We start from the raw sequence: 143,275 nt of genomic DNA, 5'->3' as shown, positions 1-143,275 counted from the left end.
ATGGATGAAGGGGAGACATGAAGAGCCTGCTCTCTTCCATGGTCTTTTTCCACCTTATCTTCAAAATACATCTTTCCCTCACTTCTTCCGTCCATCCTATTCTTTCTCTTATCCTAATAGCTCTCACCACCTTCTCTTTCTCTCTCTTCCCAACCCACCTCCTCCTACCTGATCCCGCCTTCCCATCTCTTTCCACCCCTCTCTGGGATATGTATTTTAATTACATTCTCGCTAGCTGGAAAACAGGGGCCAGCCACCCAACACTAATTCAGAATTGAACACACAAACAGGTGCTTCTGCAAACTTTAGGACTGGAATGCATGCCAGCGATATTGAATGTGAGTGCTGGAGAAGTCAGGAGATTGAAAGCAAGTGGGGCCAGATAAAGATCTTTGATAATTGTTAAACCAAATAATCTTGGACAAAAATCGAACAGCAGTCCCCCTCAAATCTCTCCTTTCCTAGAAGTGAGCTGAAACCTATGGCACATTTTACAGAGGGCGCCAAATTCTTGAGCCTGTTCACAAGTTCAAGTTCTTATTCCGTTTCACGCTGAGGGTAGAACTGTGTGGGGTGGAAAGCTCTCAAATATCCGGCACCCTAATTGAGGTTAAAATGAAACCGTATACCATAATCTATGTAAGAAAGTGAATGCTCTGCATAAACTTGTGGAGTGTGGGTACTGGAAGGCAAGATTTTTGGGGGGAGGAAGAAACGTAAGCTAATGTTTCACCACTGGAGCCACATTTGGCTCCACATTAGGCAAAAGAACACACACAGATAGGATTACATGTTTGTGCAAGTACACACACATAAACACATGCATAGTCTTAGATATGGATTTATACACCACATGTATAATTACATTTCTCCATTCACTGACTGACCCATAAGTACATACTGTACATAAACGCACACACAGATATTGCATAAACTAACTTTCAAAGTCTTGATGGCTTGGTGTCATAAGCCTCTGTAACTTCTACTTAGACACCAACGTTGTGAAATACCATGTGAAATACTCTGTATAGGAACACATTTATTTAAGCAGTCACAGTGTCAGAGTGAATTTCCCTTCAAGTAGATTGTCTTCAGTTGGGAAGTGAGTACATAGAGGATGGGGGGGGGGGGAGTGGTGGAAATATCTAAACTGAACTGTCACTGCTATGTCTGCACGCACATACACACATTTAAAAGACATACTGTCTCACCCCACACATGCACCCCAATACCAGAGGAGCTAATATCCATCTTGACGTCCTAGCCTTGGGTTTCACATTCTGTGCTGCACAGCGAGGTGTTTAATGGCATAACTGCCAGGTCTCAGAATAAAGCGAGCTGTCAGAGCTATTAATACACATTTGAGAAAAATGCTTCTTCCTTTTTTTACCTCAGGAAATAATCAGATCAATCAACTTGGTTGAAATGTGAGTTTTTCTCCTTTTCTCTACTTATTTCTTAATACTTTTTCCCCAGTCTTTCAGCTTGCAGGAAAGTAAGGCGTCAACATTGGGAAGTCTGTATAATGTGTGTGTGTATGGTGCAACGGAACCACAATACTTTAATACTCCTTACTTGCTCACCAAGGACACGTTGATAACACACTACTTTTGGTAAGTGTTGGTTTTGATGAGGAACCAACGCTGTTAACTCCATTGTGGTTTTGCCAAGCTAGCTGCTGCAAAGTAGCCGTAACTGCCATTAGAACACACAATGGCTGCTTCTATAGAAGGATGGCATCAAACGAGTTCAGATGCTTAAACTCTGATGCTATCTCTCCATGGCAACCCAATCAGATGGTTGTGCAGAAGCAGGGTGGTAGAAAGAAGGAATGAATGGGATATTTGAATGGGACATATTTTTGCAAGATATTTGAGTAATTTCTTTGCCAGTTTCTGGGCAAACATCCCATACATGGGGTGTACATGTTCTGGTAAGAGACCTTCACTGGTTCTTCCTAATTTTCCATGTGATATTTATTTTGGCCCCTGATCACCTTTCTCCCCTCTCTCTCTCCCAATATCATGTGGAACGTCAGTCTCCTGTGGAAGTTTGTGTGGAATATAGAAGTCCACTTGCCCAGTATTCCTCTGGGCCAAGCTCTTTTTCCCTCATTAGAAACTCAATTACTCATATACAACCGAATGAAAGATGTTTTTTTCAAACCTTTCATATAAAAAAATTAAAAGAATGTGTAAAAGACTTTATCCAAATAACAGTATCTAAAAGCTTGAATTGGAATCGGGCTGTTTCCTTATGGCCAGAGTTTGATCATAGATTTCTTTACAACCTGTATGAGGGACAAAGTACAGAAAGCATTTTCCAATGGTTCGAAAGATCCCGTCAATAAGTTGACTAATTGAATAGACTAGTGCACAGTACCTGTGATGCAGTCGATAATGAAAATATCAGTGATACATAAACACAAAGATTCCTGGAATTATAGATAGTGCAGTGCTCGTGATGTTTGCGCCTGTGACTTGCATGTTCTCCCCGTGCTCACATGGTGTTCCTCTCTTAATAACTCCAATACAAAAGAAACATGCAGACCAGATGCCCTCCTCCCCATGTCACATGCCCTCCTGCCCATGTCACATGCCCTCCTGCCCATGTCACATGCCCTCCTGCCCATGTCCCTGGGCAGGACAAGAGAGCACTTGGATTTGGCCCCTGGGCACCATTGATATGGTCACCCACTGCTATTGCTTGCCCTCGGAGGAAAGGACTATAGGAGGGGATAATGCAGAGGGTGAATTTAATCCGGTGGACACCAGAGCACGTGTGTGGTTGGGGGGGGGGGGGTCTTTACGCTGTGTACACGTGTGATTAATCACGATTCCCACTTCAATGGAATCCATCTTAATATTATAGTGATGCAGCTGCAGTGTTTCTCAGTTGCTACAATTCTTAGATCATCATTGAAATTCTCAACACTATTTGTTCAGCCTCCACATCCTCTAGTCATTTCTGGATATTAAAAAAACAATTACTCATTATTATGAAGAGGTTGCCAAGCTTTTGTACATTCATGCAAATGAATGTTGCCTATTATATCAGAAATTACTCCTACTCCTATACAGAGTTCTGTGTTATAGCCCATTGACAACATGGTTAACATTTAGGCTATCTTGTTTGTGAACAAAAACATCATTTTAATGGTACTGCCATGTTTATTTACATAAATATCTATCTTTGGGATATTAACTACTGATTTTGAGCAAGTTATGGGTTTTCTTGCAGGTAATACATTATATGGTATTGTTTGTATGAATTGTTTGACACTGACAATTGACTGAGGAGGTTAAATTCAGGAGTTTTCATGTTGCATGCCCATTCCATGTCACGCTTACAGTAGTGCAACTCAGTGCTCACTCCACAGCTGAAGTCATATTCATTGTGCCAGCTCCGTGGATGAAAATCGGGCAAGTTTACTTAACAGCAAGACAATCTAAAGTGGATACCTTAGAGATCAGTGAAATGTTTCATGGCAACATATAACATGCTTTACACAAGTCCGAGCTAACATCAGCAAGTTTGTATTCAGGTTTTTTCTTTCGGAAATGCGAATCGCTCATCCAAACGTCAAACACGGCACCGCAAATCCTTGGGTGCTGAGACGGACACCTGCAAAATTACAAATGTGTATCAAACTTCCACACACAGACAGAAACCTCTGGAATTATAGTATAGATGGCTCTAGTCAATGTGCACCATGGCACACATTCCTATCCATGTATTTTCTTATGGACTAGTGCAGTGTATAGTGTTGCATAGTATAGAATAGCACAGTTTAGAAGTACAATAACCCAGATTCCACTCCTCAATTTATTCCTTTCAAAAGTTTACGCATGGTTGCAGCAGCAGTTCCCTTTTCGAAACATGCCGAATAAAACAATGACATGCACTGTATATAGATTAGGTGAGGTTCACTGGAGTCTCATAGTTGAATAGATGAGGCCCTCTGGTTCCCCACTTGGCAGTATGTCGGCCATACTATAATCAGCTCAGTGGTGACAGTGCACTTTTCTTGAAGAGATCGAGAGGGGGAGAAAGGGGAACTTTCTGCTTCACGCACAGGTTTCCTGCTCATCACTCATGCACACCTACATTCATATTGCATTCATTAGGCGGACACCAAATGCCATTTGTTTGCGAGACAGTTTAAAACCTTTAGCATGTCTCTCCTTTCCTCACCTCTCCCAGTGTTTTCTTCTCCTCCGCTGCTCCACAGCTTAAGACTGAAAATCACTTTGCTTTCATTGCACCGTGTGCCTGGCAAATCCAGACCCACTCACTTAGTTCCCGACCCCCTAATTGTTCTTTAATTCAAATGCTCATTTCCTAGTTGTCCAATACACGATTGACTCATTCAGACAGCAAACTGTTCTGTTATAACTACTGGAACAGATGGATATGAACTTCCCCAGCTTTCTTTGAAAGAAGCGCCGGGTAGGCTAAATCTGTTCAGTGGACGATGCGTTTTGCCTAGCTGCAGGTTTTCTGGTCACAGATGAAATTCAATAGAGTGCTGGTGAGGAAATGTATTGGTTGTGGAGATGTGTGTGTGTGTGTGTGAGAGAGAGAGAGAGAGAGAGAGAGAGAGAGAGAGAGAGGGGGAGAGAGAGAACGAGGGAATGGAAGAAACATCTGTTTGAAGTGTGCTGCAGACACAGCACAAGACGTAAGTCAAGACGTGACACACACAATCGGTGGACAGAGAGCTTTGATCAAACCAGACCCTCCCCCATCGCCCTAGCCACTGCACTGCCTACCCTCCCCACTCCTCCCACTCCTCCCACTCCCCTTTTCATTCAACCTTCAACACCCCTCTTGTTTCCCTGACCATCTCCTTTTACTTTCATCCTCCTCTTCCTGGCTGTCCTCCCCCAGCACCATATAAACTATACTCATCTTTCCCACTCTTTACTTCCTACCCGTGTCCATCCATTGTGTCCCTTCAAGCCCCCATCCTGCTGCCGTCGCCCTCCAAATGCTCGTCCTTCTCCACGCCTCAATCTTTCTCCCCCAGCCCTCACCCTCCCTTCTTACTATCATCCTGTCCTAAATTCAGCACCATCACACTCTGAACATATGATTACAAGCTACATACCATACCCATATGACAGATGATATACCCCGTATAATGTCAACTGAGTGTTGATATCTCGGGGGTGGGATGCTGGTCCTTTGAAGATCAGACCCTGGACAGACGCTGGACATACGTCAGATAAGTGATAGATGGGAAGGAGAGGTTCTTTTAGTGTCAGATGTTTTATGTTGTATGCAGACTTGCCCTTCACTGAGAGGACTGTTCTTTATTCTATGTATTCTATCTATTTCTAGTTTTTTTTTTTTTTGGGGGGAGGGGTAGGTTTAGTGTTACATTAAGGGTTGGGGTAAGAGAAAGGGATACTTTTAGGGTTAGGAGCTATGACGGGGTTAGGCTTCAGAATAGGTTTTTGGCTCAAGGTTATGGAAAGTTCGGGGAAAGGTGGGATTGAATTGTGAGTCCCCACAAGGATAGCAATATGAATGTATGTGTGTTGTTGTGTGTGTTTGGGGGAGGGGGGTGTGTGCAGAGATAAAAAGAGAGATAGAAAATGTATGTGTGATGATTTACCTGAGTGTAACATCCCGGGTCAGCCTCCAGGACAAGATCTATTGCGTCACTGTGGATTGCTAACACTAATACCTACCAGATGTGCAGTAAGAGGCAGACTAGCTTGCTGACTGAAGGACTTATTGTCCTACTGACAGACTGACTTACTGGTTGACTAGTCGACTGAAAATATGATCGGAGTCTCTGTCTCATCTTTGAATGTAGACATCAAATCTGTGAACGAACCTCGTCATAATATTCGGAATTACACAAAAAACGATACAGCTTTGATTACAGTTTGTTGTTCTTAATGCAATTAAAAAATGTAACTGTGTCACGTCGTCTTTATCATTGTATTGGTTGTGTTGTTGTCTTTAGGCAGTACCTGAGGACAGCTTAGGTGATTCTCTCCTGAGCCTGGAGGACCTTCAGCAGCAGAACCAGCTACAGACCCTGCCTCCCACCCTGTCCACTCACAACTCCAGACATCAGTGGTCCCAACGTCGCGGGGAGGGGGTTTTACCCAAACCAGAACCAGAAGAGGACCCACAACCCTTCATACTGGACCTCAGGACATTCCCAGACCTGGCCAATGCAGAGATAGCCCCCCAGAATCCTAATATACAGGTAGGGACACACAATTATGTCTGTAGTTTACCTTCACAAAATAATGGTGGTGGTTTTTTTTATTTGAATATGTGAAATTTTGCTTCTTGATCCATGACCTTGCAAAGTCTTTGACTTGAGTTCCACAGTCACAAACCCTGGCATCTGCATGGTGGACAAGCTTGTTTGTCAATTCATTGCTAATGTTCTTGATCACACGGTAAATGGATCTGATGAGTCATGTGATATGGTCTGTCTACAGGTTTATGTTACAATCGATGTTATGGTCTGTGTTCAGTGGCGTAAGGTGGTTACGATGCGCCCTCGTGCATGCTTTTATGTCGGGCCCTAGTGTGCTATAGTAACTGGATATGAGGCACATAAACCATTCAGCTATATTTGACCATGATGTATTGGATTTTACAGTCAAGTGAGTTACTTAGGATATTGTTAGAGCGGTCAAAGAAAGAGCTATCAGAACCATGGATAGGGCACTGACACTGCATTAACATGAACAGACAATCAGTGTTCGATCATGAAAACAAGCATCAAGTCCCAAAAACTGGCCAGCTACAGTCTGCATGAACCCCATGAGATGATTTTACTGCACAACAATGCAATTACTACGCATATCCTACATTAGAAAACCAACTCTGTATTAGTGCAACTACACAGCGGCTTCACCCCCGTCTGGAAAACACAGGCTTACAGGCCGGCACAATGACACAAGTGCTCGGCAGCAACCTGACTTCAAAAAGTGAACAACTTGTTAAACAGGAGCACAGCCCATCAGATACCCCAAATCCCAATCCCATGAAAAAGCACTTGTACTCACCTACTCCTTGCCAGGGCTCTCAAGTCTCACGCATCCGCCGTGAGACTCACACATTTCAACCATTTCTCACGCTCTCACACAACACTTTGTATTTCTCAAGCATTGGAACAATTCTCACGCTGAGAAGTAAGGGATAACTTATCACGCTGTATACAATTAATGGACGAGGCACAGGCATACTAAGGGTTACTAAGGGAGTTATACAGAGTCAACAACCAGCCAATCAGTAGAACACACCTGATTGAAATGAATGGGTTGTTGTCAAGCTCTGTGGAAGCCTGATAACGACCATTCATTTGAATCAGGTCTGCTGGAGCAGGGAAACATCAGAACAGCAGGCCCTGAGGACCAGGATTGAACACCCCAGCTATAATCCTTGTTATAAAGAGAGTGGGATGAAGGAGGGAGCTGTTCTCATTGCCCTTCTTTCTCCCTCCCTCTGCTCCCTCAGTCTTTCTTCACAGCTGTTTTGAGTCGGCGCGGCCTCTTAAATTACCCCATGCGAGACCTTTTACAGTGGGGTGCGTCAAGTAGGCCATGATGCCGAAACATCTGCACAGGAGGGGGAGGAGGGAGGAGGGAGGGAGGGAGGGAGGGAGGGGTAGGGGGAGGTGGGGGGAGGGAGGGGGGAGGGGGAGGAGGGAGGTGGGGGGAGGGAGGGAGGAGGGGGAGGAGGGAGGTGGGGGGAGGGAGGAGGGGGAGGAAGGAGGGGGGTGGGAGGAGGGGGAGGAGGGAGGGGGGAGGGGGGAGCGGAAAAGAAAAAAAAAAGAAAAAAAAACATCCAAATCCCTAAATGTCAAAGGTCGGTATATTATTTTAACAAGCCCTTTTTTATGTGCTCTCGGAGTGCCGATCTGCATTGCCCACAAAGTGCCTTTTTAAACAAAGGTACCAGAAAGAAAAAAAACTACTTTTAGTTTCTTCTGTATTATGAGGGAGGTTTATGTGCACAAGTGGATTCAAAAGGAAATTAAGTTTGACTATGGGGGAAAAAATGACATGAGAAGGAGCCCAGGTATCCAGAAATTTCAATCCTAAAAACTTCTATTTCTGATCTATTTCTGAGAGGAAACTGAATTACTTGTCCAAGTGGGACTAGGCTGCTGTTCTTCGTTTGTCTGTACAAACCAGACACAGCTCTTTCAATTTTATTTGTCTTTCTTTTGGGGCCAGCGTCTAATATCCTCAGCAAAGCAAAAGTTGTTATTTTTTACCTGTTACCATGCTGGCAGGAATTAATTTGATTTTGACTGTGGAGGGTCATAGCGTGACAGAGTGAACCATAGTGGACTTAAACAATGCTGCATGAAATGGAGGGGAGGATACAGGAAAGGATACAGGGAGGATACAGGGCACAGTTTAAAGTAGAAACTGCAGCAACTGAAATCATATTTCGTAAATGCACAATGTTGTGTACCTCTAAAGACATAGGCAGTCTTACCTCAGCCAAATTACTTCCGCACAACCCTGGTGCCCCTATTTTTTACAATTGCCAGGATCACCTCCCAATGGAGACTTTGGCCCTCAACAAGAAGTGCCACTCTGTTAGGAACCTAGGTATGACTCAGAGGGCCTAATGGGTGGTAGTTAGTCCTAATACGCTTCCTCTACTTAAAGAGCAGACAGACGGGGAGGAAATGGAGCTCAGCTTCAATATTGAATTGGTCCTCTCCATGTTGCATTCACACACAGGCCTGCCAGGGTCCCAGTCAAGGTGCAAGAATCCTTAGCTGTAGTGATGAGGTGTCGCTGGTGGATGTATACTGGCAGTACTGCAAAGCCCGTGTTTGTGCATGGTTGTGTGCACACTTGCACAGGACGCTGTGCATGAAAGACAAATGGAGACACGGTGAGGAAGGGGAGAGGGTAAAAGAGAGAGGAGAAAAAAAAAGGTTTTCATATCCTTAGAACTTTCTAGAACGAGAAGACGGCATAATCTCCCGTTTTAGATGCAGGTTTGTCTTCATAAACAGTTATAGCAGCCATCAGATGGTAACTGACAAAATCCTAAACAAGCCTGCCTTTGTCTAGATGTGAGGGCCGCTGGCAGGGAAGGCGGGAGAGATGGCGGCAGGTTTTCAGTCTATCACATATCTATCTATCCTCCATTCTCTCTGACTCTTTCCCTTTGCCCTCTTCATTTTCCATCTCATTCCACATTTTGGCCATGCACGTATATCCTTCAGTCTAGTTTCCTCTGTTCCTCCGTCAGTGGTCAGTTTCTGTCCCTGTTTCTCTTAATTCTCCTCCTATCGTGGACATTCCTCATCCAGCTCACTTCCTGTCACTTTATTCCTTTTACATTTTTTCTGGGCTTGCTCTTTCTCTTTCCACCACTTAGTCCCACCATTCGTCCCCAAACACACACACTATTCTTACACACACTTCTGTGTCCTGCGGATGTCTAGACGTGCCTGTACAACCATCCTGGAGCGACAAAAACACAGAGGACACACGCACACACACACTCACACACGCACACACTCACCCTCATACGCGTACACATTCACCCTCACTACCAGTAGACCTACCCTTGCTAGCTTCTCCTGGAAGAACACGTTTCAGATGTGGCATCAGACAGACACCACAATCAACCGATATCAAATAGATTTAAGTAGACATCCACCCTGTGAAGCTGTTAGGAGATGTTATCCCATCACTTATCAGTATGTTTTCATGGCGTTGCGTGGCTGAGGACGGCCCATGTGTAGCAGAGACCGCTGCTCCATACTGCTCCATACAGAAGCTATTCTGTGGGCTGGGAATGTTATCAATGGCCGTCTGTGGTCATGGTGGTTTTCCACTTGTGTGTGAACACATTGTGTGTTGTGTGATTGCCGGTATTAAAGAACATTACAAGTCTGTGATGTTGATGAGTTTGTAGCAGCAACTGTGCAAAATGTTACCCTTGGCAATCTGGGCTGGTCCTCATATAACAGATTCCTTTGTAATTTGCTGAGGATAATTGTCAAGAGTGAAAATCCACCCCCAAATTCCCCCACTTTAATCTTGATAACATATTGTTACATCGTTGTTCACTTGCTCACAAACATAATATGTTAGATTTGAAACAAATGGGGAAACGGGGTGCATGAACCTCTAATTGATCACATTTCCAATGCACGTGGACATTCACACTCCTCATGCATATATCAATTGGAAATTGCTTTATGAAGAGCACAAAAAAAGATGTGTTGCAGATTATAAACCTGCAGCGGGAATTGTATACTTCAACGATGAACAATTTCCAAAAGAGTCCACTTTACTCCCTGAACTGCATCTATATCTGCCCCCCAAAGGTGACCATCGAGGTTGTGAATGATCCCCAGACAGAGGTGGAGATGGATTTGGCCAAGGAGGGGCGTAATGACTGGTCCCTTTCCGAGGAGGAGTGGCTGGGTCACAAGAAGTTGTTCTGGCCGCTGTTCTGGGAGTACCCTGAGCAGGCCGGGAGCGGGCCGGGCAGGGCCAGCCTGGAAGATCCCACCGAGGACTATAACTACGACACCGAGGATCCAGTGCTGAGTGGGGTCGGGGGAGGATGGGGAAATCGCTGGAACAACGGATGGGATTCCTCCAAGGAGAACTATGGTGAGCTGTCACGACGGAGATGGCTCCGTTATGTTTATACAGTCCCTCTCGATTTCTCTCTCGTTAAAAACGGACATGTCGTATGCTGTTTAGAGTGAGACCCAGTAGAACGTTTGCTGGCTTCTGGTGATGAATGCTGGTGCTTTTAGGAGGCATCCCCTGCTCTGGAAGAGGAGCGGAAGTGTGCCCGTCTCTCAAGACAATAGCTCTATTCAGTTTCCCAGAGAATGCACTGCAGCCTTTATCTTGGATAATGGAGAGATTGTGTTTGTTTGGTGTCCCTTATCAAGGAGGTGTGTGTGTGTGTGTGTGTGTGCACGGGGGGACATAAAGGTCTAAAGGTCGGGGCATGTCCTCAGTCAATGTTGGAAGATGTGTTTTGCTAGAGACTTCCCCTTTGTCAGGTTACGAGGTACGTTCCCCCCCACACACACACACACACATTCTTTCTCTGTTCCCTAACATAGTTTAGGATGGAGGTGTGTTCTCAAGGTCTGCTACATAAACATGAAACTCACACACACAAACAACCTGCGTGAAAGGCAGCTCCTCCAGACTTATCTCTGATGCCAGCTGTACACATGCAGGGAAGAAGAGGGAGTTGGCTTGTGAGTATTGTGTTTCACAGTCGCTCCTAGAGTCGCAAAGTGATTGAGATCAGGAAAATAACTATTTGAAACAGAAACACAATCTGGACTTGTCTCGTACAGATTAGAATGACTTGGGTGGCTGTACAGAAAATTGAGTAGAGATAAGATTATTTTAATGAAATATTGTCAACCTTTGCCATCAATTGTCTTATGTGGAGCTTTAAAAAAAAGATTTTGGTGAAAAATGTACCACATTCGACCTATTTTGAAGAGAGCAGGCCTGACAGAAACAAAAACATGGTTCAAACAATGTCTTTGATTCACACCTGATGGTTGTAATTTCCAACTAAATGCTGAACTCCCACAGAGGAAATCCTGTCTAAATCTCTCTTATTAAGCTGTCCTGAAATAGCATTTTCATGCTGTGTTCGTTTACTCTGAATCGTAGTTCTCTTGGTGCTGTTGAAGAACAGTTACCGGCAATCAGTTGAACAGCACTCACATTTGTCTAACCCCACTGACATTACCTCACCTCAATGTGAGACAATACCTGGATAAAGCTGCCTTTGCTTTGTGACTTGTCTTGTGCCAAGAATGTATTTTTATCCCAACAAGGATTTCATTATATGTGGCTAGAACAGTGAATATGTATTTGGTCATTTCAAAGGGCAAATTGGGTTTGATACAATATAACATTGCATATCTAATGGCAATGTGGCAGCTCCTTGTGATGCCAGATGGTTAAAAACGTATTGCAGAGCAGACTGAATAGTGTTTTTTTGGATGAGACAGAGAGACAGAGACAGAGAGAAGGGAAAAAGACAGAGTGTGAGAACAATGATTAAACATGAATTAGAAAGGGTAGGGGAATGGGTCAAACTTCAAAGGGATTTAAGAAGGAGAAACAAGTACAATTGGCCCAGAGAAAGGAGATTCCAGGTCAGGGGCTGGATGGGGGGGATGTCAAGATAACGGAAGGTGGAGGGGAGAACAATGAGAGAGAAAGCGAGAGAGAGGCAGAGATATACCTTGCCTGCCGTGTGTCTCTGTGTGTGTCTGTATGTGTGTGTCTGTGTGTGTGTGTGTGTCTGTGTGTGTGTGTGTGTGTGTGTGTGTGTGTCTGTCTGTGTGTGTGTGTGTGTGTCTGTGTGTGTGTGTTTGTGTCCTATGAAGCTGACGCTGAGCCATTTGTAGCTGCCCGATTTCAGCATAAAGGCCTTCCAGGCCTCCAGGCAAGGAGCAGGCGCTTGGGAGTCAGCTTGTCTTTAGAGGCTTATACCAGGGATGCACTCTGTAGCAGGGATGCACTCGGTAGCAGGGATGCACTCCATTTCTCACCAGTACTTGCTTACTTGATTGCTTGCTTACTGAGGACATGGTTTTGATCATTCTGTAGATACCAGTGGAGCAAAAAAAACGCTGCATACCCTTGCTTTGTGTTGGTGAACATAGGTAGAATAGAGTGAGGCTAATGGTGAGAGATGTAGAGAGACTTTCAAGCGTCACCTCTTCCTCGTCTCTTTTGCTGGGCCTAAAGGAACCAAAAGCATCACTGAGCGATCCATTATTTTTTATGATACCGGTGAATTTGTCCCTTCTCGTGATCCTACACAGTCACACCAATTGGCAATTAGCTTGTTTTTGCAGCACTGTATATGCACTCCTGTGAGTGAGATGTTATTGTAAGACTAGTTAAGGAATTGAGTTGTTATCATTGCTCCATGGTGTTATTTGAGTTCACCATACATTAATTAGCTAGCTGCTGTAATCGAGATGTGATTGTTACACTGTGTTTAAATCATTTAGATGTTATTGTTTCTTTTTGGTTCACCGTCTCTGGTAGCTGAAATGTAATTACTTTGCAATGTGGCACAGGCCTTTCCTTGACTCTGACCATGACATACTGTAGAACTACAAACTTCTGTTCCCTGATCTTCTGCTGAACTTCCTGTATGCATTATTTGTACGTTTCTTTGGGCAAAAGTGTCTGTAAAACAATAGAAGCTTCTTGAACAAAGAGAGGAAAACATGCAAACGTTGTTAGAGAGGATAAAGGAAGAAGGAACAAATGAAGAGAGAGAAGAAGGGAGGGAAGAGGGTAATGCTGGGATAGTGAGAAAAAGAGGAACGCTGATTAAGTGAGCAAAGGGAGTGCATGAGGAGGAGAGAATGAAGAAAGTCGTTTTTTCAGGGGGCTGCTGCTACAGTAAGCATTCCAGAACCAAGCCCTGGTGAGTGGAGGAGTGCAGCATCCACACCTTCCCTTTGTTGTTCCCTACAAGTCATCAGGGGGTGGGGAACTTCTCCTCCCTCACCACAACAGCCCACTGCTCTCTACGAGCCGGGCATTGCAAACTTGTGGAAAGGAAACATGACCAAAATGCATTCATGACAGGCTAGCGAGATGTTAAGGAGTATCTCTCGCTCTCTCCCTCTCTTTGTTCTGTTCACCGCTTTGGCTCTTTTTTTTGTTTTGCTTTGAACCCTTCCTCCTGTACTTGCACGTGGCTCTTCCCACCACTTTTCTACCATTTTGTCCTTCGTGTGCACCTCTCTCATATTCCCCCTTTCCCACAAACTTCCCAAAGGGTAATGTTTTAAACTTGGGAGACTGGAGAGGGTGACAGAGGGAATGAGAAAGATAGAGCTATTGAGAAGAACGGGGTGGATGGGGGGCAAGTACAAACTGTTCATTAACCAGAAAACCTTTTAGAGTTTAGCTGTCCTAAGACATTGTTTGTGTTGGCACTGCTTCTGGCTGCAGGCTACAGCCACCTTGCCATTTAAATATTTATTCCACCCAAGAGACAGACACACACAATTTCTTGCATTAACACTCTTACAAACTGGCAGACACAAACACACACACACACCCCTGCCTCCCCCTGTTCCCATGCACACACGCACACCTTGCCAGCTGGCCCTACATCCTGATCATTAGTGACATTATGCTTTCCCTGTATAATATGCAATATTAATTTAGTCGTGGGTCATTAACTTCCATAATCATTTTCCAGGCAGGGATGTTTTCTTAGGGGCCTTTCCTAGCAGGTCTACCATCAATTGCAACAGGTAGAGTCTGGGGGCTTATACAGGTCAGGTGAGGAATGCCTGATTCTAGATCAGGTGACCGGTATTAACACCTGGTCAGTCTGAAAAACAGTTGGCCATGTTCTTCAAGGTCTGTTCTTTTATCATTGGTTGCAGCTGACTGAGAAACAGTCTACTTTTGCTACTTATCTTTTTTACATCAAATATAGGCTATGCTCAAAAAAAAAGTCCTATCTATATAAACCATCTGTGGCAAAAGAACCCCAAAACCCATTCAGGGTTGCAAACATTAACTTATAGACCGGAATGGGGGATTATGGGAGTTCATGTTGAGGCCTCCACATCATACAAGTACCTGGGAGTGAAGGATAGGGAACAACAGGGCCAATGCCATTCTACTTCCTGAAGAGGTTCAGGTACTTTGACTATGCTGCTCTGTGGCGTAGAGGGCTAACTCTATGCAGTTGAGTGCTGGCAAAGGAGATTCAAAGCAGAGGGTACTCCAGGCTTGAGAAGCTGATTTGAATAGACGTTTCTAGTTGAGACAGGTTTCAAAATAACAATTCCTGTTTTAGAAAGGACGACAACCACCTTTAACTGTTACCCAGCAAAGGAAACCTTCACTCCCGACTGAACCCTCCTTAAATCTTTAGAAGCAAAGTGTTCCCACTCAAGCAAGGCCCTAAGACATCTAACAGAAAGGTACTTTCGAAGTTCAAAACTCATTTGCAGTACTGTTTTTATTACATAACACACAGACCACCTGGGTGAGGAATTTGCCGGGGCTCACTTCAAAGACATGCCAGACAGCTAACATACCTCTTTTGTTTTATTTCCCCCGTCCTCCTCCCTCTGCCTTCCTGCTGCCTCTCACCCCACAGAGTACGAGGAAGAGGAGTGGAGCGTCTGGTCACCTTGTAGCGTTACATGTGGCCATGGCAACCAGAAACGCATTCGTTCCTGCGGTTATGCCTGCACGGCGACCGAGTCCAGGACATGTGACTTGGAGCGGTGTCCAGGTAAGATCATCTGTGTGCCCTCGTCACTCCTTGCCCGTGCTTCGGATGCGTCCTCGTCTGCGGCTATACATTCCAAACTGCATACTTTCAGTAGGCACAGTGCCTAGCTTCCCTTACATCGTGTATTTGGTTGCAGACAGTTACTGTGTGTGCCTGCTGGAGTTATTGCGCACCCTTCTGTTGTGAGAAGGGGGGTTGGTAGAATAGCCAGAACAACTAAATATCCAAGTGAGAATAAGGCTTTGACAACAGTGGGAGCATGGTCTCACCCCCAGGAGACCCTTCGAGTAGGAAACGTTTCAAATCTCCCCTTGATACAAAGGCAAAGTATTAGTCAAAGATACTTTGAGGCCAACTCCTTCCACATCTTAGCAGTGAATTGAGTCTTGGCCTAACTTTATCACTATCGTATGGCACATGAATTCATATGAAGTGAAGTCCAAACTGAAGTCCTTTCATACGCAAGTCGCGCCACGGAATTAGGACTGAGGAACTGGAATCATACGGGAAATGCTGGTTTTGCTAGTCAATGCTAGGCCACCCTGAAAAGCCATCCATGCTGAAGAGGGTGGACGCTGCCAGGCTGTAGAACAGAGCTGATGTTGTTGGGAGCATGCTAGGTGTGTTTGGCTCCCTGCAGAGCCCGGCTGTGTACACATCTCTCGAGGTGTTTACCACGGATCAATGAGGTACTGTATCTCTGGAGCTGTAGGGGGTCGAGATCTGTGTGTGCGAATGGGGGCGGGGGGGGGGAGTGGGTTGTTGGTTTAGTTGTGTGTCTGTATTGAGGGGTGTGTTTGGGTTGAGCGGTGCATGTGTGGAGCGAGGGTCGTGTTTCTGGGTGGGTACAGTGAGCCGTGGGAGTGTTGAGATGGTACAGGGATGGCGGGATGGGTGGAAGTGTGTGTGTTCAGTATCTATGTGTTTGGGCGGGGCATGGGCGGGGCCTCTACACAAAGTCTCCAAACAGACTCCATTATTAAGAGACAGTGCTGCATAAACACCCCGGTTGATGTTACATTTCACACAAGCTGGCATTAACCCTCTCAGTCATGAGATGTTGGTCCTGTCTCCATTCTTTCTGTCAGGGTACTTGTTGTGCTATGTTTGATTTTGATTTAGAAATCTAGGATTCATTTGAGATGAGGTGAGGTGTTCCTAAGCAATCTAAACCATTTTTCTTTGTCTCCAGATGACCTTGATGCAGTGACTGAATTGATGCCGATACAGACAACTAACGGCACTGACTCACTGGATACAAGTAGGTCACATGAATGTGTCTGTGTATCTCTGCTTGCTCCAGTGCTCGTGGTGTGTGTACAGTACATGTACATTCAATGTTTTGGTAGTTGCCTAAAATTGCCTATTCCACTTGGTGAGTGTGTGTGTGTGCGTATGGGGTCAGGGGTCAGGGGTGGTTCAGGCTTGGCTCGTGGTCTGTTCTGTTTTGAGGGTGGTGGGCGAGAAGTTTCGGGACGTCCTTCACAGACAGATATTATCACAGATATTGAGAGTCCACCCCTGCCCCTCCACCCCCCCCTTCTTTAGTCTTCGCTCCATGGAGTAGAAAAACATTCCACCGAGAAATGTTTGAATTGGTTTTTAGTTTTGACTTTATTGCTCTCCTAGGGCTTGGCACTGACCAGTGAACGTGATAGCTCTTTTCACTCCACAATCATAACAAAGTGTGCGCTAGAAAAACACTACAAGATAAAGTGTCAGAAGTTTTTCTTATTTGTCTCTCAGAGAGACTACGGAACATAACTATTTGTCATAAATAAGTTTTAATTTGACCACAGCCTCTGATGTCAAATATATTTTTTTGTATGTGTTTTGTATATACTAACCCTAACCCTTATTTATTTAAGGCTTTTCAGAGTTTGATGTTTTGACATGTAAAAAGATTACCCACCAAAGTCACTTTGAAAGCTTGGAAGCAGTCTTTCTGGTTTCCATTGTGTAATCAGTGCTGTTTTATGTTATAATCTGTTTGAATAGTTATGTTTTTATTGCAATTGAAACGTGGTGATTGAATGACCGAAGTTGATTAGCCTGATTAAATCACTGTCACTTATATGCAGTGTGTTCATAACGGAGGGACTGTCAACTATAGAAAATGATTTCATCTATGTTTATTTTCTATGTCGAGAAGTGCACTGGATATTGGCAAAATAGTCTGATACTGTGATAAACCTTTCCATATTGGGGTCAAAGCTATTATGTAGATGGATGTGATCAAATGTTGATGTAAGCAATTGCTTGACTTCCATTTTTGGATTGGCATTTATTGATGCCTTACGGTGGATGTTGGTGAAACTTTATTTGAAGAGGTCTAAGTAGATTTTCCAAAAACAGATCAAGATCGATCCAAAAAGCTTTAAGTAATATGCAACAAATAATAAACTACATATATCTTGAGAGCCAGTTTAGGATCTGAAATCTTTGGATCAGCTGTCCAATGAATGTGTTACCTAGATGGATGGATGACCACATAGCTGCATAATCACCCTCCCATCGCAAAGCCCCGAGGATTTTTATATGCGCGCAGAAGCCGATCAATAAACTGTATCTGTTTGAATCCCCACAGACGTCGACAGCTGTGAAAAGTGGCTGAGCTGCAAGAACGACTTCCTCCAGAAGTACCTCCACCAGGTTCTGACTGAACTCCCCAGCTGCCCGTGCAGCTACCCCTCCGAGGCCGTCTACAGCGCCGTCAACATCCCCGACCACAAGCAGCGCAAGACGTATCGGTGGCGCGACGCCAGCGGCCCCAAAGAGCGCCTGGACATCTACAAGCCGTCCGCCCGCTTCTGCATCCGCTCCATGCTCTCCTACGAGAGCACCACGCTGGCCGCGCAGCACTGCTGCTACGACGACCACATGAAGCTGATCACGCGAGGCAAAGGGGCCGGGGCGCCGAATCTGATCAGCACCGAGTTTTCGCCCGAGCTGCATTACAAGGTGGACGTGCTCCCCTGGATCCTGTGCAAGGGGGACTGGAGTCGCTTCCATTCAGTGCGGCCGCCGAACAACGCCTTGGCTTGCTGGGACAACCCCCCTGAAGAGGTGTTCCAAGCCGAGCTGGAGGAAGCGAGGGAGTACTAAGGAGACCCCTCACCCCCCCACTATCCAGCTAAGGGAGAGTAGTGGGAAGGGAGGATGAGAGGGGAGAGACCAGATGGTCGAAACATGTTCAAGACCGTGGCTGTGGGTGAATGAAAGTGGCTGAATGTGTTCACTTTCAAAGACTTCAGATAGAAATCCTTTGGTTGTATAATCTCATATACAGATATAAAGTATATATATATACAGTACAGTATACACATCAGCATGTGCAAACCTGGCAAATTACATAAATGGTTTCCTCAATGTATTTATTTTCCATGGATTGTGTTTTTCGAAAGACACGCCAAGGGTGCAGCTATTATATTGTCTGTTATTTGCTGACATGGCAAATTGATATAATGGAGAGTCTGAACTGACAGTCATAGGCTATTAGTGCACAGCACTAGCCAGCGCTCAAAAGAACACTGGTGAGTCAACTTTGGACAAATGTTCGGAGAACAACAATTTCATGAAATCTTTTACACTTACTCACCAATTTGTCTTACCTGTCCTCAAGAGTCAAATGCACCGATGCTGTGTGTTCGAGATAAGGTACTTGGAACTGAGGGGAGGGGAGGGATTTGCGGCATGCGACAAGTGGTTGCAACGGTGCCTCCAAGATCCTGGAGTGTGGAGCATAGAGAATGTGTATTTATTAGACTTATATGGGGCCTGAATTGTATTTGCAGGAATAAATAAAAAAACACTCATGAAAGAAATTCCTGTCAAGCTGCTAAAAACAGGACAGGTTCAAATGGAATGTTGCCTTATTGTTTCTCTCTCTCTCTCTCTCTCTCTCTCTCTCTCTCTCTCTCTCTCTCTCTCTCTCTCTCTCTCTCTCTCTCTCTCTCTCTCTCTCTCTCTCTCTCTCTCTCTCTCTCTCTGTCCCCTCCCCCCTTCGTTGGCCCAACTCCAATCAATTCCAAACCCAGAAACCCAAACAGTTCAAACAAAAGCCCCATCAATGCATCCTGCTTTTCTTACTATCTCTCAGGCCACATTCTTCAGAACAGATATCATCCGTTGTTTTAGTCATATCCGATATCCTGGGACACAGTATTTGTCTGTCAATGATTTTTTCCTATGCTCCCCTAGATAGGGTTACACAAGGACATAGCTTGTTGATGAAGGACGACCTGTTAAACCCAACAATCGTTTTGCCCCTTGTTGTCTTTACTTTAATAGAGCACCTGAAGTGATTGTTTGTTCCGGACGACTCTCTTGTTTTTGGATTGGGTTGACACTTTGAGGGAAATTTGTTGAGGCGTGGGTCGAGGGATATTTGGGGGGGGGGGGGGGGGGGTTGGCTACAAAAGTGGAGAAAAGGGGGAAGGAAAAAGAGCAACAGGAGTGAGAAAGAGGGTAATTCACATGAAGTTGGTTTTCAGCAAGAGAGAGACAGAGTATGTCATCTGTCGGGGGGGAACACACAGAGGAACACAGTGTTCCTCCTCTTCTCTCTCTCCTTCATGGTCCTCTCTCCTCCTTCCCACTCTTCCTTATCTCCCTCACCCCGTGCCTCCCTTCTAACCCTCTCCCTCTATATGGTTATGTGAAGGGTGGGTTAGGACATTGATAGGATATTGTTTCAACGTTGACAGTCCCGTGCCTGGTAATCAGAGCTGATGTCATTGACGGCGGTTCAAGAGGCTTGTGTTGACAGAAAACTGTGTCTCTCCACACACTGAGTCGAGAGAGCAACAGACAGACTCTGTCGTTTGTGCTCTCCCTGTCTCCCAGCTAGAGCTGTACTGCTATAGAAGATACTGTTTCTAAAAAAGAGTATGTATTCATTACAGAAGCAAAAGACGAAAACACACACACGCACAGGATCCAACATGGCCCCAGTATTTCCCCAACATCCCTCCAGTATTTTACGGCATCCATCTAAGTTGACAGAGTTTGGGAACCTTTGAAAGATCCCAAAACATCCGAGTGCCAATCACAATAACTACACGTCTAGATGTAGCATTTGGCCACAGGCAGACAAAAGGAACATTTGAGAACCGACGTTGATCTGAATTCAAGTTGTTTACTGTGTCAGCCAACATTTATTCATGTACTTTATGAAGGACTGTTTGCCAATACGTTCCTTCTGTTGAAATGAGCAAGGGTAGATAGGGAGATAGTGATTTGGCCGGAAAAAAAATACCTTCACCACTAAGTGTAATATAATCCTTTTGAGTTACGTCAGGATATTATCTGCTAAGAACTAACAGGCCTCTTTTAATTGAGTCTATTCGGAAGGGGATACAGCTGGGAGCGTCAGACTGGGGTCATCTTCCATCGGACCCAGCTGTACAAATGCTTGGATCTCTTCACAGTAGTGATACGGACCCACAGTTCAGGGCTACTGGCTTAGCCTCGCCTAGCTTTGTTAGCTTACCTTATCTTAGCCTAGCTTTGGATTTCAGTCATTATACACCTAACAGAATATCAGTCTCCACCCATGGTTTATGTGGCTGGGAATGTGTGTGTGTGTATTTGTGCGTGTGTGCATTTTTAGAAGGGAGGGCTGAGGATCAGGATTTGTGTACTTTCAAGAGAGGCAAGCAGGCAAGCCAGCTGGCTGGTACTCTTAAATATGTCTTAGTCATTATTGATTTTGGACAGATTCTCAATCAAATGGGTTTCAAAGCAGGCCCTCTTGCTCTCTTTCTACACAGTCATACCCTGATACAGAAGGGAAAGCCTTAAAATGTCTGCCTGATGATTCTGTACAGACCAAGCCTTTCATAGCGATGCCATAACCTGCCATGTTTCTTATGCTGTTTCACCTGAGGGAAGCAATAAGGCCAATAATGCATTAATAGATCATGTTTGAAAAAAATACAAATGTGTTTGTAAGGTGTAGGATGATGATGAAATTCCATCTGTTGTTGAGTTCACCAGTTTATGGGGAAAGGTTCTGGGACATTGTTTGGCAACAGTTTTATTGTCAATTTATCATTGGCCAAGTCCATTGCTGTTTTTCTCAATTAGAAACATTCTTTGTTGCATTTGTCATGGAAATAATTGTTGCGGTCCGAGATGTCTAGTCTTAAGTTTTTACATTTTAAGTTTACGTCACACTTTATCAGGACTTTTTTTACTGAAAGGTAAAGGTACTTTTTTTTTAAGAGAGGCACTTTATTTATTTTTTTAACATACGTGAATATACATGTATATACAACTACATAGAAATATATTAATGTAATATACAGTGCAGTATATAAACATTTTTGTTGTGTTTGGTAAGTATGCTGCATTTATGTAGTTTTGTACATGATGTACTGTATGTCATGCTTTTTTCCGCATGTGCCATATTTTATAATGATCTGAAGTATGTTTCTGTATAGTATTTATTAAAATAAATCATGAATTTATATACAGAAGACGCAGTATTAAATCAGAAGGGCATTCGAAAAGGTGCCGTCTCTCTTAAGGTACCTGTTTGTATCCACACACAAAGTACTTCTACAGTATGTGACTTATACATGCTCATTAACTAAATATAATAAATGAAACTTTGCCATAACTACTTTACAAATGTGTTATCTATTTAATTTATTGAGATGTCTGGTACAAAGGGTGAGAAGAGAGAAACATCGAAATGACTGAGAAGACAGTGGTGAACACTGTGATGGCCCTCCCGGTGTCTACTCGTGCGGGTCGGTCTTTGCATGTTGCTGGAGATTGGTGGGTGGAGCCTGGAGATGGGTGGGCGGGGCCTGGAGATTGGTGGGCGGAGCCTGGAGGTTTGTCAGCATGATGGAGCATACCTGGGGGGATGCACATAAAGGCAGCTTTTCCCTGTCGGCAAAATGGGAAGGAACGTGTCCTGAGTGCTTTTTTTGTTTGAACGGCTCTGGGTGCTATTGGCTTATTATTGCTGAATAAGCACCACAAGAGAGTGTAATAGCTTGTTGGAAACCATGATTACTTTGAGAGACACACCTAGAGCTTGGAAGTTAGGGTGTCCTCCGTGTCTGCAGACATGACACATAGTTTACAAAAAACGCATGGTTTAGTCCTAGCACTCACCTTGTATATGAATTAATATAAATATAATGTGGTTACATTTCCACAGGTTGTAGTAAATTAATAGAATGAATGTAGGATAGATTTAATGAATGGAGAACATACTGTATGTGTGTGCAATCTTTTAATGGACGGTGAGGCCAAAGACAATAAATAATAACAGCCCAATACTGAAAGACTGCTCCTTGATTAACACTTGAAGGTTGTCTAAGACATTTGTCACATTTTTATGTGAAGAACAATATTGTTCCTTCGGGTAAGAAAGCACAACCTTGTTCCTAGGCCTGCCTTTGAAGTCATGCCACCTCCACTTAAAAAACTCCACCACCCATAATGCTGTTTTCCTATGGATTGCCAATAACAAGCAAAAGTGACACTCACAGAGGGTGTTATTTATCACGTGTCTGGGGTTTATGGGCCCTCACGCTGACCTCCAAGTTTGGCAACCCCCCAAAGGTAGTTCCTGAGGAAGGTCAGGTCAAGATAACGTTACCTGTACAGGCCCCTGTTTGGACTGAAAACAGGGCCTTCTGGGAAACAGTGGAGGCATCGAGGGAGGCGTTTGCTTCCTGCCAGGAGAGGAAATCAAAATAAACCATGGAGGTCAAGACGTTGTTTCAAACACAATAAGTAGGGATCACACAAAACAGGATAACCAAGTGTGTTTGGCAGCTGTGCATGTTTGTGTTCACTTTTTTGTAAGTATTTTTGTGCCTTTTGTGTGTCACGTGTATAACAGCTACTAAGATGGTGTAAGATCACCTTGGGAAACGTAACACAGCTGAACTTGCAACAGTAAAGCTTGTATCCTTTTTTCCCTCTCCATCATTCTGCCTAGTCACTTAATAAGTAAGCCCTTTTCCATTTTGCTAGAGCCAAAATAATGTTCAGGGTACTCCTTTCCTGTGGTAGTATGATACATTTTAACAATTTTGTGCCTCTCCTGGAGGGATATTGACATTGAATAGACGGTTTATTTAATGCACAAAAAAAACTTTTGCTGATATTTGTACATGCGTCTGAGATGCTTTGAAATGTGAGTGCTAAGGTCAAATTTCCTTTACTTTACTGCTTTCATGATCCGGCTCGGGTTCCCAAAGGCTCATAGACTTTCATATCCTGAAGTTTCATAGTAACAGGAACAAAAATATAATTAGAGGCATTCAATGGTAATTTGAGAGACTATTGTCTTAGCTGAAGCTTAGCACCAAACACTTTTGCTGTCGCCGTTTTACTGGGATTTACTGCCTAGGATGTAATTGAGTCTGGGAATTCTGTCGTCTGGAGAGACGGAATGGCATTTAGGAATGTCACTGCTGGCCGTGAGGGAATTTGCTGGGAATGGCACTTGGGAGTGGAAGAGAGGGAAAGAGGGGAAGAGTTGAACAGAGGATAAAAGGAGATTGTGAGGAAGACAAAAGGACATGGACGGAATATCTGTTGATACTACCATCAATGTCAATGTCACTGCCAAAGTTGATAGGGAAGTTTGTACTATGGTATCAGTTGCTATGATTTTCTTTGGCAATGTAAAAATTCTCTCTCCCCAGCAGAGTACTCAACCACTCAATTTAGCTGTTGTTAGATGTCTTGTAAAGGGTTGTAAATGGGGGGAGGAACGAAGAGAAAGCGATGAAAATGAATGCTAGTGACAAATAGATTCTCTCGCTCTCTCTCTCTTTCTCACACACACACACACACACACGCACGCACACAACAGCATGTTTTTATAGACCTTGAAGGAGCTGTAAATATAGGAGAGTGAGATCCACCGCAGACCTGCTGTGAAGGAGTGTGGGGGAGAGGGGGGGGGGTGGCTCCAGATGGTCCTGTTGAAGCAGTCAGGTCAGGGACTCGGACTAGCGGTGGTGGGATGAGCAGAACAGAGGTCTGAGAGACCAGATCAAAGAGCCAGACCAACACCAACGCACAAAGGGACGTGGGCCTAAACTCACATTCTTTCCCTGTATGACACACTTGCACACGTACTCACACTCTCTGCCTCAAATATTCGGTCGCACATACATTCCTATGTGCATGCTCCTGTCTCTCTCTCTCTCTCTCTCTCTCTCTCTCTCTCTCTCTCTCTCTCTCTCTCTCTCTCTCTCTCTCTCTCTCTCTCTCTCTCTCTCTCTCTCTCTCTCTCTCTCTCTCTCTCTCTCTCTCTCTCTCTCTCTCTCTCTCTCTCTCTCTCTCTCTCTCTCTAGACTGTCTCCCTCCCTCTCTTTCTTTGACACACAGGCACCACAGATCTATTGCGGGATTAACTTTCCACTTCCCTCAGCTGGTGAATCTTGCACAAGAGGATGAGAAGGTGAGACAGGTACAGCTCCCCACACTTCTGCCCCGTCTACCTTTCAGATAATACTGATGCATTTATGCCTCAACAGGGTCCTTGAGGTAAAAGACCACACTTGAAACCCCATATAATTAATGGGCATCAAAGTCAGACTGTAAACCACTTACAGTACTAGTCTAGAAACACACTGTGTGTGTGTGTATGTGTGCAGTGTGTGTAACCTGGCCCTCTCATTGGCTTCTTGTCACCCGTCATCATGGTTAGCAGCCACAGAGGCTCCCTCATAGCCCCAGTTAGTTAGCCGGGTGTGAAACAGCCCCTACCATTAGCAACCTCTGTTTACCCCCCAGGGACTTCCCAGAACCGCTATCATGTATTACCAGCCGTGCCAAACATACTAGGTAGAATATCTATTTAGCCATAAGCCAAGATCCAACACTCATTGAATAAATCTGGGTTTGTGCGCATCACACTGGTGAGGTGCGTGACAGAAATACAATGAATGATAAGGAAGTTTGGATCAAGTTTTAATGGTTGGTTGGTGTTTAGCGGGTTGTTTTGGTCTAAACAAGCAGGAACAAATGTTTGTTTTTTAATCTATGCAATTTGAATAAATAATAAGTACGCATACTCATTTAAAATATACCGAAATATCTGTTATATAATGTGCACCCATGAAAAATATGTCTTTCTCCTAGTATTTAGATGTTTGACATTAGTTTAAACAATAGGTTAGGTGATATCGTTTAAAAAAAATACAACCAAAAACAACCCCAGGTGCAGTGGCCGCAAACACACCTCAAATTGTACCTCTATTGTTTTCTTTGTTTGACATGTTTGTTTGTTGCTCTGGAGCATCACACACACTTCCTGGTGTCGGTCAAAGGACAGGCAAACTGAACAGGCCAGACTACAAACACCCTGAGACACAAACACACGAAGAAAAGCAGGGGTGATTGTTGAGCCCGTCTGTTAAGTTGTAGACTAAGTCATTTGGTTGTTTTTTTTTTGTGTCAACTTGTTTTCTATTATTATAATACATGGAAATGAGGTCGTACTAAAGTATTTGTTAAATGAAGGTAAAAATGCTTCACGTGTTTTCAAGTTTTCACGTGTCTCTGTTCTGCTCTGCTCCCATGTATGCTCATGGTTTGGGCATGCTTAACCTGGTGCAACTGTTTTGTCCCTCATAGAACTTTTCATAACAACTTTGGACTATCCCTGTTCGAGCGTGTGCCTGGCAGTGACACAAAGGCTGTGGCCTTTACTGTGACGAGGCTAATGGAGACGTCCTCATGGTGAACCCAAAGTACATAGCTTCAACCCCAGCCACAGTTCCAGCTGTGGGGCATTAATAACGGGATTGTGAAGTAATTGTGTTCATGTGCTAATCGCAGGTCCGCATGTCTATAATTATATAACCCAGTGTGTGTGTTTGAATGTGGAAGGGAGGAAATATGTGTTTGCTCATGGAAGACAGGGATGGAGTATATGTGTGTGTTTGCGCCTGTAAGCACAAGGGCATGTGAGCGATAGAGAAACAGAGATGTAAAGAAAAACACACATTGATGTCACACTTCAACCATTCCTTTCTATTCCTGGGAAAAGTGGGTCCACCATCATGTTTTCATTTCCAGCAGATTACTTCAAGCAGGACATGCATCACCTCCTCCCCCAACGGTGGGCCGGGCCAGGAAATAATAACCTATACGATTATGATGAATATAGGTGTGTATTTGAGAGCAACATGTGTTGCATAGCAACATGCTATGTAAAATGCTCCACGTGCTTGTGTTAGAGACAGGGGCATAGGTTTCATTATACCCACCCACTTTTTGAAAAAGTTTAATCTGTCGTCCCCCCTTAAAAAAAAAGAAGACAATTGGATTTAATGGCCGCATCCCAGATATATTTAAAATGTCCCAGCCACATTTGAAAACAAATCTATACCCCTGGTTAAAGATGACCAAGACATCTGTCTAAGCATAACCATAGTGCTTATTCCTCCCTAATAAGGCATTCATTTTCTCACCTGGCGTGGTTGATAAAAGTCTGCCAGCCCAGGTCAGTCCACTCAACCTCTCACAATGTCATTGTTCTTGAGGGGGAGGTGAGTGTCCAAATATTGACACCCTGGTCCTTTCTCCTTTCTCACGGTCTCTAGAAGACACACGCACACAAACGTGCTGTGTCCCGGGAAATGTGGATCTTCATTATTTGTCAGGCTTTTACTTGTGTTAAAAAGGTCAACACTGATCCACATTCCTGGATAAACAATGCAATGATGAGTCGCAGTGCATGTGAATTCTGAGTTTCCTTAAAAGAAAAAAGGAGAGAGAGGGAGCATGAGGCCTGTAAAAATAGAGCCGGCCACTGAAAGAAAGACAAATGTTTGCTTTCTCCAGGATTGTTGAGGTGAGGCCTTGCCTGATAGCTGAGCACCAATTTTGTGTGACAATAGATCATAAAGGGGACACAATATTGACTACGGCCCTCAAGAAAGAATGTTTGTCTCTTTGGAGTAGTTTCCATCTCCAACGCTTCCAACTAATTTGTGTAACACGCTTGACCATGCATATGAAAAAATATTCTCTTCACTGCTGAAATGAATCAGTTTGAAGTGTTCCAGAGCTCTTACTACAATGTAGAAACTTTCTGTAGATAAAGGCTAAATCGATATCTCGGGGGGAAAAAGTACACAAGCTTGGAAATATTGTTAAAAAGAGAAGAGGATTTTATAACATACAGTTCTTCACATCCTGCCTAAAAATATATTAGTAATAATTAGATCCTAAAAATACCTGTCTAATCAAAAATATATATATACTTTCCCTTTTTGACCTACTGCTTTGTGGTCCTCTGTTTGAAACTAATTCAGGCTGGGATCATCTTGAGTTTTTTTAGTTATTTAAATAGGGTCAAGGCTATGTATTAGTTCTGTGAACATAAATGAGTGTGTGACTTTCCAACAAGTGCAAACCTATGCATCTAGTGTAGGGACATGTGTGTGAGACAGGGAGAGGGGGTTTAGTGTTCTAAGGGGTGCTATCCAAGGACCTCAAGCTGTGAGTACACAGCTGCATGAGGGTTCATCTGATGAGAGCGTCTGGGTAGAGCCAGTTGCAGAGCCCTGGTCCACCAACAGACCCTTTTGTATCCATCCCAACCTGAACCCCCCCTTCCTATTAATCGTGTGGAAGCCATTGGGGGACGTTCTTCTAAAATGAGGCAGGGCACTTTGTTAATACAGGTTTCAAGATTTGAAGATTGTGATCTTCCGCGCCAATCAAAGTTCTCGACCACGAAGCACACATCCACAGATGGTACACTGTGTAAGACTAAAAGAAGATGTCACTGTGTAAGACTAAAAGATGATGTCACTGTGTAAGACTAAAAGAAGATGTCACTGTGTAAGACTAAAAGAAGATGTCACTGTGTAAGACTAAAAGAAGATGTCACTGTGTAAGACTAAAAGAAGATGTCACTGTGTAAGACTAAAAGAAGATGTCACTGTGTAAGACTAAAAGAAGATGCTCTTCACTCTGTAAACATTAAGAAAAGTAGAGGATTGAAACTCGTTTTTTTACTTTCAAACTTTAATGATCAAGTTTTAAGATGGGCCAGTCATTGTAAGTCACCCCTCAAACCGCTAATTGAATTCTCGACAAGGTGAGAGTTGGCTGTCACAGTACAGTGTGTGATATGGTTTGCTTTATGAATCACTGAAAACACTCCTTTGACGCCTGTCAAAAACAGACACTTCAAAGGGTGTCCTACTCATTGTCATTAATCAATAAATGAGAAGGTCTACAACTCACTGCCCCCCCCCCCCTTCACCACACACATACACAGAAGATTCTCAAACAATATTCAATATAAAATGCATAACTATATTGTAGTAAAAGCCTGCAAAAATGTACAGCATTGCTCTGCACATCATTAAACTTTCTAGGTTTAAACCATCACTAGAGACCTGACTTGACTGAGACTGCCACCTGCTGGTAAGATTAGAAACTTGCAACTACAAAGCTTTTATTTCATATCTTTTAACCTTTAATGTTATTGTACACACAATTTGTTAAAACTATGCTGTATTATAAGGTATCAGTTAAAAAAAAAGAATCCTTTCTTCATCTCAGACTGACAGTGGTGGTCCTGGCACATTTGACGCCCGGGGCATTCTGGTTTAAAAACAGGAAAACCGAACCGCCCCCCCCCAAAACAATGTTCACGATAAGTTAGGTCAATATCTGCACTGTGTTTGCTTTTTTCTTTCAATACATGTGCCCTTTACGTAAGGTTATATTATGTGAAGTTAACTGCATTTGATAGTGAAAGACAAAGTAAACGGTTGCCAACGATTACACAATAGAGCAAACTGAAATACTTATTGCCATTGTTACACTGGTGGGGCCCCATGTTGTGCAGTATGTGATTTGAGTCTGCCTCTGAATAGTGTGGCATGCCTTGCTGATAGCAAGCACACTAATTACATGTCAGCATTAGTTGATGAGCTAATTTCAAAAGCGTAATTTTGCCACACCATTATTAAAAAAATATTATTTCTTGACAGCCAAATATAACTATGAATAAATAACCAGATAAAACGCAGAATAAGATGTAAAATTGGATGGCAATGATTTTATTAGGTTAAGAAAATCACATTGAAGAAATTCACAGTTATTTTATATACACTGGTCTATTGCACATATTAAAAATAAAATACTTAAACACCCAGGTAACAGGTTAAAGATTAAACCAATAAATAAATAAAATAAAATGGTATTGCATCTTTACAATTCAGTAGCTGACGCACAAAATGTTCGATGCAAATCCTTTTCTATTACATCCCTCTAAAATGCATCTAAAATATTACACAAAATGGCAAAATTGTGCACGGCAAATTTATAATTTGTCTATTCATTGTACACGTAATTTCACAACTCCAGCTACTTTGTTCTGATAACATGTACAGCATGTATGAGATAAAACTAAGTTGGTTTCGGCAGGGGGTTATCACTTAAAAGCAGCCATATGAAACTTAATTTGTCATTTTCTTTAAAATACACAAAGCAACAAGGGTGCAAAATGTTTCAGTCAAAACCCATAGTGGCATGCACCACAATAAACATCTATACTCAGCTCGGCTTTGCAATAAACCGGTAAGACAGGGGTAATGTACAGTAGCGAAGAATTTATCCCACGGTTCCAGGTATTATTAAGTGTTAAAGGGGTCATTTATAAAACACTTTTTCACATTTTTAATGTTCCTCTTTGTCTCTTCCTTTCTTCTCCTTCTCATCCTGCAGGGCGGTGCCAAGCTTCTTGATGAGGACAGAGAGGACCTTGTCCAAGGGGTCCATCACTCCCCTCTGCAACCATTTTGGAATTGTAGTCCTTGCATGGTGGAAGCCTAGTTTTTGTAAGATGTAATCCACACCAACGGGGTCAATCTTCCTTCCTGTCCAGGAGATTAGCCTGAAAAAAAGCATCAACATTGGACATTTCAGAAAATCTATCCATATATTAATGTCCTGTTGTTTGTGTGAGTGTTCTAGTACATGGTAGAAAACCAGGCTATAGCATTTCCTGTGCAGATCTGTTAAGTCCTTAATGTGGTAATTGTGTGTGGTGAGGATACTTCCATTGTGTTTTCAATCAAACAACAACACTTTGTATGTCATAGTGAGCTAAATTGTCTTGGATCTCCAAAGAGGATCTTGCTTGATAACGGACCTCCCTCAAGATTAGGGTTTGCGTCAAATCAGTGAGATTACAAACTAATTAGCATCACGGTTAAATTGTGCAGGCTACACTAGCAAGATGCTGGTACATTACTGTGTTGGACAATCGGCTACCATAGCTAGCAAAGTCATGTTAATTGCTTGTTGTCCATTGGCTAGCATGAAAGAATATAGTGTTTTCACTATGCATAAGAATGTCAGAATGTATTAACTTATGATATATGTTTTACCTTTAGTAGATACAGTGATTTGACATTTTGTTAGTTCAGTACCAGTGCACCAGATAGACTATGTATATGTTAAGAAGAACTCAGCATTGATTTAAAAAAGCCACTTCTTTTGAAGTAGGATTTCTAACTTAAGGAATTAAAATGTTCTGATTGAGAGGCTCTGACCTGAGGGTTGGCTCTAGATGCCACGTGTTGCACTTGAACTCTCTCCAGTCCACTGTTGTGTAGTTGATGCCGTCTTCATTGTCCTTGTCAGTTGAATTTTCATCATGGACGGCTGTGGGGCTCTTCTGTCCCGGCCGTGCCGCAAAGATGCGCGGGGCAAAAAGTGCTGCAGGTGAGGGGGGGGGGGGGGGAGTGATAGAAAAAGAATGTAGTGTGAACTTATTACTGTTATTTTGGTACATAAACACCTAAATGCTCATTTGAAATGGTTAAAATTGGTTAATTCACTTGGTTACTTTCAGACCAATATATTTAAAGACTTGTGTTAAGGATTTGCTTGAAGTGAAATGAGGATTTGAGGTTTTATGGAAAGTTAGGGTGAGCGCTAGAAGAATAACAAAAAGAGAGAATGCATTTGTCCGTGTCCTTACCTTTCTCTTTCTCTTTAAGGTATGCAGATACTAAGTCGTGGAGGAACATGATGAGCTCAGCATCCATGGTGACACAGATGTGGTCGGTGAACTCAGTTACCACACTGCACTCCACCGTGGGCTTGCTGTTGGAATCTAAAAAAAAGTAACGGTTCATAAACATGTTATATATATTATGATCGTATACTTATGAGTTTAAAGTGGTTTAACATCAACTTTTGTATCCAATTTATTTAACCCAAAATGTAAACTTTGCAGACAAATAATTTTGTCCATTTTGCCCACCAAGTTGGGGTGCATTTCTGAGGACTTATTTTGTTTAATAGCAATAGCGCTGGTTTAACATATTGCTGCAATCAATTTACGTGTCAAGTTGCAACAACCAGACTGGACCAATTATCGTATCCACTTTCTCACCAGTTAGTGAGGGCTCTTCTGGGTCCTGTCCGTGAATAGACTTGAAGTCCAGTTGCATCCTGGGGAGGGCGAAGATGGTCTCTGTCTCGTGGTTGTAGCTGGAGGAGCCTCTGAAGCTGCTGAGCAAGCTGGAGCTCTTGGCCGCTGCTCCGCTCTCCTGATTGTTGGCATCCACGTTTCGGAGCAGGTTCAGCTCTAAAGGTTTAAAGGATTAAACACAATTAATTTGTTTTCAGGATAGAATTAAACAAAGTTAATTCGTTTTCAGCACGGTAATGGCGGACCCATCTCCCCAACTGTACCGTTACATAAAATGTTTTTGAAAAAATGCAAAAATACATGTAAATGAGATGTTGATGACACATTATTTGACGACATACGACACAACGTTTTAGCTTCCCTTACCTTCATTTCTCATAGCCGTGACATAGTTGAACCACTCTTTGACCGTAGCTACTCCGTGGGGAGGGTTCTCGTGGCGGCGGCGAGTGATTTTGGTGATGGTAGCCATCGGGCTCTCCAGAGCACCACAGGGTTTAGTCACCATGGTGTTGTGACCCAGATGGAAATCCAGTGTTTGCACAATGTAGGTAGAGTCATCACTGCAGCCTTGATACAAAGAGAAAACGTGTTGCAAACATAAAAATATGAAAAAAAACATGTACATTAGAGAGAAAACAAGGTTGAAAATAAAACATCTAAATACATATCATATTAAAAAAAGAAGAAATCTGTAGTCTATTGATATTGCCTTGACATGGCCTTGAATTGAAGCCACAATTCAAACCCCACAAGAGATCAACTGATAAAGGGCTTACCATCCTCCCATATCTTCTGTGCCTCAGTCCAGAAGGCAATGTTGGGCTCCTCCAAGTGGAATAGTGCCCACGACTTGGAGCGGAAGTTGGGTCCATGGAAGCAGGCCAGGGTCATGTGGTTGCCATGAAGACTCATTGAGCCGCCAAGTTGCACAGCGTCCTCTGGGAGGGGCATCTGGAAAAGGGAGATGTGGCAGCCGGCGATGACCTTCAACACCCCAGGCCAGTGGCGGTGGTGAGCAGCATCCATGTCTAAAATGGAAAACCCATGAAAGAGATTCGAGTGTAAGAGAGAGAGAAGTTAATAATAAATATGTATATGTATAACAATAATCATAATAATAATATCTCACTAATGGTGTAAAATATTCTCTTTTCTTCTAAATCCACATGAAAAAATTGACAATACTAGTTAAGAATTATGGGTTCAAAATCCAACAAATGTTTTTGCTTACATAATTCAGCTGCTCCTTTCTCAATGTTGATGATGGGGGCCTTGGGTGGCAGGTAAGGGACTGGCCCCCATGTGGATAAAGCCCTCTTACTGGTGTCAAACTGCTGGGTGAAGAACTCCTGGAGTTTCATCCCGATCTTGATGAGGTCTGGAGTGGTAGAGCGCGAGATGATCACCTGGAAGATGTCCCACTGAAGGTCCCCATGGACAAAGATCTCACTAGAGATGGGAATAAAAAGGGAAGGATAAGACCTCACAATGGGAAAGCAGATTTGCCAGAAGTTGTACTTTATGAAGGTTGAAAAAAAATGTTACTTGGGATGAATTCTTCTACCAGTTAATATGTTTGTGAAAGAGGCACAAAGAAAGAAAGAGGCCAACTGTATAGATTCCACAGTACAACTGTACCTTTTCTCTGATTGGCTATCCTCCACAGTGTCACCACTGTACCTTTTCTCTGATAGGCTGGTCTCTACTGTGGAGAGATTAACCTTCCACTCATCTTGAAGCTTCAGGTCAGCATTGCTAAAGACACCCATGAGGATGCTGGAGCCCATGTAGTCCACACGGGCCTCTGTTGAGCCCATGGTGATCTGGATCTTGTGGCTGGGCTGCTGGTTCGGGTGCTCTGAAATGTGAGCTGGGACAAACACCGTGTTTTTCAGCAATGACTGAGAAATTATATGTTTTCCTTCTATGCAACAAGTTTGGTATCTGACAAAAGTGAAACTCCAAAACATGAAATGATGTATCGTTAAAAACAGACGCTTTTATAACCAAATACAAATGACCACTCCTTTGGTAAAATGTAGCTGCCCTTAACCTGCTATTCTTAACGGAAAACATTTTGGATTAAGCAGCTAAACCAACGTTCAAACACCTGATTTAAATATGATGGGTAACTTGACAACCCTTCAAAACCTGGAAGGCTTCCCTGCTCAGTACTTACAGACCATCTCCAGAGTGTTCACATCTATGTTGCCGCCCACCACACCGCCTTTGGAGTCAAGTTTGGAGCGGCCAAGGCCCACGGACATGCTAATTTCTCTGTCTCTGTTACTGCCCACTGAAAGGCGGCCCTGGCTCTTCAGCCCACTCGTTGTCCAACTGGATGTTGGGGAATGCCAGAAAGGAAAGTCAGTCTCATGAATAACATTTTGGGTGTTCAGTAAAAAGTCCATAAATTGCAAATCATTGTTGGTGAAACGTTAACAATTTGGGGTTTGTGTTGGGTGTGTAAGTGTTTGAAGAACTTCAGAACGTTGCTTAAAATATAGGAAAGTTAATGAAGTGAAAATTGTTTAGTTGAAAGGAGGGAGAGAAATCGTACTTGTTGTTGCCCATGACGTTACTCATATTCATCTGGACGTTGAGCTGTTTCAGGTTGATGGCGAACACCACCAGCGTTTCCCATGGTGTCCCCTGTTGGCCGGCTGTTTTGCCATTTTTATTGAATGATGGCGTGGAGGTCTTAGTGACAGAGTCTACAGGAAAAAAATGAATATTATGTGTATTCATGTATTATAACGTTTGCAAGTTCAGGTTCCATTGGTGTTGCTATACATTCAGCTGAATGTCCTTTAGGAACATTAGCTAATATGACTGGTGGTAGGATAAAGAACAGCTGACACAAACAGAGCTGATTGAGACAGTATTACTCTTGACAAAGAAATATCCGTTTTATGTCATGTATACATGTATGGTATCCTACTTCACAGGGATGATCCCCTTACCTCTTCTCGGGGCGGAGGAGTCGGACACGCTTCGTGTGCGTGCAGGGGCTGGGGATTTGAGGTGTGCCAGGCCCCCAGAGCTCCCTGTGGTGTGGTCAGAAAACACGTTTGGGGACTGGGGAATGTGCTGCCCTCCTGTGCTGCCATCCCAGGTCCTCCAGTAGGCTTTGCGGCATGACTCGGGGGACAGGTGCTGGGTCATGTTCTCCATAGACTCTGGAGTGGCTGGACCTGAGGCTGGGAAAAGTCAAACGTTTTATACAAAAATTCAGGACAGTTTTCAAGTACAGTTTACCATTTTAAATAAACTAAATAAATTGATAGTGATGTCGGAGACACGGCAGTCTTCAACAACAAATAATTAGTGTTGATTTGACTGATATCTCACATACATATTATCACAGCCATAAAGACTCTTCCCGCAAGGAACGTCACATCAAATTGTGCATCTCTTTGTCTATTGTATGGCTGTTGTTTTGTTGAAGCACACTTCACAATACCCCTTTCTAGTTGTTAATATATTTCCTTGTGGGAAAATTGAATTTGAAACCCTTTTCCTCGTAGCCATATTCACCAGGGAATTACCCTCTCTCTCAAGCTTCCACACCCCCTCGTCCTGGATCTCATAAATGCATCTTAAAGCAGGAAAAAAAACAAGAGACGTAATTTGTAAAGACCTTGAGACGATGCGTCACCTGCCAGGTTGATGGTTTGGTCACCCAGGAACAGGCGGCGGGCAATGCTTCTGCGGTACCAGGCTCTGGGGAAGGCCAGGATCTCGCTCAAACGCCTCATGTCGTACTTAAAGGAGGCGGAGCCAATGTCACACACCGCTGACAAGGGAAGAGAGAAAAAGAGTGGGAGAAATCATAGAGTTAGAGATAAGAAAGGTTGGAACTTTTCCAGGTGTTGTTTTAGGCTATCTCAATCTTATATTTGACTCCAAAACATCCTTGAGCCGACATCGTCATGAGGTACCAGAGATGTTGATAAGGGTGGTGTCCATTTTGCCTCCTTTTCCAGGGATGAAGCTTTCAATGAAGGTGGGCCCTCCAGTGCGTCTCATTCTGGACAGGCTGACTTTGACAAACTCCAGGTTGATGCTCAGAGAGTCCTTCCTCCCAGTAACAGATGAAGGCTCTTCATCAACTGTGCCTTCAAAACAAAAAACAGACCACTGTTAGTGTAGGGTAAGATTAAAGATGATTGGGTTTTTGCTGCAGAGCACCAGGACAGAAAAATATAGATTATATTATAATTAATACGTTAATTAATACAAACTATCAGATTATACTTCAGTTTAAAGATATATTTTCACATTCATAAATACATTTTATATGACTATACATAGGTATGAATTATAATCATTATTAAATAAAGGTATAATTAATAGTTTTATGAACTTGTTATGAATGTTTCTGAAGACCCTCTGTTAAAGTAACAAATGTTACTGATTACTGTTTTTTTTTTTTTTTTTACTGATTAGCAGAATATGTCTGTCTTGATTATTGAATGGAATCCCTCTGCTGCAAGAGTCTCGGGGGGAAGTAGCCAGTAGCTACTTGTAGTAAAACACTTCTCAGTCTTACACAAGTCAACATGTTAAGAGGACTGGGGACTGATTTCTAGCCTACATGTTCACATACCTAGGGGTCCCGGACCAGGGGGCAGACCCGTGACAGCTGACTTCTGCTTCCCAGCACCGTAGGGATGGAAGACGTAGAGGGAGAAATCTGACATGCAGGCGGTGAAGCTAAGACCCGACGAGTTGGTAGGGGGGCCGGTGAGGTCTGATTGGCTGCTGCTGTGTCGGCTCCTTCCTAGGGGGCTGCCCAGCAATGGAGAAGCCCCTGGAGGGAGGAGGGATGTGACAGGAAGAAGAAAAGAAAAAGACAACAAGACAGATGCGTCAGTAATATTAGAGTATAGTATGGGCCTTTGAGGCCTGTCTGTGAACTCATGGTTGAACAAAGGTATAATTCAGAAACAAACACATTCTGACAACATACATAATCTATACTGTATGTCTACAGTGGACCACAAAACGATATATTTCACACATCTTAATTATTAGAAAGGAAGTGCCAGCATCTTTTCAAACGATGCAGCATGGGACAGTAAGGGAACCTACTCAATGTGTATGCACTTACAGGGTTTTTTTTTTTACAAGAAGTGGCATTGAGAGGATTACCCTTGCTTGGAGGTGGTTTGAGAATGTGTGGGGGGCCAGGGGGTGTGGAGGAGGGCGGGTGAGGCCCGTCTGTGGGGTGAGAGCTGGAGGTCGTCTCGAGTTCTCCTCGGTTGGAGGAAAAGACCAGGTCTAGAGAAGGCAGTTTGAGCATACACTCCACCCTGGACATGGGCAGGCAGCTGAAGCGAATCTGAGAGGGCTGCATGGATCATAGACAGAGGCAAAGACTTAATGGTAAACCTAGATGGCAGTACCTACAAATCATTTTGTTTCAATATCGCATATTGTATAGTAATAGTACTGCACAATAATATAATTAGAATCGTAGAAACGCCAATAGATTTCCAGGTGGTATACACTGTCAATATTGCCAACAATAAGAGCGATTCCCTTGTCAAATGAGGTACCTGTACTCTGACATAGACCACTACATCCACCGGGAAGGAGGAGTAGGCAGAGGTGGAGGAGGAGACCAGGGAGGTTGTGGACTCCTCTAGTGGATCCACAGGGTCAAACTGACCCAGGTCCTCTTCCTGGTTGTTCATAGCTGAGAAACACTCACTTATTAGTACAACATCCTTTAAAGTTATTCAAGAGTTGGTCAGCCTGGCAAGAAATGCATAGAAAAAAAAAAACATGTCCCTATCCCAAGGCACACACACACACCTGTATAATTCCTATCCACAGGGGTGATGGGAATGGTTTCCAAAGCTTTTTCCAAAAAGTCCAACAGACAGGGGCTGATAACCATTTCCTCTGGTAGGGTCTGGAGAGCCACCCAAGCATACAGCTTGGCTGTCTTCACCCCACCGCTGCCCTTGCCTTTGGCTGCAGGGGACACATGGGAGAGAGAATCATTAACAGACATTTTCTCTCTTTTTATTTTTTTACGTTGATTCCTAATGATCATGTTCATGGCTGATGTGTGAACATGCACTCAAGTGTGTGGGTAATCACGACAAGTCAAAGGGCATGCAGGTATGATGAGATCTCAGTACCTGATGGTAGAGGTGGGGGTGGGGGAGGTAGGAGAGAGTTAGTCTTGCTTTGGGCAGCATTGGGAGGGCAGCTATCTTTCATACCATACAGCTTGGATTCTTTGGAAAGGGTGCGGGGCAGGGAAGATCCTCGCGAGGCGTTGGGTGACTCCGTTTTGAGGGTTTTAGAGTTGTAGTGTAGCTGGATAGTGAAGAGAAACACAGCCAGTTCAGTCCTCCAAAAGACATCAGCCCAAAATACAGACTGGTGAATTTTTGGCAAATACATTTGACCCATACACAATCATGATGAGCTGCAAGAGAGCAACACAATGGGATGTAACCGACTGACCTTAACATCTACTCCAGGAATGTAGAAGACAGTGGTTTCCTGGTCACTGGATTTGGTTTGCAGGGAGGAGGGCACCTTTTTGCCGGCCAAAAGGTGAGTGGTGGAGCTGTTGGGCTGCAGCTTTTTCTTTTTAGGTGGAGACTCTTGTTCCAGACTCCTGAGGCTGCGGTCACAACTCCTACGAAGAAGTAGAATCAAGTTTCCAACAACACAGAAATACCAACTTCAAAAACCTTTCATTGACTTTCATGGGATCAGTTTGATAAATCAATCTTCCGGTTAACAGTGTAGAATTTAATTCTTAAAACCTCAAAATGTTTTTTAAATCAAATACCGTACATATACGTACATAAAATACATTTTTTGTATATTTACCAGTAGGGTAAGACCAATCTTAAACTTTGCTAAAAAAATAATAATCTTAAATTATATGTTAGCAATGTTTCTATTTTCAAAAACAAATCATGCTTTTTAATTCACAAATATCCACAGCCTTTTGAAAACGTGTAAAATTACAAATCGCTGGCATGACTGTTACTTTTGGCTACACATTGTAAATGTTTTTCGCAGATAAACACTTTAGGGAATAAAAACAATCCCTCAGATTTCTCGCACATAAATGAATTCCAGAGCATTGATTACAGTTTGGCATTTGTGGATGAGGGTTTGGTAAAAAAAAAATCCATGCATGATTTGCCAGCGTTTCAGTATTACATATTGGGATTCAATGCTGTACCTTCTAAAGGTGATGTCTTCGTGCTCGGGCTGCTGGGTAGTGGGGTGCAGCACACACTTGCCACTATCAATCTCCACACGCACGTCCAACTCAAAGTCGATGTTCCTTTCTGTGGGTGGACCCATTAAGCTGCGGTTGGTGGGGGTCCCGGGCCAGCGCTCGCTGAACAACTGGCTGACGGCCGCAAAGCCTGTCGCCTTCCTGTGTGGCGCTTGTCTGTGAGGAAATTGAACTGGATTTTAAAGACACCAACCAAACTGAGAGGGGAGGGGATATATATACACACATTACCAAGTACTACCAAAATAGTAATAATACAACAAAAAAAATCTAACACACAAGTCCAAGTCTAAAACTAGGATTCTGACGACTACTTTACATGAAAGAAAAGGCCAAATATTACTCACAGGGGCCTTCGAAAGTAGCTGGCTGGCTTCTCTCGATCAAACTCCTCCTCCTTTTCCGAGTCGTCCGATGACGACGACGAGAGCTCGTCGCGTCTCATGTCCTCGTGCTGGAAGGGAATGGCGGGTGAGAAGACAGCAGGGCTGGCGGGGGCACTGAACACGGGGTACTGCCCCTCACTAACGGATGGGAAGTGATGACGATGATGGTGAGTATGATGAGGATGAGGAGGCTCGTCAGTAGTGATGGACAACAAATCCATCTCTGTCTCCTCCGGAAACTTCATGGTGGGTGGAACAAACAGGGAGATTCAGACATGGGAGGAGAGAGAGTTAGAATGTCTCCAAATTGCGCACAATGCACCAGCTTGAAGGTGATGTCATACACAGTGGGCCCATGTCTTGCTGACAGATATCAAGAGCAACGCTGCTAAATTCCGTTTTTACAACAAGAAATGCTCATTCTTTGGAATGGTGTTGTTGTTGATAAGCAGGGAACAGTGTGCTGCGTTTTTCTAAACTCAGCATCAACTAGCATTCTGTAAAATAAATTTCACATTTTTATTTTACATTTAACTGGCCCAAAACACACATTTTTTGGTATTGAATTATTTACAATGAATAGTTGTGATATAGGTTCAAAGTTGTAATATTGGCTGAAAGTTGTTTGATGCTGGATGATATCTGCCTCATGGTCAGGTGTCTTATAGATCACAGGTTAGTGTGTGAACAGAGAGACGGAGTGCGTGATGAGGAGAAGGAAGATGTTAGGATGAAGACACCTGTTTGGCAAAAGACTCCAGTGTGGAATCATGGCCAAAGTTGCTAAACAGCCCAAACCAAAAATTCAGGATGCACACGGTCAACTGTTAGCCTGTAGCCCCTACAAGAGCAGCATCACCCTGGCAACACCATGTTAGCGATACAGTGTGTGACAGATATCATACATTCATTTGTAAGTTAGTGATAACTTCAAGAGCATGGCATAAACATTCCTTACTTCCATTACCAGTGGCTGTAGACATACGGTATGCCTAAACTCTTCTAGGCAAATGCAGTCATGTATAATATCATAAGAACCCCACATGGTTATCACACATCCACAACCTGGTAGGGAGGCAATACTCGTTAACACGATGTGCAACTAAAAGCTGGTATTTATAGCATGCCAAGTTTCCCCATGCCTATATAAGAATGTAATTTTCCACAAAATTGGAGAAATGTTAGAGGAAGAAAAGAAAATACTAAATAAAATATTATATACATTTGTCCACCCAGCTTTGAAGCAGCAGTACTTCTGAGTTATTTTTGTGTTATGACGAGACATTAGGAGGAATGTGTGGGTGAATTGTAGGTCATAACTAGTCGTAAGACACACAGTATCGAAGGTCCTTGTGGACTTTGTATTCAGTGACTCTGTCATGGGGACATATGTACCATGAATTTATGATTCAGAGTCAAAGGGTGACTGACTTACAAAATCAATCCAAGTGTTTCAGGTTTTATAGACATTAGTGTTGGCCATGCATAGCTGCTCCAAATAGAAAAAACACAGTTGTGTTTGAAAAGTTGTTGATTTGGTGCACCATGCAATTTCATAAAAGGATGTTAACCTTTCAGATCATTTATCAGTTTCAATTGATTTAATCTAAGTCTCCAAGCCAATAACACTGTACACTGCTATGTAATGAACAGTTGAATGAATCAAAATAAGATGTTGCCAGAAGCAACCATTTTAGTATTAGTGAGATGCCACAATAATTTGTGTATTGTGTATAATTAATATGTAAATGTTCTGTTTATTGTATGTATTGCTTGAGAGTCTCCAACAGCTGGAACCAAATTCCTGTGTTACCACATTTGGCCAAATGAATATTACTCTGACCCTCATTTTCAACATCCTGTTTTGAATTAGCATGTTTTTGGACAAATCAATTTCTGTTGATTAAAAAGGTAGAGAGAAGTCGGAATCGAAGACTCATTTTTGAAAGGTTCATTTGTAACTGCTCTTTACAAATACCTTGAACACTTCTCCTGGACTGACAGCTGGGTTTGTGGAATCCAAGGCCGGATTATTTATCTTCAATTGAACAAAAATAAATCAATGGAACTCATCCCAAAAATAAAAGCATTACGACACTACGGAAAAATAAGGTGGATCTGTGGCGCTCTAGAGGTTAAAAACATCTAGTTGGTTTCTATGGCAACACTGCTTAATGGAACAGCAATTTGAACAGCACCTAAAATGTATAATCTACTATGTAGCATAAATCTTATATAAGCAAAGTTATCACAAACAAAATTAATCACGTTGAAACACATACACTCAATTATGTAGGGAAAAATTACTTTGGTTTATGTTTAACCTAAAGATAAATATATGCCGGCAAAATAAACTGACACCTTCCCATGTTCATTTGACACAATCTATCTCACTGTTTGGAACCAAAACTGTATGAAGTGAGAAGAACCATCATGGTGACACATAAAAATGGAAGATGAAATGACAACATGTTGAATCAATATCCATCACAATGTATGATAAATACTGCCTGGTGAAGCACTAAATGAGTTTGGATGGAATGTTGAACCAATGCTAGACGGTGCTCAGATTAAGGCCCGACAGATTATCGGAACATCAACCAAGATACCACAACAACTGTCTGTCATTCTCAGAGTGTCTTCAGCATTCCTATGAACTGAAGTTATATTACAGACTTATATGTTTGAGTACCGTGTCCTGGATGTTGAAAGTGACTCTGGGACCAGGGGAGGACGCGTCCACTCTGATGTCGGGCAAATCATCGACGTCTCCTAATCTGGAACTAAGGGAGAAGACATTTCTAGATGACCAAGAACTTAAGGCGCTCTCTCAATTCGTTACAGCGGATCATTGAATTGATCATTTCTCAATTCACTCTGTGTACTAGTGCATGTACAGCAGAAACGACCAAAAGCAATTGTGATTCAATGGTATTTGACTCCTGTCAATGTACATGGTGAGCTGTGAACTAGCTGACATGTTTAGAATGCTAAGATGCTATAATCCTCTAAACTGTAAAAGAATGATAAGAGCAAACAGCCAGCTACGTTTAGCTAGCGCACTTCTGTCCAGTACCTTTGGCGTTCCATCCGTTTCAGCGGAGGCCTGCCGGCAGCCGCTGTGGAGATGCTCTTGGAGCGGTTGTAACTGGGCTTGTAACCCAAGCCCCACTTGTCCTTTAAAGACGCCGCCTGGTGACCACAAACAAAGTTACAAACCCCTGGCCCAACAACCTCTAACGGCGACAAAAAAAAAAAAAAAAAAAAAATAAAGAATGTGTCTCACCCTCATGCTGGAGCGCCGTAGTTTCTTGCGCACATCCCTTCTGATGTCATTGACAGCTACTGACTCCAGCTGCTGGTAGCGCTGGATCTCCTGGTTGATGGTACCCTCACTAGCTCCCAGTTTCCTAAGAAGCAGGAAGGGGGTGTGGTCAGAGAAATTCCAGAGACATCAACATGTTACTAGCTGGGGTTTATTTATCTCAATTCCATTTAATGCTACGTATAGTTGTTAGCTAGGTAAGAGATAAATCATAATTCAGTTGGAAAAAAAATGCTCATTTAAATTGGGAATTTACAGAAAACACCCCAAACCATATTTCAGCACATGAAAAGATCCTATATGAATTAGTAGGAGGTAAGAATGGCATTTGGGGAGAGCTCCTACTTGAGGTCATCGATCACTTTGGCTTGCTCGTTCAGCTCTCGGATGTCCACCAGCCTCTTAGTGAACTTCCGACCTCGAGCATCCACAACCTGGTTGCCCACCAACATCTGCCTTCTGGGATCTAAGGGCTCCTGTGGGACAAACACCAGTTTGTCCAGTAAGTACACACCTTGACTGGCTGTACCGAAAAATCGGACATATCACACACCTCAAACCATGCCTGATCAATAATTGATTTGATCCAACAAATATGATCCACTGCACCCACATGTGTCAACGGTTCACCAAAACCCTGTATGATCTGACACCCCACATGATATCATACACTGGAGGGAAAAGCACAACACAAGTCCCCAACACCACTTTCTTGGAGAACAACATGAAGGACTTCAGCCTCAATTAGTGATACATTTCTCAACGAAAGGGAGTATTAGGAAAAAGTCCAGGGTCAACTGTATGTATTGTTTCAGATTGTTACAATGCCTATAAACAGTATTCACCCCCCATTCACTTGTCCGTGTTGTATTGTTTTACAACACTGAATCACAGTGGATTTAATGGATTAAAAATGGCAAGTACATTTATAGATTTGTACAGATTTATTTTCAATTTGTAATTAAAGAGAGTTTTTTTCTGATGATGAGTGTCAAAAAAGCCTTATTATGTGATTCAATATTGTAAAACAATAAAACATGAGAAAGTCCATGGCACAATGTATAGGCACTGTGTGTATGTATGTATATATATATATATAATTTTTTTTCCAGTATGTTGAAATACAATTGAAAGCACAACCAATGGCAGAATCAAGTGCTAAGTGACACCAGATTTGTTACCGAAAGCTCTTTTTACAAAACTATCAGGTAAGCCCTGGCCAGGCACTCACTTTAACCTGGCCAGAGAGGGCATCACACAGCCATTGAAATCCACTATTCACCACTGTGCATCGGGGACAATGAACCGGAATGTGATTAGGTACCCAGCAGGAGGAAGAGGAGGAGGAGGATGATGATGGGCTACATACACATCCCCAGGAGAAGGGTCTGGGGGCCCCTGACCCGCCCCTGTGTCTTCTGAGGTGAGGTAGGGTTGATGTGACATTAAGGTAGTCTGCTGGGCTCGACACACTCTGAGGTCTGGGGCTCAGACCTAGGATGTGGTTTACCAGGCGCTTCCTTAACGTAAGACGGGGGTTGAAGTCTCCCTCTGGACTCTGGAAACAACGGATTGACGGAGGGACCAAAGCCAGGTTGAATTCAGGTATGCAAGAGCTCCCCGTGCGCTCTCGGTTTCAATGACGTGCAGTGGAATTCAGGACAGTCAAAGCATAATGACGTTTTCGAAGCGCAGGTGGCGACACTGTTATTGAGCTTAAGGAACTGGTGGTGATGATGACTGACCATGTGCATGGTGGGTGACATTCGATCGGCCTCGTCTTCATCCGACAAGTCGGCCATGTTGATGGAGTTGAGGTCAGCGATGTCATCCGCGTCCTCCTCGCCGGTCAAGGAGGTCAGAGTGTTGCCCAGGGCATTTAGCCGTTTGCCAATATTGGGGTCCATGTGGACGTCAATACCACACATTTTCCAGAGCACATTTAGTGTCCAGGTACCAGCGCTGCTGCTCTCTGTGAAGAGCCAAAGAAGGGTACAGAAAGAAAAGGGGGGGGGGGGGGGGGAGGGACAACAAAAAGGAAATGATAAGGAGACAAAGAAATATAGGATGTCGTATTGAGGTATACATAATCCTACTTGACTGCCACACTGATTGGGTGGGGAAGACACTTAAATAGGAAGGGAACATGTTTCAAAGCTTGCCTGCAGACGGTTGGCCCGTGGTTCTGGAGCATACTTCATAAGTACCATCTGGTACAACACCTATAACATTCAAATGAAAGATTTTATCATTCATAATAGTTTATGGGGTAGGTGAAATGCTCTTATGTGGCATTCAGACATGCAGCAGCGAGACGCAGTCAAATACAAAGAGTTATAACAGTTATAACATGGAACCGAAACAAGGAACAACCCTTGACAGCTAGCAGCTCACATGCATTCATGACCATGTCTCCACGGAGCTCAGGCTTCCAGTCGTCCCAGGAGGTCTCGAAGCCTTCCGCAAAGCGAATGCAGAAGTTCTTGAAATGGCCCTTGCTGACGAGCGACTCTGAGGAGCAAGCAGTGATCAGCGTGCTCTCGATGGTCAGCACGAGGGCGGAGCCTGTGTCAAAGTCAATGCTGTGGTTGGCCTATTGGGGGACGGAGGTAGAAATAGGGGGTTGGAAGGGGTATAGTGAGGACAGGGAAAACAGAGGAACAACTTACATGATAGCAGTATGGAAGTGTGTTGGAGTGTGTAGTGTTGGAAATAGGTAAAGGAGGTTGGTAGCACCTCATGTCAAGGACTTTGTCTCAAGGTATACCTTGTTTTTCATCAAATAATAATAGTTGTATTCATCATTACTGTTTATAATGGTTACAGAGCCGTTTGTACCTTTAAATGAAGAGCTACCACGTAATTTAGTTGAGAAAATGTGTCCTTTCATACACTTTACTACTTATTTTCCTCTTGGAAACTAAAATTGCATGCAGCTTGTCCTATTTTATTTTATGCATTACTGTCATGTCACTCAATCATTTGCAATGACACCATGACAACAATGTCAATTGAGTTTTTAAAAATGGCCAAAATAGAAATGATAACTGACATATATATATATATATATATATATATACATACACACACTTAAGTCTATAAGTGTATATGTATATACACAGTATATACATACACACACACACACACACACACACATATAATACATACATGTTATACATGTTAATTTTTATGACCGGTTATGTCAGCATTATTTAGACTATGATTTAGATGATTAATCTTTTCATATGACAGGCTATCACAGGTGATTGTTCCATGACACCACGACACCAACAAGAGTTCACAAGAGATTAAATAGATTGCAGGTTACTTTTCTTGCATATTTTTTCTGGCCTACAGAACTGCTGGCCCCGGCTTCACAGCGGATGCCTTCGATAAGTGGTACATGTCCTTTCTATGGAGATAAGGGATACAATTACACCCTCACTTAATTATATGATCCACTACTGATGCTGTTATGTATGGGACAGGTCTAAGAATGAACTTTGGTTTGCTTGCTTTTAAACTATTCTTTACCTTTAATTTCCCCTTGAACTGTGTTTGAGTACAATTAAGCACTTACTATCTTATACAAAAATAATTCAGTATAAATCATTAAATAAAACAAATGGTTTCACTTTAAGTTGTTACTTATTTCATTAAAATAACTTTAATTTGTCAAAGATCATAATAAAAATGTATAGCGATGTGAATATTGATAAATAATATGTGAATACTAATCATTGATTTAATGCACCAAGAAATCATGTCAATTATCCTAAGGCGTATCAGAGCATTAATCCTGCATTCAATTCTGAGGGTTTCAATAAATTTAAACAACATTCGTCTCCACCGTGACTACCATTCAACTAATATGAACTGACAACATGGTGGCTGGAGTATCTGATAAGACAGTGTGCCGGTAGGGTACCTGTGAAGTGTTGGTGATAGGCAGGCAGATGCCCAGGTCATTGACGGTAAGCTGCAGGAAGAGGGTGCTGAAGGCTTGGGCTGAAGTCTGCTGGATGCCCGGCAGCTTGTCCACCACTTCCTTGGTGGCCATGTGGATGTCTTTGTTGAGGGCCAGACGCTGCTCATTCCAGTTGTCGTAGGCTGCTTTGTAGTTCAGCCAGAACAACACAGCTGCAATGAGAACTTGGGACAGTTAGTGTGTGTGTGTGTGTGTGTTGACACAAATCTTAGTTGGTGGATCATCCTGGTTAAAAAAGCTAAATGAAAACGCTACATTTGTTCCGTGGGCATAATATACCCCACACGTGGAAATTCAAGAATGTAGATATCACTAAAGATAGTAAGTCATGTGTGGACAATCCTGACCTCTGTCAAAGGCCACAGGCTGAGCAAACACGATTGGTCGGTTGAGTGTGATGAGGACGGCCTCCTTGTCTGAGGAGCCACTGATCTCCTCCTGAAAGGCGTTCCGCAGGCCAATCCGAGTGCGGAAGTAGGCTACCTGATGGAAGTCGGAACCTGCTTCCTCATATACCTGGAGGGAAAACACAAAGTAAGGAAATATATCGTGGCTACAAGCTACTTGGCTAACTTGGGAGTGTGCCCATTTAAGAACTGGAAGTTCAAGGATAAAACCACATGGAAAACATGCTCACAGTTTGGATGTAAGCCATTGCAAAACTATAGAATCACTTATCCTACCTGGTGTTTCACAATCTGTCCCAAAGCCAGATTCAAGTCCACTTGGCATTTGCCAAACAGCTTAAGATAGCTGCTGCTGCCACCGGCCTTGCACTGGATCCTATTGGACAGTTCCAGCTCTATAAGGCCTGTCTCGAAACGAACTGCCCTCATGGATGGCGTGGTGGCGGTCATCTGAACACCCTATACAAAGCACATCCATTGCGAGCACTCGATCAAAATGGCGTTTGCATAAATGTTGGGTTAAACTGCACATTACAGGTGGTGTGGAAACCAGTATATAATGCACTGAACCAATCTGCATACAACTAGTTTGAAGCTTTAATAAATAAATAAAAACCTGTGTTTAAAAAGCTACACAGTGTTACAATAGGCCACAATACCTTAAACTTGAGATTGAGTGAATAGAGCAGAATCTTTGGCTTATCCGCATCTGTTGAGATATCGTGCTCATTCCACAGAGGGATGGGCTGCTCTCCACCTGCATACACAAACAGAACCCAACGACTTGACATCATTCCACTGCAGCAACAGACGAGGAAGTAACCCTCTTGTCACATTTGGATATTCTTCATGTCACCTTGGATGGGTTTTGCGTAGCTTTTGTAAAGAACACCAACATGCCAGGATTAAATGAGCTAAGTCATGATTGGGTGGGGAACAACGCTCCTTTTCCCAAAACAATCAATGATTCCGCCCTGATGATGTAGGGCTGAATTATGGTGCTTGACCACTGCATTATTTTGTCATTATTAGTCTTCCATTAGGGTACTTAATTCATTGTCTCATGGATTCTCAGACTTTACATCCTCATCCATAAGGGGGCAGATATCTTTGCAGCATCTGTATGCAGGTGCTAGTGAATCTTACAGACCTGAGACTTTCTGGATGACCTCATTGACCTCCTTCATGAAGACCTTCTGTAGAAACACCAAGTGGTTTAGGAGATCCGTGGTCAAGTTGTGTTCAAATGAGCCAATCTGTAGAGGTAAGACAACCAACAAGCATTTGTAAAGAGTTAGTTAATCTTTTTTTTTTTTTTTTTCAACGTCATACGTGAAAGTCAAGGTTTGACTCTCCCTAAGTTGATGAGCATGCTCCTTCGGTCAGGCGTTGACTATGAGAGTTTTGCTCATTCTAATTCGACCAAAACCAAGCTAGCGTCATTGTCACCGCATGAGTAAGACTACCCCTTGAGCACAAAGCGGTGTTCCTAACTCATGTATTACCTCGGCCTCACAGCTAAGGTAGTTGCCCTGGAGGTAGTTGCCCTGCTTGGGGGGAAAGTCATCATGGGCCCAGGCCTGGTCCGAGTGACTCTCATGTTCCTCCATGATGTACTCTCCAGACATGGTGACTGGGGGCAGGTTGAGGCTGGCTGATGGGGGCATGGTGGACATATCCACAGGAGACACCTTGGACTGGAAGCACAACTTGTGGTTGGGCAGTTCAAAGGTGAACCGGGTTTGGGCTCCTGGATGGGTGATACAATGTCAAAAAAACTAATTAAGAGGGCTGTGGGATTAACAGTGGGAAAACATGAAAAGCGAGAGGATTCCTGTTTGTGATTTGTGTCACTCTCCTAAATAAGTCAATGACAGCCACTAAAGTGGAAAAATATAACATCTGCAAATTGTGGTCACATCTACTGCAACAACATAAACTTGGTAACACTGGTAAATGTGCATGGTAATGAAACCTAAATCAAAAGCAGGTTTTTCCAAGTCACGAAAACATGCACGATATAGGCCCACCCGTCATGCCGTGACTCTTCATGCGACCCATCTTGTACTCGGCTTTGAGGGAGGGAAGCAGCGCGGCTCCGATGGTGATGCCGTCCATCATGGCGCTGAACTTGAGCACGATGGGTTTCTTCTCCAGGCCCTCGGGCAGCTGGGGGAACTCGTTGGCCTCCACTGGGGTCTGGTTGATGCTGGAGCTTTTGTCTGACGGCTGAGGGGTGGGGGTGTCCTCTCGGTTAGGTGGTGGACTAAAACCCCCCCAAAAAGGACACACGTTTGTATCTGTCTTGACATTTGAACTTGAGAACACCCACACTAAAACAATGAACGAATTACAGAGAATTAAGATGTTGGACCGTGGCATTTCATGTCAACCATATTTCTCGGAAATAATTGGATGATTGAGAAGAGCGTGGGGGGGGGGGGGGGGGGGATTAACAGGGTGGCTATCCTCTGATTCTGCAGTGACTCACATGCTGGCTGGCTGGCGGATGAGGTCGGAGATCTGTTTGGAGAGCTGGTGGGAGCTGCGGACCATCATGCTGTGCAGCGTGGCCGGATGCTGGGGGATGTTGATCATGACGGCGCCCACGTTGAACACGGCAGCGTTGTTGGTCCGCAGGCCGCGCTGGGCACTGTAGAGGGCCTGCGACTTAGCGATGTTGCATTTCACCACGGTTCTGAAACGAAGGGAGGGCTGTCAGGGCTGTGGAGGGGAAGCCTGGGATCGATCACAGAGATCGACATGCAGTGGACGCGAAAATATGAATATAAACGGATTTTACCCAAACCTTTGTGCACTGTTGGTAGAGTTGTGACTTGACACTAATTGAACATGTTGCACTATCACAGCCCATGTAATAAAATGCACTACTACATTTTAATTTCAATTAATCAATATGATCTGAACTGGCTGTACCATAATTTCAAAATGTTCATTTGAAAAAACTGAATAGATTAATTTAATGTCCTTTCTTAGACTGCTCTGATTGGATATGACAAACTAGTCCTATTACCAGTATTTTATAGTATGCACAGAGAGGAAAGCAGAAAAGTGAGAAAGGGATAGTTTAACAGTAAGCTGGCCCAAAATATGAATTAAAGGCAGGGTAAGCAAGGTTGTTGAAAGGCACTTTTGAAATAAACTACACATCCTGATAGCAACCAATGACTGGATGGCATTCGGACCAAATGCAATGATTGTATTGGCTACTTGTCTGTCTGTCTATTTGTCTGTCTACCTCCCAGCAGTAGTCAGTGTTGCCAATGTTCATGTGTTTTGGGGGAGTGGCTTGAATCCTTTTAAACTCAAGCTAATGTTGCAAAACGTGCTTACCATGCCTGTAAGACTAATCTAGCGATTACAGCTGCCCCAAACAGAGCACACATTGAAACAGTGTTCTTGCTGTGCTGGTCTACATTCCGACACAGAATGACCACACAAGGTCCTTGCCAATGCTAAATAGACTAGGTCAGATGCAAATCTGAAATGTGTAATAGCAGAACATACAGAAATTCTTGTTTGGCTGTGCTGGTAGGAGATGTAGGGAAATCCTCCAGTCTTTGCAAGTAGGCGAAAGAGGAAAGGCAGGGAAAAGTAAAACAAGAGAGCAAACGAGAAGTGAGAAGTCACACAGAAAAAATATCTTGAACAATTGGCTTGAACAACTGCACTCGATGAAATTGCGGCGTTAAAGCATACTACAAGCAGCTTTTTAGATGCCATGTGATTATCATCAGATACGTTGAGTAACTCAATTATTCAGATAAAAGAAGAGAACAGAATAACATACAATAGGTTTGGAAAAGGCCAGTGTTAATGATGAGTATCACTATCAACCTTTAGAGGAAAAAGAAAAAGACCAAAGCTGCAAAGATTTACGGAAAAAATACCAATATTCTGTCGTTGTTTGGCAGGCTTTAGCCATCCATTGTGGAAGACATATTACTAATAGCAAGCTTACATGAGAACATACTAACTAGTATCCAATGCCTAGTTCTCTTGATTAGTGAATAATGTAAGCACACAGGAAATCTACATTTCTTCCACACCATGCAGTAAGGATCAAATCAACCACTTCACTTCAAGTACTTACTGGATGTCAGGTGTTATTCCCTCCAGCAAAACGATGTTAACGCCTCCGATGTGAGCCGACGCGCACGTCTCTGTCATCTTCTGGTGCAATATGTCTGGAGATGCAGGAGTCGTGTTGCAGTGGGGGATTTGTAAACACCATACAATGCAATATTCCAAAGCAACCATGATGAATATGTTGATAACTTGAATGTCCACAAATCGTCAGAGATAAGATAAGAGGAATATTCGCTTCATATAACGCCCTTTAATGCTCTTTGTTTCCAATTCCGTAATTTTCTTAAATCGCCGTTATCTCAAAGAGAGAAATATTTGGGGGATTGAATGTTGAAAATATTTAATTGGAGTCATCAAAAAGGGCCTAGAACTGAATGGGGCCTAGAACTGACTCACCTTTCATTTTCTCCTTGAGAGTGAAACTGCCGTGGATCTTCTTCAGCTCCGCCTCCATGGTGAGGCCCCCGATGTCGGCCTCCAGGTGGGTGCGGTTGACCATGCCGATCCCAAACACGATCAGGGTCACGTGCTGTGGCTCGGAGCTCACCAGGCTGCGCCGACGCCCCCCGGCCCCGGAGGGCTTGTTGGGGGTGGTGGGATCCTGCTGCTCGTTCTCATAGATCACGCGACACAGAGGCTCAGACGGGCTGCGGCCGCCATCTGTCAGGACACGCACAGGGGAGGAAGAGACATCTGGGGGTCAGATGGCTGGGCGGTAAGGGAATTGGGCTGTTCATCAGAAGGTTGCTGGTTTGATTCCCGGCCGTGCGGAATGACGTTGTGTCCTTGGGCAAGGCACTTTACTCTACTTTCCTCGGGGGGGAATGTCCCTGTACTTGCTGTAAGTCGCTCTGGATAAGAGCCTCTGCTAAATGTAACAGACATGAATGTCATAGCACTGGAATGAGAAATTAATGGTAATAGTTGAAATCCCAGATTGGGTGGATATTTAAAGATAATTGTGTGAGTCAGTGCACGGCAGGCATAATAGGCTTAATTTGTCTCTGACGAGAGAAGAAACATAGAAGACCCATATTCTGCTTCTTCCAATCTGCCTTACTTGGACATTGAAATAGCTGGACCCACAAAGCTCTCCCAGCTGGCAAAGACAGACGAGAGGTAAATAGGACGGACGCAAAGAGGAGGGAGGGAAGGAAACCCGAGACTTCCGCACCTGAGAGGCAGTTCTCAGGGGAACTCTTCTCCAAGATGCCGGTGGGATCGGAGATGAGGGAGTAGAAATTGAGCAGCTTGTACATATTCTGCCAGCACTCGGCCGAAGGCTCGCTCTGTTCCGACACCGTGATGGAGTCCGAGTCGTCCATCTGGATGGCCATGTGGTCCGCCACGTCCCGTGAGCCCTTCCTCGAGACCTGAGAGGAGTGACGCAAATGATAATAAAAAAGGACTGAACCACAGAAAAATGATGACCTTTAAATACAACCGTTCATTTGACCATTTCCCCTTGCTTTGTTCCTGTGCGCGGGTGCCATTCCTTCAAACGTACCTTGGACGTGCGTCGCTCCGAGCGTCCCAGAGAGGTCCTTCCTCTCGGCTCCCTCCTCCCCAGTGTGTCAGCCCCCGACGGGGGGCCGTTGGATGGCAAACCTCCACCCACCCCTCGGCCTCCTTCTCCGGCCCCCATCCCCCTCTTGCTCTTCTGGGTAGCCCCGCTCCGCCCCGCCCCGTTCAGGCTGCCCCTGGAACTCCGGCTGAAGTCCGACGACCTGAAGTGCCGATAAGGGCGCGCCTTGAAGGTGGGCGTGGGCGAGGCCGAGCCGGCTGTGTAGCGGCTGAGCTTGATGTCGGTCTGCGTGGCCTTGATGTCGTCGATCATGGTGCTGAACTGGTGGATGAGGCGCACCAGAGCCATGTCCACGCGCTGGCTGATGGCCTGGCACGCCATGGTGAAGTCGCAGTGGAACGTGTTGTAATGGCGGCGGTTGAGGTCGTGGAAGGAGAGGGGCGCGGCGGCGGCGGAGCCCGGCGGAGCGCTGGTGGAGTTCTCCATGACGACGGCGTTCAGGCTGAACGTCTCGATGAGGAGGGCGGGCTTGAACTCCAACGGAGGGAGGTTTACCATGCCTTTTCTGCACCGACAACGTGGTGGGGTGGGAGAACGAGAGAAACGGAGGAATTATACAGCAGTGAGCCTAGAAACGGGTTTGGCAGTCGTCTCTTTGTACATTAAATGTATTTTGCAGAATGACACTGCAAATCTCCCACTCCACTCTACATGATTTCCAATTCCTGTCTGCTTATGAATTCACTATCTACAGTACCTCCATTAATAGTCTACAAACTGACTATTTTCAGTGGGTCATTCAAGCAAAAATGACAGATTTCTTCATAAAATAACAGACAAAAGAATTCTGACCAAATGCATTGACGGGACGGGCTACTTGCCTGTCTTCCTCCCTCCTGACAGAAGACAGACATGTTCATGTGTTTAGGGGGAGGGGGTTAGAAGGGGGGGGTGGTGGGATATTTGGGGTTGGAAACTTCCAAACTCAAACTAAAATCGCTAGTTTCGTACAACTTACCCTGCTTTTAAACTCAACTGTCTTAAAACAAAAGGGCCCATTGTCTCTGGGTGAATACTAATGGATTCCTCCAGTCATAAACTATTCCTAATAACCGTTACCTTTTCAAGCGCTTGTTTTTTCGCTCCTTGGATGTGTCAGAGTCAACAATGTCTGCCCGGAGACACTCCAGAGTGCCGGAGAAGGAGAGGTGCTCTCCAAAGTACATCTTGTAGCTGAGGGGAGTCGTGTCCTGGGCCTGGATCCCTGTGTGACTCAGAAGAGGCTTGAACACCACCTGGCAAACAAAAGACGAAGAATGCAGAGAAGGTGTGGGTGACAAAGGAAAGGAAAAGAGAAACAGAGGATCAAGAAGAGGAAAGACAGCCTTACGTGTATCATGTGTTTTAAAGATATATTTAACATATATTCAATGGACACCCTCATAAGCAGGCAGTCCGATAGAATAAAAGTCCCAAAGTATGTACTATGTACTATGTTCACATAGTTGATTCCGGTGATGAATGGAAACACAAAAACAACTTAAGCCAATGCCTTATTGAAAGTAAGGACATCCTCAGAACAACTCAAATCTAACTATCATAAAACTATCATACTAGACTAGACATAATAAACGCAAAAGAGAAAAGCAGGAAAAACTCTTGACAACAATGAATACAACTTCCTTTGTCCTACGGGGACGTTTTTACAACAAAAACTCAAACATTCATCTTTATAATAGTTCCGACCGCAATCCAGAATGTAATCAATTGAAACAAAAGTGGCTATTATGTTGCCATTCTCCTCCTGGGCGGCATTTCCGTCCGAAAAAGTCCGACCATCGATCGAAATGTCAGCGGTCCACTCCACGGAGCAAGTGGAATACGCAGGCAATACGAGCAAGAACTGCCCGTGGGTCCCCGAAGCTCTCCCCCGGCGTACCTGTGCGTCCGCCAGCTGGACGGCTGCAGGACACTGGTTCCCCTCCTCCACATCGGCCATGTCGTCCTGGCTGGTGCTGTGCTGGGAGTGCTGGGAGTGGGTGCCGTCCAGCGTGTTCTGGTCGCTGGACAGCACCGTGTTGAAGTCCGACGCGGAGGGGATGGTGGGCAGGTTACAGGTGCCACCTGAGGGGGCGACAGGAGAAGAAGGTTCCTTAAAAAAAGAACCTTACGTGCCTGTATGTGAAAGAGCCCAACGCGGGAAATAATCGTCTGCTTTGCATTTAGGGGGCGAATCGTATTGAATCGTGCCCTTGTTGGAATCGAACAGCGTCGATGCAATGTTGACACGGCGCAGCCTTTACCTGTGTGCAAGCTGTTGTGCTGGGACCTGTTGACAGGGGACTCCTGGGTAACGCCCACCCCCCGGTTGCCGACGGCATTGGACATCCAGTTGTAGAAGCTCACCGAGGATGGCTCTGACAACAGGGGGTGTTCTGTCAGCATATCAGTACCTAGACTGTTTCCTACAGTGGTGAGCGAGAGAGAAAAGTCCGACAAAGTTCAAGTTAATGTTTCACTCCGTCTGATCAATCTGTGGGAAACAGGCACACTTGGAGGTCTCTTTTGGGGCGCACTGCCCTCGCATCGCTCACTCTTTCAAGTAACCCACTAGCAATTTTTTCCAATATCTGAGCAATTTAAAACTGCTGTGGGCAGAGACAAGGCTATGATCTTCAAGCTCCTGTTGGCTTTACAATGAACCTGACACTCAATTTCACTGATCTGCAGAAAAATGCTACCCACAGGATAGCAAAAGGCCAAGATTTAGTCTAAAGTAAAAGTATCTTCCTGTCTGTTCCGGAGGGGGATTTATCACATTCGAACAAGACACGTCTGTCTCGTTAGTGTTCGGTTGTGAGAACACCAGGCATTCCTGCTGGTGTGAAATTCTGTGTGCCCAAAAAGCCGGTCCGCATTTCAGAGTCTGTATCACGAGTGAGTGATTTGTTTTTGAATTTGACTTATTTTATTATGGCACTCCAAGTAGCCCGTTAGCATGCGTTACCTGCGCGTGTGAGAGAGTTGCTCTTGGCGTTGGCGGTGGGCTCGTTTCTCTGCGGCGTCCCTTCCAGCAGGTTGTGGAGGCTGGGAAAGCTGCCCGTCAGATAGCTGAGCAGGCTCTCCTTCCGGGGGCTGTCCTTGGCCGGCAGGGCCCCTCGGCTGACGTGGGCTGGAGAGTCGGCAGCGGTGTCCCCGCTCGTGTAGCTCAGAGACTGGTAGGGGTGGGAGCCCTGGGGGGGAACGCACACGCACACGCACACAGAGATACAGCAGCCAATGGACACAGAGACACACACACAGACAGTGTCATACAGATTTCAATGGAGACAATCCATGTGCTGCAATGAATGTATTATTTAGCCAATATAGGCAAACAGGTTCAACCGTTATTCGAGTTTCCACACACTTCAACACACAAACACACACACCTTAATTTTGAGTCCAGATTCATTGTGCGTGTGAGACTTAGAGAGCTTCCTCATTATCTCAACACCGCTGACGGGTCCAGACTTTTCGGCCGTGGGCGGTGGTTTACTGCAGGCTCCATCCAGCAGCATGGTGTGTTCACTTACAGTGGCTAGGGAACAGCAGTAAAACGTTTATGAAAGACATAACATTTGCATCAAGGCTTTTTATTTATTTATCGCTCACTAAACATTAGTAATTGAAATGGGGGTTAGGGGGGAGATGAGTGGGGGTCGGCATTACATCAACAACGATGCCATTAAAGACACTCTGGACTTGGTGTTGTGCTTTCATTCCCGCCACAAAAGCGGGACATACCCGCGTCAAACTCGAACTCTGCCCCGTCTGCACTGGTGTCGCTCTGCAGGGCGGCCCCGTTGTCCAGGCCCTGTCCCAGGTCTGGCAGGTTGGGCAGAGGCTCCTTGGGCTTGGGCAGCTGGTTGGGCCTCATCAGGCCAATGGCCTTGAAGCCCTGGGTCACCACGATGAACTTCATCCACTGCCTGGCCAGGGCCACCAGACCTTTCTTTAAGGTCACCAAGGCGGGCAGGCCATCGTTCTGGAGGAGGGGGTTCAATGAGAGTTAAGAGTTGCTGAAGTTTTGAAGGGAAAGAAATGCCATATCAGTGGTGCTGGCTACAACATTTTAAATATATTTAATGTTCCGACTTGTTGCTTGATCAACTGTTAGTGATGGGAATTATCCAACGTTATCAACTCTCAATTACAACCTTATCAGACAAGCAGGAGTAGTGGCGGAGAGTATATTTGATAATACTTCTTATACCATATATGAGCTTTATCTCACCATCGTGGCCTCCTCTATGACAGAGTAGTTGGCCTGCTGCAGGTAGCGGTACAGGATGTTGCACAGCATGCAGGACGGATTCTCGTGGAGGTAGCGTGCTCGCTTGGTCACCCTGTTGTACTTACTTCGGATGGGAACGTGGATACTCTTTTTCTAGAAAGAAAGAAATGCAGCCAAAATAAGTCGAGGATTCGTCAAAACCCTCTTATGTTTCACATGTGTGTGTGTGCGCGTGTTTAAATCAAAGCTGACCTCCAGTGCTTCTGTCATGATGCAGCCCATGACTGCACACACTCGTAGTGTTCCCTCCATGTCCAGCTTGCGTAGGGAAGATTTGAGCTGGTCAATGGGGACAAGCCAGGCTCCAATAGCAGGGGTGGCAGTGCTCAGGAGGTTCAGTTGCCTAATGACAAGGGGGAGGGGGGGGGGGGGGGGGGTAAGGTTTTCCTCAAAAAGAAGTACAATAAAATACTCTGTACTTCAAAGTGTACTCAAAACATATACAGTTCCTGTTATTTCGACATTGCCACTTTAAATGCTTTTTAAGTCCACGTTTGTTGTCTTGGTGACCAGGCGTGCCCAAGCATGGACTCAGTTGCCCTGTCTGGAGCCCTGCCAACACCACAGCAGAACACTCAGGCTCAGGGCTAGTGGGCAGAGGTCCACCACAAATAGCACCACAGATGACCAGCATCCCTGTCAGCATCAACAAGGGCTGGACCTCGACAGAAATATCCTCTACGGAGACACCAGGTCACACACCGAGACGTTGTGCATTCCGGATGTTTCTTTAACACTTGGAGAGCCCTTACTGTGACGTAAACGGGCACGCTATTGGGGTGAGTATTAAATCAGACTTATGAGAATCCAGTGACTGAGTCAAGTGTGGATGAAGCAAGTCAACTTGCAGAGAGGAACGTACACTGTCCATAAACACTGGACCTCATGAGCCAGGAATTCACCGTGCCAAAAATGTGTCACCTGTGTCCTTGTGTGATGTTATGGTCAATAACTCCCCGTAGGCTCACTCGTGCACATATTCGCCTCTTGCAATTTTGTCTGTACAGTATTTACCGTCAGACTTCTGAATGCTTGTCGTGCTCGGAATGTACCTGGAGATGGCTTGGGAAGGAGAGTGGACATTGGTCGGGGCAGCAAAACTGAACCAGATCTCCTTGATAGTCAGTTTCATACTGCTGGAATCTGGGGGAGGCGGCATGAGGGGGAGATCCTTCTTCAGGTCATCAGACTCCACTCCTTCATCCTACAGGAGAAGTGGAGGAGTAAACGCATCAAACTTGGCACATTTAGGGGGGGGATCTTAAAAGGTACTATCAAGTGAATTCCTAAACGTTGGCCAATGGAGCCGGCCAACAAAATGGATTTAGAAATGTACCTTCAACAGATATTATTGTTTGATCATGAACACATTCATGACATGACACATTATTACTAAATGACATTCATATTAACATCTGAAGAATACATCAAAATGGATGCTTTGACACGAAACAGTGTCGACCTCTCGTGCCCCTAACTTGGCATAGCGTCACTTTGAACGACTGTGTTCCGGAAGCGTACTTGATCTTCCGAGTCCGAGTCGGCGTTGGCGTCTGAGGAGGGGCTGGCTGCGTCGTTCTGCAGGTTGTCGTCCGACACGTCCGTGCTGTAGCCGCTCCCAGTCTGCGAGCCCGACGAGCCGTTGGACTTGGACACGCCGGTGTTGCCGCCGGCGTCCGAGCGACCCATCACGCCAAACGCGCTGTAAAGCACGGCGCCAGATTGGCGGCCGCCTGCACGCAGACAGAAACGGACAGCTCGAATTCAGTTCGCCCACCTGGTCGGGTGTCCAGCTAGAAACATGTCACACACCGTTTTCGGAAAACTTTCCCTTGAAGAATATAGCCCTTTGGACGTTAGCGAACCGTTAAAGAGACTGCATGAACGTCACCTTTGACGGTGAGGTTCTCGATGCCGCACTCAAACATGATCCAGCCCCACTTCTCCAGAGAGGCTGTGCGGGCCAGCTCTGCCGCCGAGGCCTGCATCTCAGTCTCGTCCACCAGGGAAAACTCCTCCATCTCCTCCAGGCTGAACAGCACCTTGGACTTCTCAAAAGGGATGGCGGTGATGGCGCAGGTGCCTATGTCTAGATGAAAAGGGAGGTGGAAAAAACGACGTCAACATGGATGTGTGATATAGGCCTGCCCATAGTGAAAGGGACATGTTTACACTATCGCGAGTAGGTGCGTGTTGATTCTTCGTGAGATACTTTGTTGTACATTATCATATACTCAGCAACTGCTATTAATGCAACGCAAAAATGAATCCCCTCATTCCAGATATTCAACCCTTTGCTTAGTTGCCGTTTGCTCGTTTCGTCTTCGCCGTAAATCTGCAAACCGTGTCAAACTGTCAAACCGCCAAGCGTAAGGGTGAGGACAGGTACCCCCGTGCTGCACCCAAAGCCAAATCAAACCCACCAGTGGAGTCCAAGCCTCGGAGCTGACTGTGGATGCGGTGGATGTTGAGCCGGGCAGCGATCTCCTTGCCCTTCTCGATGCCGGCGTTGGAGCGCAGCGAGCCGGAGGACTGCGGCTGCATCTTGGTGGCCGAGGCGTACTTCTCAAACATGACGGAGGGGCGACCCTGCTCTGCCGCGTTGGGGTTCTCCTCTACAATACCCCTACACGCACGGGGGGGTGAAGAAGAGAGGTTTGGGACGTGGGTGTCGGAGGGATATGTTTGGGATGACTACGAGTGTGTGTGTGTGTGTGTTTCTGAGCAAGTTCTAACTATCCGTCCGTCCATCCATCTACCCATCTGTTGTTTCAAACGGTGCTGGGAATGAGTGGTGAGAAGGGAATGAAAGGTGTGCTTCAACCCGGTCTGGAGGACAGACTTACCTGTTCATACGGAACTGGGTGGCAATCCTGTCGAAGCACAGGGCCACCAGGGAGACGTGGGTGACATTCTTACTGGAGCTGGAGGGAGATCCCTCTTCTACAGAGGCCTGGAGGAGACACAGGTTCACCTGGGGGGGGGAAGAAGACGGACGTGACAGCTTTTACATCTCGTGATAAATAAGAAAAACGTCGGTCCTCTTCGAATCATTTCTTTGCTCATGTGCCACCGGATAAGCTGAATGAACTGTAGTTCTCATTTAACACAAAGAGCAGCCCCATGTACAGCAATGATACTAAATGTGTCAACTGCATAAAAGCAATGCGTCACCTCAAGTTCAGCTGAACTGTCAGCAGTAACAGTGTATTTCATCCACATTAAAGAAAGCTAACTTTACCCAATACCAAACTATTGGGTCTCTAAATATTCCAGTCCCTTTGGTGCACAAACTCCCCCAATGCTCATTCACAGGCAAGTAGTCTCTCTTTTATTCTGGAATGGTCTCTTTGACCCCTACCAAACCTCCAATCAGTGTAAAGAGTTAACTGTCTTCAAGCACTGCTTCCATTCACCTTGGGGATGGACACATTGGCTTGGAGTCCCTTGATCTTCACGTTGTCTGGTGGCTTGACGGACAGGTCAGTTTGGCCTGGTTGAGTGTTGCCTAACCCCGGGGTGGTACCCTCAGTCTTGGACAGCTTGTGCTCCTGTTTAGTTGTGCTCTACGCATGTGAGGGAGAACAGGAATGAGAGAAAGAACATCGGCATGCAGTCTTGATTTCCAGCTGCTCTAAAATGCAAAAACAGGAAGTGAGGTTTGCCTTGCACAATGTTTGAGAATCAAATACAAGTGTGGATTGTTGAGGTGAACTTACAGACTCAGTTACAGTAGACTTGCTGATCTGGTAGGCTTCGTTCAGGACTTTTCCGTGCAGGTCATCCAAAATGGAAGCAGGGTGGCGGATACTGGCATAGTGGACCATGGACTCAATGTACCTGGGGAGAAGGGAAAACGCTGGTAATGTTACTGAGCAAAATCAAATACTTTGGACAATGATGTCGTTGTTGAGTTGAGTTTGAGGGTAAAAAAAAAAAAGAAAAGAAAAGAAGTCTAACAAGCCGGTTGACTGCAAGCTATTTTGATACCAGTCGTCCATGAAAATGGCGCCTTTTCTACGGATGTCAAACAGCACGACTAACACAAACTCCCGATAGACCACTACAGTGGCTTGGTATCATTCGTAAAGACAAACCTGTCCAGCGCTTCAGCCACCAGAGGAGTGAGCACGACGTTGATGGCGCCCTTCACCTCCACGATAGCAGTAGTCCTGGTCTGGGCAAGAGGCTGCTCTGGTGTCCAGTCATCCGTGGTGGTGTCATCAGTGTGCTCCGTGGCCTTCTTATCCAGGGGGGTGTATGGGGGGCTGACACACAGATGGTACATCATGACAATGTACGCTGTGCAATGGAGACACGCTAACCCTACTATTCTCGAGCGTAGGCCTATGTGCCCAATTGAATTTACCCAGTATCACGTGTAAGGTTGGCATATGAAGCCTTTTTTAACTACAAAATGCAAAGAGAATGAGTGGGGGGGGGGAAAAAAAGTAATACCAGTTTGTATCTCCCATGAGTTGAACTCCTCTGTCTAGTAAAGAACTAGCGGACAGACCTGGTTTAACTACCTGTGAAACAATAATAAAGAACGGTGAAATAGTCGTTCCTCCAGCGGGGAAACACTGAAAGTTTCTGCCTACAATGAATTTTTTTGTATGTGCATCAAAGTAAGGTCTACAACATGCCAGGCAGCCCTTATCTTGGACGACAGGAAGTACCTTAAAACTAGGAACGGAAAGTTGATCAAAAGAGGCAGAGCTCTCCTCGCTGGTAGGTGTGTCAAGGTCCAGGGGGCGGTGCAGAGAGGACTTGGACGTCCTCTTATTGGTCGGCTGCTTGACGGACCAATTGGACACCTAATTTTAGGAAGATCGACATGTTCAATAACACAAATCCAATCTGGTTTGATTGAAAAGGGTTGAAATATGGAAAGAAAAGCATTACATATCATTATCACCGACAATATAAATATAAAAAATAAAATGCTTTAGATTTGTTTTGCTTTAGATCCCTGCAATATCACCATACAAAACACACTTTCACTTCTTTGTCCTTAGTTTCTTGCTGTCGGACTTACACATTCCTTACAAATGAACAGAACCCGATCAACAACAAAAAAAAGCACGACCCCTCTTATGACGTCAACGACGAACACCCCTGACGAAGCATCGTCCGCGACGGAACGTTTGCCGCCGCCTCACCTGGTAGTGGGCCATGTAGCTCTGGTAGCAGGCCATGACGTGCGGCTGTCGGGTCACGAGGCCCGGCTCGGCCGTCTTCTCCGCCTCGACGGAGCCCTCCTCCTCCATGGCCAGCGCCGACACGAAGGAGGCCTGCGAGGTGTGCCTGGGCATGGGCTGGGCGGGCAGCGGGGGCAGGACGGGCGGCATGGGCAGCGGCCGCGGCTCCGTGATGAGCTCGCCGTTCAGCACGTAGGTGAGGGGTCCCTCCACGCTGTGGTAGATGGAGCTGCGGCTGGGGGGCGCCAGGGCAAAGCGGGGGGGTTTTCATTTCAATGGCGTCATTCGTTAGTGATGAATTCGATTTAAATCGACAGGAGAAAACACTGAGGAACCCGCGTGCCGGGTGTCCTATCGAAAAGGTAGGGGTTTCGTTTAATACTGTCTGAAAGGATTCTTTTGGAAGACTGTCAAAATCTGTGTCTAAAGCCACCCTTGAAAAGAGCAACGTTGGTGTACCTCAGAGGGGACAAAAAAAAGACAAAATGATGTCACACAAGTGTACTGTGCATTTCAACAGTGTGGCCCACAACCAACCTGTAGTTCTCCATGTGATAGGGCTGCTGCTGGGGCTGTTGCATTTGCTGCCTCCTCTTCTTCTTACGGCCTGGGTAAGTCCCCGGACCTTCATCGGCACTGCTGATTGGCTCAAAGTCCTCCGCGGCGGAGAAGTAGGCCTCGCTGTCCGCCACGGACATACTGGAGTCAGCCGAGCGGTACTGGTGGAAGGTGTTGGAGTCTGCCGACGGCGTGAACGGGAAAGAGCCGTAGCTTCGACGCTGGCGCGGCGAGTCCAGGACGTTCTCGTCGCTACGCGAGACCTCGCTGCTGAACTGGACGCCGCCAGAGAGTGCTGGGGGCGGCTTGTCGGTGAAAACGGCGGCGGATAAGCTCTTGGTGCTGCCCAGCCTTCCAGACTGGACGGAGGACTGCCGTTTGAGGGGGGAGCGGAGGGGGGAGCGGAGGGAGGAGCGTTCCTGGGTGCTGTTGGGGGATATCGGGGAACCTTCTGGAACCTCTCCGAGGGTGCTGCGAGACGGACAAAATTGCAAGCGATGAGGTGTACGATACACAGTGCATGTGTGCGTCAATGTAATTGTTGTCGGTGCAGAAGGATGATATGGGTGGTATAAAACCTGCGTGCATGTTAAGGCTGTCAAAGTTAGTGAAATAATAAAAGCGGTGAAGCAAACTCCTTTGAATGCCAAAACATGACTCACTCTGCAGTGCTCTTGCCATTCACAGGGAACATGATTTCCTCAGTGCTGGGAGACGGGCTGTCCCTCTCTCCGGCCAGCAGGGGCAGCACTGCACTGGAGGAACTGTTTTCCTCTGAGGAAGAGGCTGAACTCTGGGAGCGCAGAGGCACTTGCAAGCTTAAGTGCTGACCTCGCCTTTCCGGCAGCTCAGGTGGGGGACCAGGGAGAACCGGAGAACAGTTTTCCTTCTTCAACCCTCCCCCCTTACCTAAGGGATTACCAGAATATGTGTTAATCCAGCTGAGAAATCAAACACTAAGAAGAAAGAGTTCAATCATATTTTCTGAACTCAAATCAACCGTTCAAACCGTAAGACTTCAAAATACAACAATTCCGTACCATCGCCGAGTTTGGGCAACTCCTTGGTGATGATCCACTCGCCAGGCTGCAACAGTGATTGGCCGTAGCACATGTCAGTATCGGTACTGGAGGATGAGAAGGCGGAGCTGGAGGAGGGGGTCATCTCCTCCAGTCTGAAGAAGTCCAGGCCAGCATTGGTGCCTCCAAAGAACCTGCAACCCCCCAGACAGCCACACCTGTTCCTGCTGCGCTTGTTCTTAGCAGCACCGTCATCAGGCCACAGGAACCATAACCTGAGATGAAAGGAGAGAGTCGAGGCAGAGTGAGTCAACAAAAACCCGTTTTTCATTTCCAAAAATGGAATGAGATTTTAGAGAGAGTTATGTTTTGTCCTCATGTTTGTGGTCTCTCACAGTTTTCAAAATCTTATAAGATTAAAAAAATTGTATACTGTGTCCCCAGCATAACATACAGGATACTGCAGCCCTTTAGAACCAGGATTTGACACCCCTGTGCTAGAGTCTACCAAGTCGTGACACACCTTCAGCTCTCAGTCCTCTGGCATTAAATGTGCCAGAGGATAAAGACTGGGGAATTAAAGGCAGTAGCTTCTTTAGTATAAAGCCCTTTCACATCAGAACACTAAGAACAGAGTTATTTGGAGCTAGGTATGGTATTGCAATGGATGGTGTTTACTTACATTGTCAACAGAGCACTTTTGGGTAAATCAGAGTTCAAAATAATGGAACCCCAACCAGAGTACGCAGTAAATGTCGTAAGAGCACATTACCTAGCCAATTTAGAGATTGGCTTTATGTGGTCACAGTAACCACTATTTATGACTAACCATCTATGCCAACATCCATACAATTGTAATGGGTTCTGGGAGATAAGATTGAATCCTTCCCTTTCTAAACGGACTGCTCAGTATCGAATGGGGATGTACCTTTTCCATTGGGCGTCGTGCAGCTCCAGAAACTTCCTCTGCACCTCGTGCTTGGCGGGGTGGTCGGCAGCCAGCGCCACGTCCGCCGTGATGAGGGCAAAGTTGACCGAGCCCGCCTCCAGCCAGTAGGAGCGGCGTAGCACGGGGGGCTGGCCTGGCCCCGACCCCTGACCTCCAGGGCCAAGGCGGGCTCCATCCATCTGCTGCTGGGGCGGCGGCTGCTGGGGCTGGGGCTGCTGCTGTTCGATGTACTGGTAGACGTGGACGTCCTGCACGACTGCACTGATGCCCTCTCCGACCGCCTGGTTGTGCAGGTTGCAGTTGGCGAGCCGGATTGCACCCGTCTCGGGAGGAAAGAGGGGTGCAGAGCAGGAGGGTAAGGCATTTCCATGTGCCAGGTATTGGCTTGCTTTGTGACCGTTAGTTGGGGTGTGAATGGGGTTCATTTTTGTGGGGGGTTGTGATTGTCATCGAAACAACCTGGCTATGTGTTTTCTCTTATTCATTGAGATCAGGCCCACAGGCATTCGTAACGTTGCGTCTTCCGCCACACCTCGGTTGAAAAGACTGCTATCAAGTTTCGAGCTTTTACCTTGATGTTGGCTGCACAGCCGTACTCTACTATAAATAGGTCTGCGCCGTCGACAGCGAGGCGCGTCATGGTGTACTTGAGCTCCTCTGACGTCCGACAGTTGCCTGGCAAACAGGCCATCTAGAACAGACAGACAGAGGACCGTTGAGCATGTAAGACTCCACTGGCATCATACAGCATCGGCGCTCTGCCACGTAGATACATGCACTGTCATGACTGTGGTAAGAGAAACCACGTCATGTCTTGACCGACTATGCCCGTCTGGTCCAAACCGGCAGTTCTGCCGTGTCACTGTTTTGGCAGCTTACGAGACAGCAACAGCATATTAGGCCGGTGGTCATCACGTTTTGGCTCATCGGGGTTTATGCATGAATAAACTTCTCACACACACACACACACACACACACACACGTGGTCAGAACACTAATTAGATACCGAGGTATAGTGAACATGACCCGTTCTGCTCATTCAGATGTGCATGAGCACAAACCGAACGACGTGAACGACGGCAGCAGGATGAACGCGGCCCCATTGATCGTCACGACTGAACCGGACGTGTTCCGTGCAGGGCGTACCTTGGAGTCGCACGCCCGGCGGTCCACTCCGTGCTGGCAGATGACCGATGGTTTGGGTTGTTCGAGCTGGAACTCCCTGGACACCACGTGGAAGACGTAGGTCTCCCCCCACTCCATCACGCTGGCCAGCTGAAGGACACACGCGCGCGCATTTAGAGTCGCACACACAAAAACCTCATATCTGAAATATGTTTTTAAACGCATTCACTTGACAACACTGGACATGCCAATGAGCCAGGTGTAGACCGCACAGAAATCATTTCTATGTATATGTTTCCCAGACACGGTTTGCTGTTTAAGACTCAGAGCACACACATGCACACCTATGGCACCGTGGTTGTAAACACACACCGAGACAGCTTTGACATAACTAAGACACGACCTCTGGCACCAACACAAACACGGCAGGAGTACTGTAACCCATCTCAATAAGACAAATACTCCCAATACATGTTCATTAATATTCATGTGTTCTTTTTCAAACACCGTGAACTGAGATTTAATTGTGCTTGTGGAGGCTGGATGGGAGCAAAGTCAAACCTGAATAAGTAATCCGCAGGTAAAATGCAGGGGTTGTGATTGAGGAGCTTATTTGAAAGTAGCCTATATTATGGTCTCAGTGTTCCAACGGTAACCGAGAAGTAATGGTGTGTGTCCCCAATTAACCTTTTATTTCACAGAGCCCATTGTTGGCAATCCTGCAGAGGGTGTGGACAATATGCTTGTCCTTTAAGTGCCACATGGAAATAATGATAGATAGACTAGTATGCACAAGGTTTAAATGCATCTCTAACGTGATTTGCAAGACCAACAGTCTTCAATTTCAAAGGCTCCAACAGGCTCATGTATACAGATTGCAATTGAAACACATCTTACTAAACGGGTAAAACCCTTTGACCTTAAATGAGGACACGGTGTTAGAGTAGGGAGAGAGCTCATCTGTTATTGGGAACTTAGTCATGGATTTATGATACCGTGGGAAGCCAGTGCCTGTATTCAATGCTAGGCAAGAGGGAAATGTTCAAATATATGGCTCTGGATAAGAGCGTCTGCTAAATGTAAATGTGCGTGTAAATTAAAAATATTCCTGTCATTTTTGGAAGGTGTAATCTTTCTATGACAATTTTGGAGAACGAACAGAAATGACTGATAACAGGGAATTTTGAACATACAGTATTTTCAATGTCATTTGCAGGCATAAATAATTAATAGTGGTCTGATTAAACAGGTATTTTACAATATCTAATAATAATAATATCTGAATGAGAATACATTTTTTACATTCCACAAACTACATCCTAAATCAAGCTCAACCAATATTCTAATATGACAGGAAAAAAAGAAGAAAAACTGAACAAGCTATAGTTGCTAGAAACTAGCAACTAATGTTCTAGTTAAATTGAACAATGAACAATTATATAACTTGGTAATATAATCCTAACTTAACATAACATGAGCTCCATTGTAGTGTGTAGGCTTGAAAGCTGTGAATGCTAAGAACAGTCAAATTCCCGTAGATCAACCCCAATTAATTGATGTGTATTTTCCGACTTTATTAAATCTTACTGTTATATTATAAATTATATTACACCTCTATTTAATACATTAATATATTAAGTAGGTATTGATATTAATATTGACTTATTGAAACGCACCTGGCTAATGTGTCTTCATTTTGCATTATTAAATGTTTGCCTCATAGATTAAATATAATATTGTGCATTCCTGTTACTTTCTTTGTTAAGTGCAAACGTTACGGGGATCTCATGTAACATGTCGGCTTGTTGTTTTCATACCGAGTTGAAGCTAAGGTCTCCGTTCTTGTGATCATGAATACACACACACACACACACCAATGTCCTCTCCCATGCACACGCACACGCACACACACACCTGTGGTACGGTGACCCTGCCCGTCAGCGCCCCGGCCTGCATGTCGATGAGCCAGGCGTACTCCAGTGTGTCGCTGCCCAGAGGCAGACCCTGGGCTGAGAACAGGGCGTGGGCTCGCATCTGCAGGCCCGACAGACTCAGGTGGCCGTCCCTCAGGACACTGTCCGCAGTGGGCCGCTGAAGTGCAAAAGAGGGAGGGCAGTCAATCACCTTTGTTTCACTCACTGACACTCACGCACTCCAAATCATAAATCAGACTTATGCGACGAGTCTCTTGGATCTGGATTACGGGTTTAAAAAAAAAGGCTTAATCTGATTTAAACATTTTATTTGACGGCCCAAAAAAGTGATGCATGCTCATCCAAATTAATCAGTTTCGCTTTACTTCATAACATTCAGCCATGGGCGAGAAAAGAACAATGCTCAATACATTATTGAAAGAAGGGTGTAATTCGCCATGAGGAATGAGATTAGAGATTACTAGGGGCACCACAGAGCTCAGCTCAGGGTTCCGGTAATAACGGCTCCAGCTTTACTACTACTTAGTCATGCACTTCAATGGTTTAGTCATTCGCTTCAAAATCAACAACCTTGTACGTGTCTCCAAAACAACCAGCTGACTAAGAGAACCTTGCTACATCACATCAATGTTCAAACGCCATCAGTGTGTCTGACAAAATCATACCGAATACAAAACGTGCCATCCGACAAAAGGTATAACGGGCTGACAATCTTTCATGAAAAGATGACACGCGAAGATGACACGCGAAGATGTCTCACGTCCGCTTCGATGTCTGACCTGGTAGTTGTCGCTGAGGAAGATGTGGGCCGGCGACAGTACCAGCTGAAGCATGGTCTCCTTGTAGCCCTTCTTCATCTCGAAACACAGCCTTTCAAGGAAGCCAGAGGGCCCTTCAGGACCGTCGCTGCCACAGTGCTGCACAAACACAAACGTGACCTCCGATTAGGTTCTCTGTGAGTCAGTCGCTGTGTGGTCATGATCGGGCTATAGCAGATTCCCTAGACTAGATGGAAAAACGGCCAAGTTCATAGTTATTTCTATCTATCTTTGAAAATGAGGTCATTTGTTTCCCTTGTATCAAGCCTGCGCGCAGGTAAATGCTGGCAAATGTCAGCGATCCATCAACAGTCATTTTCCACGGGGGCCTTACCATAGGCAGACGGCCGTGCACTTTATAGAGGTTGATGAGGACGGTGATGTCCCAGGGGCGCAGGGCCAGGGGGTGGATGGCAGCAGCCTCCCTCCTGTCGCTGTCCTCGATGCCCAGCGGTGACCAGCCCAGGCCGGAGGAGGTGGAGAGGGAGAGCACGGGGCTGGACACCGCCTCCTCAAAGTCGGTGTACATGTCGTCTTCCCCAAAGTAGTTCTCCTGGGGAGAGGATTAACGGGAGACGGGGCGGATGCTGCGCGTCATCATTCAAACGCCACGCTTGGGGACAAAAAACGAGTTGAGGAAATCTCCCCCGGCAGCCATGACAACGGCCGTGACAAAAAGGAAATATTCAAGCCTTTGGCTTCCTTTGTTCCAGCCGTTGTAATCTCTGTGGTGTCACGAAACCTTTCGTTCTCCGACATTTCGCAAAATTCCGAATATTCCCCCTCATCTCTTTTCCAAAAGGACCGTACCTTGATGGAGACGAGAGCCCTCAGCAGGGGTCCATACAGGACGATCTGGGAGTCCGGGGACATCTCCATCTCCACGTGGAGCCGGTCTGGAGGTAGCTCCGAAGGGTCCATGGGCACTCTGCTGTTGGGGGCAGAGGCAGCCGTGTAGGGAGAGGGGGCTGGGTGAGGGGGGGGCGCGTGCTCCGGGGGGCGCAGAACCGACAGCATGGACTCCTCGATCTCAGATACTGCAGCAGGAGAGAATGCAGAAACCCAGACAGACGTGTAAAACAAGAAACATATACTTCTGTGTTTTAAATATGTACGTGTAAAATATTTGTTCGCATTTATTCCCCTATTACGTCTGTAGTTTAGTGATACTCCTCAACGAAAGCTGCACTTAGCACCACATTACTTCTTGTGATACATGCCAATTTGCCCTTTCTCTGCACATTTTTGGGGTTGGATGTTGCACTTAAGATATTGTCGTTTTCTGCTGCACTGTGCTATGTAATGACTGTACAGTTTGGATAATATTGTTGCACTGTGCATTAAGCTGCACATGTGTTTTTGGTGTCTATCACTTCCGGTAATTACAACAGGTGTGGGTATCCCCTTTTTTACCTGATCATTGTCATTCATTGGTTATCGACAGCAGTTGCTGCACTGATTATCACTGATCAGGACAAATAAAAGCAATTGAAATAAGTTGGTGTATATTAGGTTCATACTAGATAATATGCCCCTGGTTAGAGGTGGTGTGCGTACTTGACTGTTTCAGTTGTTCATCAGCCTTCTGGGGGTAGATGGGATGCCAGGTGTAATCAATGATGAGCAGGAAGTTAGGAACAGACCAACAGTCGATCCATCCGGATCTGGAAACGCAAGAAACAAAAACATCCATGTTACACGCACAAAGACACGTGCATGTCACACGGCCCTACTCCCCCCCCCCACCCCCCCACCCCCCACACAACAACTCCCGGTAAAAAGACCCGACTCACTCGGCGTGGGTTATGTTCCTCCAACGTGACTTGTTGACTTTCGGCGGGGGGGCTCCGTGGCTCTCCCCGGGCATGCACACGTCAGGTGGCATCTTGCTGTTCTGGTACTCTTTGGCCAACGTGAGCAGCGGGTACCTGCTGGGGTGGCAGTCTGGCAGGGAGAGACGCAGGTCTGTGTCCTCAGCCTGAGGGCAAGAGCAAAAATACACACGGGCGCATTGGCAGCCACCCACCGAGTCACACGACAGCAGTGGCTGGCACAGACAGATCACCAGCGCGCCGTTAATGAAATGGCAGCGCGTGTGGTGTTGTAGCAGAGCAACACGTACTGCCGATGCTCGGGAACGTGATTAGCAGAGCAATGGATGCTCGGTCATGCAGCAGGAAGGATATGACTCACCCTCAGACAGAACCTTGTGTTGCAGGTGGTGGGGACAAACTCATTGAAAGGCAACGTGAAATCGATGTTCAGCGTCTCACCACAGGCAGCCAGATATACTGAAAAGGGAGAGCAAGGACACTACCACTTAGTATGGATCCACTATTGATTGTATGTAGAGTAGTGGTTTTGAAAGGGATTCGGCAAATCAGCAATGCTAATCCGTTCGCCCTGATTTTTCAGAATCAACCCTCAGTCTGTGGATGACCTGCAGTTCATTCCAAGTGTTCTGGTATCGAAATGGTTTCAGACCCCTTAATTCCAACATGTTGCTGTATTTATAATTTAAATCTAATAAAATAAATATCTTAAAATATAATAAAAGATACATGTGGATTTACAGTACGTTCACAGCAAAATGCATCAGTTATTTAGACAAACTCTCTCACCATTCTCCTGCTGTTTGGTGGAACAATCAATCCAGTTGTGTTGGTTGGCTGCCCAGATCATCTCAAACTGATGGAAGAGGATCTTAAATTTCCATGCGTAGGGTACAAAGGAGTAGATGTCTGGAGCACTGTCGCTGGCCCAGTCTTGAATCAGGTCTGAGATAAGGATGTTACACAACACCAATTAGGTCTACATGCATTTGATTAGTCTTTCGGAAGGCCCTGTTGTCTACAAGCCGTGTAATTAAGGACATGACAGCAGTTTACACGCCCATTTAAAATCACATATCTCACAATACCACAACATACGAAAAAGTATCAACACCATTTACATTAGATTTTTTTATTTATTATTGTTGTGGAGTACATCCACTAAAATAATTGTTCGGGGCTTTATTGGGACAGATCCCTAAAAATGATCTGCCGCCAGTTTTGCGATGGAACTCTTCGAGGCATGTCGAGCTGGCACTGTATAGTGTTGAGCTGCACTATGCTACACTAAGCCCAGCACTTGAATGATGATGAGGAGGTTGAACAAGTACTTTTGAGAATATCAATTGTGATCTGAGAAATATAAGTACCAAAGCCCCTGAGGAAAACTGCCAACATCAGATTGCACATTGCATATTCAAGTCTAAATCCAATTAGGAACCAGCATACAAATCACCACCAAAACAGCTCAAAACACTGTGACAGCTTTATACAATGTGGGTATAGAATACGATGGTTTCTGTTACCTGAGAAGAAGTTCTTCTGGGCATAGATGAAGTGATAGGTGGCTTTGTACACCTCAATTTCACACTGCCACGACTGAGGCATGTTCCAAACTCGTGGGAAACTGGCTATCACATGGAACTTGGGGGGGGGGGGGGGGGGAGAGAGAGAGAGATAATAAGACAGCCTTTAATTAATGCAGGTCGCATTTGAATGTCGTCTGTTAAACAAAATTCAATGTATAAGATTACATTTTTTATTTTAAGAGTCTGAATTTCAGCTTAAAAAGCTGCCTCAGCTGCCACTTACAGCTAGCATCTCAGCCTCCAGCAGGGTCCTGTACTGCATGCTACTGGTGGTGTCAACATGGAGGAGCTGCCCTTTGATGGCGGTACAGTATCCTGGGGAAGGTAGAGGGAAAACTCAGCTGCTCAGTAACAAACACAACCTCTGCAAAGCTTTTACTTGATGCGCCATAGAGATGCCTCAAGGTCAGTAAAATATCAAACACAACACTGTTATATTCTCTCTCCTCAGCTATGGTAGGTTGGCAGGTAGGTTGTTCATTCTCCATTACAGTAAAACAGGTTTTTCTGACTGGTGTAAAAAGCAGTATGTGACTACAGTATTAAGTCCATGTGTAGACTTTTATTTCTTTAAGACTTTATTTAAGGACTTATTTCATTTTCACCCTACAGTCACACTTACCATCCTCTCCAACAGTCATAGGGATGTTGACTTCCAGATAGGATCCTGCGCCGACATTCACGTGGATAGCATTGGTTTCCTACATGCAAGAGATTTAAGGACTGTATGAGGGGAGAAAGAAGCCTTCCTTATGAAGCCACATGTGTTGATGAGTGTAGCTCTATTAATACTATACCTTTTTGCACTGAATAATATGACATTATGAAAAGGAAGGTATATATATTTGGGGAAAATCTATCTGTACAGGCTAAATAATAGACACAAATTCTAAGAGACAGGAAAAGAAAAGAAAATGTTTATGGTGAAAAAGCAGTCAATTCAATACCCTGTTTTTGGTGAATAGTAGGTCAATGGTGGCATCTGCGATAATGTTCATGCGGAGCTCGAAGGCCAAGATTTGTCTGGGTTTGCCAGGTTGCGCAACCTCCGTTTCCTTCATTGTCTGATAGTCTGCTGGAAGGAAAAACTTCCATAGACAATCCCTGGTAAAACACAAGAATGGTCAAAATCCAGTATTATGAGATAGCATATGAGGGATTGTGTATGTAAAAGTCTTCAACAAACAATCAAACACTGAAAAGTGCACACGTGGTAGAATGTGTGTCTCTTGAGTTTGAGAACACAGACCTTTGCCTATCTGCCCAGGGCCCGTAGTTAAAGTCGGTTCCTTTGCCACAGACGATGTCCAGGCCCCAGCATGGAGGTAGGTCCTGCAGTTTGGTGCCGTCACCACACGGCTCAGTGTCCCCATGTTCCTGCTCCTCAGGGACAAGGCCTGAAAACAGTTACAGTTTATTAGTAATAAGGTATGCATGTGAAATGTATGCTGTCCCTTCAGTAATACACAGCTATTGGCCTTCAGCAAATTCAGTCAACAAAAAAGGATGATTACACATATAGGTCAAGTTGCATTACAGCTTACAGAAAACCAAAACACCACCACACTGAAAGTAAAAATAAATACAAATAAAAAGATAATTGTGTTAAAAGAAAGTTTTATAAACCATGATCAAACATTTTTTTTGAACAACAATCGAAAATCAAGCATAATCGACACACACAACTGAAAGTGCAAATAATCCCTCAAGTAAATAGCTTTCAAAGCAAACAGAGCATGACTATGAAGAGCTTAGCCTTGCTGCAAGGCTGAACAGGGAGCTTACCCATGTGCTCATAATGTGGTCCTACCTGGTTCATCCTGGTAATAGTAAATGTCCACATCGTTAGACTGCATGACCACAAACCCTTCTCCCATCAGTCTTGGTGGTCTGTGGAGAGAAGAAAAATAAAACTCGAGGTATTTTGGGAAGAGCCCCTCCAAAATGTACAAATGTCGACTTAAATGTCTTTTTACAAACCACAAAGAAACAGAGCAAGTCTGACTAACTAGCAGAGTCCCCTTCTTTGGGCTGCTACAGCATTAATGCCCCCTTTTAAATCTTACTGTGTTCTAGCATGGAACCATGGCATTGTTACTACCCTACAACACAAGTACTAAATTATAAAAGTACAATAATAATAATAATAATAGTAATAATACAAAGACACTAATATTTTTAATAGTTTCAAGTTACTAGTATTGCCCAGTCAAAATGAAATCATCATGTAATATTACAAAAGTTGAAAATCATTGGACTTGGTCTGCCCTGGTTCAATGCATGTCTTGGGGGTAGGAAGTAGCATGTGTTTATTGGAGGGCACCAGTCTGTTCTTCTTGATATTAATAGAAGTGTTCCACAAGGCTCTAATTTGAGACCCCTTCCCTTTTCAATTATTATGAATGAACTCCCATTATCAGGCAAAACCTCAAATATCCATTTATATGCAGATGACACAGTAATCTATGCGGCCAACTCAAATACACGACAGATCATTGCCTCTCCTTTGGTTTTAGATTTTGAATTCCACTCACTCATCGTTCTGCATGCCCAGGTAGCGTGGGCTTGGCACCAGCATGACACGGACGTTCTCCAGGGAGCCCTTGACAATGTGCATGTACTGGTCGAGGTGGCTAGACGGTGGCTTGGTGGTGTAGGTCAGGAAAGCATCCTCAAAGTTCATGCACAACGTCTGGGGGAGGTGGTGGTTCCCAAATGCAAGCCGACCCTGGTTGACCACCACAAATATAAACATGAAGGTTGGGTGTTTAAAATCCAACAAATTCCGGAGTAATTTTTATTATTATTATTATATATTTGTATGTATATACAAATGTTTATTATTATATATTTTCAGACAAAAATTATTCCTCTTATACTAAAGCGCATGTGTCACAGAGCATCCTACTATGGATGTAGGAAATGAGAACTCACAGCGCTGATGTTGACTTTTATGACCGGTATAAGGGATCTCCATGAAGATGACGGGTCCGGAGTCTCTGCTTTCATGTTGATACTAAAAAGTCATGCAAACATTCGAGTTCTATGAACATTGTGGGGGAAAAAGCTTACCATATTCAACCCTGGAATGTGAGGCACGGGCGTTTCATGCAATGTGTTGTGGAATTAATTAGACACTGTAGAATGAATAATGAGCAGCTGTTTGACCTGTCCAAGGTCTTGTCTCGCTCATCCCGTCCCTTTTCCTCGTCTTTTTGGGGAGGTTTGAGGGTGGGTTCAAGTCCAAAGATCTCCTGTAGCCTGGCATAGAGGTCTGTGCGGTTGTAGACGTGAAACTCAAATCCGTTCACCGTCACGTAAAGCCTGGTTTCTGCTTTGGGATCTAATGAGAAGAGAACACCGCATGCAAATATAGCTGAGGTGATCAAGGATCATGACTGTTATACTAGATGTCGACTGATATTCCATTTTGAAAGGCAGATATAATGGTTGTTTGGAGCAGGGAAAAGAAGTAGATACAAATCAAATATACACACCCACATTTTAAAACATTTGTATTATCCACCAACTCACCATGTTGTTTCTGTTTGGGGTTATACATTTTCCACCAGCGAAAAATAAGGAAGCCATCTTGTATCCTAGAGAGAACACAAAATAAAAGTGAGGCAACATTTTTGTATGCAAAATATTGGGGCTGAGTACAGTAAATACACTTAAAGCACGGGATTTGATGTAGAATAGAAAATTAACATTTGAGAAGGAAGCATGGAGTTACCTGATAGACATGTCTTCGTTAATAAAGTACACATCCCTGAACATGACCTTCCCTGACAGAACAGAGAAGGAAAAGGACCCTGTACATAGAAAAAAGTATTTGCATTTTATTCATCGATATACCAGTGTAGACAGATGTTAATCATCTCTTCACAGATGGTGCCACTTCTGAGCAAATGCAAGGTAGAAGCTAAAGGTACCTCAACAAAATGTCACTTCCACTGTAATACTTGCATCACAGGTAACAACAAAGAAACAAACCATTTCTAAGGGATAAGCACAGGCACAGAGACATGGATCGACTGATACCATGCAAGTTTTTGTTGGCTGCACTTTGGGGCTTTTGCAACTACCTTGGTCAATTGTACCTTGAAGTACATAACGGCTGGGCAATATATACTGTGTGATGATGGAAAGACGTCTTTCATTTCATTTTATGCTCTTTCGTTGATTGCATGTGCTCCCAAAATATAATCTGTGCGACCTCAATAATAATCCATCTACCTGGTAGGTGCAGCAAGTCTCCTTCAATAGTTTATCACGACAACCCACAGTCGTGACAGGTGTTTGTAATCTAATGTGTCATCAACATTTTTCGAATATTTCACAACGCATTGTGTTTGCTCAGTGAAACCATAAAAGGTTTTTCCGATAAGGACTAAAAACTTGATTAAATATTTTGATTAAGATTAACGAAATGGACTAGTATGTTAATCAAGCACGCATTTTCCACTAGATTAAAAGCATTACTTATTGCTTAACGATAAATCCGACAGCATAGCCCTATAGTCCACATTTGTCTCAAGATTTTAACAAATAATCTAATGCCCATCTACAGCTTCATAGAGCACCTAAATGCAGTATGAAGCTTTAGCTGGAGACTTCTGCCAGTTTCAAAATGTTGCATCAGTGTAACATGGCATAGAGTACCAGTTTAACACAGCGAGGAAACTTCCCCAGTGCATCGCAATAAAAAAGGAACTGAGACTGCCCAAGCACATCAAGTGGGGCTCAAGCCACCTGAAACCATGTTGTCTTACAAAGAAAGGGTTGGCAAACTGAAATAAATGTTAGATATGTCATCATCCAGGCAACAACGTTAGGTCCTTTAGCACCCAATAGTTTAGGAATTTCTTGAAAACTTTAAAACGCCCGAAAATGTAAGCAAACTTTCACTTAACCAATAATGTAATAAAATGCCTTGACTAATATTTCAATAACACTTTTACTGATAATGTAATAACTTAATGGTAAATATTGACTATATCAGTAAGGACATTATATTACATTATCGGGTTTCAAGTTAAGTGCAAGGTTTATTGCATTTTCAGAAAATGATTACATTATTGGGTGCTACAGGTCCTATTCAAACACAGTTCAATGGACCCCACTTACCGATGTGTATGTATCCTTCCTTATACAGTCTGTTGATGATGAGGGTTAAGATGAGGCCAATGTTGCGAGAGTTGTAATAGGTTAAATATATGATCCATCCACAGGACAGAATGGTGGCTAGAAGATAAAGACAGAACATAATCCCATATATTTTTTGAACAGCAGGAAATAATATTTCAGTGATTCAATAGCGCTGTGATAAGACTAAGAGTGGCAAACGTACATGTTTCTCAGCAACAACTAATAACCCTTTCTCTAATTAGGGTTATAGGTGTGCGTGACCCTACACCCACCATTATGATGATAACATGGACATGGCCTAACACATTTAATCAGCCTTCATTAGTCAACTCTATAGTGTGAAATATGGAGTTACTACTTAACTATGCAAAAACACATATGAACAATCGGAAGGGAATTTGGAATACGTATGTAAACAAATTATGCTTTTAAATGTTACAAATATGTTCACGTCAACATGTCAAGTTACAAGCTTGCTTCTTTTAATTATAAGCAGTGCACAATTATACTATGAGTTTGCAAATTGTTTATTTCAACGTTACGGCTTTTCAAATGTTCTCTTTCAAGCTTTCAGAGTTTTGTCACTATTCTCACCTCAGATGTGCCTCCACTCAGAAAACAATACTTTCAGGTGAGACATTACAGAAGATCTCAAACGATACCTTTTTCTATGAAACATTGAACAGCAGACTTACCCACAAGGAGCCACACAAAATTGGAATCATGCTTGGTGAGGAAGTCATCCAAGTCATCGAGACTGGGAAAGGTGCTGTCATTGGCTTTTTGTCCCTCCATTGCTACAGTGGCTCAGTCTGACACCCAAAACTGGAGAGAGAAAAAACACACTAGTTTAGTAGATTCATGATACACAAACGAGGCTGGCCAGTGACCACATTTGACAGGCCCAACAGAACCTACAGGTAGGCCTATTTGTTGCTTAATTAAACAAGTAAATAGAATGCTCTTGTGTGCAATGACTTCCGACAACTCTTCTGGTTTTTATGGTAAGGCAGCTCAATGGTAAGTTCTCAAAGATATCAATGGGACTTGTGTACCTCCCTGCTGCACAGTATATTTTTAAGCATTTGACTCTGTTCAAATGTCAAAATGTTCAGGTGGACCAGTTGTTTACAGATGAAAAAAACCAAATATTTATATTTGTATGCTTTTCATGTTATAAAATCTATGGAAGTCATCACACAATGCCAGTCAAGGACAGATGTACTTCCCTACTGCATGCTCAATTTGATTAACTTTTTTTCCAAACCTTCATCACTATTCAGGCTAACAGCTTTCAGCAAACATTTTCTTTAGATAAAGTAAACAACCCAGTGATTTTTCAGTGTCACCACGGTTACACATTTCAGTCTTCCGTCATTTCAGCTCTCCCCAAAAGCATATCACTTGCTTAGCCTACACCGTGACCCAGAAAAGCTTAGATTAGTTGAAAATTTCGTCCTGAGCCAAAAGATTGGACGTGTAGGCCAATCCATGCAATAATAAACTTGCCGACCAGCGTATATGCTACTTGACATAATTCATGTGCATCCAATATGGATATACAAAAGCCACTACGCAGGAGTAGTTCTTAAGTATTCACACGTGCCAGCAAGCCTAGTCATGAACAAGAATGCTTGGCAGCCCTGCTTACAATTTATTTATGGTCAGTACGGCAAAACTAACAAAAAGATTGTCAACAGGAGCTTGGCTAACAGGAGCTTTATTGAGAAACGTGTGAATATATGATGAGAAACTGTGTCAATATGTGTGTGTACACTTGCAAGTTCCAGAAGTGTTCAATACACAAACAAATATGAGCAAATACAGCCTACTAGCCTTCAAGACAGGCTACAAGATCCGCTTTGGGTTAAATAACTGACAGTGTTTTAAGAAACAAGTTTGTCTCAGTCAATTTAAAACATTTGTAACTTTAACATGCTTGTTTCACCAATGCCTCTGTTCACTTCTACCATATATGTTGTATATTTGGGGGTTAGGCCTATTAGTAAGAATCTTTGTGTTCCATGTAATGTCTAATAGAAAGTATAAATCCCAAGCATAGATTGAAAGCTAAGCTATTCCTGACAGACTTGTTTGAGTTCATGGTAGCAGAAACCTGCAAAACCAGATATGACGGGAATACAGGGCGAAAGACAGTTGTCTGACTTGTGTTTTAGGATAGTGGGTGGAATAAAAATGAAGACATCCCAAAGCAACCGAAAAGCACTCTCGTGATGACCAAAGACGATTTTATGTCAAGAAAAACTGATCTTGTCACAGCAACTGTAGGCCTAATACTACTGTAGTTGGTGTGACTTTGAGCTTCAAGTATCCTTAACATCTCCCACACAAAGTCACTCAGGTGCTTTGACTTGCTAATATATTTTCTACTGGAATATGAGTGGAGGTCGGGCAGTAAATGGCAACTGTCTTCATCAGAATCCCCCTTGGCATAGAATGATAAACAGACTACAATGTAGTGTGGCCATTGTAACACCACGACCAACTATGTGGAAAAGTACAATCAATGATTGTACAATCAACTTCAAAGAATGATTATGTTAAACGACAACTAGTTATTTTACCCTAGACACCCAAATAGCCTCCATTCGTGTCGGAGAGGTTTCTTCTAGTCTGACAAAACACGTTAATGTGCTTGGGAGGGACTGTACCTCCAGTACTACTAGGCATTAGCTTAGCTAGTTCACTGGTACGTCTACTACAAGTAATGGCAAGAATGGTGAAACGCTGACTAAACGTAATACGAGCCATCAACTATATATTTATACTAAGTCATCTCGCTACAGTCCCAATACCAAAAATATAATGTTAGCTTGTTAGTTAAAAGTGCTAAATAACAGTCTAGTATGCAGCTCTGCTAAGAGCTAACTAACTGCTAGCTAGCACACCACTACTTAAGTAGGGCTAGCTCAGTAATTTTACCTTGGGAACAACTGACGATAATATTGGAGTTGGCAAGTAACTAAAAAATGTACACTAGCTAGTAGTAATCAGACTGCTTTCAATAATAGTTATAGCTATGGAGTACATATTGTTGAGATGCAGCAGGGCATCTTTCAGTCTGCAGGCAGTGCAACCCGTCCCAGCATTTGACTGTCAGTGTCATCCTGACGACGTACATCAAATAGAATCACAAAATAGCTAGGCTAGTCTACAGTGTTAAAGGAAAACTAGCAAGCTATTGACTCAAGTATCAGGTATACAGATACAGCTCTAGCAAAGCAGTTAAGGACGATTTATAGCAGACGACCTAGCAGACGATATATATCTGTACAGTGGCTAACTAGCTTACTACTACTAGCATAAATCGAGGCCGAACCCAGCGACTTCTGATTTCTACTATGGAAGTAAAGGCATAAGTAATGACAACCAATACACACCTTTTCACACTATCTGTATCATCAGGTTTCATTTTGCTTTAATCCCACAGTAGTTATCCTTTTGTTCTTTCATACATCGGCCCTGCAATCTAGCCCTACCTATATTGTCAACTACTGCTCCTCTCCGCAATATTTACATAGCTGCTGGTTGGATGGTTGGGATCTCTTCCTATCGCAGGCCGCAGCGCTCAAAAATTAACCAATCGGGTAATTCTGTGTCAAAACAGGCGGAATTCTGGAAAGTAGTTGCAGCATCGTCTCAGATTTTGTTCCAAGTTTGTCAAAAGAATGTTTGTTTTGCCAATGTTTACACTTCCTCTGTGTAAAATCATCCTCTGAACCTTTATTTCAATATTCCTAAACAGTTATATTTGTGCAGCAATATGGAAATCAAGCATAATGTTTTATTCAAACACAATACTTTTTATTATTATTATTTTGTGCCTGCATACTGCAACATGCAATCGGATTCAGTCGGACATACTATTTTTTGGGCGTAGGCCCTGTATTTGACATTCTACTGGGACATACTAAGGGTGCATCCCTATACCCATACTATTTAGAATGCCTGAAACAGATTTAGCATGTCCCATGTCTGGTCTCGTGGACTGATAAATTGAGTTTTTATATGCCGTTGAGTAGACCACCAAATCGGAATATTAAGGAATTATTATTCCTTTTTCTCTCACATCGTTTACTTGTTCCATGCTTTAATGTTCATGTACATTGATACCTTCAATGGAAATAAAGGTGTTATATAACTTTTGAACGGTAGTGTGCATATCAAAACGCAATGAGTGAAGTATAATGTAGGTTTTTCTTTTGACTTCCAACATGATAGCACACTTTATAATCAGACACACAAACTTTAACTATCTGTAAAGTTGTGTTGGTCAATGCACGTGTACTATTTGGCACAAAGAAATCAACTTTTTTGTTTAAATCATTGGCTTTATGAATATCCTTTATGACAACATATTTCATTTGACAATGACAGCAATACAAGAGAGGGCATATTACATGATGCATATCCATCAAATAAGTTACATTATTATTTAATTATATTTACATACCAAAACAATAACATTCAGTACATAGTCATGCTCAAACTCAAGACTGCAGCCAGTCCAGTTCGTCCTTGAACATATTCTCAGTCAAGGGCTAGTGCCTGACACTCTTAACACTACATACATATTTGCATCCCCCTTTGATAGAGAGACACACTGGTGAGACCCATTTTTGGTTTGGTTAATTAAGTTACCACTAGCAAATTATTATTAAGTACAGGAAGATGGCCATTAACTGCCTGTACACAGATGCGAACATCCTGTAAAATATTCCAACTATTGACTCAATCACAATATTATTTTTTGTATTTGTTTTCTCAAAGACCAGTACAGCACAGTCATAAAATATACACATATTACATAAGTGACAAACACATAAGACACTCGTGCTTTGAAAAATGATTTCAAATACAATTTATAAAGTGACACATCAAACCCACAACAGTGCATCTTAACAACCTTTCTGTAAGCTGAATGCTATATGAAAGGCTCTTCAAAACTATAATTAAATAAGGCAAAATGTTCTGACAGTTTGTCAGTTTTAATGGCTTTAAAGCCTATTTGAAATCGCTAATCAACTACTACAGTCCCTACGTGACCTGCAGCATAACCAAAATATGTGTTCATATTGAGTAAAACAACGGATACTGTCAGCTCTATTCAAGTTATACTTCATTTTCAATACCAAACTCCTTAAAAGGTTTAACTGCAAGCAATCAAATTTGACAATATTGTGTCTGTCAAAGTATTAGATGTGTTTGATTAAATCCCTTGTCGAGCACATACACTGGAGAAGCATTGGGAAGGTATGAACAATTTTGATCATTTTGTAACAACGGATTTGGAAGCCATCAACAACCCAACAATTGTCCCAAATGTTGATGCACCTCTGCAAGGAAGAGACTTAAGTCCATTACGTTCAAAAGCTCATGAGTGCGTCCCGCTCTTGAACGCTGGTGTAGAAAGGTTTTCCAAAAACAAAAGAGTGCAGTCCTGCCCTCAACTTCTCAGCAAAGGCCATGATGATATTTAGGTCACCCTCTACCATTAGGTCCAGATCTGTCTTCAAGTTGCGCAAGGAGCGGAATGGCTTCTTTCCCTTTTGCCTGTGAGAACAAACAGTGTCATGGTTAACAACTAAACATACACTATATGGGCAAAAGTATATGTACACCTGCTCAGTTTTCAGTTAGTACTGCCCCATTTTTGTGGGAAGGCTTTCCAATAAATGGTAGAATATTGGTGCAAGGATTTCCTTTCATTCAGCCCCAAGAACATTAGTGATATTGGGCACTGCAGATATTAAAAAAAAGGTTAGTCTCTATAAACAGTATGACTTCAGTCTCTGTTCTACAGTTTATATGCAAGATATTTTTTAGCAAAAAAATTTGAGGTCAGGGTTTTGGGGTTGAGGTCAGGGTTTTGAGCAAGCTGTCAGGTTTTTCCACACCAAACTCAAACAAATTAGCCTGACGTTGTCATACTCATAATTCTAGTCAGAGTCTGAAAACTCTCCGTTGGGCTGTGACTATGGGGCGTGTTTCAACCGAACTTGTAAAACAAATGCCTCTTCGCTCAATTGGATAGACCTACAACAATCAGAGCAACGCACTGTTGTTTGTTGAAAACAAATTCAACCCAAGGGCTCCTTTGTGACGTTGTTGATTAAGTTACTGTTGATCATCTGTCAATCATCGTATAAAGCCCGCCCTGGCAATTTCATTGGTCCGCCCAGATCCTGGTTTTATATAGTTATTCCCAATACGAGACCCTCCAGACCCAACTTCCCGACCAAATTTTTTTGTGGGCGGGGCGAAGTTGGGCTGGCAGCCAGGCTACAATCAAATGAGTTCTGTATCAAAACCTCACTTTGTGCACCTGGGCATTATCATCAGAAAAAGAATCGCCAAGTAAGTTTGCACAAACAAGCATGTCTTATTTAGCATTAAAATGTATTTTGGTAGAAGAGGTTTAGACACAAAACAGTTCCCACTGCTCTTTTGTATGTAGACTTCTTGTATTTGTCAAATCCAGATTATTCTTTCAAACTACTAGATGGTGCATGATTATCACTACAGAGAATGCTTTTCCTCTGCTTCACAGTCCAATGGGCAATCCATACATCCTTCCAGTCAACGCTTGGCATTGTGCATGGAATAGAACATGGAACATGGAATAGAACATGAAAACCCATTCCATAAAGCTCCAGAGATTTCTTGTTTTGTGTTCAGTTTAGTGATTCAGCACTAACTTGAAGAGGCGTCCCAATACCTGTGGCCATGCAGCATATATGTTTTAAAAGAACTCCCCACCTTCGTCATTCATACATCTAAGCAATCAATGTATCGAAATACATTTAGACATGACCTTGCCATCAGCACTACATGGTTATATCGTATCGTTGTATTTGAAAAGGGAGCTAGCTGAGCTCATCTTGAGAGGAGCAGTGGCGGGGTGGGTACTCACGTCTCGTCCTCGATGTATTTGAGCAGAGTGAGCGCCTTCCTGTGGAGCAGCAGCAAGAACTGGGCCAAGTATGTGCTCCGCAGGGAGAGGCCGGGCTTCAGCATGAACACCTGGGGAACAGGAGATTGGTTAGCTTGGAGAGCTCACACATGCTGGATCATATTTTTGGGGGGGTGAATAACACAAAATATAAAGTTTTGACTATATTTAGGCCTTACGTTCTTACCTCATCTATAAAAGACTTAACAAGGGTGTCTTTGTGCATGACATCCTGAAAGATGTTTCTAGAAGGGAGAATATCACAGTGTAAGTGACTGATTGCATTGACGTAGTTACATTTATATACAGGGTTTCCCGCAGCACTTTGCAGCTTAAAAAAAAATACAAAAAAAAATTAATAGCGATATTCGCCACGTTATTGTGTCCCGTTTTCTCCCTTTCATTCCAAAACGTGACCAATGCCAGTCTCCCTTCTCTGCTGAACGGATTAGTCTATCGGCCCCTATGTATTTAGTAAAACTGCCAACGATAGCTGCTCAGAGTAGAAGAAGAGCATACAGATCCGGGGTGAAGGTCTCAGCAGTGTGGATGAAGGCCTCGGGCGTGATCTCCTCCTCGCTGACGGCACGCCAGAGGGCACTGAGCTCAGAGCGGATGTAGCGGCGCTGGTTGTACGTGTGCTCGTGGCATGGGGGCATCTGCTTCACGGTGTTGATGTCCACGTCGATGTGCGTTGTCGGGTAGGGAGAGTACAGCACCTGGCGGAAGGGGAGAACAAAGCTGCCAGTGGAATCCTGGGGAATGGAATGAACAGGGAGGGAACCATCGTCATACATGAGCAGCTTGTTATTACAATACCCTATTCAGCTCATCACCCTGTGGCATAGAGAAATTAGATGTAAATCCTTTTTTGCACTATATTTGTTAGTAATACAAAAACATGTACCGGTATGACTAATATTATATAGTCTAACAACGCTGAACACACAAAACACTTTATTTTACACAAAGATATGAAGAACACTTTAAACATGATCAAACCATTTCAACTAATCTCACAACAAAACAACACTTCTATCTAATCCTAGAATCTATGTACCATCAGAATTAGCCACGAGTACTTCTGGATTGGCCATGGCTGTCCTACCTGTACTAAAGTCCTTGTTGTCACCAATATCTAATCTAGACAATACCTATCGGAATGGGACCCACATGTCACTGTCACCTCCAAAAGGATCAAATCAAATTAAAATAAGGACCTTCATAGTGGTCCAGTTGATATAGCAGAACAAAGGAAATATCATATTTCTAATAATACATTTATGAAAAGAATATCAAACCCCATGAATAAGGGGACAAATAACGTGTTTATCCATTGGCGGTGTTTGATCTTTTAATTCCCCAAATGAGAGGGATCGAAAGGCACTCTTGTTTGTATCCTACAAAGAAAACTGAACAAAGAAATATCTCATTTCATATTCATGAACTATTGTAGGCTAAATAATCCATGTGGGTGACTGTGGGTACCTTGAGGAGGCCCTGGACAAACAGCCCAGTGTCATATTTGAAAGATGAGTCAGCCTTGCACAGACGGGAGCACTTCCTCTCAGAAGGGGTGAGGAAGAGACACAGGGTACGCACAATCTAGTGCGCAGAAAACAACAATGTGTTAAGGCGTTTTCAGACAGAACATGCACTGCGCTTGCCGCTTGGTTGAGCGCACATCTGACTAGTGTTTGGGGAAGTCGTGGCAGACAGCACAAAAATAGCAGGGCTATGTCACTACATGTACTAGGCTATCTTGTTGTTGCGTTGCAAATATTCTTAATTAAGAAGCTTTAATAGGTGTGTAGAGCTATTGAGAGACACTCAATGTTTAGGCTACACTACACATTAGGGATGCCACAACTCATTATCATACTGAACCGTTCTGACAACCATGGTTCAATACGCACTTGTGAATTACGTTTAAATAATTCAGTGTGTTTTATTTCTCTCTGCCCGTAAATCTACACGCTGAGAAGAGACAATGTCTCCCCTGCGAGTCACTATGTACTAAAGATTTTTTTGTGTGCTTTTAAGTTAAATACAGAGAGTATTGCAATAAACAAAAATCTGATTGCCAAGCCAGCAGAAGCGAACCAAATCGAAATCCGTGGTGAAAAAACAAGGTATTTACTGAACTGTGGGCAGACTGTATTGTTGCATCCCTACTATACATACTGCCTACATAAATTCTACATAACTGTTAGAATAAACCTACTTGGTTCAAACGTAAGGTTTTCCTCCTGAAGTCTCAGTACAAACATAAACTTGTGTCATACAATGCAGGGCCTTCAAACACAAACACCAGATTTTCCTCCCATTTGCCTTTGGGCCTAATTTCTATTGGTTACGCGGGTATTCGTCACAGAACGCAGGGTCCAAGTATCCTTTAGGCGCAACTCACAGTGAAAGAAATGATGATGAAATCTTGCATCACAAATAACATTGTGCTTATGTCAGTACCTTGTTCACTTTGTCCGGGTTGCTTCCAACCACCATTGAGCAGCCACAGGTTTGGAGGTGAGAGCTAATGGCTCTGAAACCAACGAGCACATACAGACTCAGTTTGCAACAGATAACAGTCCAAGTCACCATATGTCACCTTATTAGGACTTAATATAAATCAAGCAATTCAGCAACAGCAAAAAGTAATCTACCAGAGCTGGATGCTGAGCTACTTTGTGAGAAGTAGCTGTCATGTCATGATATGTCACTGCCAATGAGAGGTTGCAGACTACAATGCATTTGATCATTGTTCTGGTGATGCCAGGCTAACCAGAAAGCTTACTTGTGCAGGAAATCCTCATGGCAGCTGTCCCCAATGTCATCATCATTTAGGATAGTGTCCTTAATCTAACATAACAAGAAGAAAAAGTCATGTCTGGAATTTCTCAACAGAAAAGTCTGGGCCGACACTTCTATCGACTGACAAGAAAGCTTGTGTGCAACAGTTTCACTGACAATTAATTAAATCTCTTGTGACAAGTCCAAGGACTCATTCAAGACAAAACTAAAGCAGTTCATATCAAGAAGAAAAGTGTCCTGCAAAGAATGACATGAGGTTTGCAGAGCATGCTTACATCTATGTCCTCAGTAACGCTGTGTGTCTTCATTGAGGACAGTAGCTCCATAATGGGGACAATCTCTGATGACAGCACTGAGATGATGTTGTAGCCCTACACGGTGAAGACATTTCACACACAACAGTCATTTTGGTTGTATTCACTGTACATAGCCTTTAATCACTTTGATGTAACTTTGAGTAATATTATAATTCATCATAATAAACTGATGCTAGCCACATAATAAACTGCTAACTAGAAGGATTCTAGTTAGATAACACTATTACCTTAAAATTACAAATGTTCTTTTAATCCGTATACTGAATTAGTTGTTAGTTAGACCAGTGGTTCCCAACCCTGGTCCTCTGGAACCCCTGTCCTGCATGTTTCAGATGTTTCCCTGCTCCAACACACCTGATTCAAATGAATGGGTCGATATGGGCCTGTTAACGACCATTCATTTGAATCAGGTGTGTTGGAGCAGGGAAACATCTAAAACATGCAGGACAGGGGGTCCCAAGGACGAGAACCACTGGGTTAGACGGTACACTGGCACGGCTAGTTCTGTATAAATAATTGTGGTTGGACTCAACAGGTTTACTTCCTGCATCCTGAAAAAAGACTCTTTAAATGACTCTTTTGTAAATAATGTATTATTTGTACATGTATTCACTTGTTAAACACTGATTAACCTACTGACAACATAGTTCCCAAGATTATAGTTCCAAATGATAAAATGGGAGTCAGGTGGCTAAACGGTGAGGGAATCGGGCTAGTAATTTGAAGGTTGCCAGATTGATTCCCGGCCGTGCCAAAATGACGTGTCCTTGGGCAAGGCACTTCACCCTACTTGCCTTGGGGGGAATGTCCCTGTACTTACTGTAAGTTGCTTTGGATAATAGTGTCTGCTAAATGACTAAATGTAATGTAAATGTAAAATAAGGGAAACTTTCAACGATCTTCACTAGACTCTGATATATACTAGTGCTCCTTAATAGACTCTTGGCCAAGTGTAACATAAAGTTTGGAACACTTCAGATCATAGTACATCCACTGCTGATCAATAGATTTTATTTGAGGTGTGGTTTCAGCACACTGAGATTTTGCCCCAACTGGATGAACCTGTCAGAAATGAATTTTTTAAGCCATCTACCTTTTGCATCCAGATGCGTCCCTTCCGGATGATGTGTTTGAGCCTCTCCACACACACGGTGTGTAGAGGCAGGTAGAAGCCCAATTCTGTTTGTGGCAAGATGATTGACAAGGCACACGTGTTCTTGTCACCTTTTAGTTCACCATCAAAAATAAGTGACACGATGATGACGCCTTTCTCTGCCAGCACAAAGAACTTGACGTCAACGGCCCCGCACTCTGCGCTGCGTAGGATCTCCCCATTCAGCGTGTGATTGGCTAAGAAGGTCACCTCGCCATCGCTTAAGAACAGCGATTGCTCACATCTGGGTACCCAAATGTGACGGACGCGTGGGCCGAGGATGTTGTCCCAGTAGGCAAATGTGGCAGCAAGGAGAGGGCATTCACCCTCTACGGTTACGTCTGTTTTGGCCACAGCTGGTGACTGGGGTGGGCAGCCAGAGGACATGACTGCTTGGCAGAGGGAGGAGCCAAAGTGAAAACTTGACAAGTGGGATGTCAAAGTGAGTGTAGTATTTCCAGATGTATGGTGTTCTTCAACCTGTATTGGAACTGGCAGAGAGCAAACTGTCAGATGGCAAATATCATTGGATACATCCGACCTCATATCAAGTAACGAAACCATTTTAAACATGGGTAGCTCCATGTAACAGTGACTCTCAAAATAAAAATATTATATAACTAGCTAACGCTAGCTGGCCAAATACCGATATTCTGGGTATGTTTGAACACTGAGTTAGTCTAGCAAACACTTGAAAAAATGATCGGTAACATTTCTTCAAGGAACTGTTACTATTAAGCTTTTGTTTTGATGAGCCAGTCTACTGACTGTCCTTACAAGTTAGCAAGATAATGCTAGCCCTTCTAAAAAGTTGCATTTCAACGTAGCCGGCTAAAACAATAGTTGTTTTTGACTACACATGTACATATATACACATTGAAAGCAAGAGTGAGAGTGACTTACTGAAATATTGTCATATTTGTTTGTCTTTTGTTAAGACGGTGAATGTTGAAGCGGTAGCTAGCTCTAGCATTTCTTCCAGAGCACCACCTTTATTTCCTGATTAGTCATTACGTCATCGTCGTCTTTCGAGGTTTAAACGAGTGCCCTCTAGTGTACGTCTACATTTTGAGGATGATGTCATTATTCTCCAAAATATAAAAAACGGTGTTGATGGTGACTGATTCCCAAATCAGCCTTAAGTAACCGTGCACTCAGATTGCAGTGCACTCAGATTTGGAATTCAAAGCAAGTTTGAAACATAACTGTCCCTTTTGTGGTGTTCAAATGTTGATGCTATCACATCTAGTCTCTTGTCTAAAGACGAAACATGACTCACCCTGTTTTTGACTGTTGTTAATATGGATCATGACAAGTTATGAGCCAGGTTAACTGGCACAAACTGAATCTGCCTTTTCCATCTGAAGAAAATACTAAACTGACCATGGAGTTGTGGCTAAATTCATCCCGCTCTTATTTCTAATATGATCCGTTGTTAGTTCCTTTTTCCTTATAAAAACGCCATAATACACCCATCACATGCACCAGATTTACAAGATTGGAGTACCTTGGAATACTAGAATCCTTGATTAATCTAGACAGACAGAGGGCATATGGTGAGGATCACAAATCACATCATTTCCTTCAAGTGATGATGGTCGATTTTGCCTTGGTTCCTCAAGAGGGCTCAACTGAATAATTTCAAAGAGATTGAAACCATGTGTAGGCCTACTGGTCTCAACAATAACCCAAAGCCTTCTGCATGATTTCAAATGGGGCACAAGTTGAGAAAAAAGAACAACATTGGCTGGTGTGTTTCCTTTAAACTTCAGCAAATCTAGGGTTAATGTTAAAATAATAGATCATATCACTTTTTATTTCTGCCTGTAATTGTATCGGGCTCCAGGGTCATCTTTCATTACCTATAATTAGCACTCTAGACACCTTAAGTGCTAAGATAACATCTTCATCTGCTAAAGGGCAAGCCGTGTCTAATTTTTTGACTATTGTCTGGCATGCAAGGTTTACTAAATAGAAGAGGAGGGGCAGTATTCTTGTTTGTGTTTAAAAAGTATAGCATTGATCATTGCCAGGTTTCCATTCCCAAAATGTTGTCTTCATTACTTGCATGGAAAAAATTTGCAGATGAACAAAGGTGCCTGTGTTTTGCCTAATCTAAAAATCATAAACAAGCAGCAAATTATTTTTTGTCACATCCAAATACATTACTGTTTACTCATACTCAAAACATTTTAAGGCTTAAGGTTAATCAAACCTTAGTTTAGCTTTTCCGCTCCCTTAATTAAATATCTGCAGAAAAGGACGTCGCAGAAAGTCATGACTCATTAATTAATGATTCATAGTCATTCATATCACTCTGAGACTAACTGCAGTGCAGCAATATAGAATGTAATTCATTATCATCACTATGTTAATTCTATCTTCATCTACATCTCTCTCACCCTTTGTCCTTAAGAATTTAATATACATTTTCCAGTATTTAAGAAACTTGCACTGTGAAGTTGAGCTAAATAGAGACACATTGTTCAGCTTCCTAAGGGCTTTAATATTCACACACTACTGGGATATGCTTGTTTCAAAGCCCAGAGGACATCCTCAATGTGATTGTAGTTCTCTTCAGCCCAGTGAATATCACACCCCTTGCCTCAGGCTACCTCTGCTGTCTCTCTCTACATCTAACACTGAGGGGTTCTTACAGTCTCACAGCCCAAGGTAATTAGAAAAAGAATCTTGCTTTTAACATGCACAAGAAGAGAGTTAAGACGTTTTTGGAATGACGTCACGCTAGTCCTCTATGCCTCAAGTGCTTTTTCAGCTCGTGTGTTAATCCACATTCTTATTAACAACAGCGCTGACTGGCAATGTGATATACAATGTTTTTTTCATTGTTATTGCTTTCATCTTTCACAGTGTGCATCTTGCTGACACTTGCCACAAGCCGTGTTTTAATGGTGGTAGTTGAACTAAGATGAAGGGTGGGAGTTTATAGGAGTGCACGAACACGTATGCAGCTCAGGGTAAGCTCAGAGGGCTCATTACATGTCGAGTTATGGACATCATACTGTGTTATAGCGTACATCATTAGTGATGGCGACAGTGATATTGTCCATCTTCTTCTGTGTGGAAGTGCCTTAAGACCTTCCAAAGACAAGGTTCTGAATCTTTCCTCTCATGTCTTTCCAGAATATCCAATTTAATTACAGGCGTTAAATGAAACTATATACTGACGTTTTCCTCTCCAGATCACTAAGCACAGGTTTCTTAAGGTCTTAAATAAATAACATTTAGGCACTAGCAGTAGTCTCAAACATTTCAGCACTGACTGGCAAACTCTTCATCAGAAGGAAATATGGCCCATATCCAAGGGATGTTCTCTCTCTGTTGGACACTAAAGATTGATTTTATTTTGACCATTTATGGTCAAAGCCAGTTTAGGAAGGGGACTTGGGTTGAATGCTTTAGGCAACAGATGTTACATGCTTTCACGGACACACATGCTCATCACGAGTTGCCATGTACCTGTATATTGTGCTATTGACTCCATTCTCCCCAATCCCTTGCTCTTGCATACAGTCTGCCTGTATCATCCCCAAATATCGAATGCTATGCAATGCAAAACTGTGTGGCTTCACTGGATTTTTACTAATGCAATTTTCTAAAATCTTTTGGATACGTCTTCTCCAACCATGGTTTGCTTTTGTTCTTTATTACTGTCTCTGAAGGAGGGGATCCCTCACTGATTTGTTTCGTCCGAGATTCTTAGGGAGTTGTTCCTTGTCTTTAGAGACGGTTTAGGTCGGTTGTCAGTACTGATCTGGGTGCCTCTGTGAGGCCTTGTGACATCCAGGTGGTTTCCACCATCCACCATTTCCTATCCATCTTTCTTTAGTTTAGATTTACATTTGACGCTACCTGCCTTGTTAATGTATGCACTTATGCCATGCTACTGCAGTTGCTTCAATGCAGGGATTTCAGACATGTTTCTGTAGTGTAAGAAAAGGTCAATAAAATAGGTGTGGTGAACGTTTTAGAATTAGTGTAGGAAAACATCTTGTTTCTGTAGATGTTTTGATGGGCAGCATCACAGGTGCAATGTATACATTTTGTTTCTGTATTTGTGTGAAATTGCTTAAAAATGATTAAACTTAATGAAGGGTTGAAAATATATGTTTACTTGTAATAATATCCTGTCGTTTCTGTATGAATATTGAACAGGTAATCATCATTATATGATTATAATTATTATAATTAATAAGTTATATAATAAAGTTTGCTGTAACAATCTGAATTGTTGGTTTCATTTTGAATAATGGTGAGGTAAGACATTATGATCACAGAATGTATAACCAAGTAACAAGACAGACCATTTTTCATCTTGCAATATGTTAACAATATTGACAGTGTTGATTAGCATTATACTATATACTCACAATTTATTGTCTTTTTGAAAATATACCCATAGATTTATTTTAAGAAAACATGTATACAACCTGTAATTTGTATCACAACTTTATCACACATGTTGACATCCACTTCCCTGCACTACAAATAATTGCCTTCATTTGATTCCTTAATTTTTTTTCTTTAACAACGAAAAGTATTCAACACAATGTTCCAATGCATCCCTTTAAATACCCAGAATCCCTTATTGTCTTGGGTGAGCATCTGGACATACCAGCTTGAGATGCTGGGTTCAAAATAAAATGACAGAGGGGAGAAAGCCTACACATAACTCAACACATAAGCTTATATTTCTCTTGTTCCAAAGAGGAAATTGGCTAGTAAATCTTTACCATTGTGTCTAGCCACTGACAAAATAATTTTATGTTACATCAAGGGATTTTCTGGCAGGAAAATCTGCCCATGATTGATCATTTAATCAAAAATGGGTTTAACATAAATCCTTTATTGTCTCAATCTTTTCCAAAGTAATGCCAACATTTTGGATGCGACTGTTTCTTCAGCAAGAGGATAGCCTTGTGTTTCTGGGAAACCTTGCTCTCTGGTGTTTTTACCTTCACTATGTAAACGTTCCTTGAGTTGGCCAAGAGTCACTACTTATCTAATCTTAGGATCATTCAAAGGGTAGTGATAACTTAGTTGGGGGAGAGAATAGTTATACAGAAGGTCTCTTCAACACTGTTATAAGAGATTTGCATTTTCTTACAAACATATATAATACTCCATTTTACTCAACAGACAATACTGTTGTTACAATGACTACAAATACAAAGACTTGTAAAATGACTAGTCCCTATTATCCTTTATGATTGCCCCTTTCCTACAACAAAGGCAACACACACACACACACACACACATTCCATTCTGCTGCTCAGATGGTTATTCCACACAACTGAGTTCTGGCATGGAGTAGTGACGATTGTTCCACTGTCACCTTAGCTTCTATCTGTCACTTACCGAGACCTCCTGCCTCACCTTGATGCGAAGGTAAGTCAGCAGCATAATCACTTAACATCATCAACTGTAACACATGCCCCGCATAGCATTCTCATATTGATATGTCAGTTGGTTATAGTACTATATCCAGTTTGTATGATAACATCATTTATATAAACACATCCACAGTATCATAGATCACGTTATATTCACATGTCCACTGTGTCAAAACACCACCACCATTATCCACTATATCGGTACATCACTTTCAGTTTCACAAATCCACTGTGTCATACTGGGAAATTAATTCTATTGATATGTGCACTGGGATCTTCTATCACTGCCATATGAATTGACCCCATGATGTGAAGTCAAATCATTTTCATGTTTACCCTCCTTGGTCCACTCGTTTCGGTCGCCTCAGCAGCTGCTCCGTTTGATTTGCGCGGAACATATTCAATGTCAAAGTTGCTCTTGTGCCGACCTTTACCACGGCTCCAGGCAAAAAGGAGCAGGAAGCAGAAGATGACCACACCCAAGAAAGAAAGGCAGCCCATCGCTGTAGATATAATGATGGTCTTCAGGTCTATGGGAACCGTCATATTATACAAGACAGTTCCGTTACTCCAAGTACTGTTGGAGTCTGTGAGATAGTTGGAGCTTCGATTCGTGTAGAGTGACCTGTCACTAATACCCAGGCTTTTCACTGCCAGTGAGGCTGACAGAGTGGCATTGCCCGCCGCATTGCTGGCAATGCATAGATAAACGCCACTGTCGTGCAGCTCCGCCATTTTGATTTCCAGGGTTCCATCCGCCAGAACCTTCACTCTGCCGGTGTTCCTGGCTGTGACAAAACGTCTGTGAGGAGTCACCCAGGCCACAGAGGGCTGTGGTGCCCCCTCAGAGAAGCAGGTTAGATGGACGGGCTGCCCCTCGTCAGCAAGCAGAAGCTGAGTGGTGTTGGGCCCAATCCTGGGCTTTGTGCAGGTAACATATTGTGAAATGAGAGGCTCCTTAAGATCCCTCAGGGGTTTCCCGCGGAGGTGCTCAGGGGCACTGCATTCGGGCTGGACACCCCCAAGCTGCAGCAAGGGTGGCTTTTGTTCGTTCAGTAACCACAGGAGACGGCAGTCGCACACCAGCGGGTTGCTCCCCAGATTTAGCATCCGCAGATTTTCGGGCGAACCCAACACACTCTTCTCAAAAGAATCCAGCTGGTTTTGCGACATGTCTAGTACCCGCAGAGCACTGAGACCCAGAAAGGCCATGGGATCGATGTAGGCCAGCTGGGCTCCCCGCAGATACAACTCCTGCAATCGCGGAAGCTGGCCAAGTTCCCCGTACTGAATGTATTGGATGCGACAGTACGATAGGTTGAGGTGTGTGAGGTAGGGAAGGTTGCGCAGCGCGGGACCAGGGAAGGCAGACAGGTTGGTGTGGGTGATGAACAAAGTGGTGAGGTTGAGGCCATGCAGCGTGAGAGGCGGAATGGTATCCAACCATTGCCAGTGGCTGATTTCCAGGTGGCGTAGCCGCACAAGCCTCTTGAAGGAGTACGGTTTGAAGACACCAATGCTGAGATGGCACATGCGGAGCTCCACCAGGTTGTGAAGGTGCGTGAGAGCGTCAGTGGGCACCACGGTTAAGTTGGAACGCTCCAGCGTCAGGCTTCGCAGTCCCAGAAGACCATTGAAGGCACGCTGGGAGATAAAGACGAGCTCATTGTCGCCCACTTCTAGGGAGGTTAGCTGACGCAGATCCTGGAAGCCGTGGTCCAGCAGAACCACCAGGCGGTTGTGACTGAGGTCAAGAGTGGTGAGATTCCCCAGGCCTGAGAGCACTCCAGGGGGGACGAGTGTCAGGAGGTTGCTGCGGAGGGTAAGTGAGCGCAGACACGTTTGCCAGCGGAAAGAACCGGGCTCCACCACACTGATGAGATTGTCACTAAGGTTCAGTTCCTCCAGGTGAAGGAAAGACGAGAAGTTGTCTGGAGTTATGATCCGCAGCTTATTCTTGCTTAAGTCCAGGACACGGGTTTCAATAGGGATGCCTTCAGGGATGGTGGGCAGGCGCTTGCGGTGGCAGCTGACAGACTTGGTCTGTGGGGAGCAGTCACAGCGGGCAGGGCAACCCAGGGCGGAGCGGGCCAGCAAAAGGGCCAGAGCCCCACCCAGAAGAAGATGGCAGCAGTACAGGGCTAAGCGTTGCATGACTTTTTACCCACGATGCCCTCCGTCACAACACAACTTCTTACTTGTCCAGAGATCCATCACGGTAGAACACTAAAAAGAGATAAGACAAACCAAGAGATATTTGTGAAAAAGCACATATTGCCTGTTCAATTAGCACAATGTTTTCTACGTATCTTGGCTATAAAAAATGCTCATTCCCTTGATGCTTCTCAAACTTTCCAAATCATTCACCTATTCATCCTCTGATTTCCCCCCTTAATCAATCCTCCATTTTCTCAAACTTCAATAGTCTTCTTCTGCAATGACTGGCGAATGCCTGGAAATGTAAATATAATTAAATTACATTATTGCATAATTGCATGTAATAGAATAGCTTGATTTTAGAAGCTATGAAATGTGAAAACTCATCATTATCATCTCAAGTGGAAGAGCAATGGGGTGTTTTGAGGGTAATCGAAAAAGAGGTTCCGTGCTAGAAGAATAGACCATAATTCCAGCAAGGTGAAAAGAAAAGGAGGTTGTATTCCCTCGGGATATGTAAAACAAAGTCAGTAAACAGGGGGAGTGACTAGGTAGACAGGGAAGGAAAAGGATGGTTATTGAACCACGGGATCCTGTTACCCTGAAAACCACGCCTTGCACACAGAATGGATGGAAGTACCCCTAAAGGCAACAGGTCGTTAATTGGCTTAGATGATTCAAATGAGTAGATAAAACATAGTCCTTGATAGGCTAGTCACTTTAACATCTATACATTATTTGGATCATGCCACCACACTTAACTACACTTAATTTGAAACATACCTAAGAAAAAAACATAGTTGATGCTAAATTAGCATGTTATTGGGTGGCTGCCGAGCACTCGCTGCAGCAACTGGTGGACTGGTTGTAATAGACATTGTTATCCATTGAAATAACTGCAAAATCCTGCCAATTTAAGCAGATGATTTGTACACGGATACAAATATATGCCTTACTCCGCTGCTATGGTGAGTGATACATTTACTAAATAGATGCAGCCAACAGACATGCAAATGCACACACATGCTCGTACACACACACACACACACACACAGCACTCACCCCACTGAGTCTGAGAGACTCCCGAGCTTTACTCTGCGCATCTTCTCCACCATCTCTCTCTCTCTTTCTCTCTCGACTATTCTATTGCTCTCTTATCTCCCCGTTCTCCTTCTCACACATCTTCTTCACTCCTCTTCTCTAGTCGTCATTGGCTCGGCAGAAGCCCCTTTCGCTCCATGCTCTATTCCCTGCAGGCTGTGTTTTTATCGATCGAGACACAGACACATCAGATGCCTGGAATGTAGCCTTTTACAAAGAGCAGGCAGTTGCCACAGCAACCACAAACCCTCCCTCCCATCCGCTCTATGTGGTCTGCCAATCAAATTAATGAAAAAGAGAAAAAAGGGAGAGGAGGGCCACGTGTTTAATATTCTCTTGGTCTACACACGTAGCAAAAAAGACGAATTGAATATATTTGGGATTTCTACCTTCATTAGTGTACAGGCATTTAGAGTGTCTCGAAACTGTCAAGTCTGCCTGGTTCCCTGTTCATCAATTGCTGTTAAGTATCTCTGTCTGCCTATATGTCTTTTCTCATTTTTCTCATCACCCACACAGCTTACTAGCCTATGTGTCTGATTGTAATGATGACGCTGGAATACTTTTACAATAATAAATAATACATTTTTGAGGCTGTGTGTCTTTTTTGTGATCTGTCTAGTGACCTATGCATGTTTGTAAAGCTTTCTCTTGGAAATTGTTTTGGATAAAAGTGTCTGCTAAATGAATACCTGTCTACCTGTCCACTGTAGTTCATTTACATTTAGTAGACGCTCTAATCCAGTGCGATTTACAGCAAGTAGAGGGACATTCTCCCCAAGGCAAGTATGGTGAAGTGCCTTGCCCAAGGACACAATGTCATTTGGCATGGCAGGGAATCGATCCGGCAACCTTCTGAGTACAAGCCCAACTCCCTCACCGCTCAGCCATCTTGGTCATTGGTCATTCGGTTAATACATATGTCGGTCAATCAGGCCTCTCTTTAGCACTGTATGACAATCTGCTTGCTCGGGTGTACTCTGGTTTAGAGCATCTGGTAACCGTTATTGAGCCCATGGAGCTCAGTCAAACTCATAATCTCTTGGGGCTAATGTAATTGTTGGGATGTGGGCAACATAGAATCCCAAAGAATGCAAGCTTAGAATGAAAGGGGCGAAGGGTCATTTGGATGGGCAGCCTACAGGGATAGCTTTGGGGGATTATGTTAAGAATTGGATTAGGTGGAGCGAAACTGTAGAAAATCTCACGGGTGAATGAAAGCCTAAAGGAGATGCATGAGTCACTGTGAAAACGAGAGGAAGTAACAGAGAGAGATGGAGGAAGAGAGACCAAGAGTAAAATACTAGATAAACTGGAAAGCCTGTTATACACTAGTTATGGCTTTTTTTGCCTGCTGAGTTTTCTGGAACCTCAAATGCTCTAATACAATTCTTTACAATATCATGAAACATTCATCATAAGGTGTCTATAAGGAACTTGCATGCATGATTAGATTAAAGTGTATATTGTTCTTTCACATACAAAACATAAATTAAGCAGCTATTTAAACTCAAAGCAATGTCAGCTTTGTACTTGTTATCTTTACCCCTAATTTACAGAATTTATAAATTCACATCCACTCCCTTTAAAATTCTGTTAAAATGGAAATAATTACTGTCTTTGTTTCCTAAGCAGGGATAGGAATTCCCAACACAAACAAAATTGAAGACTTAGACACCAATTGTCTCATTAAAATACATTTTTTAAATTGCTGTTGTAAATTGATTTCAATATAAAAAAAATGTTATCACAATTGTTGGTGTCGATGCAACTTGTGTCACTATTCACTTTGCCCAAGAATATGGATTAAACCTGTGCTCCAAGAGTAGCTGTACCTGCAAGTCAAGGGAACGCTAGTTTGAATAATTAACATTATATTTGAATTTATATTTCATCATTCACTAGTACTTAGTTTTATGTCTACATCATTACACCAATGGCTCATCCAAAAAAAGTGACATTCAAATGTAGAAGTAGATGTAGAAAGTTCTGCAGAAAACAAGGGTTAGAAGTGCATCAGTATAACAGTTTTTCAGTGAGCATTCATATTGGCCACAACCATGCCCCAGTGCTTCCCCGGTGTTTTCCCTGTGTTCCCTGTCAATCTCTGTGTGCATGTGGTGTGGGCGTGTCTGTCTCTGCCACTCACTCCTGGTTCCTAGCAACAACACACCTGTGTCTCACATGTACTCACACAGCTGTCGTCCATTGTCATCCTCCTCCCATGTGTATGTATAACAATTTCCCTAAAGTGATTTATAAACACTATCATAAAGTCAGCAATGTCTGTCGTGTTAACTAAAGTTCAAAAGTTCACCTTTTATGTACGTATACTACAGTATATAGCTGCATGGATAATATATGTATAATACATGAGAATTCACATACATGCATTCAGTACAGCAATGTCCTCACAACCCATAACATATTCTGCATGGTAACACACATTTGCTTGACTGACCCGAAATATAAGTAATTAGGCTATCCACGATAACAACCTGATGTAACTTTTTCTGTTGGCCTGTTGTTGTATGTACGGATGTACAGTATATGCAACTGCAACCAATCATAAAATATGTGGTTGTCACCATGACGTTGCAGTTTGTAACACTAGTAGACATAGAGTGTAGTATTGTACATGTTTAGGTGGGGCTACGAAGTTTTGTTGTGTTCCATGCTATTCTGTAAATGGGACATCTGTTGTGGGCTGTACATTGTTGATGAATAAGTATGTTATGTAGCCTATGTGTTTTTTACTGCTGTATAGCAGTTGTGCAAAACTGTAAGATTGCATTTCGAACACCAATGTACTCTCCAGCAGAGCGCAAATGTCAGTCCAGCTATCAGAAGGCTGTTGAGATTTCACAGTTGAACTGTGTGTTTCCCTGCTAATTAGTGCTTGTGCATGCTGAACTTTGCCAATTAAACAGCTCCTTTCTGCACCAGTGGACCTGTTTTCCTCTGGAGCAATGATTTGAAGAGCCATTGACAGCTTCCTTCTTGAGTAGCATGTCTTCCAAGGTCTGTTGTGGCAAACAAGATTTGTTGTTGCTATGTTGACCATAGCTTTTGAACAAGAAGGAACGACACAAGCATTTGTGGTTCATCGACTATTTAAAAGGTGGAGTAGAATCTTTCGTGGGAATCTTCCCTGTTTTTTTAAACACTAAGAGATAAAGGTGTATTTTTATTTTTTGCGGTCAATCATTCTGTAATAATGATGTGCATGACTATACTGTATTAAACATTATGCAGGACGACATATCATTTATATATATAAAAGATAATCAGCCTCTTTTAGCATGCCGTCTTATCCAAACAGCAACTAAGTAAAAAATAAAATCTTGTCTTGTTTTGATGCCTGCTGGAAAGATTGAATTACCTTTTTCCATTTCATTATCTATTTTTGCTACAGCAGGTAATCATAAAAGTTTCCATTGAATGTTGACCAGTATTATATTTTCTCACCAATCTTAGCAAGTGTTTTGTAGAATCCTGTCCCCCTCTCCATTTGCTGTTGTCTATAAATCAAGTGTAACTTAAAAGACACTTGCACATATTATTGCTCTCTAACTTTAGAAAATGTATCTCTCTCTCTTGCATTTTCATGGCATACACCATAATTTCTCTACAAATGTGTTTGTACCCTAACCCTGTCCAACCTTAAGCCTCGTGGAAGACAAGGAAGAAGTCCCCGTAAAACTCATTGAAATGCTTTTACAAATGGCATGGTCATCATCAATTCGTCGAAATGTCAATGTGACTGGAATGCAGTATTATAACTCATAATGGAGTTTATTTCAATGTCTACTTGAAAATAAAATGATGATCATGATATGTTTCTAAGAATAATTAGTTAATGATTTGTGAATGTATCATTATGTTATGACTTTACCTGGTGAGGCACGTGAATATTAACAAAATGCCTTGTTATTGGGTATTGACGCTTGACAGGCCACACACCCTCCACACCTGAGTTCTGTGGAACAGATCCATAGTGACTAGAGAGCGGATGGGTGAATTGCGCTGCACACAAATATAAGCTATGTGGAAGTTGAAATCCGTGGATTTCACCTATTGTGGTAATAAACACATGAACTAATGGTATGAGTTAACATGGTTAACTAACGGTATTAGTTCACAAAGTAGCCTGATATCAATAGGAATTGATCCGTGATGGCGGATTTAATTAATAGTAAACCATGTGTGACTGAACCTATCTAACTATGAAGCTATGTATGAATACATAACTTAGTTCCTTCTGAATTATGTATTAGCTTATTATTAGGATATTCATGCATTAGTTGAAGCATTAATGAATGCACCATTATTGTAAAGTGTTACTTACTTTGTTCTCTTGATATCAACAATTTTATACACAAAACTCCAAGGAGACATTTGTACTGTCCTAGTGGGGGCCTGTTGCAATTATGTGGTGCCATATTGATCCAATGCATTGACTGAGTCCCAAGTTTTGAGAGTCAGCTGAGGAATCTCGGTATTTCATCAAAAATTAAAGCAGTAGAAAATATTCTAATATGTCAGAAAATATTATTAGTTTTACACCCTATATTGACAGTAATTGCTACCACGGTTAGAATGTAACATTTTTGCAGGTGCATGGTTCACTATATGAGTCGTTTTAAGAGGTGAATCTTTTACATAGGTGTAACGGGGACAAATGTCCACCATAAAAATGTGTTTGGGGGTGGGGCAGTCTGTCTGTGCGTATGTGTGTGTGCTTGTGACATCCCTCTACAGGTGTCCCTAATTGCTGGCTAATTGGGAACCCACGGGATTGGTTGTGCAGCGCATAAACACCACTGTGTCCTCCCAACGGGAGAGCTTTTCGCGAGCCGCTTTGGACGACGAAAAGATTCCGGGGCCCGCGCCGGACGACGAAAAACTAGTCTTCAACGACGAGTGGGATTCCTGGTTGGTGACAGGCCCCCTGAAGGACTCTACTACGAACCTCCACGGAGTGGGACAACAGCGACCGTTGCGATCAAGCAGAAGGACAAATACAAATACAATACAAAGGTCGGCCGGAAGCGTGCCCACGCCACCGCTGTGAAAGAACACTACTTTTTAGTGGCTAATTCTTATTTATCTTAATCTGTATTTTATGCTATTTCCATGGGGGACTGGGGGTTATGAGCCTATCGCCGTTTTGCGGCGTACAGTTATGGTGTACGATTGCGTTTTGCAGTGCTGTGGGTTTGCTGTAAAATTGCCGTGGGTTTGCTGTGAGTTGCTGTGGATTTGCTAAACCTAGCTTTTGGCACCAGGTGCGGAGCTGCAATTTGCTCGTAACTAAGTCTTCTGTTTTTAAGAACTGTATAGGCTATTTAATAAGGTGATATTTTTATAAACTGTCTCACCGTGTTGGTTGTGTGCCTCAAGGATCAGAGTTCAACCTGCTATCCGTTACATAGGCATTGTAGGCCACAACCCATTTGGGGGTCCCCGAGGGCTGACAAACTTGCATATCCGTAACATTCTCTAAGTTTGAATTGAAAGTCTCACATATAACATAGCATCAGATAGACAATGACAACAGCTTATCAAATTAGATTAGTTGGAGCAAACAAGTGTTTGTTGATCTTTAAAGTATTAACTGGGAGTGGGGCCTCCCATATTGTTCTATCCACCGCCAGCATCTTTCCTCGAGGGTTTTGGCTTTGGAAAGGAAAAATGACAAAATTCCCCATTTTGCACCTCGATGACCTTCTTCAATTAGCGATCAGTTGCTACAGTAGGATTGGTCAAGGCCATTTTGAAGAGGGGTTTTGCGAAAGGTCAATTGTATCAGTTGACAATATAGTTGACACAACTGTTCAGATAGTGTTTATGGCCACAAATAAAGACACAATCAATAGATCAATGCACTAATTCTAGAAGGATTCAGTCTCCAGTGAGGCAGCAAAAATGTGATTTTTTTTATTCGTATCTCTGTGGTTTAAATTGTCTTCCTGATGTGTACTACATCACTTAACAGCCTATTTTGTCTTCTTACTTTCTAACTGTTTGGTACTTGGATATGTGGCTATTGATGTAATTCACTATTAAGGTTTAACACTTTAAGCAGGAAGGGTGCTTTGAGGACAGTGTTCATCGTCACAACAGCTTCTGTATGTTGGCACTATCTCCTTATGGATGACTAGCCCTACTTCCTGACTCTTTATTCCTGAGGAGAGCCAGTTAACGTCCCCTTTTCTTACATCTGATGCATACCAGGGGGATTAAGCAGGGTTCTCTGGCTCTGAATGGTGTCTGAGGATTAGCACTCTCCCGTCACCAAATCATTCTGGGGGATTAGTAGTCTCTACTGTCACTCACAGAATTTGGTGCACTGTAAAAAAATAATTATATATATAATTATATATATATATATATATATATATATATATATATATATATATATATATATATATATATATATATATATATATATATATATACATACATACATACATACATACATACATACATACATACATACATACACATACATACAAGCTTTTTGTCAGTGACTTTACTTACTTCTTCTTACTAAAAAGCCTATTAAGGTTCTGTTCATCAAGCAGACATAAGAACATTAACACTGAAGAATCATAAAGCTGAGAAAGGATGCTCAAATGTAAAATAGGTTTCAGAAAAGTTCAACAATTTAAGTTTCCATATTTTGGTTTCAGTCTGTGCCCTGGGTTGCCCTGTGCTGTAAACATATCTGTTCTTCGAGGAAAAAGACAGTAGCCTATAATACAACACTTACCAATAAACTTCACTCCAACTCCTGTAGATGACTTAAAATAACACCACAAAATAACAATAAACAGTAGAACATGGGAGACTTGTAATTATGAACTAAACACAACTTGGGTGAGTAAAATGTTTTAAGGATTTGTAAGTTCTGCATTATAACACAGAAACAACAGATTGGATAGAACAGCCCCCAAACTATTTTTATTAGTCTATGAAGTCATCAGTCAGACTACTAACACCACTCAAGATGTGCAGTTCATACATTTGTCAGAATATAATGTTTTTAAATGTATTGTAATGCAAGTATGAGTTAAAACTGTACAGCATGACAGCTACTAAATTTAAATTTGGAAGGATAGTTACACACTGATACATGGGACTGGTTTGCAAATGAATCCCCCAAGTCGCTGACAAGCCGAGTGATGATGTGAAATGCTAACACTTTTCACAAGATTAGGGAAAAATCCACACACTTGCAACATTCCCTCATCAAATTGTCTCTGTCCCAACAGCAACTCTCAACTCATTTAACTCAGTGTTTATGTGAAATTCATAAATATTTATTTGGGCAGAGCTATCTTTCTAAGCAATCTTCTTATGTTCTCATTGGTTCTCTCTTGTCAAATTGTGTTTTTCCCCCCAACTTGTCTCTCATTACATGTATTCTCAGTTCTCTAAAAACCACCTTTCACTTTAGAAAACGTATTTCTACCAACATTTACATTTAGCAGACGCTCTTATCCAGAGCAACTTACAGTAAGTACAGGGACATTCCCCCGAGGCAAGTAGGGTGAAGTGCCTTGCCCAAGTACACAACGTCATTTGGCACGGCCGGGAATCAAACTGGCAACCTTCAGATTACTAGCCCGATACTTAGTTTCTTATTGTTAAACATCAAAATTAGATTTGCATTGCTATCATTCCTCTTTATTTCTTAGCATGCCTTCATTTTGCAGATAAATGAAGACAACAAATGCTACCAAACCTCAAATGAGCAATCATTAAGCCAAAACTCAAACCGATCTGTTGATACAGACAATTATTAGAGCCTTAAATGTGAAAATATACAATATGCATTGCATCTGGATATGCACTGCTCTTGATAAATTCAAACAGCATATAATGAAAAAAAGCTCACATTCATGATAGGGTATGTAAACTCTCTGGTGCAGCAAGGTGTAGCCTACTCATCCTTAATGACACTGAAGCTGTGGCTTTAGCTTTCATCTTCCGGCAAGGCCATCTGCAAGGAGTGTGCTGTTGGACAGGTCAGTCCAGGCCGTGACATCCACAGAACAGATGCAGCTGCTGTCACTCCCACGGCCGTCCCCCCCATTTGAGTTTTCATGTTTCTCCCTGCCCCAGTCCTCCCCTGTGCCTGATTACCTGGACCTGTGTCTTGTTGAGTGTGTGAGGCCTTGTCCTTAAAAGATTTATGTCAGTTTGTACATAATAAGAAATAAATAAACATTGAGGTGACATACGTTTTACTCATGCGCAGTACAGAGACGTGTTTTCAGATTTTTCCTTGTAGAAGACTTTCGGAAAATGCTTGAAAACGTGTGGACGGGAGAGTGTTTTATCATACTGATATTTGAGTTGCCCTCTGAGGTCTGAAGTCTGCTATTTTCTTCCTCCAATGACTGGACATTTGCAACAGGTTGATGGGCAACAGGGGTCTGTGTGCTCTGATCCTGAGGTTGTGTTTGACCCCGGTTTCCCCCCGATTAGTTTTCTCCTTTTATTATTTCCATTGTTAATTGTCATTAACTATAAAAACAAGCACACCTGAAGATATTAGCCAGCCGGGTAAAAGGGTCAGCAAATATATTGAGACTCAAGACTAATGGTTCTAGACAGGGGTGATGTTGAGCAACTCCATAAAGAAAAAAAGTATTAAGTCACAACCTTGTGAATTTTGAATTCTAAATCTCTGCATAGTTACTCTTCATTTTGTATAATTGGTCACTTGATTGGTTAAAGACACTAGCTTGCTCAATATGTAGTTATTCTGGTCTCAGTGGGTTCCCAATAATATGTGAGAGCAAGATATCAAATTCTTTACATTAACATGGAGCGTTAGACGATACGCCAGCAGCTTAGCTGTTACCATGGAGCGTTAGACGATACACTAGCACCTTAGCTATTACCATGGAGCGTTAGAAGATACACTAGCACCTTAGCTATTACCATGGAGCGTTAGAAGATACACTAGCACATTAGCTGTTACCATGGAGCATTGGAGGATACACCAGCACCTTAGCTGTTACCATGGAGTGTTAGATGATACACCCGTACCTTAGCTGTTACCATGGAGCATTGGAGGATACACCAGCACCTTAGCTGTTACCATGGAGTGTTAGATGATACACCCGTACCTTAGCTGTTACCATGGAGCATTAGACAATACTGTGCAACCTTTGTGGTTTCTTTGTCGCGGCCCTAGTGTTTTCAGTCTTAGAAATACATAACCCAGGTACGTTTTTATTCATTATCAAACACCTGTGGCATAGAATCTTTTTCATGGAATCTACAGGGAAACCACATTTTAAGCTGTGTTGGTCATGTGTGTTAGATTTTTTTGCAGGTTACTGATATTCTGTGGCAGCCGAATCATGAAAACTGTTGGAGAAGAAATGCAGACACCATGACGCAAGCAACAAACAGTACATAGACCAATGTGATCTAAGAATAACTACCCCCTTCCTGGTTCTGCCTCTGAGTAGTCATAATTCTTGAATTGATCCAATCTACACCTGCTCATGTCTGTGTATATAAGTAAAAGGTCTGTGTAAGGTAGACATGTATGTAAATGTAGGCCCTTTGAGGGCGTAAGTTGAATACTGTTCATATCTGCACAACAGTGCTGAATCTAGCACCCTGTTCCTATTGCAGACAGATGGGGGAACCTTGAGTTTGTTGAATCTAACGCCCACGGAAAGTACATCTGCAATGCTAATCATCCACAACTAGTGACACGACAGAGGAACCTCATCTTCCCTACAAACTACAAATACTGTCACTAATATCAATCAAACACTGGCTTAATTTAGGGCTACATTGGGTAAACTTAAAACGCTGCAACTCCCTTGCATCTATATTCCATAAACAAGAGAAGAGAGAGGGAAACATTAAACTCTGCAGGCTTTTATCACAATTCGCATCTATCTGCCACTCCCTGGGGTTCACCTCATATCCTCCTCCTCACTGTGGCGTCTATAAAGCCTCACATGCATTGTGAAATGCTTCTTTTTTAATGGATGGTTAGAGATGGACAGGCAAAAAGACAGGTGCATGAGAGGAAGAGATAACAATATCTGTCAAAAGAGAGGCAGAAAACAATATGCCCCCCCCCCCCCCCGTTTACTTCTCAGATTCCCCTTCCCCCTCTAAGGAGACAGTTCTCTCCTCTCTGCTCCTCACTGTCTCAAGGGAGAAAACACACCCCTGACAGGTTGCCTTGGAAACACCTTACACACACATACACACGCACTACACAGTCATGCCTGCACGGCTGCCGTGGTAACGCTTTTTACTGGTTATTCATTCTCTCTTCTCCATTAGCTTGTACATAGCAGACATATAAAGTTGGCAAGCCATGGCTGGAGACCTCTTCAGGAGCATAGCTCATTTATAATTCAGTTCGATATCTCATGTTTAAGGTCAACAGAGAACGGTGTGAGGTTTTCACAAGTTATCCTCTGCATGAAGACCTATGGCCATTCAGAATCTCACCTCATACTATATTTACAGTAGGTACACAGGAGACCTTGTCCACACAAAATAACGAGCAGAAAAAGCACTTGGCTCATCTTTTGATGTGTGATGTACCTGCTTTTAAATCTATTTAATGTCTGAAACTCTCATCAATACGTCTATTGCCTCTTTGTCCAGATAGTCATCAATAACCCAATGGATCACAACACAAATGATTGTTTTTCTTCAGAAACTATACAATTTGTTAAGTAAGTCAATGTACTTACATTTATAAGGTAATAATTAATCCATCTCTATTCAAATATTATTATTATATTCCAACATTTAAAAAACATTTTATTCACACACAACTCTTTTTTATGCATAACCTGAATTTCACAACATTCACACTCTCATTCAGTCTTCCTTACTGCCTACAGTTTACGCAAAGTATTGACCCTCATTAAATGTAACAAAGGTGACTGGCACTGGCCCATAATCTAATACATCACTCACAGAACAAGGCTACGCCTATTCAGCACCCCCCCCCATCACCCACCCCCACCCCACAACAGACGATGACGATGATGATGAAATCACCCACCCACAAAGAACTTATACGCCGGAGACGACAACAGACTGATTAAATTGATGTGCCTTTTAAATGTTATTTTTGGTTCTCTGTCTGTCAGTAACAGATTAACAACAATTGTACAGCTGGTTTTCCTTCCCCTCCTCCGAACAAGAAAAAATAAAACAATATAATCTTGCCTCCGTACACTCTGTGACAACTACAGCATAAATGGTTCTTACCTTTTAAGTGTTGCTGCCAATTCCCAAATCCATACTCTGATTTATCTCACTGAGAGGGCACCCTGCCGAGCTGGTACGTACACATGCGCGCACAGCTGTACACACACACACTTTGACGCTCATACACAGCCTCCGAGTGCCCGCTCAATCCTCTTTGTGTCATCCATCCACTCTGCCCTTCATGGAAACAATATCCTTTTATCTCCTTCTCTTTGATTACAGCACATCTCATTGCAAGGGTCGCACTGTCCTGTCTCCGCTCGTTCACACCGCCGAACCCCGGGGTGAGACAGGATTTAGGGCAGCGATCGAGAGGAGGATAAGCGGAGATGAGGAAGCAGAAAGAGCACATATGAAGAAAAAAAAGAGAGGGTTTCTTTACTGGTGTGAGACGCAGTGGAGGTTCAGTTCAGCTCCCTCCTCTCTTTCTTCAGATCCTCCCCCCTCCTTACTTTCCTCTTGCTCATCACCTGTGAGCTGATCAGGCTTAGTCCAACCTCAGCTCTGAATGGGTAAAACAAAATCCACAAGGAGGTTTTTTCGGTCCCTCCCACCCTGGCTCTTTCTCTTCTCCCCTCACTTTATTTGACAACTTCCTTTATAACACATATGTTCAGCAGGCCCCTTTATAATTGTACACCTTTTGCCCTCAGTCCTATTTTTGTCTTTCATTTGTGTATTTTCCTCTGACATGCTCCCTTCTATCTTTTGGGACACCTGGCAGCTTGCGCAGATACCAGAATGAGAGTGCCACAGAGAAGTGTTAAAGCAACAGTATTGGATCAGCTACATTAACATTTACCCATGGGGTTGGTGTCTCAGTGGATTTAATTTGTATCTTGCAAGCCGAGAACATAGCTATCCTTATTTGGGCTGACAGTCTGCTTGCTGCCTTCTCATGAGGCAGCTGACACAGAAGACTGAGGGAAGAAGACCAAAATAGAAAGAGCAGACCAACGCTGGTGCGTGTGAACTGTGAGATCACACAACAAACCAAATGATTACTCTACAGTTTAATTTATTAGTACATTCATATCATATGTATGTACATACATCAAACAGACTCTAGTAAATACATTTATATACAATCCGGTACCCTAAAGTCTAGATTTCCATACAACATTTCCTGCGACGCGTATTTTCAGTTTGTTGGCTGTTGGTTTAATGCTTAAGTCGGTCATTTGTGTCAGGGAAATGGCACTATTCTGCAAACCAGTTGTCTTTTCTGTGTTTCAACAGAAACATTAAGAAAACAAATGTTGATTAAGATCTGTATTTTACTATTTTAATAATGAAAATGTATGGATGACACACAGAAGCCCTTAATGTCACACAAATATTAACCAGATTTGTTTATTCAATCACTAAATTCTTCCTCAAATGTCTCCATGTTTGTTTTGTGAAAGTCCACACCAAGGCTTTATGTTTAATTCATCACACCTTGGATAACTCGCCCACAACCACTTTGAATGGATGGTTATAAACCCCTACATTATTTATTCTACTTGGAAAACAAATCCTACCATTGATCCTTATACTAGTGGGAATGAATTAAAGCTGTCAAAGTCCCTGTAAATGAATCATCTAATGTACAGGTCTTAAAAATATGTTGATATCCACTCACAATTTCTAATTTATTTCCAATGGAACATTGGAACATTTTACAAAATCTTACATTATTCTACAAAGAAATGCTAAAATGTCTATTTCAAAATTGTTGGTAGACATAGAAGTCATTTGATTTGGAGGGGGTGATTTTCCTAAATCCTGTAATCAAACTCAAATGTGTGTAGTTTCAGGTGGCTCCAATAAAAAGATCATTCATTGAACCAGTTTATCGAGAAAAGTATTTTATGTACATTATTCTATTATGTCATGTTATCAAGATGCTTAAACACACAAAAAGCCAACGTACTCATGGGTCCATTTCCATTGGACAAATAAATACAAATTAATTAAAATCTGCCATTAAAAAAATCTGATAATCTACGGATTCAGGCATTGGACCAAATGCTTATTGACAAATTATAGGGCTATGGTGTCAGTATTATGTCATAAATCGAGAGCGCATAGATTACTTCACACGCAGATATGAACTTTTCACTCGCATACTTGAGCACAAATTCAACAACCGCGAGTTGTACACACAGTTGCGAGCGAACGCCTGACAAGCTGCTCGCGCAGTGAAATTCTGCTCGCGCGCGTTGAAATTACTTGACAATTTGGGCCGGAAATCTATGGTGGCACTGGCCCTCTTATTATTGGTCGCTTTCGACGCGACCACACCCACAGGTACATCCTTGTACCTTGATAGACAGATTCCGTTACAATTATTGGATTGGTAGACGAGGCCCCCCATCATCGTTCAATATCACTTAGGCCCACATGTATATCTTCAGGTGTCGCCGCCATTGTTCCATCCACTGTCTGGAGTTCCCTAGTATCACTTCGTGCTTCCTGTAAAGAAAGCTATCAATCAAGGTACAAGGATGTCCCTCAGGGTGCGATCAGACATTCTCTGGTGCGATGCTATCGCGTTAAAAGCGACCAAGCGATCAAAAGAGGGCAGTGCCTCCATAGATTTCCGCCTCAAATTGTCAAATCCACCCACAAATTGTCAAAAGTAATCTAGACTTGCGTCAGCAGAAATCAGTTGAGTGAGCAGAAATACACTTTGCGAACAAAATTCCACCCCGCGAGCATAACCCCACTGCGCCCGAGCAAAATGTTGTGGAACCACTGAAATTGAGCTGGAGGCATTTCAATTTACCTACTAAAACTTTAATTTACATATATATTTAAGTAAGACAGACTGTTTGCACAAAAATGAAATAGCATCACCCTCTAGTGGAAATTATGGAAAATTAAACTTATATCTGACAGGACGGCTCCATCAATGACAAATCTGCAATTTTTCTTTCACAGATCATTATTAAACGTAGGTTTTCAATGTCCTGTAAAGAAACCCTACAGTAGCAATATTGAAGTGCATAAAGCACCAAACTTATAGTATTTAAAATGATATTAACATAATGTTAGGAGGTACACTTATGAAACAGGCAACAGACAAGACATGACAAAATCTTACATAAAAGTAACAACCACCCAACATGAGACACTATATATTTTTTCACCACAGGCATATTTCCATTTTGCGGTGCTCCATCAGCCTTGTAGGCTCCGTTACAGACTGGCACATCCAGAAGCTGTTGTGCACAAAACCTAGGTTAGCCTAGACCAGGGGTTCCCAATCCTGGTCCTCGGGCCTCACTGCCCTGCATGTTTTAGATGTTTCCTTCTTCCAACACACCTGATTCAAATGAATGGTCGTTAGCAGGTTTCTGCATAACTAAATACCTACCCATTCATTGGAATCAGATGTGTCGGAGCAGGGAAACATCTAAAACATGCAGGGCAGGGAGGCCCAAGGACCAGGATTGGGAACCCCTGGCCGAGACTGAAATACCTCGTTGCAAAATGTGCTCTCTTTAAAGGGGTTACTTTGTTTTCATAAATTTAAAAACACCACAAATTTTAGTTTATAGCCAAGATATTAGAAACAGCAACTATGCACACAATCTGACTGGGAATCAAAAATAAGTTTTGTTTATTCTTAGATTAAAAAGAGCTAAAGTCACCAAACACTTTATTAAAAGACTTAATACAATTCTTCCATTGTAAGCAAACAATCAAATGAGATTAAATCCAATCACTAATAAATGGATGCATTGGAATACAGTGTCACTGTAAGTCAAATATCAAACTATTTCCTTCAAGGAATGTACACATTTCCAATTCCAAAGTATCCCACAATATAAAACCGCTTAAATTGAATTGCAAAACCAAAGTTATAATCAATTTAACATTCTATGAAAAAAAGTTGATTAGCTTGACTGCATGTTCTAATTGTTTAAGGCTATAGCGTTGAACAAAGACTAAAACAAGCAAATTTGTATAATAAATTAAAATGGTTTAACATTATTAAAGATTACAGCAATAATAATAATAATGCTGTATAAAGGGCACACAAATGTTTTTGCATTACATTTCGGATAAATTCCCTGCCATTAAATAAATCATAACTACTTTCCCAATATAAGAGCACGTTGAACATTAACATCTCTTAATACATACTCTTCTCTTACGTCTCTTTGTTTAAATGTTTACGGTTGCATGTTTGCCTGTACGACATATGAATTAAGGGCATTGGCAAGTTGAGAAATTGTTCCACAGAAATTGTGAATCTGCACACAAGTGTTTATCCTGGATTTCAGTACAGGTCCATTTCAGATGAAGCTTTGGTTTATAGTCTTAAGATATATATATATTTTTCTTCTTCTCTAGATTGTATCTCGCAGTTCTTGCAGTGAAGTAAACAAGCCCCCACAACAAAAAGGAGACTTTTCAAAAAAATAAACTATAGGCACAAGATATCTTTCAAACCACAAACTTGTTCTTGGTGGTGGAGCCACTCTTTGTGGCTGTGTCAGCATGAGATTGATAGCCAATGGTCATCTTCATTGGGATTCCCAAGCGTTCCTTATACACTCTCCTGAAGTTTCACAGATATCATGTAATTTTAAAGAAAAGAAAAATGCATGAGAAAGCTGATACCAACAAGTTATTAGGATTGACTTACAGCCTTATATTTAAAATCAGTGGTTCTCAAATGGTCTAACCTGAGGACCCACATTTGTCCTTGGTCATAAAGTCACAACCCTAAGATATATATATATTTCATGGTGCCCTGAGCTGAATTTGTGATTTCCTGACTTCAGAAATGTAACAATATCGCATTGGAAGACATACCCTATATGTGTGATAGACATTGGAAGACGTACCCTATATGTGTGATGGACATTGGAAGACATACCCTATGTGTGTGATAGCGTCTCTGTTCTCGTAGTCTGCCGTCCAGATGGCAAGTTTGTCTCCTTTTGTACGGATGTTGACCACTGCTCCACAGACCTCATCACTGTAATCATCAAATGCCTCTCCTACAAGGCAGAGTAGCTGGGCAGGAAAAAAGACACAGATTTCACATTATAGCTATTGAATAAACAATATTCCATAAACAATATACACAAGCTTTGAAAACATTTCTAACCGTTTCCAGCCAGAAGCGGTCCAACTCCTGTCTCCTCTGTTGCTTGTTCAGTGTGATCAGCCAGCGCCCTCCACGCTTGTTCCTCTCATCCTCCCACATGGGCTCAATGCCATCCTGATAAACCAGGGGAAAATTACAAGGAGAAAAAAAAAAGTGGCAAGGAATTTCTTTCCAATATAACTCTTCAATAATCAGAAGATTGAATTATTCAGCTAATTGGCTTTGGCCAAATGTCCCAAACCTACCTTAAACAATGAGTAGTCACAACCAGACAGCAGGTTGCTTGACAACTGAATATGATTATAGAGGCTGAAATTACAAGAACATTTTGTGAATGCAGGTAAAGCTATTGCAAATAAGGTTGCAAAGGGGTGTAAACTTTACAGAAACCTTCCATGGGAAATTAAAGCTGGAGTAGGCAAGTTTTGCAAGCTATTGGAGCTTCTATTCCAAACTATTCAAACCATAAAATCACACCCCCTCCCTTCAAAGCCACTCTCACAAAACACATGAACGTGCGCTGCCTGACTACAGAACTGCTAGGAGACAAGTCTAGTTAATCCACGAGAGTGAGAGAGCTTTTGAGAGCAACATCTTTTTTCTCTCACAAATTACAAATTGTGTAAGAACATTATCATAATGAGCATAAACATGGCTAATGTTAGTACTCAATACTTTCAAACAAGCCTGTTAGTATTGGGGAATTCTATAATAGAGTTTTAACATCTGGAACTGGATTAATGGCCTGCTCTTTCTCCGCCATTCTTGTGACTCTAGCTCAGTTGTTTAGAATACCACTGCCTAGCCTGGTTGTAGCCTAAAATACAGTACTAAATTACAGCATTGAGTGCAGGGCAGAGCCCATCCAATCATCAACTCATTGGAAATTTGGGGTAATTTATACAACTACCATATAAAAACACAAACATAACAAATAGCCCTGCAGTAAGTAGTGTGCATGTGATTGAGGAATGTGCAGGGTAGAAATTCAACAAAATTTGCAACAACATTTTGTAAATTTCTTTGGAGAAAGGGTCTGCCAACTCAAAAAGATCAAACATTTTAAATGTACAACAACAACAAAAACAATGAATTCTTACGCCCAGAAATCCTCAACTGTGTCAAACTTGGAGATGAGGCGGAGGTTGGCTTGCCACGTTTTGCTCTTGTCATTCTTAAAGAACCAGAGAGACCATCTGTTGGGAGGGGGCAACAAGACAACAATTGAATTGGCAGTAAGTAAACACCAGATAGGCTAATTAAATCACATGGTGATCAGCATCGTATATGCCTCAAAGAATATCAGAAAGGTATGGTTTTCATCAGCACTATTTGCAAATAAATGTTTTTACTTTCCCCATGTAGTATTAGATCAGAATTTTAGGATGGGATTTGCTGACTAGAGCACTGATTCCCAAAGAATGGGCAGATCACAATCACAATCCTCTTGCTGTGTGTCCTGTCTGTGTGCTCGGACGTGCTAGCAAACAAGACTCCTGAACCATGCAAGCTGTGTAGTTATCTAGAAATTAAACATGGACAATATTCAGCCAAGCCACATTTTTTCTTATTACTAATTGTAATGTGGATTTCCACTGCATTGCTGTAGCCAGCACATACAAAGAATTGTTCTTTTAATTAAATTTAAACAATTTTATGAAATAAGTCATATTATTATATGGCAACGACAGTACGAGCGCTCTGATTGGCTAATGGGTAGTCATGCCAGCCGCGTATTGACCTCATCGCCGGTCCGCGGTCTGATTATTATTGCCCTCCTCTGACGTCATCTTCAAAATGAGCGATATCGAGGAGTCAGCTGAGTTTACTATCCAGATGATACTGAAGACATCAACAGCGACTAAGAAATTGTTAACTAAGAGTTGTTATTTGTGTTGGAATTAAAGCCATTTCTGCAGAGCCGTGTTGTCCACTTTCTATCAAAAGTAATTGGGTGTTAGGCAACACCTGAAACACCGTGAGAAGACGTGAGAGCTAGCTACAATTAGCCTATCATTTATTTTCATTTACAAAATAAAAAGAGCTAAAAATACCATATAATAAACAACTTACTAACCTCGGCTGTTCGGTCATGCTGGGAAATATCAAACTCTGATACGTTCAAGCCTCAGTTTGATATTTCCCGGCATGACCTCACTCTAGGTTAGTAAGTAGTCAGTCTTGTGTGTTGAGTTGTGGAGCTCACAACTGATATTCAGAAAAAAATCGGACTTCAAATTGGGTCCCTACTCCCTGCATTCTTAAATTAAGTCATGGATGGACAAGAGAATCAAAACTGAGCATTTTTAAATCAATACTTGCAAATAAATAATAGTAATAAAAATGTATTGGCTGTGCCCGGATAACAGCAGCAAATATTGTCAGCTTGCATGACATGAAAACAGACTTGACACAATCTTTTTTTTTTTTTTACAAATTAGTGAGACACTTTAGTTTCTCATTACTGATATATAACATTGAACATAAAGCCAGTTTTGGTGTAGGGCAAGAAAATTATTAATTTGTAAGTAGAGCACTATGGTACATTTAAATAGTCGGTAATGACAAATGTATTACAATTTGCAAAATCTCAAACTGTCCAACCTGTTTTGGAGAGGGTGTTTTATATAGCTCTCAGGGCTCACAACCTCCTGCCCAGTCTCCTCAGGTCCATCTTCAGAAGGTTGGGGTGGATTTGTATTGGTATCCTAGTTTAAGAAACAACAAGGGATAAGATCAAGGTATCTTTGTGTTCAATGTGGTATCGTTTGGGAAAACTCATGGGAGAATTTTTTATTAAAAGAGATCACGCAAAACGGCAACCTGTGAATCTCTCTGTGTCCCTGAATGGACTCAGTGGACAATCTTGTCTGGTTAAACTTAACGGCTAGTAGCTGCTAACATACCTGGTGTGACACGAAGTAATACGTTTCATTAAACAGGCTAATATGCCTATAGACAGTACCTAACGTCAGCTTTAGAGTTCATAGCGTCAGCACATGCAACAGCGTGGCTAGGGCTACTGCTAGCCAAAACGAGCCACGTAAAAGAAACTTACTAAAATGTTGCTAGGTCAAAACCACAAAGTAACTATACCAATAGCACGGTCTAGTGCCGTGGTTGATAATACATTTGTTGGATAATTAATTTACTTAGTCCACGAAAAATCTTAAATTATAGTGTAAATATCCGATCAACCAATCAAACAGCTGTTACACTTAACCTGGTTTTGCTCAATGTAGCATGTAGCTAGTACTGTAGTATAGCTAATTTGCGTTCTCGTGGGTTTCAAACTGTGCTGTACTATCTAGCTAGAGCTAGCACGAGCTAGCTAGGTCGTGGCAGAGGAACTTGCACTTTCCAGGCCAAAACTGAACAAACAATGTTCAAATTGACATGCCGCCCATAGCAAGTCCTTAGACGAACAATATTAACATGATAGAATAAGATCATTAACTGTAAATTAACGGATTATGATTCATTTTGTGAATAATATTTGTTAAATAAAAGGTACTCACCGGTTCCGCGGTCGCCATCTTATGTCTCTGGCGAGTGGAACGCTGAAGTTCATTGGACTGACCTATAACGTGACGCTTCTTTTTCCGTACGTAAAAAGTTTATGATACTGTAGTATGAAGTTAGCTACCAAGTCAAGCAACAGTAATGATACTGCAAACAGCACATTCAGGCATATTTCTAATAAAATAATTCGTCAGTGTGTGCCAATAAAAATTTTGAATGAAAAAATGTAGATTGCAAATTGGCATTTATAACGCAAAATATATTTTACATCTCAATGTTGTTGCCATAATCATCAGATCAGTAACGTTCGAGAACTGGACGCATGCTCAATCCATGTCTCTATTAGCCAGGCTCTCGTTGACTGTGGCTTCGGAACGGAGTCCACACTCCTCGTCTCCACCCCTCCCCTTGACTGAAGGCATGGCGGCTATAGAGACTCGTGAATGCGAAACAGAAGGCTGTTGTAAGGAGGCCAAACTTCAATGTCCAACCTGTATCAAGCTCGGGATTCAAGGCTCTTACTTCTGCTCACAGGTAGCATAAATTGGTCATTTAACAATTGTCTTCAGCTTTGTAATATATCGCGGGGCCCAAGTCGTTTCGTCACGAGGGCTGAACATACAACGCTGGAGATAACCACAAAAATGCAGTATTTGCTAATACAAGATCGATTGGAATTAACAATTTTTGCAATCGCTGATAAATTAAGATGCTCGGTGCATTTTTAAAGCCAGTAACCTAAAAGCTAGCAAACAACTGCAGCGTTAATAGTTAGCTAGCAAGCAAGCCAGGCTGCAAAATAGCTAATTTAGCTAGACTAATTGCTTCTACCAAGCTAGGGTAAAATATTGCAGATGAAATCAGATTTCTTTAATGTATTGGTTTGCTAGTCTTATTCATCTGACTTTGCTAGGCTACACTCCGTGGTGTGTATTTATACGATACAATGCCCTGCTGCTTGAGCTAGTGCTTGCTAGCCGACAAGCCTAACCACATGGATGGATAGAACATCAGACTTCCTATTCATGGCGACAAACGTGGGACAGCAATAATCATAATAATGTGATAATTTAGCAGACGCTTTGATCTAAAGTTGCCACGGGGAGGGTTTAAATTGGCAATCGATCGGCCGTCAAATGCTGTTCAGTGTTATTCTTTGTAACTAGTGCCGCTAGGTCTGCAACTTTAAAGTGTAACTAAACACCAGCCTTAGCCCTCCACGTTAAAATGCTTTCTGGTGTGGGTGGGGTAGGGGTAGGAATCGCCAGGTATCTCACGATTCGATTCCTATTCGATTTATAAAACGATTATTGATGCATCTTGATCTTTATTGGACCATATTGAAATGTTAATGCTAATGTGAAAATAACAATGCAATAGACACAATAAGCCTAATTTTCCATTTGTGCAAGCATTATTTAAGTCTCAAATAATATTAGCTAAACAGCACCCCTGGTCAATTGCATTTCGTCACCACGCTCTCTTATGGACAACATTTTTCATGAAAATGCTGTCAGATGTGTCATTTAATGCTGGGTTAGGCAATTTTCGCGTAGCTATTGCACCCCCTCGTTTCATAGCCACTCCCCCACAAAATGCTTGAGTGCAGGGGCAGAGTGCGTGCAGGTAGACAGACAGGTTCCCCCGTCCAATCATTAGTCAGGGTATGGCCTCATGATTTGTTGTGTTTACAGTTTTGCGACGCCCACAGATGTTTGATTGATTTAATAGTCAAACCTTTATATGTATTGGTTGCTATCAAGATGATGTTTATTTAGGCAAATATGACAAAAAGTGCTTTTCAAACACATTAGATACCCTGCCTTTAAAGCGGCACTTCAGTTAAAACGTCAAAAAATGTCTTAGGCGGACACCCTTGGCAACCTACCCCAACCTGACATTTGCGGTCACTGCGTGATGGCAAATCACTATGGAAAGCCAAATGTGCCAAAACCTGAAACTTAGCGTTTGCATTAACAAAGCCTTTTTGAACGTCTTAAGAAGTTTCATATTGGGGTACTACCCCTTCATTTGTTTGAAGGTAAACCAGATAATGATCATTGCTAGAGAGAAAACAGCTTCCCACTCAACCTATCTTGTTTGAATAAACGTTAAGAAAATATGAATTAGCAGTGATCATTATAGTTGATCACTAAGTAATGTATCATGTTATCTAAAAAAAAATTCTGGAACAGTGGTGACACTAATTTTGTGGCCAACAAATGGTTAGGTTAGGCCTATTATTAAAGAGCCCAAGCAACAACAAAAAAACACTAATCATTGCTGGTCGAACTTTATAATCTAGTCTCATTGGTTTCTCATCTTTGTTTTCCTACTCATTCAGGAGTGCTTCAAAGGGAGCTGGGTTACTCATAAACTTCTACATAAGAAAGCAAGTATGTACCCTTTCAGTTTTATTCCCCTAACCTGTATCTTGGTTGCACTTTGATGTATAACAGAACCTAGTAACCAATTTGTGATGACCATCCAAAATGGCTAATGTAAGCGTTAATGTGAAGTCACACTTTTTTTTGGTCTTGAGCAGCCTTTGGGGTTTTGTGATGAGAGTAAATGGTGGGTATAAGGGGCTTAGTCACCACCTTCACTAATGTCACAATACATGTTTTAAGGCATTTTATTTTGTTTTTGTAGAGGAGGATCAGACCCAGGATGAGGGGAAGAATTGCATGGACAAAGACATAAACACAGACCCTTGGCCTGGCTACCGCTACACAGGCAAACTACGCCCTCACTACCCACTGGTAAGGGATACTGGATTATGGACTCTGAGGTTTGGTCTGGTTGACACTTACTTTTTTTTCTTGTTGGAATTATGGTTTGGTCACTACTTACTAACCGTAGCTATCTATATTAGCTAGGTTGATAAACCAGCTGGATACATCGTTTATGTAATTTGATTCAATTAGGTATACGAGCACAAACAAGGTTTATTCTACTACACAGCTATTACACTTGTGACAACACTGTAACTGTGATGGTCTAGTGGGCTACACCTTGTTTGTGCAATCGGTAGAGTTAAGAGTTTTGATTATTTGAATTTCCTTGAGGCTCTTCATAAACCATAACTTAGGAACAGTTAGTAAAGGTTTCTTCAATTAAACATAAATAAAGATTGTGTCCCTTTTATACATGTTGTGTAAGATAATGAGGCCCACAGAGTTGTTTAGCAACACAGACAATTTCAAATATTTATCTGGGGAGTTCCCGCTACTTTCCAGCCAATTATGTTTCAGTAATCCAGTCTCAGCCAATTGCCTTCAGCAATTTGGGCCTTGCTCCTTGGCTTCTTTTGGAAAACCACTGTCAATCAAACTCGAACTGTAGGAAAATGTGAAAATTCAGACAAGAATCCAGGTGCTGTTTCTCATATTTGAATTGATTTTATAATGCAATAAGATATTGCAGCATTAACACATCAAACCTTTGTTTAAAATTGTGCATTTGTACCACTTGAGACCCACATATCATCAAATCAAATGTATTTGTATATCTCTTTTTACAAGCAGTGTCACAAAGGGCTTAAGATGCCCCAATAGACAACCACACCTAAACCAATCTAAACCCTCAAGGAAGACAAAGAAAAATTCCCAGGAAAACTCATTGACAAAAATTTAAGAAACCTTGGGAGAGCACGTCAGTGAGGAATCCCCTCCTACATAGACGGTTGGTGACACAGAGAGGTGCAGACTATAGCTGAATATAGTCATGCATCAAGATTAGAGATTTATTTTTAAATGTGCAAATGACCTGTCTGTTATTCAAACACGGATATCCCGAGTTCTGAAACGGTGCTCTGTGTTGGCACATGTCAGTTTAGGCAGTGGTAGCCACAGGGCAGGGACATTTAGAATCATCACAACATCACAGGACAGCCAGGTAGATGGACAGTCTAATCTATGTGGTCCATCATAAGATTGGCGACGAGGTCCAACATTGGCAGACTGGCAACCTGGCAGATGTTTACAGCTCAACCCCCCACACCACGAAGGAGTATGGGAGGGTAAGAGAGAGAAGAAAATAGGATTAGAAAATGCAGAGGGACAAATAATAACAGTAAGGGTGAGGTCCCTGTCGTAAGACAAAAAAAAAGGGTTTCAACAGCTCAGGGCATGTGTAGGATCAGATAGTTTCATGACTATGACAAGTTTAGTTCTTATAAAAATTTAATTTTGTTTCTGTTAGTCATAAATCAAAAGGTTTCTTTGGAATGAATACATTTCTGGGTGTTAAGACAACAATGCATTGTGTCCAATCAAATAATCTGATGTGTAATTGGTTATCCTTAGAACCTGCTGTATGCTTATTTTAATCCAACTTTATTCTTATTTATTTTCCATGTAGACTCCCATGAGGCCTGTGCCTGGTGATATTCAAAGACCGGACTATGCTGATCATCCACTAGGTAACCATGTCAATTAAACCCACATTTATTCAGAATTGTAGAAGATAACCAATTATGAAAGCTAAACTTTTACCTTTGTTGCCTGTACAGTGTAGGTAAAATTAGAAAATTCCCTGAAAATTATTAGTACATCCTTGTGAAGGGTGACTTTTGTTAGTCAACAAAAATCCATGGGTTAGTCTCAGTGGGGACCTAAGTTCAGTATGAATGAAGACATTGTTCACTGTGTCACCTGACGACACAGTTTATCTGTTTACACAGCAAGGTGGTGGATTTGAACATTTAGCAGATTGTCATTTCTTTCTCGGATGATCAGCAACAAAAATTGCTCATTGCACCTGCCATCTAGCTGATTAGTCTTTACGTATCCTCTGCTGAGTATGCATAAGGTGCAGATAACCTGCAAGGGAGCCATGTTTACATTGTATTTTCATAGTTTTTTCAGCACATTCTCCCGGTGGAGACCCAAACAATGTAGTCACGTCTATTCCATTGTCATCAACTATGAATCTACCATTGCGGTGTTAGCTTTCTGTCGCTTTTGTATTTTCAGGATGGCAGCTAGAAAAGCTATGATTTGAACTCAAACCCTTACAGGATACCCTTGTAATATGTTGTCCTTTCTCTACTGAAGCTGCAGAGTCCGAGTGTAAGTAAGCAGTAGAGCTTAGTGCTACATGGTAGATTCACACTTGTCTGGATGGCAAATTAATGTTAGGCAGGGGACCCAATTGTGGACAGAATTGACACAGCAAGTAAATTTATCTGACTTTGGCAGCCTGCATTTGTCAATAGCCTGCCTGAAAATCAGACAAGAATATAGGTTTAGTGTAGTGATCAATATTTCATCACTCATCAATTAAGGATTTTTTTTTAAGGAATAAAGGATTTATGTTTCTATCAGTTGTAAGCATTCAATATTAAGGCACGTTTCCACCACAGTAACTGTAACCCTAATACGCCAATACAGGAACTAGAAACCAAATTGAGTTCCAGGAGCCAAAAAGCTGGAAATGAAATTCCTGCTTCAGGGGTAGCCTAAAATACTGGAACTTTGGGGTGGGGCTTGCAGCGCCAAAAAAGTCTGATAGTGTTGTGTGCTGCAATACTTGACCAATGTCTCAAATCACATGATAACCTGCTCTCCCTCAGCCTATCATTCTGGCTTATACAATAATAATCACCCTGTCTTAATGTAGCCTTTCTCACCCTTAGATTTGTACTTGATTCTCAAAAATATGGAAAAAAGTGCATTCTCTATCATTTCAACAATGCAGTGGCAAATGGAATTGGCACCATGCGATAAAAAGTGTTGACTACTCTAACCTACTACTAATCTCTGGCATGTTAAGCCAGCTGAATAGTTTTCACAACGTGAAATGTTTAAGAAATATCACACGAGGGAGTGAGTAATTTCCAATTATTAAATATATTTAATCATTTATTTGGTGCCACCAAGACAAAATAGTTCTGCAACTCCACTGGACACATACCTTTTCCTGCACAAAAGCGACAAGTGCTAGCTACTTTGTATAGATAAATAATATATAGTTAAATGGAATCCAAGTCCATGGAATGGGTCTTGTCCAATCAAATTACTTGGTCGGAACTAATTGCTGTATATCTTGCCTATCATCTGGGGGAAGCTCCTACTATGGAAAAACTGCTAACTATAGGCTGCAGGAACCTTGTTCCTAGTTCTGGTTCCTTGAAAAAGGGTTCTGGGAACTAAAAGTTACTGGAACTTGCGGTGGAAATGCGGCTTTAGAAAACAAACAGAGGTATTGATTGCATTGTCACATTGGTGATGGCACACAAGAACGAGTCCTGCATGCCATCCAGAGTCAAGTGTGAGCCCAGTAGTAGGTAGCCTGCAGTAAATTTATGAGTTAGTTCTTCTTATACTTCATTCTTACCTTTCTGTATAGGTCCAGGCCAGTAAAAAGCATTAGATTGACCACTAGTGGAGCTTCAATACTTGTCACCACGTTAATATTACTGACACAATCAATCCAATGATTGTCCATTTTTTATGTTCAGTATTTATTACACATTTGACCGCAAAGTAGTTTTTATTGGCTAGAGTGTTTTAGGTAGGCTAGTCTAAGAAACACCGCGAGTAAAAGTCGAAAACTGAACACGAACACCATGAGACTACTGTAACTGGTGCTCTTCTTTTTTTGCCAACCTGACGCTAATAAAAACATATAGTTGACAATTGATTCAGACACAAATCAAAGTTATTAGCAGCTAATCGTAGTTTTTGCCCTGCTGATTTGGGCAGTGATTTTTAAATGGTGGTCCAGTGACTCCCATGTTGGGGGATTCGAGGGGTCCGTATCCGAGTAACAAGACAGACTGACTTATTTGAAGTGTATTTCGCGCTTACGTTTATCAGCTTGACTCTTCTTAAAATTGTAAATTTTTTCTGGCTTTATATGTTTCTTCAAAAGGCTGTAGGTTTAAACCGACGTGTGTTGTTAGTGTGTGTATAAGGTAAAAAATGTAAGGTTGATGGTTCAAGTCTGAAGCTTCTTCTTACTCATCACTACAGCAGCAGAGGTGGGTCTTATGGCAGGTATGTTTGCCCACAAACCCAAGTTCCTCCCTCATGCCATGCCCAGTGCATAAATATGCACAGGTCGCTCCTCTTGCTGGTTTAACTATACTCCTTTCTTTGTATGTCTCCATCGGTGAACCCCAGTGACAGGACACAGAAGCATGGCCACCATATGTGTATTTTTGCATGCCATATTTTTCCTTTCATCATCTGCTACTGCGGTAGAGATGTGGTCTGTTTTGTTGTGTTTTTTTTATGTAGTCATGTGAGGTAATCGTGTGGTCTTTGCCAAGTGGTTGACAACTTGCGTCCATGTTTTAATTACATTGTCTACACAAGTCCATATGCTATGGTCTATATGCACACTGTTTTGTGGATTATTTTGTGATCAGTTAGATGTATTACCAGTTGTGTTTGAGCTAGTATGAGTGTTATTTGAGATTCCTTTAGTCATTGCTACTATAAATATAGATGTAGTTCACATGTTTTTTGGTTTTCTCTTTTCTAGGTTGTATTTGAGGAAACTGAATACTTGTTGGAAACAAACTGGGTGGACATTTGGTGCTAAATCAGTAATAGATGACAAAATAAAGGCTTCTTTCTTGCAGCTTTCAAAGCTTCGAGTTAGTGAACCCAATATTAGATATTATTAATAGTGCATTTCTTTAGCAAGTTGTAAACAACCTTTGTTTTGTGGTGCTTTGTGGTTAAATATTGTGGAAATAATCAAATATTACATTTAAGGTGGACTGACTGAATGATGGGAACTAATCTGAGTTCCAAGGTTCCAGTCAGTACTTAACTGGTAGAATGAGGAGTCTACAACCCAGATTTCTTTCCCCACAGGGATGTCTGAAGCAGAACAGTCCTTGAAAGGGACATCCCAGATAAAGATTCTGTCCCCTGAAGACATTGAAGGCATGGTAGTTGTGTGCAAGGTACCTTTTATGTTGGTTCTTTCATTTCAGCACTTCTCATAAAGATACAACAGTTATATATGCCACTTAAGGTCAATGTTGTCATAAAAAGGCAACTGCCAGTTTCAATGTTAAATCTGTCCTTTCTCAGGATATTTTTGTTACAATTTAAATTTAAACATTAAGATACAGAACGCTGTGAAATATATGGAGGTATTAACTAGATTTTTTTTTTTTTCAGCTGGCACGAGAAGTGCTTGATATTGCTGCCCTCATGGTAAAACCTGGGATAACCACTGAGGAGATAGACCACACTGTGCACCTGGTACAATTACATTTTCTTGCCCTTTCATTTCTCGTTCCCCCATCTCCCTATCACCATTTTATCTCGCTCCTCCTAATCACCCCTCATTCAATCCTTAGACTGCATTTAAAAATGTTTCATGTGTGTAAGCTTCCCAATTCCACCTTGTATCCAGGCTTGCACAGCGAGGAACTGCTACCCTTCCCCTCTTAACTACTACAACTTTCCTAAGTCCTGCTGCACATCGGTCAATGAGGTCATCTGTCACGGTATTCCAGACAGACGAGTTCTCCAGGATGGCGATATCCTCAATGGTATGCTACAACAACAATGCTAATAATGAAAGCCTCTTGGTAGGCAAAGGTGCTGACTAATCTCCTGTCAAATCCCCATATAGGCTTATGAGATGGGACAAGGCTTTGTGTTTGACATGACAAATGGTTATATATTACGATTTGGCAATAGAATCTGAGTGAACAATTTTAGACCTTGTGAATATATCTGCTGTCTGGATTTAAATGTTCAAATTGTTTATGAAAGACTTTCTCTCAGCAAGACTTGACAATAATTGAATTAATATGCAATATATAAGAAGTTTACTCTTTGGTTGTTTTTGTAAATGTGTCTGATCTTGCCTTGTCTTTACTAATCATGAAACATTTGAAAGACTACTTTCAAATACTTTATACTGTTGGTTTAGTAATTTTAGACATTATGAAAAGTGGGTGCATGTGCCTAAATGTCCTAAATATATTCGTAGGTAGATTGATCATAGTTACATTTTCCAAGCTTAACCTTATTGTTTGACAAGAAAGGGCAAATCTAGAGGGATACATTTGAGCAGGCCATTAATCTTCAGTATCTTTTGGTTGCAGTGGACATCACAGTCTACCATAACGGATACCACGGAGACCTTAATGAGACCTTCTTTGTTGGAGATGTAGATGAAGCAGCAAAAAAATTGGTCCAGACCACATACGAATGCCTTATGCAATCTATAGATTCTGGTAAGATGTTACACCCCGCCCCCCCCCCTCCAGCTGTAAATATTAATGTTAAATTGATTAAATTAATGTTTTTGACAAATGTTTACAGTAAGTCGTTGGTTTATTTGTCACATATTATAGGCTATCAAAATAATGGTGATTGTACAATTCCTTTTTTGTGTCCATCTTCAGTGAAACCTGGCATCCGCTACAGAGAGCTTGGCAACATCATCCAGAAACACGCCCAAGCCCACGGCTTCTCTGTTGTGAGGAGCTACTGCGGCCATGGCATCCACAAACTGTTCCACACTGCGCCCAATGTGCCACACTATGCCAGTGAGTAACCTGTTTGTGTCAGTGTTGTCATGGTCGTTTCAGAATTGGGCATTTTATAATGACATGATTTAGGAAAATGGTACCCTGGGACAGTAAGGATGTGGTCTTTGTCTTATTTAGCATTGACTTTCGGAGACCGGGGTTTGTCTTATACACCAATGAGTCTGCAAAATATACACTGAAATATATATTGTTATGGTTGCCTAAGGCTGCATTCGTTCTGTGTTGGGGAAACTGAAATGTAATTAGTGTGGGTTTATTTAAAATGTAAAAATAATACATGTGTGTGTGTGTTAATAAAACTTTCTTCTTCTTTTTAGAAAACAAGGCGGTCGGAGTGATGAAACCTGGCCATGTATTCACTATCGAACCCATGATCTGTGAAGGTGTGTGTGTGACTGAGAGTGTCTATCTGGAAGGGGGGGGGGGAACTGTGTGTTTGTGTCACCTTGAATAACCCCACATGTGTTTAATGCAGGTGGTTGGCAGGATGAAACATGGCCTGATGGCTGGACCGCAGTGACACGGGATGGCAAACGCTCTGCCCAGTTTGAGCACACTCTGCTGGTGACGGAGACGGGCTGTGACATCCTCACCCGCCGGCTCGATGACAACGGACGAGCCCACTTCATGAACCAGCTGTAGTGTGATGGATCGGACAAAACCGCAGGGTCGCACGATGCTCTCTTCTCTCCCCGTGTCACAGATGCACACATTTGTACACAAAAAGCAACACACTTCTAACCTGAGGCACGATAGCCCGAAAGCCAACCCATATAAGGCTTTCACTGTTCTACAAATGTAATGTTGTTCTCGAAATTAACAGGGAGTACTTGAATACATCTCAACCATGTGCATTGTTTTATCAAAGCTGTTAAAATAGAACTGTATCCTCAAGGACATGAGAGAAAAAAAGAAAAAAAAGATGAAAGTATATTTATAAGATGATGCATCACAGGCTTTACAAGCTTGGTTTCTGTCAATGTGTTGACTGGAGGAATGTGAAGGGAACAGGGTCAAGCTAACAGTTTGACCTTCTGAATAGTGCCACCTTTACTGGTTTGCCTGTGAGCCCTACAACATGGTACCCAGCCACCTATTGGATCAGATGCGGCCAAGTGGAGGACCTGTTGAGCTCCCGTTATGTTGTGTGTGTGTGTGCGTGTGTGTGATGCAGGCTCTTTCTATTTATGGTCCTGTGTAGAAAAAATTATAACATAGCCCCTGTAACCCCCCTAGAGATTTGAAATGGGAGGATTGGGTCGTAGGATAAGTGTTTATTGAGCTTGCTGAAAACATCTTTATAAAATTATTTCAGATGTACAGAAGGGACTAGGTCTCTGGACGTCTGCAGCAATGCTGAGTTTTTAATCTCTCCTTGGTTGTGAAGTAATTAATGTCCAGAACCCACTCACCAGTTGGCCCAGTCCAGAGTCATTGAAAAGAGAAGAGACACGTAAGAGGGCAGTGATTTTGAGAATCAAGTAGTCCTGGTGTAGCTCATCAAGCCTTAATTAAGATTGCCTGGAGAGCTCTAGGCAAGTGTGTTGTCAGCCCCGACGTAATATGCTGTTGGTTTACTGGTGTGAGCAATGCTCGTTTCACTGTTTATCTTCTATGTCTTGTTCTCTTCTACAAAGGAGTAATAAACAGCTGTTCTGTATTTCTGTGTGGATCAGTTTTTGCTGGAGTGGTTGACATCAATGTCCAATTGGTGTATACATTCTTCAGAGGGACATTTTTTTTCAGTGTTCAGAATGCAGAGACGTCCATGTCAGTTAACATTAGGGTTTAGAGAAAGAACTGCACTTTAATGCAGTCCAATGCACTCCAGGGGTCAAATGTATCAAAGTGTAGATTCAGTGTAAGTCCAAAATATAATGTATATATATCAACTCCGCCCAATTAACTTCTCAATCAATCAATTCTGAACAATTAATGATTACTGATGTGAAATGGCAAAGGCAATGAAAAAAGAAAAATATAAACTTCACTGAATGTGAAATTAAGGTCTAAATGACCAAAGTAGAGTCGCAGTTTGTTGCCACTGTTGTCAGTGGGGTAACAAATAAGGCCAAGCAGTTCCAATGGAGAAATATATTGTCAGTTGTAAATGCTGTATGTAATACAGTGCCCACTGTTGTGGATATAAAAAGAAATGGTGAATTGTGGCACATTGGGCCATTGTTAAGCCACTGGTTGGAGATTGGCTGTCTTCCCCATTCCCCATTAATGGCCCAAATCCACAGTTTGTCCTTCTGTCGAAATAGGCCACATGCATGAAACTTACTCTGGTTACTAATCTACAAGTCCCCTCAATGTAGCCTACAGTAAGAATCATTTGATGCTTGGATAAACAGAACAGAAATAACATGGCACCCATTTTTATGATTCGTACATTTGACTCCTGAAGTTTCAGTAGGCCTACAATTACACTTTAGAATTAATGCAGAAGTTGTGTTTTCTATTGGATTATGTGAGTGTCAGTGTCTGTCCTGAAGAATACTCATAAAGAACATGTTCTGTCCGTCTCTTCACTAATAAGTGATTATGTTCAGTTGAGTTCTGGATTTTATAAAGTACTAGCAATCTGCAGATCGGGAGAGAAACTCCAGACCTCTGACAAGAAATGACAACACAACAACAGACTAGGTCTCATTTACATCTCAGCTCTAAAGGCCAGGGGACCAACTTTTGTATGGCACAAAGATGTAAAAGCTGATCAAAACAGCCAGTTAATGGTTTACAACAGTCACAAGGAAGGAGAATCAAAGCTGCCAGCCCATGACCAATCTCAAGGAGGGAGATCATAAACTTAGCCCTTCCCTTTGTGAGAAGTTTACAACACCAACACCAGAGGTTTTCAACTGGTTTTGTTCCAGGGACCACCATTCTTGCTAGAAAATAATCTGCGGCCCACTGATGTGCCTGCATGCGTGCGTGCCTACGTGTGTGTGCGTGCGTGCATGTGGATAAAAGGTAGTTTTAACATGTGTTTTTCCATGTAGCTTTAATTTAAAAACAACAAAAACGGTTGATTTTCAGTGCTTAAGAATTGAAAACTAAAACATTATTATTAAATTAAATTGCAGTTTGTAGTTGTACTAGTAGTTGTTGTTCTAGCCCAAAGACGGTTTCATCACCTTTGTATTATTTTAGACATATTTTTCTTGTTTGAGATATTTTTCACCACATTCTAGAGTAATCTGGAAATGTGTTGATATATCAAAGCAAATTTATAAAAAATAAAATAAATAAATGGTGGACTGATCAACATAGGGTTGTGTTGCGGCCCCCCTGCAATGCTACCACGGACCACCAGGGGGCCGCGGACCCCCGGTTGAAAACCCCAGCTTTACAGACCAGGGTTACTTCCTCCTCTTTCCCTCGGACCCCCTCTGCTCAGACCCCCTCTGTTCGGACCCCCTCTGCTCAGACCCCCTCTGTTTGGACCCTTCCTCTACATTGTTCTTAATGTCAACCCTGTTACAATATACATAATAGTTTGACATAAGATAATAAGGGTTGATGCATTTACATGTATTTATGTCAACCCTGTTACTCTGGAAAAGTAATGATAATAGGGTTTACGATAACATAGCTGACAGTAACAGAGTTGTTACTAAGGTTGGCCATTATTTACCATGTGCTAAACGTAATGGAAATCTGTGCACGAAAAAAGGAAGAAATTGTTGTATTCGTAAAACTTTTTTTGTGCTCCATGGCCTTTTCGAAATTATGTCACTTTCTTAGAACCTCACATCTCAAAAACAGCATTTGAGTTTAGCTTAATATTAATTCATAAATGTTCACAAATCTGGGACACAAAGTTTCATATATAGTGAAATTGACGTACATTAATCAATGTTCTGATTATTGTTAATGTACTCCTCTAAGGAATGTTTCCTTATTCATGCATCCTGTGAAGAATAGCATCAATACTGATGTAAAGAGCCAAATTAAGTTGGAAGGAATACTAACAAACGACACAGATATACATCTGCTTTGTGCTTGTTTTAATGTGAGATAAACATGGTTTATACATTGTTGAACATGGCTATGCTTACACATCCCATTCTCTGTTCATGTTCTTATATTAACTGGTGTGCTGTATTATTACAATGTATGCCTTTACCCTCATTCTAGGCCACAATTAAATGTGCTTAAATGGTCTCCTTCAATCACATTCCCTTGGGTGTTCTATGTGTGTGCGTTTGTGTGAGGGAGCACACTTCCATAATTAGACCATGAGTGTTTCTGTCTCTGCATTGAGCAATGGCATGGGAAATCACACTGTGATTGTAATGGAATTTTAGGTTGTGTAGAATTAATGCGGTTTCATTGGTAAGAGACATGCTGTGACAACTTGTGTTGCTTGCAGGATGGAAGGATAATTTAGTTGAGTTCAAGAGTTGTAAAGTGTTAGAGACTGTCGGGGGATTGTTTATGTTAGAACAGTTGGCTGTCTGTTCAACTACTTTTGGGGTAAATGACCTTTAGGAATTGATGCTTGTTTTATGGCATGGTCTTAGTTGTAAAGGACAATTTGGAGGGAGGATGAGTAAGGTTGGAGACACTAATCTAGGAACCTGTTGTTACAACTGTGAGGAGGCCATTGTGTGAGCTGAGGATGGGTAGAAACAGGGACAGCTGCATTTCTATCCTCCAGGAAGGGATTCTTTGTGGAATTGTTTGTAAAATATGTCTTTATTGTTGTTTATCTAGACCAGATGCTATTAGACTACAAAAGACACTGTGTGTTTTATGATCGGCATCACTCTGTCGAACAACGTAAGGGGTCCTTCTGCAGCTCTGATCCAAAGATCTTTCTTAAGTGTTTTCAGTATTGATAAATAATTTGTATTACTATGGCATCCTGAATATTCTATCACAGAGTTTCTGCAAAAATTCTACCACAGTGATCCACTTTGATGTGTTTGTGTGTTTGATCCAAGCTGCTTCTGTCAGTATTCATTTGTGAGTTTGATTCATTCTGCATGAATGTGTCAAGCAACAGTCAAAATACATGCGACAGCCCTTGGCCCATATTTTCAGGTTTAAAGCAAAAGGATGGATTAGCAGTGTTGGTATAGATTTCAACAGAGATGAGATTTTGTAGTTTCTCCCTCAATTTTTAAACCACATTCAAGGCAATTGGGGAGGCAGAAGGACCTTGCTTTTTCCTTCCTTCTCACCTGTCAAGACAAATGTATCCAACACACTTAGGGCATTAAATATAGTATGTTGATGAATATACAGCAACATGTTATGCATTAAAGTAATAAATCAATCAACAAACTATAATGTGTCATTTAAGGATGAGCACACACACTCCCTTTAAGATTTTAAGATTCAATATGTTTATTATATGTTACCTGTATGCAACTGCCCACCACAGCAAATTCCTTGTTTGTGAACACTTACTTGGCAAATAAACACAAGTCTGATTCTGAGGACAGCTACATTTGCTACTAGATAGACCTTTTGCAACAATGATTATAAAAAGGCTATTCAGACACATTACTTGATATGATTGCACAGTTATTACACATGTACTCATTAACATAATGTTAGCATACTGTTATACTCACTAGCAGTGCTTCAAGCATCATTCTCACTGTTTTGTTATATGGTAGAAGTCATAAAAGATAATAACGATGGATATTTTTTTTAGAACCAAACAACATTTGTTAATGCTTACAATACATATGGATATTAATATTGTGTTTGATTTGCTGTGCAAGAATATAGGATATGTGACTACATACTGTATGTTTGATGACCATCACCTTATTGTGATGACACACTCAGAACAGTCCGAATGCTGCAAAACAAAGAGCACAACATGTCATTTTATGCAACACGCATAAGAGTGTCTTCAGTTGAAACACAGAAAATATTTCAAATATTTCATTATTCGTGCATCTGCCTAGACATCTGCCTTGACACAAAAAAAGAACGTTACCATTCACCAGTCTTCATCAGCTCAATAGCATTGTTGACTTCCGCCAGAGTCATGTTGTGGGTGATGAACTCATCCAGCTTCAGTTGCTTTTCCAGGTAGGCGTTCACCATCTGAGGCACACCATCCTTACTCTTAAAGCCTGGCAAAAGAAGTATTTGTGGATGGTCTAAGGAATTCTGTACCTTATTTTCACACAACACAATCCTATATATAATGGTTGACAGTGACACATTAGATACAGACAACAAATGTCTACAACAACAGTCTTACCTCCAAAGAGAGATCCTTTCCATGTGCGCCCAGCAATGAGCTGAATGGGTCTGGCAGAAAAGTCATCCATGTCTGTCCAACCAACAAGGACACTCACTCCCCAACCTTTCACACACGACTCCAAGGCACTTCTCTAGAGTAGTAGATTCATCCATTGACTATTGCCTCTCTTTAAACAGTCATTGTGTGTCATTTTCAGGATGGAACCTATGCAGCCTACAAACAACTCACCATTACAGCCACATTCCCAACACACTCCAGGGAGAAATCCACTCCCCCATTGGTCATCTCAGACAACACTTGGCTGACAGGTTTACTGTGGTCCTTGGGGTTGAGGAACTCTGTAGCACCAAAAACCTTGGCCTTCTCAAACTTGCCTGGATTGATGTCAACAGCAATTATCCTCTTAGCCCCTGCGGCTTTGCTGCCCATGACAGCAGCCAGACCCACTGCTCCCAGGCCAAATACAGCGCATGTGGACCCTGGCTCCACCTATGAGTAAAACATGTTTTTGTTTTCTTTGTCTGATCTACCGAGTGACTACTAATAAGATGACATGGCTGATGTCTGACTTTTGAGCTGTATAATGAATCACTTAAATGATTACACCTAAATCCATGCACACATACTTTGGCAGTATTGACAGCTGCTCCATATCCAGTGCAGACCCCGCAGCCTAGGAGACAGACCTTTTCAAGGGGGGCTGAGGGGTGGATCTTGGCCACTGCAATCTCGTTGACCACTGTGTACTCTGAAAAAGTGCTGGTTCCCATGAACTGGAGCACCTTCTTTCCTTTGCAGGTAAATCTGGTATCAGACTCAGACATGACATCATACCTATCGCTGGCCCTGGTTTAGAAAGATTTGTATTGGTTTGTTAAATCTTTTTATCAACCATCATTAATTGCTTCCTTCAATCCGGTTCCTTTTGTGTCCCCATGATCTAAGGCTATATACATCAATTACATTCAGTGAGATGATCTATCTTTTACAAAATCCAAAATATTGAACTTAAAATAATACAAGTCTGAAAGTCTGAAAGCATACAAATTCAAATTGGACAAATGAATTGGATACCCCTAATCCAGCCTTCCAGTCACTTGAAAAATGTGGCACGTACTGTATGGGTAGGATATATATATATAATATATATATATATATATAACGGGGAAACTTGTCCAAACTTTTGACTGATACTGTATATATTTTTTAATGGCTGCGTACTCACCAGCCTTTCTCACATAGGTTGGTCTTGGGGTTCTTGCAGAACCTGCACTGGCCACATTGGGAGATGAAAAGAGGGATGACCTTATCTCCTAAAGAAAAAAGTAAGAACAAAATGTATACTTAGTCTGGTCATGATCATCCCTCTTTTATAGTTGTTACCTAATACTGTACTGATGACGTTGAAAGGATTTATGAAGATAAATAACGTGTCTGTGTATTGACTTCAGCAACAAAAGAAGAAAAAGAGAACATGCTCATTTCCATGAAGAGAGGTCTTAGTGATTTTGTTTTGACCTGGCTGGAGCTTGGTCACTCCAGGCCCTACACTCTCCACGATCCCAGCTCCCTCATGACCCAGGACTACCGGGAAGCCATCTTTGTGTTTGCCCTCAAAGAGGTGGTACAAGTCAGTGTGGCAAACACTTGTAGCCACTATCTGCCCACAGCCGAAAGGAAAGAAAACATGAGGTTATTGTGTTTTTAATCATGTTAATTCTTATGTATTTAGCAGATGCTTTTATCTGAAGCAACTTATTAATAGTGCATTTAGAAAGTACTTTACATGAGCAAGGATCAGACATATAGAAGTTCTGAGGACAACATCTCAGCAACCAGGCATTTCAGATTTTATTTTTCACAGTTCAACAGTTACATCTTAATTACATAAGTCTAGTGCAATAATAACATCTCAATTACAGTAGTGCATAGTACAGTGCAGCAAAATCAACAACATATCATACGTGCAATATCAATGGTTAAGTATGACAATATTAACAACAAGCTGTTCAAATCTGCCTTGTGTTTGTTAGCATTTTTTCTCACCTTAATGCGAATCTCGTGAGCTTGAGGAGGAGCAACCTCAATTTCCTCCATCACCAGGGGTGCGTTTGGCTCCCAGGCCACTGCTGCCCTGCACTTGATAACCTACAGAATTCAATTGACTCTTTAAACTCTCAACACACTCTTCAGCATCCCTCAGTTTAAAGACACCCTGTAATGGAAGAATTCGAGTGGCACTGTGTAGATCTGAATAGTCAAGGGATGTGATTTCAATACAATGTATTTAGATTATACAATTACATAAGATTAAACAAAGCTTTGCTGATCAGTCATTAACGAAGGAGGTGCCATCCACACAGATTGTTCGTAAGAGTGATAAAGGACAATATGGAAAGGTCTCCCTTATATGAACAGATACCAGATGTTAATAATCAATCAATACAGCGGTCACCATGATTGGTCAGCACTGGTCAGTGACAGTTTAAGACAATAAACCCCCAGGCCATGTCCCACAGTTCTGGAGTTGGGAATGATACACAAACAGGATGTCTGACTTGGCTAGCTCCTTGGCCATAAGGTCAGGTCAGCTCTGCCCAACCCCCAGACCTAACTAAGACCCTCTGGCTCTTAGTTAGGTATCATTAAACAACAACACAAATACCTTAAGACCATCCGAGTGTCCCTGCTTCAGAGTTTCACTCCACAAAACCTCAGTTCCTTACATTTGACTGTCTATAACAAAGGAACTTACTTTTTACCGCTTAAAGGAACATGGATATTATAACTATGTCAAAAAATGCCATTACACACCCCAAACGCTGTTATGACCATAGTAATGTTGGCTAATGCACTTTTTGGCCGTCAGTTGTTTTGGATGGTATGACAAGAATTCAGTTTCTGAAATGCAAGTGTACGAAATGTTATATTCAAGTAAACACTTTTATGCTTTTTCCACTGTCTAAAGTTTAGTTACAGTTTAGACTCTAAACCCTTTTCAACATAAATCACTGTCTGTTTCAAAGTTGCATGCACTGCCAATGGAAAATATTTATCAACACAGAGATTTTGGGTGCCAAATAAACTTTGGTATTTTAGTTAGGCAATATCTCTCTCTCTCTGTCTTGTGTAAGAAAGGGCTGACAAAATCCAAGGACTCCAAGGACAAATCCAAGGTGTTTGGTCAGTTTTTTATGTTTTTTATCCAAAACAGCTTTGACAAGAGAACTTCCAAAAAAATTCACAACCTATGACTTGTACCATAATAACCCTTGTTAATGTTTATTAACAAAATCACACAGTAAAATTAACTGTTTTGTTTAAGTGTACCTTCTTTATATTTGCAACTACAACAAAAACAATATTGGCTGACCACACAGACAAAAAACAAGATTTCCATTAGTACCCGTTTAGGCATAAAACATGGTTTCATATTTTTGCCTCTATACACAACCACAAATTAGAGAAACTTCAGTTACAAGACTCAGAGATAGTATAGACAGATACTAGAAAAATATTCATAAAAAGTCAGAGAGATACATACTTTTCCAGCAGTTGTCATGTTGTCAGCAAAGCTACAGTTGAAGAAAGAGAGCAAGATTTGTTTTGGACAGCTGTTAAATACTACCTAAGGATAATAAAACAAACCCTCAAAAGGGAGGGCTTCCAGCAGACAAATCATCACATCGCCAATCAAGGCCACAACCACGATGCTCCAGTTACACCCACCAATGTACTGATTGGATGAGATCTTCAATGCATGTTACAACTATAATTAAAAGAATATCTCTGTCTGTCAGTCTCTCTGTCTGTGTTTGTGTGAGTTTTTATGGCTCGATTATTTTGAGAATCTGGCACTGTACAAAGTTGAAAATTGACCGGTTTCTTGCAAGTGAGCTTGAAAAACAAAGGAAAAAACATAAGTGTAACAAATAAGTGCACACTAGAGGGCACTTTATGTCGATCTACATCAACATATTGAAAAGTTTACATAGTCTTATGCTTTTTGCTTCATAAAGCCTCATATTGAGTCAAAATAATGTACAATTTCTTTCTTGAAAGATATGAAACAGGGTTTCTTACAGGAAAACTTAGGCTACATTTGTGAATATGGATTTTGGCATGTAAAAAAACACATCATATAAACCTGACTGCGCTTTTCTTTACAGTTCTCAAAAAGTACAATGAATCAATGTTTCCATAACAACACAAATTGTACACTAAGGACCTCAAGATAAATTGTACCTTTATTCTATCAAATTGGATTGTAATTGTATAACACAATTGTAAAAACATATTCTTATATTACTTTCATTTTTACTCAGTTTCGAAAAAAAAAAAAAAAACTTGAGCTTGGAAGCTATATCCTGACCTCATGTCTATATGAAAAGAGTTAGGCTGGCTGTCGACATTTGTTAAGAAACACCTGGAGGACAGCACACTCTTTTTAAAGTAAAAAAGCGAAAGGAACCGGGGGTGGGTGGACTTTGAAAGTAACTCTGTCGGTGACGTCACGTAACCCGGATATGTTTTAATTACGAAAACAAACCCTTGCTAGTCGGCAAAGCTAATTACTGTAAAATCATGAGTAACATGTCTAGCCAAACGACACCAAATGTTAATAACCAGTCTGTACGACATCGGCGTGAGTTAGAAGAGCTTGAGGATCGAAGAAGATGGCATTCTCATCATCCGTCCAACTACACTACAAGACTATTAACAGTGAGTCTCAACTAGCCTGACATTAGCGTTAGTAGATTATTGCCTTCCTGTGCAGATTAGCATAAAATAATAGTATCTGAACTGCTAGCTACCACTGCCAGTGTGTGTGAATTCACACACATTAATAATATTATCATATGCGGCATAGCTATCCCTTCACTAAGATGCCAGTAATCAGTTGCATATCATTTTTACAGTAATGTTTTTATGACGAAGAAACAACTATTGTTGGTTACTTTCCACACACTTTTCTTTACTATGGTTCGCGGCATGCATTTTAAACCTGTACTAGTAGCTAGCTAGCTTCATTAGTTTTGATCGTGTAAGGCCTTAACAACGATCATAATTTAAGGACAGGAGAAGGCTGAATGTTAGCCTACGTGGCTGTAACTGTATTGTAAAAAGAAAAGAAAAGAGGCTTGGTGTGTGTCAGACTGTAAATCCAGGTGAAGTGCAATTAGCCCAGCTAATGATACCTAGCAATTGGTACGTTACCAGGTCTAGCTGTGTTTAATAAAACTAATGTGTTGTAATAAATACGTTAAAAGCTTATGCTTAGTGAGATTCGACCTCAAAAGCTTGAAGTGATAGAAAAGATGTAGACTGTATGGTGACATGGTTGGAAGCCAACTATCTCCCCCTCCCCAAACTTCTTCTCAGGATGGCACCAGAGCCAGTTCACGCCCCACCAGTGACCCTGGGTCCAGGTGGCCCTATGTAGATGACCCTACAACCAGACAGCCCCAGGTGGATGACTGCGAACGTCTAGGGACCCTTTTCGGGGAGCTGAACAAGTGTCTTCGCAACATTGGATTCTCCCAGATGTACTTTGGGGAAAAGATTGTGGAGCCTGTGGTGATCATCTTCTTCTGGATCCTATTGTGGTTTCTGGGTATCCAGGCTTTAGGCCTGGTCGGAACTCTCTGCATCATCATCATCTATCTTCAGAAGTAAACAAATAGGATTTCTAATGACAGTGTAGAGCTCTGTTCTAATAATGAGACAATTGTACAAATCGTAGTCTCTTTGCTGTCTGCTTGTTTTTTTGCTGACGCTACAGGCTTTAATGAGCATCTGTGGACTGGACACTTGGGATTATAGTGGCCAAATAATTTGGTGATGTTCTTCTAATCTAGTCTCTTTTAATCGTGTCAAATGGCTTGTTCACATGCATGTTGACAGAAGAGATGTGGGAGCTCAGTTCTAATTCAAATAAATGAGCTTTATCTCTTCAAATAATATCCTTCTCTCATCTACACTCGTGATAGATGAGAAGGTATGTGAAATTAATTTATGTTTTATGTTTATGGACCTTTTAGACTCACAAAATGTCCGGGCTATTCAGACTGAGATTCAGGCACTTCAAAAGCATGTAATGTGGATAGTTCACTCTGTAGGCTACATTAAGATTGATTAGTGCCATTTGTTAACCTATACTGTACTAACTATGAATGTTCTTTCTTTATTTTAAAATCAAAACCAAATATTCTTTTGAGGAAAATAACATGGAATGGGATTTATGTTATTTTACCTGATGACTTTCACTAGCCTCTCACTTCAAGTAAATGACCTTGAATGGTTGTCAACGGTTTTATTTTTCTTGTACCTCTACTTCAATGAAGACATGTCATTGGGCATGCAATTCAATGGTGAAATGCGATGGGAAGAAGAGCATGGATGTATAATTATTGCTCTTTTTAATTCCTGTACTTATGGTACCTTAAACCAGGTTCTCAATACTGCAGTGTTCTCACAACAGTGTATTTTTACAGATCAGTCCACACAAAGTGGGCATTCCCCACATTTTTGTGCCACACAACAATGGACTATGGTGCAAGAGTTTTGAAGCATCTGCTCTTTTGAAACATGGGCCTCACGCCATCGGTATGCACTCAATTGAGCTTTTAGCCCATATTATGGACGGAAAAATACGGCCTTGGCCAGTTTGAAAGGAAAGTCAAATGATACATAGGAATTGCATTGAACTGAAAAATACAAGGTGAGAATGGTTGTCGTTTTGAAGAATTTTCCATTTGCGTAAATTACCGTTTATTTATTAGACTGTTATGTACAGACATATGAAGCCAAAAATATATATAATTATATTTTTATATGTAGTTCATGTGGGTATGCTTAATGACCAGGGTTAATTTTGATTTGTCTGAACACAAATATCAGCTGCCCCAGATGTCTTCTTTAAAAGTTAACTACACAAATCAGACTTTTATTTTCCCCACATGCATTCATAACATTTCAATTTGGTATATCACTGGAAATTGATATTTGGTCAACTTACATTTTAAACCATAAAAAAACAACACAAACATGATATCATACTGTGAGCTGGGTGATTCCAAAGAATGCCCATTATAAATATAAGCATATCTTTTTTTACTTTGAAATCACTACATTGACAAGTGCAATTATTCTGTACATGGAGTGCCTTTCAAAAGGTTTGAGACCCCTAACCAATTATCTTATGTTGCTGGATTGGAAATGGTACATTTACATTTGTTCTGTTTGACATTCTATTTTAAAACACTGAAACTTAGTATAAAGCCAAACTGTACAACCCTGTCTATGCCTCATTAGACACACCATCACTACAGTGGGGTATAATGGTGGCAAAATCATGCTGTGGGGATGCTTCTTATCAGCAGGGGAGGGGCATCTTGTTAACATTTAAAGAAAGAATAAATTAAGAAAATTGCTTTAACCTGTTGTAGTCGGCTAAAACTCTTGGGTGGAAATTCATCATACAGGAGGAAAATGATTGCCTGATTTTTACTAATAAAAAGGTGATTGTCCCACAGCGGCCCAGTCAAAATCCTGATCACAATGCCATTTATAATCAGTATCGCTATTAAAAAATTGTGGTCCACAAGTGTGAAACCTGAACCACCTGGAGCAAATATGCCAAGAACATTTTAGAAAATCCCTCTGACACCCTGTGGGAAGCTGTGAATGACTTTTCCCCAAATACTTCAAGAAGTTATTGCAGTGAAAGGTGGCTCTACTGAATATCAATATTTGGGGGTTAAACAATATTTTCCAACATTAAACCAATGTCACCCTACAATAATCACTTTTGAGTTGTAATTTTAAATGGACCACTAATAATTCACTAAAATGATATCATTGGTCAGGGGTCTGAATACTTTTACAATGCACTGCATATGATTCACGGTCCTACATAGTGTAGCTTGAAAATATTTTTTATCCGTTTCTTAAAGATGACACATTGCCACCAGTATATCGGGGATTTATCTTGAGTCCCTGAAGGGACTGGAATAACAGCAGCCTCAGCTCAGATGCCGTCTCTTGACTGGTCAAGAGTCTGAGATATGCAAAAACAAATAAGGTTTTGCATTGAATCAATGCATCATGTTGTAAGATCTCTATTTTTATTAGGTTGTATAGTAATATCAGCTTCACTTGAGGTTTGTTACTCACCTAATTCAGAACTCATTATTTAAATTAGAATATATTTATCTATGTTAAGAAAAATTGAATGTTTGATTCATCATAGTGGGAAAAGGAATAGCTCAGTGGTAGGGCGTATGAATTGAAGAGTCTGCTACATGTATATACCACTATTATTATAATGGTAATGTGTGAAACTACTGATGAAAGGTTCCAACTTGATGCCACTCATAATACTGTCTAATTTGAAGGCATGAGATATGAGTAGTCTACAATCATAATTCCTTCAGGGTGAAATAGTTGGCATATACTGCTGATTGTGCTATACATCTACTGTTAAAATGGCCAGATAGCAGCTTAATTATTTAAAATGTAAATTCTGCAGCAAGACTGACTAGAACATTAGATTACAAACCTTGTCAGTTTTATGCCTGCTGAAGTGCGTGTTTGTATGTAGCATGGTTATATAACACAGAGTGCGTGTTTGGAATGACATTCTAATACATTATACATCTACATTGTACTGCGTATGTTTAAATGACAAATAAAGCAAACTTGAACTTTTGTGCTGCTTGAAAACTGTATGTCTGTACTATACAGTACAACTTGAAATTACAAATAAATACAAACTTGTGTATTACTGTGTGTAGCAGTTTTCTAGGTGTGTAATTGCATGTCACATGGGTGTTGTGGTGACTTACTGTGTGTTGCAAGCTTAAAACAAAGAGACTGGTCGTTCTAATATAGAGCTTCTCTCTGTAAAATTCTTGGTTTTATGGAGGCTGGCACTGTCTTGGTGTCAAGGAGTCTTGAGACTTCCTGAGAGTTTTTCCTTGTCTTCCTGGAGGGTTTAAGTTGGTTTAGGTGTAGTTCTGAAGGCCTCTCTGACATTGCCTGTAAATAGAGCTGTACAGATACAATTTATTTCATTTGAAATTGACACTTTTATGGATAACTGCAAACTGAACTTGAATAAAAAGAGTAATTGATTTTTATAAACAATATGTGAGATACAGCTAATGACATTGCCTTTATACTGCACAGATATGTCATGATGAGTGGTGGGGTAGGACCCGAACGCAAGGGAGTATGCAGCCATGTCGAAACAAAGGGTTTATTATTGAAAAAGCCAGGGACACAGAAAGGGTACTCACATAACAGGAGTAAGGACAAGACAATGGCTGTGTCTACTTCCGCACACTTTACGAAGTACACTGCAAAACAGTGCACTTACATATTCAGTGCACTCCGTTGCTGATAAGTGCTGTCTCAAATGGGACACTTGCGTTAAACACTTGGCGGAAGTGATGGATGCAAATCTGCTCGCAACACCCGCGAAACCAGCCTAAATGAACGCGCTTCTCCACCCCAAGTAGAAAAAGGCTCCTCCTCTTCCGCTACGTAGCCAAGATGGCGCCCGTTTAGGGCGAGTAGTGTCCTTGTTGTACACTGTTTTTTTGGACCGTTTGCAGTGCGCCATCAGGGTACTTTCAGCGCACTGAATTCTGCTGGTTTTGTGAGTGATGCGCCCTAAGCACTGAAAGTCAGTGCTCGAAGTGCACAACTGCGCGGTAGTAGACACAGCTAATGACTGGACACAAAAACAGGAACCTAAATACACAGAATAATCAAGACACAGGTGGACACAATGAAACTAACGAGAACCGAACGAGACACAGGTGAAGACAATGAGACAGGGAAACACTAGGGCAGAGCAAAACCAAAAACAAGGGGGCACGGCCGTGGCCGTGGCAAGATCATCTTCAAGTCTTCTTCAAGCCCACCATGCAGACAAACTGGAGTATAAGCGAGTCCATATCCTTAGAAGCTGCCATAGTGACCCAGAACTGGAAGATGTTATCCCCTACGGATGAGAAGCAATGTTTTAGTTCCACCACTTCCCTTTGGCAAGCAGACATTCCCAGCTGCTTCCCCAAGCTTCTCCCCAAGGCTTACTGGAATGGCAAGCTGGAGGTCCATGGTTACCTAAAATAGACAGATATCACATATTTTTATCATCTTTATTCAATAAATCACTGCTACACAGTTCTGCAACCTCGTCTAAAGCATTTCAAAATACAATTGAAACTGTCATTGTATATTTGATAGACTTTTGACTGTTTACAAGTCTATAGTTTATCAATAACTTTTGATAAACTACTCAAGAGTATCAGAATATTCCATAGTCTTAGACTGACATTAGCCGTCAACAAAAACAACACGTTGCAATTAGAATTTCTGTGCGTACTATACTCTTGTGC

The 143,275-nt window shown here is 42.3% G+C and overlaps 8 protein-coding genes across 21 annotated transcripts; 3 read left to right on the top strand and 5 right to left on the bottom strand.

Moving 5' to 3' along the window:
• The first annotated feature begins 5,528 nt into the window (after window positions 1-5,528).
• On the top strand, window positions 5,529-19,668 carry ism2a (isthmin 2a). Its single transcript, XM_084683170.1, has 6 exons — window positions 5,529-5,534; window positions 5,978-6,226; window positions 10,340-10,631; window positions 15,154-15,291; window positions 16,484-16,552; window positions 17,879-19,668. Exons 1-6 carry the CDS (start codon window positions 5,529-5,531, stop codon window positions 18,394-18,396), a joined length of 1,272 nt encoding a protein of 423 aa, XP_084539296.1. The 3' UTR covers window positions 18,397-19,668.
• Window positions 19,669-29,336: 9,668 nt separating this feature from the next.
• Window positions 29,337-80,798, bottom strand: bltp1 (bridge-like lipid transfer protein family member 1). 12 transcript variants are annotated; one of them, XM_084674609.1, is made up of 91 exons: window positions 80,678-80,798; window positions 77,972-78,101; window positions 77,256-77,372; window positions 75,862-75,940; window positions 75,660-75,724; window positions 75,294-75,468; window positions 75,060-75,141; window positions 74,660-74,853; window positions 73,936-74,015; window positions 73,375-73,522; window positions 73,073-73,229; window positions 72,748-72,826; window positions 72,349-72,440; window positions 72,063-72,180; window positions 71,326-71,481; window positions 70,898-70,995; window positions 70,498-70,682; window positions 70,262-70,368; window positions 69,515-69,741; window positions 69,039-69,257; window positions 68,666-68,803; window positions 67,867-68,043; window positions 65,974-66,102; window positions 65,399-65,518; window positions 64,807-65,150; window positions 63,900-64,153; window positions 63,522-63,768; window positions 62,839-63,330; window positions 62,263-62,536; window positions 61,780-61,917; window positions 61,559-61,629; window positions 61,198-61,368; window positions 60,820-60,940; window positions 60,517-60,666; window positions 59,947-60,074; window positions 59,524-59,726; window positions 58,992-59,189; window positions 58,622-58,833; window positions 58,153-58,304; window positions 57,293-57,443; window positions 57,041-57,193; window positions 56,551-56,791; window positions 56,196-56,344; window positions 55,772-55,997; window positions 55,068-55,229; window positions 54,704-54,888; window positions 53,884-54,059; window positions 52,747-53,329; window positions 52,414-52,612; window positions 51,636-51,899; window positions 51,244-51,337; window positions 50,658-50,708; window positions 49,621-49,827; window positions 49,160-49,395; window positions 48,635-48,879; window positions 48,280-48,385; window positions 47,789-47,886; window positions 47,406-47,588; window positions 47,070-47,238; window positions 46,663-46,874; window positions 46,063-46,146; window positions 45,129-45,327; window positions 44,897-44,956; window positions 44,480-44,706; window positions 44,104-44,292; window positions 43,080-43,210; window positions 42,696-42,819; window positions 42,486-42,601; window positions 42,102-42,192; window positions 41,388-41,447; window positions 39,371-39,648; window positions 38,964-39,179; window positions 38,228-38,405; window positions 37,897-38,077; window positions 37,565-37,726; window positions 37,306-37,445; window positions 36,899-37,097; window positions 36,354-36,557; window positions 35,686-35,862; window positions 35,403-35,540; window positions 34,708-34,944; window positions 34,305-34,458; window positions 33,924-34,081; window positions 33,383-33,614; window positions 32,976-33,193; window positions 32,521-32,772; window positions 32,108-32,311; window positions 31,703-31,897; window positions 31,286-31,420; window positions 30,855-31,020; window positions 29,337-30,193 (listed from the first exon to the last, which is right to left on the bottom strand). In XM_084674609.1, exons 2-91 carry the CDS (start codon window positions 78,069-78,071, stop codon window positions 29,977-29,979), a joined length of 15,609 nt encoding a protein of 5,202 aa, XP_084530735.1. In that variant the 5' UTR covers window positions 78,072-78,101; window positions 80,678-80,798; the 3' UTR covers window positions 29,337-29,976. The 12 variants fall into 12 exon arrangements, with proteins under 12 accessions (XP_084530735.1, XP_084530656.1, XP_084530672.1 ...); XM_084674530.1 differs by lacking the exon at window positions 44,104-44,292 and having other exon boundaries at window positions 35,385-35,540; XM_084674546.1 differs by lacking the exon at window positions 44,104-44,292 and having other exon boundaries at window positions 33,425-33,614; window positions 35,385-35,540.
• An 809-nt stretch (window positions 80,799-81,607) lies between these two features.
• On the bottom strand, window positions 81,608-89,674 carry c9orf72 (C9orf72-SMCR8 complex subunit). The gene is made up of 10 exons (XM_084674518.1): window positions 89,434-89,674; window positions 88,471-89,021; window positions 87,336-87,431; window positions 87,044-87,108; window positions 86,719-86,791; window positions 85,738-85,854; window positions 84,769-85,004; window positions 84,437-84,494; window positions 84,211-84,320; window positions 81,608-82,850 (listed from the first exon to the last, which is right to left on the bottom strand). Exons 2-10 carry the CDS (start codon window positions 88,915-88,917, stop codon window positions 82,664-82,666), a joined length of 1,389 nt encoding a protein of 462 aa, XP_084530644.1. The 5' UTR covers window positions 88,918-89,021; window positions 89,434-89,674; the 3' UTR covers window positions 81,608-82,663.
• A 3,757-nt stretch (window positions 89,675-93,431) lies between these two features.
• Window positions 93,432-96,136, bottom strand: lingo2b (leucine rich repeat and Ig domain containing 2b). Its single transcript, XM_084683229.1, has one exon. It carries the CDS (start codon window positions 96,096-96,098, stop codon window positions 94,260-94,262), a length of 1,839 nt encoding a protein of 612 aa, XP_084539355.1. The 5' UTR covers window positions 96,099-96,136; the 3' UTR covers window positions 93,432-94,259.
• Window positions 96,137-112,056: 15,920 nt separating this feature from the next.
• Window positions 112,057-117,247, bottom strand: eif4eb (eukaryotic translation initiation factor 4eb). Its single transcript, XM_084674505.1, has 7 exons — window positions 117,102-117,247; window positions 116,188-116,291; window positions 114,684-114,779; window positions 113,829-113,892; window positions 113,584-113,697; window positions 113,350-113,489; window positions 112,057-113,028 (listed from the first exon to the last, which is right to left on the bottom strand). The coding sequence occupies exons 1-7, from the start codon at window positions 117,117-117,119 to the stop codon at window positions 112,914-112,916; spliced, it is 651 nt and encodes a 216-aa protein (XP_084530631.1). The 5' UTR covers window positions 117,120-117,247; the 3' UTR covers window positions 112,057-112,913.
• A 74-nt stretch (window positions 117,248-117,321) lies between these two features.
• On the top strand, window positions 117,322-128,294 carry metap1 (methionyl aminopeptidase 1). Its single transcript, XM_084674495.1, has 11 exons — window positions 117,322-117,639; window positions 119,450-119,501; window positions 119,758-119,867; window positions 121,468-121,528; window positions 124,935-125,026; window positions 125,247-125,330; window positions 125,485-125,623; window positions 126,185-126,316; window positions 126,488-126,631; window positions 126,952-127,017; window positions 127,110-128,294. Exons 1-11 carry the CDS (start codon window positions 117,322-117,324, stop codon window positions 127,274-127,276), a joined length of 1,365 nt encoding a protein of 454 aa, XP_084530621.1. The 3' UTR covers window positions 127,277-128,294.
• Window positions 128,295-131,721: 3,427 nt separating this feature from the next.
• LOC146299603 (alcohol dehydrogenase 1-like) lies at window positions 131,722-136,488 on the bottom strand. 3 transcript variants are annotated; one of them, XM_084674474.1, is made up of 11 exons: window positions 136,414-136,451; window positions 135,684-135,770; window positions 134,916-135,017; window positions 134,388-134,529; window positions 134,095-134,182; window positions 133,496-133,715; window positions 133,098-133,358; window positions 132,867-132,999; window positions 132,597-132,735; window positions 132,400-132,455; window positions 131,722-131,826 (listed from the first exon to the last, which is right to left on the bottom strand). In XM_084674474.1, exons 2-10 carry the CDS (start codon window positions 135,702-135,704, stop codon window positions 132,422-132,424), a joined length of 1,140 nt encoding a protein of 379 aa, XP_084530600.1. In that variant the 5' UTR covers window positions 135,705-135,770; window positions 136,414-136,451; the 3' UTR covers window positions 131,722-131,826; window positions 132,400-132,421. The 3 variants fall into 3 exon arrangements, with proteins under 3 accessions (XP_084530600.1, XP_084530608.1, XP_084530593.1); XM_084674467.1 differs by lacking the exon at window positions 131,722-131,826 and adding an exon at window positions 132,230-132,248; XM_084674482.1 differs by lacking the exons at window positions 131,722-131,826; window positions 135,684-135,770 and having other exon boundaries at window positions 131,968-132,455; window positions 136,414-136,488.
• Window positions 136,489-137,374: 886 nt separating this feature from the next.
• fam241a (family with sequence similarity 241 member A) lies at window positions 137,375-141,579 on the top strand. Its single transcript, XM_084674456.1, has 2 exons — window positions 137,375-137,591; window positions 138,252-141,579. Exons 1-2 carry the CDS (start codon window positions 137,454-137,456, stop codon window positions 138,543-138,545), a joined length of 432 nt encoding a protein of 143 aa, XP_084530582.1. The 5' UTR covers window positions 137,375-137,453; the 3' UTR covers window positions 138,546-141,579.
• The last annotated feature ends 1,696 nt before the right edge of the window (window positions 141,580-143,275 follow it).

Source organism: Hypomesus nipponensis, chromosome 3 (assembly GCF_054491055.1).
Source record: "Hypomesus nipponensis isolate SF chromosome 3, ASM5449105v1, whole genome shotgun sequence".
Lineage (NCBI taxonomy): Eukaryota > Metazoa > Chordata > Actinopteri > Osmeriformes > Osmeridae > Hypomesus > Hypomesus nipponensis.
Note: the sequence above shows the minus strand (reverse complement) of the source record. Positions and strands in the feature narration are given on the sequence as shown.

Excerpts from the sequence above, each read along its gene's own strand:
- ism2a (XM_084683170.1), top strand. Across the intron at positions 6,227-10,339 it reads CCCAGAATCCTAATATACAG|GTGACCATCGAGGTTGTGAA; the intron begins GTAGGGACACAC and ends TGCCCCCCAAAG. Across the intron at positions 10,632-15,153 it reads TTCCTCCAAGGAGAACTATG|AGTACGAGGAAGAGGAGTGG; the intron begins GTGAGCTGTCAC and ends CTCACCCCACAG.
- bltp1 (XM_084674609.1), bottom strand. The coding sequence starts at position 78,071 with ATGGAGGGACAAAAAGCCAATGACAGCACCTTTCCCAGTCTCGATGAC. Across the intron at positions 65,519-65,973 it reads GCCGGGCGTGCGACTCCAAG|ATGGCCTGTTTGCCAGGCAA; the intron begins GTACGCCCTGCA and ends TGTCTGTTCTAG. Across the intron at positions 31,421-31,702 it reads AGAAGAGCCCTCACTAACTG|ATTCCAACAGCAAGCCCACG; the intron begins GTGAGAAAGTGG and ends ACTTTTTTTTAG.
- c9orf72 (XM_084674518.1), bottom strand. The coding sequence starts at position 88,917 with ATGTCCTCTGGCTGCCCACCCCAGTCACCAGCTGTGGCCAAAACAGAC. Across the intron at positions 85,855-86,718 it reads ACCCGGACAAAGTGAACAAG|ATTGTGCGTACCCTGTGTCT; the intron begins GTACTGACATAA and ends TCTGCGCACTAG. Across the intron at positions 84,495-84,768 it reads GAGACCTTCACCCCGGATCT|AAACATCTTTCAGGATGTCA; the intron begins GTATGCTCTTCT and ends TCTCCCTTCTAG.
- lingo2b (XM_084683229.1), bottom strand. The coding sequence starts at position 96,098 with ATGCAACGCTTAGCCCTGTACTGCTGCCATCTTCTTCTGGGTGGGGCT.
- eif4eb (XM_084674505.1), bottom strand. Across the intron at positions 113,698-113,828 it reads GTGACTACTCATTGTTTAAG|GATGGCATTGAGCCCATGTG; the intron begins GTAGGTTTGGGA and ends CTGGTTTATCAG. Across the intron at positions 113,029-113,349 it reads GACGCTATCACACACATAGG|GAGAGTGTATAAGGAACGCT; the intron begins GTATGTCTTCCA and ends GTGAAACTTCAG.
- metap1 (XM_084674495.1), top strand. The coding sequence starts at position 117,322 with ATGAAAAAATGTAGATTGCAAATTGGCATTTATAACGCAAAATATATT. Across the intron at positions 117,640-119,449 it reads GCTCTTACTTCTGCTCACAG|GAGTGCTTCAAAGGGAGCTG; the intron begins GTAGCATAAATT and ends CTACTCATTCAG. Across the intron at positions 119,868-121,467 it reads TACGCCCTCACTACCCACTG|ACTCCCATGAGGCCTGTGCC; the intron begins GTAAGGGATACT and ends TTTTCCATGTAG.
- LOC146299603 (XM_084674474.1), bottom strand. The coding sequence starts at position 135,704 with ATGGTCATAACAGCGTTTGGG. Across the intron at positions 134,530-134,915 it reads CTCACGAGATTCGCATTAAG|ATAGTGGCTACAAGTGTTTG; the intron begins GTGAGAAAAAAT and ends GGCTGTGGGCAG. Across the intron at positions 133,000-133,097 it reads TTGGGAATGTGGCTGTAATG|AGAAGTGCCTTGGAGTCGTG; the intron begins GTGAGTTGTTTG and ends CTACTACTCTAG.
- fam241a (XM_084674456.1), top strand. The coding sequence starts at position 137,454 with ATGAGTAACATGTCTAGCCAAACGACACCAAATGTTAATAACCAGTCT. Across the intron at positions 137,592-138,251 it reads ACACTACAAGACTATTAACA|GATGGCACCAGAGCCAGTTC; the intron begins GTGAGTCTCAAC and ends ACTTCTTCTCAG.